Below are 124,506 nucleotides of genomic sequence, written 5' to 3' on the forward strand. Positions count from 1 at the left end.
TATAATTGATGTTTCATTTTATGAGCTCCAGAGTAGTTATATATAAGAAACAACTGCGCACTATATCCAGTGAGCTCTTATTTATTGCATTGTGCATAGTAGTCCACATTTTGGTTTCTGAAACGTATAGATATTATCTTGTATTCGGTTCTTTCCTCTAGAGTTTTCTATGCCCATAACTTAACATGAACTGGATGCAAGATTATATCAATCACTGAGGATATGTGTATTACCTAAGTCAGTTAAATACCATGTGATGAGTTTTCAGATTCATCACTCTACAACTTCCTGTTTACCGAAATATTTGGGCGGGGGTATCATCAGTGAGCAGCAGCTCACACGTTTACTTGTTTTACCTGGTTATTAAAGGTTTTGTGGAAACAAAATATACTTGTACTCGAGTTATATAAAAGTTGTAAAACTTTTACAACCACTCCATACTTGATAATAAATCATTTGTAGTCATTATTTTTACTACCAGTGTACAAACTGAAAGGAGGAGATCATCGATTTCAATGTCAGATTTTGAATTTGGTTAATTACTTCTAATATAATAATCACACTCACTGCGTAATGACATTTTTTTTTTTTGCATTTGTTGCGAATTTCGACCGCGCGTATTATATGAGAGAGATTTAATAATATTATATAACCAAATGTGTACCCACCCCTTTCCAGTGTACCTCACAACCAAACAATTTATGTCGTTATCTTTTTTTTATCGAATTTTTTAATTTATGTTCGGCGACCTAGTTATACAAAATTCATAACGAAAAGAATGAGTACGTACTAGAGTTTTATCAGATCACAAGACTGAACGCTCGATGCGTTTAACTTTCATTTTGATGAAAAGGCATACACAAGAAAGAAAAATGCACATATTTTGACATGGAAGTAATACATTTTATCCATGGCTATTTAGTACTATTAGCTACTGACAGTAAGTATTTATTTTCATCCAGATAGCATTTAATATCGTATAAATTCCATAGAGTAGTTTCAAGAAATATCTGAATATGTGTTACTTCCTATCTTTTCAAATGTTGGTGTATTTCCTCATTCTCTTTAAAACTATACAAAAGTAAAAAAGTATGCCTCAGTATTATAAACATGCTCAATGGTTGATTGCACCTTTCCTAACACTAAGTATTGCTGACTTTTTTCAGCAATTTTCCCAATCTAGCTTCTGCAACGACAATTGCGACATTTTGTGTGTCTCATGCATGTCATGTTAAATTTCATTTTTAAAATAATGTTAGTTCATTCTATTATACTTTGTACAATTAATTACATCTTTTTCAACCTAAATAGCACCGTATACAAAAATTAATGTTAACACATTGCTGCAAAACATCACTATTGTAACATCGTTTTGGATCAACGGTTTATTTATTTTTTTACACTTTGAGAAAGCCCAAGATTTATTGTAATTGTAATCCTAATCGTAGGTGTATGCCAGTTTCCGCAAATGTCTAGATGAAACAGTTCATCTCATTGGAATTTATAATACATTACCATCCCTGAAGAATTAAGTTCTAGGTTCCAGTGGATTTTATCAACTTAAGTAGGTTATCAGAATTAGTAAAACTAAACGAAGAAATTTTTTTCAAAGAAAAACCGAAACATGTCGACTCGGTGAATAGAAACTTAACTTAGTCATAACAATTCTATGTGTGGAGTTCGAATTTAACCACTTCTTTTACTAGCTTCTTAGATATTTTGTTAAAAAATGATTAAATCAAAACAAAAGTTGAAAATTCTATACTGGTCATATACAATCGAGTAGCCATTTTGAATTATTCATTTGTGAGCACTTTATGAATGCTTATTATAGTGCCACCCAACCAGTCATATATATTCAGCATTTCGAATAGAGACCAAATTATGATAAACAATTTTTCATATTCATTTTGTTTACACTATGTTGCAATGCAAACCTGGCTATTGATTCACCTGACCTATAATTTCTTTTCAAGGCGTAGTAATTCTTGTGCGACTTTTTTTACAATAAAGTTAACAGTAGCAAATTTAAAATAAATATTACAGCTCTTCTATAAAAGCATACAAAGCAAACCTTTGATCAACTTGCTTGTTATGTTTGTTTGTAAACAACAGGTATATGGTCTGTTTCATGCTGTTTACTATATACTGAAATTTGATTGGGTAATACATATTTTTAATTTCATGACACATGTACATAAATCATGACCACTTTAACTTAATTTCACTTTTGCTCTTACTGATGTAGTTTTTGAAATATAAGCAAAATACTACTTTTGTCCCCTATGTTTTATTTTGAGCCATGGCTCTTATTTTTTGTTTATTCATGTTAAGCGCTTAGGGTAATTTTTCAAATTATATAATGCGCTATATAAATATTGTATAATAATAATTGTATAATAATGGCGACTATTTTTGTTGATGGATCAATACTTCGGATATAGTTGATAAACTATATACCCTAAGTATAAAATTATAACATTCAGTTCAGGTCGGAAGTATTTGACCCCGTAGTTTCAGAGATGAAGATAATAAAAGTTATAGATTTGCACTAAAATGTAAACAAAATTTGAAAGTTTCAAGGGCAATAACTCATTAAGGAATCAATAGACTATTTTCATCATTTGATTTATTGTTTAGATCCTACTTAGCTTAATATTTTTGCCTGTTACACCTTCTCTCAATCTTTTATATTATTTTTCGGTAATAACCAAAGCAGTAACAATTTCATAGAAATAAACGATTTCGGACCAGTTACCCTACAATGGGTGGTCAAATTAACTGTATTGGTCTTCAAATGTGATAACAGATAGATCTTGTTTTTTTCATCGTTTTAACATGATGTCACATTTGCCCTTTTATATGCTATAGTTGTTTTTAGATTATAGCCAAAAACTGCATTTGACCACTATTGTTAGCCCTTGTGGAGATGTTTGTTACTGAATCATTATAACTTCGGATACAATTTATTATAAGACGTGTCACGATACTTTTCTATCCCACATTCATGTATTTAGTTTTGATGTTATATTAAAATTTTGTTTTTCTCATCGGATTTTGTCTAATGCTTAGTTCGTTTCTGTGTGTGTTACATTTTAATGTTGTGTCGTCATTCTCCTCTTATATTTAATGCGTTTCCCTCGGTTTTAGTTTGTGACCCGGATTTGCTTTTTTTCTATCGATTTATGAGTTTTGAACATCGGTATACTACTGTTGTCTTTATAAAGCAGTTACTCTTATATTCAGTTAACGTTTTAGGCCCAGAAGTTTCATAGGTGTGTTTTTTTTAATATTAGGCAAACTTGATGAACAAATTGTGTGAAATTGTCTATAAAGGGCAATAACCTTTAAGGGGTCAATTGACAATTTTGGTGATATTAACTTTTTTGTAGATCTTACTTTGCTGAAAATGTTTGCTGTTTACAATTTATCCGTATTTTCAATAATTTTCAAATAATATCAAATTTGTAGTTTCATAGGAAAAGATTCTTGAAAAAGTTTACGACAACGAAAGACGACGGACAACGACAGAAGACGGACGAAGATGGACGCCAAGTGTTGGCATTAGCTCAGATGACCCTTTGAGCAAGGTGATATCAGCCATAAACTTCATTTGACCCCTGTGTTCTATTTTATCCATTGTGGCCATGTTTGTTGATGGATCAAAACGTTAGAAACACTTAATAAATAAGATACCCTAAGAAAAATTCAGTTATCGTTTGGATGTATTTGGCTATGTAGTTTCATAGGAAAAGATTCTTGAAAAAGTTTACGACAACGAAAGACGACGGACAACGACAGAAGACGGACGAAGATGGACGCCAAGTGTTGGCATTAGCTCAGATGACCCTTTGAGCAAGGTGAACTTAAAAGAATGTAACCTGTCAAATTGTCTACACATGCATCATCTATAGCCGTACCACATACAATATTGATACTGAGCTAAAAATATTCGACGGATTGACCTTTCTCACGGGTAGAACTCTTCTACGTCACATGTTGAACTCATACAAATTAAGGAAACTGAGCTGAGTTTCATTTGATCAAAAGGGTGCTACGGAATAAATCGTTCAAGTACATTCGGCATTTTGTTAACTATGATTTTGCAAAGTTTTAAGAATGTTAAACAAGATAAGAGAAATTTGCCAACAAAACAAAATTCAAATATTATTTAAATATGATTTTTGGTTTATATGCAGGTTAAATTTTCAAACCCAAAGAAAGCTGAAAACGGTGACGACGGTTAATTTTTGTTTAAAACAAAGCTTTTAAAAGTTAAATGAAACGTTAATGTCGGTGTGTCATTTTCATTTAATTGAAAAAAATATGCAAGTTGAAGACTCGCCAACTTTTTATAGGCAAGTTAATTTTTAATAACTTATTTTATGCAAACGACGAAAACCAAATACGAATCTGATCATGGGTCACATTATGTTACAGAGTATCTGAAAAATAAAAGTCATTCAATCACCAATATTATGGGCTATGTATTTAGCCCAATATCCAAAGTAATTGTTTCCAAAGTTATAGAGCTGTAGAAAATCTGTATCTTACTTTTATTTAATGTGAAAAATATTTTTTATGTTCATAACCAGTGTCCTTATTTGTTCAAAATACCGATACCAGGTCAACTTGAGTAGAATAATTGGTGTGTATACTGTTTACAAGAAGAACCTTAACACACTTTTATCCTCTTTGTATTTTTTTTGGCAAACAGTAATAAATAAAATACATAAAATGTTTGGACGCCGTTATGAACAGAAATATTGTTCTCAAATCTATCATTATGTTCCCTGTGTGAATAAACAAACATTTCAATCGCTTTATAGGTGAATTTATTGTATCAAACAATATCAAATTATAGCGTAAGGACTAAACAAAAAGTTACATTCTGTTAATAAAACCATGATTATAGACATTTTTAAAACGTTCATAACAATATTTCAAAACTGTGCTTCCGTCGTTATCATGGTTATGAACAAAAACATTTTCTCAAAATTCAAATGAAAAGTCGCAAATTGCTAGCAATTTCAACAACTCCTCTTTTAAAGACAAATTAAGATTTCTTGGAAATACAACTAACTTATCATTTATTACTCAAAATCATATAAAAATAATCAAATAATAATCGTTCATAACAACAGACACAAAAATAGTGTGTCTTCAAATTATTAACAATGCTGATATCGAAAATTTAATCTTCATGCCAAAAGTTATAAATGTGTGACGTGATAAAATAAAATCAGACATCAAATGTTTTCGAATATGTTTAAAAGAAACACCAGTAATCCATTTTATTTATTAAAAAACAGATTTATAACATTTGTTCATAACTCCAATACTGTAAGCTAGTGTTAGAGTTATGAACGGCATACGTATTTACTCTATTTAAAGTTTATTATACATCCTAGATTTACAATTTTGACATTAAATTATTATTTAGACTTAAAGAGGATGTTGTATTTTCGATTTCAATGTTGAACAAGTTTCATTTCAAGTTTAAATTTTAAAATATGTCTTGTTCAAAACTATGGAAACCATGACCCTTTCCGCCAAGTCGGTATAAAAAACTGAATTTTTGCAAACTGCAAAGACTATAACACTGATAATTACATTACTTTTATTTAATAGTTACTATACTTTTATAAAAAGTTCATTTGACACTGATACTGTTCACAAGAATCTTGAAAATTCATTAAAACTAGCTACTCTTTCTTTTTTTGCGTTCATAACTACGCATTCTATGGACGGACACCAACGTTGTGTAGGTGGTCACATCTCTGTGTGTAGTCACATCAATATGATAACTATGTCATTACCTTGTGTGTACTGGAATGTTCCATTCCATATTTTGGGGGAGCACATTGTATTGCTAACAACTGATTTATTACGTATTTTTATGTTCATAACAACTGGACACCTCGAAAACCTGATTGACAATTTGGTCAATGATAGTTGTTCTTTTAAGACTAGACTACGTACTTAATTCAACTGCTTGCTCGATAATATTCGATTAACAATGATTTTTTTTAGTTGTAGCTCTAATTAAGAATGTAAACATTAAGATAATTTTGACATTTTCTTTCAACGTTTTATTGGACACCGTTGTTATGAACATGATTAGTTTTTTTGACGATATATTCTGACTTAACTAAATGATAGAATATGACTGTAGTACAAGAAATGGCAATTCATGTGTCAGTTTTATTCATTTTTATAAAGCGCTGTTCATTACATGTATTCACAAACATATTTAATACAGAGCCTTCTAAAAATCTAAGGTGGTGGAATGTAACATTTCCGGTTCGAAATTTAGCCATTTTTTGGGAAAAAATGTTCAAATAAAAAAAACATGGAAGAATTATTTCTCCCATCTTTGGTATTATCAGATTCCTCGGTTTCTAATCTTTAGTGCCATATACAGTTATCCAGGTAACAACATATGGAACAAATAGAAATTGACAGATTTTTAGTCACATGTAGTGATGTACCCATGATCAGATTCGTGCAGTAATATAAATATTAAATATTAATATAATATACTAGTAAAGTTAATTCATTCTTTATGATTATTTTCATAATCCTTTGGGGAACCCCTGTATTACGCTCTTTTGACTGGATGCCCATTGGTTAGTTTCGTCACTTTGTATCTTATTACACTTTCTTTCTTATCTACAGATCGATAGTTTTGTAATCAAGATTTTTATTTTGGGATTTTATAAACTTTTATTTAGCTATTCGGTCTTTTATACCGATATAATGATTGAATATGTGTAAGAAAGGGACTAGGTAAATTTTATTTAAGCATTCGTTCGTGTATATTATTCCTTTTGAACCAGAGACATATACATGTCTCTGTTTTGAACTGATGAATGTATGAGGCGCCGTTTTACTATTTATTCCTCATTTTCTGATATCAAAAAATATTTCTTGATATCAAAAAATTAAATTCCTGATATCAAGAAATTGAATTTTTGATATCAGGAATTCAATTTTTTGATATCAAGAAATCCATTTTTTGATATCAGGAATTCGATTTCTTGATATCAGAAAATAATCTTTATTTCTTGATATCAATAATTCGATATCTTGATATCAGAAAATCATTTTTTGATATCAAGAAATCCATTTTCTGATATCAAAAAATTGATTTTCTTATATCAAATAATACTGACGATTATTTGATATCAAGAAATACATTTTCTGATATCAGAAAATTATTTTTTGATATCAAAAATTCGAATTCCTGATATCAAGAAATGATTTTTTGATATCAGAAAATAAGAAAAATATCAATGATTTCCCACTGTGTCTCAATAAAAGCTTCCGAACGCCTCCATGAGCCCTAACATTGTTTATAGTGTTTCGGTCTTGTTTATGGAATTAAAGAATATCACAGTGTGGCTTCATTAGTCATTAGAAGTTTTGTACGTTTGTGTATAAGGTTTATAGTCAACAATTGAATTTCTTCATTGAAAAGCAATTATACGTTCCAGTTATTTTTGTACGCAATTATTTAGATGCAACGTCAGATATTGCTACCATTTATTGTAACAGAAAAATGACGGTAAATTGGAAACTCGCACAATTTATTGTTTCCTTTTTTCCTTTTTGGGTAAATGCATAAGTTTATACACAAGTATAAATGCCGCCGAGATTCCAATTCAATATGATTCTACAATTTATATAGGAAATTAGATTTTACTATCATTAAATTTGTGTTTTTGTGGAATATTTCTGCATCATTTAATTCAAGCGGTGGTACAAGAGATAATGCAATGGCTTAAAATTATGATACTGAAGATTGTCTTTCTTTTTGTTGGTCTTATAGATTTAGATTCTTTGTGTGTAATATGTGCACCATGTCGTTGGGTAGAAAGCAGGACATTTATAGTAAGCGGAAGAAGGAACCCGCGAATGCAGTTCGTGTCATCTCTGGCATATTACGCTTGTTGTGCAACGTCAAATAATGTTATCGGACAACCTAGCAAGACATTTTCATGAAATCGTATTTCTGTATAGATAACCTGTAATCCTTATACAATATGGTGTACCAAATACAGTTTTTAAAGTACTTTTCATTGGTATAGTTTTCAGAACCAAAAAATAGTCTTCACGAAATTAATTCTCTGTTTTTTGGCCGTAAAAGTTTTGTGAAGGCATGAAAGTTTAACTCGGACATTTCCACAAGACATTGCAACCCTATTGTTTTTAATTGAATATGTAGCTCAATTTATTTGATAATTTGAGGTTTTGGAGCTTACACTTAGGGAACATATATTTATTCTAGTGAGCTTCCTCCAGGCATGCTTGGAGGATGCTCCGAGCATTTTAGAGAAGCTAATATCGTTAATAAACCATTACACTCCCATTAATGTCAATCAAATAGAAGAGTTTATAGTTAAGAGCTTGTATGAGCTTTTTGTGAGCCTTTTGTTCGCCTGTAATAATAAAGTTTTACTATGTTGCCCTAGAAAATTAGTTAATTGACACAAAAATATATACATTAAAACTTGAGGTTAAACAGTTTAGGGACATTTCATCAACATGAGATGAAAAAGCTCTAATTCAACTAAAACATATTTATATAAAGTCGATAAAAATTACACAACAGTGGTTTCAAATAAATTCGATTACATCCAAACAGTAACAAGTCACCTTAACAGTTATAATTACATGAAAATAAATGTTAACGTTGTTGTCAAATCTATAAAAGATATTGTTGAAAACTATACAGGAAAAAAGAAGTAGATTCATAAACTTATACTTTTTTTAAGAATGATTAATGAGGTATTTCGAACTGGTCAAATAGGTAGCAACATAAACATTTCTTACTGATCAATCATCCATAAGTGTAACTCTACCACGAGACGTATTGAAAGATTACTGGATCTAATTCTAAAACCATTATTGAAGAGTCATCACTTTTACAATCAAGATACGAAAGACTTCATTTATAAAATAGAGTCACACAAGGTCAAGAAAGAATGCATTTTTTGCCTATGATGTAATGCCAATGTACACAAATATGAAGATTGATAACTAAGAAAAAAACAGTTATCAATGCATTTTCATCAGTTGACAAACAAGAATATGCTTTAAAAATTTCAAACAAACAGAATAAACAGCATTTGTAAAGTTAAGTAACAATGAACTCGAATTAAACTGACAGTTATACAAACAAATTATTGGAGCACCTTTTGGTGGTATATTTTCTTCGACATGCAGATTTACATCTGTCTGTCCTATCAAAAATATCTTAGATAAGTTCCAATGGATAGAAAACATCAAATTGTACTGTCAATACCAAGACGACAATTTTATGTTCTTCACAGGCACATTAAAACAGATTGAAGATTTCTTTAACACAGCGAACAACATTGACCCTCTGCTTAAAATCACATTTGAGGTGTCTAGATTTAGTATGACCTATTTAGAATTTACCGAAGTGTACAAAGGTGAAAGATTCCATAATAATAACTTTCTTTTTGTTAAATCAAATATACAAAAACACGAAACGTATCAATATTTACCAATCACTAGTGCCCATCCTAAACGCACATTAAAAAGTATTACAGTGTGTTAATATATATGTCATATTAGAAATAATAGTCACATCGCTGAATTAGATAAACATTTAACATTCAAATATTGATACGTTTCGTGTTTTATTTTTATATTTGATTGAACATCAAGTATGTTATTATTATTGAATCTTTCACCTTTGTACACTTCGGTAAATAAATAGGTCATACTAAATGTAGACACCTCAAATGTGATTTTAAGCAGAGGGTCAATGTTGTTCGCTGTTGTCACATACCGTAATATTGACATATCTTAACCGGATACGATTCGGACATTATTGTTATGTATTATGATACTCTCCTGTATAGAAGGTTAATAAATATCTGGTTATTGTCAATGTCCTCCTACTTATTTAACATGGTGTCAGACTGAACCATCGCCCATCATAATGAAAATAAGCCATCCGTAGATGGAAGCAATCTTAAAAGTTGCATGAACAATCCAGCTACCTGAATTATCATAATCATGGATGCACTATCAGGATCTCACCCCAAAGTGGACAGGGAAGCGACAGACCTAGTGACCGCTTGGAAATCTTTCCAACAACATACAGAATTCTGGTTCGCGGGACCTCTAGCCATAACTGCTAAAGCACAAAAATGTAACTATCTAATGATATGGATCGGCAACAAAGGCAGAGACATATATTCAACCTGGGATCTTTCGGAGGATGATAAAAAGAAACTTGATGTGCACTATCAGAACTTTGAAAAACACGTACGCCCTAAATCGAACAAGATTTATTCACGATACAAATTTTTAAGCCGTGTACAAAAAGAAATTGACACTTTCGAAGAATATCTCACAGACCTCAAAATATTGGTAAAAGATTGTAAATATGCGACGCCGGAAGAGATGGTACGTGATGCCATTGTTTTTGGAACTAAAGACCACAAAGTTCGGGAGAAATGTATTAATGAAGGGTCCGAACTCTCGTTAGAAAAGGCTATAAATTTCGCTAGAACTTATGAACTTTCAAAGGCTCAACTTAAAACTATGGAAAGCGAAGATAAAACAATTAACATGTTAAACAAACAAGGATCACGATCATCAGGTAAAAGGTATGGCAAGCAATACACACCACAAAGGGGACCACCTCAAAATAACAAGGGGCAATCACTCAATTTCACAAACAAATGTAAAAACTGTGGAGGTAAACACGAGCGTAGAAAATGTCCTGCATTCTGGAAACAGTGCAACAAATGCCATAAATACAGCCACTTTGCGTCCGTCTGTCAGTCATCAAACAAATCATCAAAGAAAATGCACACTTTAGACATAATCATATGCAGTGAATCTGATGACGATGAATTTTTTGTAGCAACAATTAATAATCAAGAATTAAATACCGACAAATGGACCGAAACAATCAACGTCAACGACGTACCAGTTAACTTTCAGCTACACACAGGTGCAAAGTGCAACGTACTTTCCCTAAACAAACTGAAAACCATTTGTTCGCATCCTATCATCACTAAACAAGTATCACCACTCCGTTCATACTCAGGACACATCATTGACACTGTTGGAGTAATTAATCTTAGGTGTAGCAATAAATGCCGAGATCACGCCGTGAAATTTCACATTGTATACCGTAATGTACAATCTGTAATAGGTGCAAAAACATGCGAAGCGATGAAACTCCTAAAGCGCATACATTCAATCACTCGTACAAACAATCCGCAAGAAGCGACAAAACAATTTTTACCAGAAAATATGGAACACCAATATGGAGATATATTAGGCCTAGGATGTCTACCAGGAACACATACGATACGTATCAACAAAACTATAGCACCAGTTGTACACGCACCCATAGCTATCAAAGACAAAGTCAAAGTTGAACTTGATTGTATGGAGGACATTGGTGTAATCTTCAAACAGCAAGAACCTACACAATGGGTCAACTCAATGGTTACTGTCATTAAACCAAACGGCAAAATTCGAATATGCATTGATCCACGTGATCTGAACAAGGCAATTTTGCGTGAACATTATCCGTTAAAAAACGTAGAAGTTATCTCGCAAATGCCGAACGCTAAAATCTTTAGTAAACTGGATGCCACCAGTGGATTTTAGCATATTCAACTAGACGAACCTAGCTCAAAGCTATGCACATTAAATACACCATTTGGACGTTATAGATTTGCTCGTTTACCTTTTGGGATAAATTCAGCATCGGAAGTATCCAGAAAATTATGTCTGAAATGGTATCTGACATAGAAGGAGCAGTAGTAATTATCGACGACATTCTTATTTGGGGATCAGACCAAAAAGAACATGATATGCGTCTTAAACAGGTTCTAGACAGAGCGCGAGAATACAACTTGAAACTCAGTGCCGGAAAATGCAAAATCAGCAAACCGGAAGTAACATACGTTGGACACCGTCTAACAAGTGAAGGCGTGAAACCAGACCCAGAAAAAATCCGTGCAGTCAATAAAATGTCAAAACCGGAGTGCGTCAAGGATCTACAAACCTTCATGGGTTTTATTCAGTATCTTGGCAAGTTTATGCCAAACATGTCATCAGTCAGTGCACCGTTAAGAACACTCTTAGAGAAAAACACAGCATGGCACTGGGATGAAAAACAAGAAACTAGCTTTCAGAAGTTGAAAGAAATGGCAACAAATGCACCACTGCTGCAATACTACAATCCAAATAAACCGCTTACACTCAGTGTTGATGCTAGTTCAAAAGGACTTGGAGCTGTACTGATACAAAATCAGAAACCAGTTGCGTATGCCTCACGTGCTCTTACTCAAACACAACAATGATATCCGCAGATCGAGAAAGAAACTCTTGCAATTGTTTATGGATGTAATAAATTCCATGAGTACGTATATGGTCGCCGAGTTCAAATAGAGACAGACCATAAAACGCTACAATCAATCTTCCTGAAACCGCTTCACCAAACACCGCCTAGATTACAGAGACTTTTAATAGCATTAGAAAAGTATGATCTTAAAGTTGACTATAAACCAGGCAAAGAGATGTATCCAGCAGATCACCTCAGTAGATCGTTCCTAAAAGAAACAAAGGAAGTATTAGTACCTGACTTACACGTGAATGACATTCATTTGATATCATACTTGCCAATTGCTCCAGAAATGTATGCTAAATTTCAGAGGGAAACTGCAAATGATGAACACCTTCAGAAATTACAAGATGTCATATTTAATGAATGGCCAAATGAAAAATCTGAACTTATACACTCTTTGAGGCCATATTGGACTTACCGTGATGAACTTTCAGTCATCGATGGACTATTGTACAAAGCTATTGTACCAAAAGCGCTACAAAATGAAATGTTGGACAAAATACACGAATCACATCTTGGAATCGTAAAGTGCAAAAGCCGTGTACGCGATGTTCTATTCTGGATCGACATGGGACAAGACATCGAGGACAAAGTTAAAGCAAGTGGACTTTGCGCTCAACATCAGTCTCTAAACGCAAAGGAACCGATGTTAATGCCAGAAATACCTGAAAGACCCTGGTCAAAAGTTGCTACCGACTTATTTGAATACCAAAAACAACGTTATCTTCTAGTAGTAGACTACTACTCAAAGTGGCCAGAAGTTATGAAACTAGACAATGAAACTAGCAAAAACACCATTGATTACTTAAAAGGACTAATGTCAAGATTTGGATATATTGACGAATTAGTGTCTAACAATGGTCCTCAGTTTTCTTCATTAGAATATAAAAGATTTGCTACAGAATATGGATTTAAACATACCACGAGCAGCCCACACTATGCTCAGTCGAATGGACAAGCAGAGAGAAGTGTTCAAACCATCAAGAAGCTAATTATGAAATCGAAGGATCCACACAAAGCTCTATTAGACTATCGAAACACACCTTTGGACATTGATCTTTCGCCAGCACAATTGTTCCTAAATAGGAGATTAAAAACATCACTACCTACTTCATCACCGCTATTGATGCCACAAAACGTCAACAACAGCGAAATTATCAAAAAACTCGAAATTCGCCAAAGGAAAGCTAAAACCAACTATGATAATTATTGTGGACCTGAATTGAAACAGCTAAAACAAGGAGACTCTATTGTAATGTACACAGATGGTAAATGGAAAACAGGGGAAATAATTCAAAAACACCACACTCCTCGCTCCTATGTAGTACAAACATCAGATGGCAGGCGGTACATAAGAAACCGTAGGCATATAAGACCAACAGCTTACAATGGAAACACAGTTGATAATGAACATTTCAAGAACAATCACAATTCAACCGTCCGTAAAACGTCAACTGTCTGTAACACGTCACAAACATTAGACCGCAGTGAAACCGTTGCGTCCGAGGAAAATGAAAGTATTGAACCATATAAGTCACCCGTGACAAGATCTGGAAGAACAGTCAAAGTGCCAACCAAATTAAATGACTATGTAAAATAATTTGTTGAACTGTCAAGTAGATTTTAGAAAGCATTTAGCTAATTTTAGTTAGTTATCAGAAAAGACAATATATAGACTTTAAAGTTAAATTGGAAAAGAGACATTAATCTAGTCAGTATTAATTTCTAGTCAAAATCATTCAGTATTAATTTTAACTGGGTAGTACTCAAATTCATTTATTCATTTAATCATTTATTTTTATTTCATCTTTTAGAAAAAGGGGGATGTCACATACCGTAATATTGACATATCTTAACTGGATACAATCCAGACATTATTGTTATGTATTATGATACTCTCCTGTATAGGGAAAACGGTATTATTTATTCTGCCATAGGCGACAATGTTAACATTTTCTAAATTTACCACTTTTTAAGATAAAAACCTGGATAAAACAGTTATATGTTGTGTTAGTACTTTATTACTCTGTTTTAAAAATTAAAGCTAAATAGTATCATGACCAACTTCCGACGGAGCTTGTTTATGTTATCCATGCCCACCGTCATTTTGCACCAAATTTATGAAATTTTGCAAGTCTTTTCGAATAATTCTCTAGAAAATATTTCAATAGGTTTTAAAATTTATATTGTAAATATACACACTGCAGTTATTCATAGATAAATAAAAAATATATTGTACCCTTACATCCAATCACAGCGCTCCTAATTTGACTTCCTTCACCTGCCTTGGGTATACACAAAAGGCCAACTTAATGCTGGGAAAATTAAATACTACCGTTTTCCCTATAGAAGGTTAATAAATATCTGGTTATTGTCAACATGTCCTCCTACTTATTTAACAGCTGTGTTAAAATAATTTTCAGCCTGTTTTAATGTGCCTGTGAAGAACATAAAACTGTCGTCTTTGTATTGGCAGTGCAATTTGATGTTTTCTATCAATTGGAACTTAATATCTAAGATATTTTTAATAGACCAGACAGATGTAAATCATATACCACCAATAGGCGCTCGTATTATTTGTTTGTATAAATAAAATTGAGAAAGGAAATGGGGAATGTGTCAAAGCGACAACAACCCGACTATAGAGCAGACAACAGCCATGTCCATTTAATTCAAGTTCAATGTTTCTTAACTTAACAAATGCCGTTTATTCTGTTTGTTTGAAATTTTTAAAATATATTCTTGTTTGTCAAATGATGAAAATGCATTGATAACTGTTGCATAATAGATAATGAGAATGCATTCTTAATGTACCTTCTGCGACTCTATTTTATAAATGAAGTCTTTGGTATCTTGAATGTAAACGTGATTACTCTTCAATAATGGTTGTAGAATTAGATCCAATAATCTTTCAATGCATCTCGTGGTAGAGTTACACTTATGGATGATTGGTCGGTAAGAAATGTTTATATGTTGCTATCTATTTGACCAGGTCAAAATGCCTCATTAATTATTTCTGAATTGATTTTTATGAATTTTCGGAAGAAGGTACATGTGTCTATGTTTTGATTCGTTATCATTCTTCAAAAAATTATAAGTTTGTGAATCTATTTCTTTTTTCCTATATAGTTTTTCAGCAATATCTTTTATAGATTTGACAACAACGTTAATATTTATTTTCAAGTAATGATAACTGTTAAGGTGACTTGTTTCTGGTTTGATTTAATCCTTTTTTTACAACCACTGTTGTGTTATTTTGATCGGCTTTATATAAATATGCTTTAGTCATATTAGAACTTTTCGTTCTCATGTTGATGAAATGTCCCTAAACTGTTTAACCTCAAGTTTTGATTTATCTATTTTTGTGTCAATTAACTAATTTTCGAGGGCAACATAGTAAAACTTTATTAATACAGGCGAACAAAAGGCTCATACAAGCTCTTAACTATTACTTTTATATTTGATTGACATTAATGTGAATGTAATGGTGTATTAACGATATTAGCTTCTCTAAAATGCTCGGAGCATCCTCCAAACATGCCTGGATGAAGCTCACGAGAATAAATATATGTTCCCTTAGTACAAAACCATCGTGCTTACAATTTAATAAATTATCATTCAAAATTTTTTAACTGAAATATTTCAAGTTTCCAAAATAAATTTATCCTGGGACATTTCATTTCATCATATTCTTTTCAAAATATCTATGTAAATTCTAAATGGAGACAGCCATGTAAACCATAACTGAAATATGTCACGTTATAGAACGTTCATGCAAAATTTCAAAGAGTTGCGTGAACATTTGACGATTTTTTCGAGTTATATGTTTTAAGTTTGTTACATGGGACAACGCTAAGCAAACCCTTTTCTCTGATAATCTAGCTGTGTCTTCCAGTGCCAATGAATATTACATTTTTATTCTCTCTCTATCATAATGTGAAAATTTAAGAACCAATCTTTATTTTCATATATTATTTGACATATCTATTTCGGCATTTCTAAGAATTTTTTCCTGTCAATTATTTACAAAGCGCTATTTTTCATGGTAGTAGCAATATCTAACGTTGTGTCTTAGTTTCCTCTGCCACAGTGAAAAACCGGAAGGCTGACGAGAAGACAAAAAGCAGTCTACATAACACAATATAGAAAACTAAAAACTTAGCAACACGAAACCAAATAAAACCTTGGGTGATCCTTGGTGTTACAATTTGTCCCCAGAGTATTTTTGAAATATGAAAGTAATTGTGCATTAAAATTCATTCTTAGACAGCTGTTGACTAACTTAGCCTTCAAAGTCAGTTTTTTAGAACATCAATATTATAGTTTACCTGTTTAATAAGCTATTTTTGTTTGACTGTTCGCATTTTCTGTAAGTCCAGAAATTTTTGTAGTATAAAAATAAAAAAAAAATTTATGGTATAATTGCCAACGAGACAACTCTCCACATGACACCAAATGACACAGAAATTAACAACTGCTAGTACATGTCACCGTACGGTCGAATGTTTACAAACACTTTTTGTACGTTTTTTAACGCAATTCTATGTATATAAAAAAATGAGACAAAAGACAAATGATTTTTATTTGAATTCGTGATAGATATATGTAAACAGTTTCAGAAAAGGCATGATCCAGGGGATTGAAATTCTATTTTTGGTCATATTTTGGGAAAATGTGACATCTTAACCCACTTTTTGCAATATTATTAGGAAAAACAAGCAGGTTGTTGCCATGGATACACCAAAAAGAAATATCTTGAACCATTCAACTACTGGGTATCAGATCTATGGAAAATACTGATTACGTACATATGAACATATATGACACAAACAGTAGACTTAACTTGTAAAAAAACAAGGAAAAGGGAATCGTAACATTTATGTATATTGCTATCAAACATCAGTACTAATCCAGTGACATATCTCATTTTGTGGTGTTTTTTTCAAGAAAAGAGCAGTAAAAATCCCACAACAAATCAGCATCCTACTTTACTTACAGGAAGACCCCTTTGTTGAGCTCCTACAAGTCTCTCACACTTTTGATTTTGCCATTTGATTAGGGTCTTTCCGTATTTAATTTTCCTAGGAGTTAAAGTATTTTTGTGATTACAATTTATACTGCCGACACAGTGGTCGCCGTGTCAGCCACTGCATTACCTAAATTTCTCGGTTCCCTTTGCCGTCTACCCCTTTTTGTTCAACTTTTACGCTCTCTTCAAGCTCCGTCACAACTATTAACCGGTCTATCTGAGCTCTAACCACCTTGCCAAAATATCCAACTGCTTTATTTCCATGTAGATATTTTAAATGTTTAATTTTACTCTAACCAAAAAAAGGGAGAATGTGTCCATGGGACACAGATAATGCCCCAGCTTGCATATAACGTTATAAAGAGACACCACCCAAAGTCGCACTTGATCTGTGTTTTATGGTATTGAGCATTGTGTATACGTTTCATAAAATTTGGTTGAGGCAAAATAAAATTAGAGAACAGACACTAACTGTTGGGATGTACGTATACGTACTTATGGACGTACAAGGGTAACATCGAGGGCCTCAATAAAAATTAGACTAGTTCTATTTGAGTAAACCGGCCCTCTTTAAATAAAGAATTTATTATTGTTATTTTTATTATCATTTTACTAAAAAAGGCCGATCCGCTGCAGCGCGTGATATAAAAAAATTGAGACGTTTTCATACTGAAATTGTACATACCCGACCAATGCCCGACTTTCCCTACGACCCCTATATGTGATCAAGTCGATCTGGTTTGGCCGAGATCAGGCTGAGATCGAGTAGAGTTGATGTGGTCTAGCTAGCCGAGTAAAGATCGTGAATTGGTCGGAATTATCGTGTATGTATTCAATTAGTGGTCGGGTTGGAGTCGTGATGGAGTCCGCAAGGAGTCGTGAATGGTCGAGACGAAAAGGTCGTGTATTACGTCAGTTGAACATGACTATATCATCCAGACATCGTATCTAATCTTGAACACGTCAATATTTGTTTCCGATAAGTCAAGTTTTGTTAAAACATTTTCCAGTATTTAGTTTTAAAATTCTTAGGTCGACTAATTCCTTCGATTGGGATTATTCTACGCAAAAGTAAATACGATGGAATATTTTATAATAATTTCAATAATCTTCAATATATTGTCTTGTAGTGCGTCGGACTCGAATTTCGTACTTATAAAAAAGAAGATGTGGTATGATTGCCAATGAGACAACTGTCCACAAGAAACAACAATGACACAGACATTAACAACTATAGGTTGAACCGTACGGCCTTCAACAATGAGCAAAGCCCATACCGCATAGTAAGCTATAAAATGCCCCGATATGACAATGTAAAACTATTCAAACGAGAAAACTAACGGCCTTGTTTATATACAAAAAAAAAATGAACGAAAACAAATATGTAACACATAAACAAACGACAACCACTGAATTACAGGCTCATGACTTGGAACAGGCACATACATAAATAATGTGGCGGGGTTAAACATGTTAGCGGGATCCCAACCCTCCCCCTAACCTGGGACAGTGGTATAACAGTTCAACATCAGAACTGACTATAAAAATCAGTAGAAAAAAGCTTAACTAATCAGATGGACAAATATACAAGTGGACGTGGCCCGGTACTTATACATCCCGACACAAAAAGACACAATGAACAGATCTGAAAGTACTTGCAGTTATCTTACAGCTAGTCCAAAGCCACCAACAACTAATAAAATAAAAATCATGCATATAAGAGTAGTTGGATTAGTAATTGTTCAGTTTTCTAGAGACTTTGAGGTCTAAATCATGTTTTTAAACTTGAAATGTATAAGCATTTTGTTTTTGCAACAATGGAGTCAGAAATTGCCATAAATAAATGACAAACATCGTATAGCGTTACATTCCAGAAACATACCGGAAACATTATTTCACATATTTCCTTATGTTTGGGCTCATGGGTGAGCTTGAATGCTTTTATTAGAACACAGGGAGCCTTCATTTATTCATTTATTTCTTATTTTCTGATATCAGAAAATGATTATTTGATATCAGGAATTCAATTTTTTGATATCACAAAATCATTTTTTGATATCAGAAAATCTATTTCTTGATATCAAAAAAAGATTCCTATTTTCTGATATCAAAAATTCGAATTTCTGATATCAAAAAATCGATTTCCTGATATCAAAAAATGAATTTTTGATATCAGGAATGCGAATTTTTGATATCAGAAAATATGCTTTATTTCTTGATATCAAGAAATCGAATTCATGATATCAAAAAATAGAATTTTTGATATCAGAAAATCATTTTTTGATATCAGAAAATAAGTAATAAATAGTAAAACGGCGCCTCATATGAATGTAGTGATGATGCAGCTCTCTCGATCGCCACCGTTCGTTCTCGTCGTCCTACATATTGACATCGTACCTAATGTTTTGATAATAATACACAGTTTTATTTCACGTCTCACTCAAGCTTTTTCAAATGAATCAAAGTTACAACCTGTGTTTAATTACACGTCACGTAGCTATAATATGTAATGGCATTGGTGGATTTTATACATACTGTATTCAGAAGATGTGTCGCTGGTTCGTTCTAGTCGTTCTATTATCTGACATTTTTTGTAAGGTATTGATAATACAAGAAACAAAAAATATGATTTTACGTCTCACTTAAGCTTTAAAAAATTACCCAAAGCTAAAACATTTGCTTTAATTCAGCACAACGTAGTGGTAGATATATACATGTAGTTGTGAAATCGCATTGGTGGATTTATTCCAACTTTATTTTGAAAGAGTGTTGTCTGTTCGTTCTCATTGTCCTATAATTTGACGTTTTATCGAATGTATTGATACTAAATAACAGCTTTATTACCAGTCCTGTCTCACTCAAGCTTTAACAATGACTTGAAGTTACAATCTGACCGGAATTATGCGTCACATAGATGAGTGTGTAATGACATTGGTAGATTTTAAACATGTACAAACTTTATCCAGAGGACGTTTCGTTTGTTCTTTCTCATTATCAAGCTTTAACCTATAACTGAATGTTAAACCTGGAATTAAGTCAGTGCAACTTAGTTGGAATTTAATGGTATTGGTTGAGGCACAGTGGACAAGTTGCAAAATAATGCAGCCTACATTATACAGTTTAAACCCTCAGTGATAAAGTTGAATATGAAAGAAATGGCCAGTGCGATGCAATCTTTAAACCACATACATGCATAAGCATGTCGATTTGATGTGAGATTTTTAAAATAAATTATAATTTTGTAAGTTTTGTTTGTGTGAAAACTATTTTCATGAACAACCCCTGGTTCAGTACAGATTGAGAAGTCAGAGGGAAAAGAATAATTGATTACAATGTATTACCTATTTTTATCAATATAGCAATGATTACATTTATCTTGGGCACATTTAAGACCAAAGATCAATCTGCTGCAGATGGGATACATTTATCAGCATTAACATTAATTTTTAAATATTTTTGAAGTCTTTGCCTTGATAAAGTACTAGTGTACGTTCTAGATTTTATGATGAGGTGTAATTATTTTATTTCAAAAATATTCAAGATGAGGTCAGTTTGCTAACTGGTGCATGACAGAATGACCAACCTTACAAAATTAATGCCGTAGGCAAATTTGTCCTATGCAGGTACATTTTTGTATATCATCATGCACTTATAATAAAAATAAATAAACATTTGCCCTGGCAATAGACACAAGTGCAAGTGATATATACATATGCCACAACAAATATAATATGTGTCAGCAAAAATAGAGAAAGACACAAATATACTCTTTACATGAATAGATTTTAAGCATAAGACCATGTACAAAATGTACATGTACATTGTTGTACATGTATTTGGTCTACATTTGCATATTTCATCACAAGTTTAATTCATATTTATCAAAGACATTTATTTAGAGTCTGACCATGTATTTTACACTTATCATACTTGTTCATACATGTACATGTTTGTATGTACATGTACACAAAAGAACATCTGAACCATGCATAGATAAATTTATAATAATAGATAAACATAACTTTTTAAAAAACTAAATATTTAGTTAATCAGTTGAGTTTTAAATAAACACTGTATATATTTAGACCATATTCATCATGTTCATATATTCCTTTATAGAACATAAATTGGCATATATATTTAATTTAGTTAAACATTGTATATTAATTAAAGCTCATGTACATGCACTTGTTCAATATTTGTTGGTTAAAAATTATATACTCATGATACTTGTTCCATAGACATATATAGCCTAAGTACACTGTATGTGTAAATTCATGTTCATAGAAGATTGATTGATAGGTGCTTCATCCCACTGTTGGTAATATACATGTACAAAATCGCTAGATGGAATAGGATTTCAAGATCATCATTTTATATGTTCATGTACTACAATGTCAATAGAATATTCTAGTTTTGCATGTTAGATATATATCATTTATATAGATTAGGTTGACCATGTTTATTTTCAATAGAATGTGATTTTTATATTTATACATTTTATTCAATTAAATTTAATTTATTTATTCTCAAAGAACATTTTTTATAGATACAATATGTATATTCTTTTTTATTTAGATCATTTATTCATTTGATAGAATATGAATTTTAGAGATATATATATTTGATGAACACATTATACATGTATTTGTTCATTAAAATTAGATTTTTAGATACATACAATTTATGTAAACTAAATACAATGATGCATGTTGGTAAAAAAAACAATTTATATTACTTTTAAACCATGTATTTGGTCAATAGATGTGAGCAACAAACCACGGTTTTGGTCAATACATGTATATGTAAATTATAATATATTAACCATGTATTAGGTCCATGAGGTTGGGAACAGACTATGTATTTGTTTAATAGGATATGATTGTTATGTATGGTATGTATTTGTTCAAGAATATGAATTGATTTATAAAGATATGTACTTTTTATGAACAGAATATATTTTTATTCAATAGAATTTAATTTTTTGGTATATATACATTTAATACTGTGTGTGTTTTAATTTTGTTATTACCGGTATATGTTTCGTAGAGACCATGGTTTTGGTCATTTTATATTATATATTATTGTAACAGACCATGTATTTGGTAATTATATATTACGTAGACTAGGGTTTTGGTCAATAGATATTAGTAACAGACCATAGTTTTTGTTATTACCGGTATATGTTACATAGACATGGTTTTGGTAGTTTGATATTATATATTATAGTAACAGACCATGTATTTGGTCATTATATGTTATGTAGAGACCATGGTTTTGGTCGTTTGATATTATATATTATAGTATAAACAGACCATGTATTTGGTCATTATATGTTACGTAGAGACCATGGTGTTGGTCGTTTGATATTATATATTATAGTAACAGACCATGTTTTAGGTCATTATATGTTACGTATATACCATGGTTTTGGTCGTTTGATATTATTATAGTAACAGGCCATGTATTTGGTCATTATATGTTACGTAGACCATGGTTTTGGTCGTTTGATATTATTATAGTAACAGATCATGTATTTGGTTATTATATGTTATGTAGAGACCATGGTTTTGGTCGGTTGATATTATACATGTTATATATTATTGTAACAGACCATGTATTTGGTCATTATATGTTACATAGAGACCATGGTTTTGGTCATTTGATATTATACATTATTGTAACAGACCATGTATTTGGTCATTATATGTTACGTAAAGACCATGGTTTTGGTCGTTTGATATTATTATAGTAACAGACCATGTATTTGGTCATTATATGTTACGTAGACCATGGTTTTGGTCGTTTGATATTATTATAGTAACAGACCATGTTTTTGGTCATTATATGTTACGTAGACCATGGTTTTGGTCAATAGATTTTACTTTTAGACCATGTATTTGGTCATTATATGTTACGTAGAGACCATGATTTTGGTCGGTTGATATTATAATAGTAACAGACCATGTATTTGGTCATTATATGTTACGTAGACCATGGTTTTGGTCAATAGATATTACTTTTAGACCATGTATTTGGTCATTAGATATTACTTTTAGACCTGCATGTATTTGGTCAATAGATATAACTTTAAGACCATGTATTTGGTCAATAGATATTAGTAACAGACCATGGTTTTGGTCATTAAATGTTAAGTTAAGACCATGGTTTTGCTTATTAAATGTTTAGTTTAGACTATGGTTTTGGTCGTTTTATATTATATATTACTAGTATATCATAATTTTAAAGTTTTTAGTATTGACTAGAACACACCCGTGAAATCGCGGGCTTTCAGACCGTGGTTGAAAGTGTGTAAAGTGTTGTAGGAAGAATTTTGTTTTAATAACTTGCCGGAGAATTTCAGGAAAAGTATCAAAAGTCATAGTTACATGGGGACAGGAAAATGGGGTTTTTTTATCCCTTCTCCTTTATTTCCATAATTCCCATTTTTTTCTATTAATTTCATTATGAACATACATTTAGTATATTATGAACATTCAAGTCAGGAGCCTGTAATTCAGTGGTTGTTGTTTGTTTATGTGTTACATATTTGTTTTTCGTTCATTTTTTGTACATAATTTAGGCCGTTAGTTTTCTCGTTTGAATTGTTTTACATTGTCAATGCGGTATGGGCTTTGCTCATTGTTGAAGGCCGTAAGGTGACCTATAGTTGTTAATTTCGGTGTCATTTTGGTCTCATTGGCAATCATACCACATCTTCTTTTTTGTAATTAATGAATTTTTATAAAAGATTTAATGACTGGACAATTTCAGAAAAGGTATAAAAAGTCATAGGTACTTTGGGACAGGATAATTGTTTTTCTAGCCCGGCTCCTCCTTTTCCCCCAAAAATTCCTATTTTTTCCGGTGTCATTTTGGTCTCTTGTGTAGAGCTGTCTCATTGGCAACCATACCAAATCTTCTTTTTTGTAATTAATATAAATTAAATATCCCGACATCCCGAAATTCGAAAAAGGAAATCACGAAATTCTGAGCTTGAAAACACCCGATCCCGACGTCCCGAAAAAGGTCCTGTATTCGTAGTATATGTTGAAAACGCAAACCGGAAGTCTAATCTGACTTAAAATTTCGTCCAATGACGGAAACATATCCGGACGCCTTTTTTCTCGTTTTTCTCCCAAAATAACTCAATCTGAATAATCATATGAATGGATGACAAATGCGACTATGCACTATACCTATAAGACACAGAGGCATGATGATTAATTTATTGTGGAAAGAAGAGAAGCGACACCCAAAATGAGGTCTTCTCGTTTAATAGTATAGATAGTAACAGACCATGGTTTTTGGCCATTACATGTTACGTAGACCATGGTTTTGGTCAATAAATATTAGTAACAGACCATGTATTTGGTCATTATACTGTTTTGTTCATTATATGTTATGTATATACCATGCTTTTGGTCATTTGAATGATGTAACAAACCATGATTTAGGTCATTATATGTCACATACGACCATGGTTTTGGTCATAAGATATTTGTAAAAGACCATGTAATTGGTCATTAAGTATGTGTTACAGAGATCATGTATTTGGTTAATAGATGTTGATAACAGATCATGTTTTTGGTTTATATATTATTTACAGACCATGTATTTGGTCAAAAGCTGTTGGTAACAAACCATGATTTTGGTCAATATAGATCATGTTTATTACTTTTAGACCATGTATTTGGTCAATAGATGTTAATAACAGACCATTAATTTGGTCAATATATATAACTTTTAGACCTTATCTTGGTCAATAGAATATATTTTAAGTTATATAAATTATGTGTATGTATTTAGTGTTCAATAGAATATGATTAAATGTATAGTAAGTTTAAGTAGATCTAACATTTGTGTATAGAATATGATTTTTAAAATCAACATGACCAGTTTACTTTTACCTGGTATTTGTTCATTAGAATATGATTTTTAGATATATACATTTTAGGTAGACATTGCATTTGTTCATAGATTATGATGTTTAGATACAAGCATGACCTTTTTATGTGAATCATGTTTTGTTTAATAGAAAACGAATTTAAGATATCTTTACATTTTATGTAAACCATATATTTATTTAAAGAGTGTACAATTTATGTAGACAATGTATTTGTTCAATAGTTTTATATTTTATATGTAAACTTCAATACAATATGATTTTTAGATATATGTAGTAATAATATACATTGTACATATACATTTGATGTAAACCATGTATTTGTTGATTTTGTTCAATAGATGTTGCTTTTAGACCATGTATTTAGTTAATAGATGAACTACAATAAAATACCATATAATTATTGATAGATTTTACTTTTCATAGAACATGTACTTGGTAAAATAAAGTTGATGCTCAGTTATGCATTAAATATAACCCCTGTATTTGGTCAACAGAATTTGATGTTTGCCTACATGTTTTAAAATGAACCTTTTCTTATAAACCATATTTTTGGTTAGTAGAATTTCATTTTCAGATATACATAACCATAGAAACATATATATGATCATAAATGTTTCATATGGACAATAAATCAAAATATAAAGAATATAGCTTTAAAAATTTGTACAGCTGAGAGATGCTGGTCTGAGTTCCAGTTATGCTGCAATGATAAAATGCTTTAAAAGAGACTCCAATAGACAATAGACGTTTTGCTTGGTGTTCTATCTTCGAGACTTCTTCACTGTTCAGACGAAGTTGTCGTTGTACCATGGTTATATAGCAAAGGTTAAAGTAGATCAACAATACGTTTAACAATCTTTGAAAGCATGTTCTGGACCGTTTGTTGACGTTTTATTTTGCTTTTAACCTCGAGTATGAATCCAATGTTTCAGCACCAAATGACAAAACATCCCAAATTCATGAAGGGTGCAACATCCTGTCTTCATACAGGTGTCTATTGTATACGTCAAGCTCTGACATGATTTAATTTCTATTACTAAAAGCTGTGAAAAGTTTGTTTACATTTACTTTATAGGTGTTATCAAGTCTTCTAGCTCAGAAGCGATATTTTCTAAAATCGGTAGCAATGCAACACTTGAATGTCCATGGACCGAAGACTCAGTGAAATGGTATGGTATATACGGCCATCAATACAGTTCAGGAAATTCTATTCTATCTAGTTTGCCTTCATCTCTCCGTGCTAGATTAGATATATGGGAAAATGATGGATACAACCTAAGGATCACAAACGTTTCGGGATATGATGAGGGACAATACAAGTGCAGTAGTAGCAATGATACAACATTCATATTGATGTATTTGAGTGGTAAATAATTTTTAAAATGTATAAAAAATAAAATTGCCATTCATAAGTTTACACAGTACTGATAAAAACTAATCAAAAAGGGTCGAACTTTACTGTATTAATTTCATTAAAAATTGCTGGAAAGTATTGATAATACGTGTACATTTTAAACACATATATTAATAATACAAAGATGTAAGCAAAGACCCAAAACAAAAGTTAAAAAATTCACTTAAAATAGTAAATAAAAATACAACAGGTTAAAGACAAAAAAGTTTAGTTCATTAAAAAGCACAAGTGTTTTGATGAAAACAATTCTCTTTCTTTAAAAAAAAGAAGATGTTGTATGCATTATCATAAGCCATTGCAAGATTTCAAAGTACTCTGTAATCTTTTTCACATCTCTGCAAAATCGTAGATTATTTATTTTCAAATCATAATGTTGACGGCTACTTCAAACCATTCAAGATGTTGGTTTTATTACAAATGCACGATATAGTTGCAAGCGACAAGATAATCTACCAATTCGTTTGTTCTAGCGGGTTTTTTTTTATACTAATAATTACCCTTTAAACATATGAAAGTATCACTTTTTTTCTTTTAGATATATTTTGTTCTAGATGTACACACAAAAGTACATGTCGGTAGAAACCTGAACCTCCACAAAATATGTTATATAATTAATAATAAGAAATACATATTGTGAATTTTTCATCTGCCTTATCATTTCATAAATAAAAAATGTTTGTTTTTTAGTCTGAATCTATACATAGCTAGTTCAAGATAGTATTAATCTTTAGTTTTTAATAAGTGATAATTATTCACTCAATTGCAGCTCCACCAACCAGTGTTTCATTTCAAAATTTAGTCAAACAGTATATTAATGGAAATGAAGGGCAGGTAATGAATATTACATGTAAAAGTGTTGGTGGACAGCCTCCTCCGAGTCTACTACTTTCAAGGAAAGGCGACCTTTTAGCCAAAGGAGATAACGGAACGCTTTTATACACATTTCAACCGTCGAGGATAGATGATATGAGTAGTTTTACCTGTACGGCCAATCATTCAGAGTTAAAAGTGCCATTAAATGTTGTCGCAGTCTTATATCTCAATCGTAAGTTTTAATAATGTAGTTTTGTATGCAGTAACTTGTAGGTAACTTGCATATTTATAAAATGTACATGCGTATACATTTCAGCTGATACGATATTTCAAAGTCTGTTGCAATAGGAATTTAATATGACTAGATAATTGCTGCTTAATAGGAGTCTCCTCCTAAAACACAATTTCATTAAAACATACACGTAAATACACTAATGTGCAGCATAAGCGAGTCTATGGTACAATGAATGATTGTAAATTTTAATTGAATTAAGTATTTTGATATCATGTTTTGTAAATTTTTGAAATATATAGAAAATATTTTTGTACAGTACATAGTTGCTTATCTGACTTGAAACTCTTTGGAATTTGGTAATTGCTATGGGGCGCTACTTCAAGCACATGTTTTAATATGCAGCGTCTTTTTCAAATAGTTGTCGATGGAAAAACACGTACAGAAATTTGGTGACACCTAGTCATAACATATTTTAATCCCCTCCTCCTTCCCCTTCTTCCACCAGGCGGTATCTGCTCCAATAAGTTTAGATGTTACACGTGTATTAACAAATTTATAGTCAAGGGGAGATAACTCTTAATTGATAGGCTTTTCAAAAATTTCAATTCTAATAATTGATGACATTTGTCTTTTCACTTATTACATACTATGCTCCTTGGTTCAGATTGTAATGTAAGTATCGTATATTTAAATTTACAAATGGTACTCATAATTGTAATGTATGCACATTTTATACATGTATCTTTTACTATGATTAATTTTAAAACATAAACTGTCACATCTGTGGCCTGCATCATCATAACATGTGTTAGTTTTTATTTTTACTTTAGCGGACCATAAAATATATTATGTTTGATAGCCACCAACAACTCAATCCGGTTATCTCTTCTTATTTATTATAAACGACTGTATTCTTGAACTTTTTATTGTGTTTGTTGGTTAAAACCTTTTCAGTTAAAACAGAAAGTATCAGAATGGAAAATATTCCCACCTTATACGAATTTGATGTTTTAAACGCATCGTGCTTTGCGACTGGTGGGAGACCTCCAACATCTTTTCAATGGAATTTGCATGGTGAATACTATAACAGTTCTTACGAAGATATCGAAAATGTCTACCCGACTGATACCTACAATGTGAAGTCAGTTTTAAGCTTGCAGATCTCCAGGAATTTTGATAATCGCAAACTTGCTTGTATAGCTTTTGATAGCGTTGGAAAGACCGGAATTATCAGAAGCCAAACTTTAGAAATATATTGTAAGCATATTTCAATATGGAAAGCTATTTTTCCACACTAGAACCTATAATATTATAAAGATTAAATGGACAGTTTTTCATTGTTTTGATTAAGTTAAGCCGCACATTCAGACGGTTTTATACTCTTGCTGAATATGAGTTTAGTGGTGATGTAGTGCAAGTCATGGCTGTAACTGGGATATACATAATCGATGTGCGAGTCCAGCTGGAATGCGAAGAAGTAATTTATATGAAAAAACATGTTCTCAAAGTAATTGCAAATCATAAATCAACTAAAATTAAAAAAACATACTAGACTAACAAAGTTCATAGGCTTCTAACTTTTGACAGGTACAAAAATGCATCGGGATTTTTGTGAGGTATCAACCCACTATACCTCTAGCCAATGAAAAAAGCACACACACAACAATACGCACTGTAAAACTCAATTTTAAAAAGTCCGAGTCCGATGTCAGAATAAGTAATAAAAGAAACTAAGCAAAATGGCAATAAAACATTATATTAACAAAGGACTACTAGCAATTACAGACATGCCAGCTCCAGACCGTAATTAAACTGATGAAAAGTTTGAAAGATTATGTCTTCATCATATGAAAACAAGCACAATTCCTCCCGTTTCGTATCATACCATAAAGAATATATTAAAAGAAATTAACCCGTATCATGCCAACACATGGTTTAAAAATAAATGTGTTGATTTCCATTGCAAAGACCCTATGAGTGAATCATTATTAATACAAAAATATGAAATCTTTTTAAGATTAATTCTTGTACCTTTGATAACTATTAATGACTTGACAACAGTATCGTAACTATATCACTTCCGAATAAGTCTGTTTAAAGATTTTGTTAGCTTTTGGGGTGAATGCCGATTTTATTTATGCATTGTAAAGAATATTACCACAAAAGATTGCATATGAAATACCTGAACGTATAAGATGTCTACATGTTGATTTATATTAACGAATGATGTCCTTATACCGATGTTGAAATTGAGTAAATGTTTTTACTAGTTTGTGATATCGAAAACCCTTTTTTTCAGTAAAACAAAGATTACGTCTGTTAAAATCAAATAAGGTTTTACATACACGAACGAATCGAACAAATTGAGATAAGATGGTGACAAGAGAAAGTTACAATCTAAAAATGAATAGTGAACAATAGGAAATGAAATATCATCTCTTTTATTATAAGTTTTCCTACCAAGTTTTCATTTAAAGATATATTTATATATATATATATATATATCAAGATCAAGGAAAGGGCAGTGTACATCGTAGGTATAAGCCTTATTATAAGTCAGTATTAATCTCTTTAGTGTACAAACTGAAGTCGTCATTATTTAGAGTAAATATATCATCTAAATATCTAAAAGTGTTATTAAATGTTTGAATCAGATTCCGATAACTTGACGATGAACGGAATCTCCATAACGACACAAATGATATCTAGTAAAATCTCAAGGGTTTTTATAGTATCAAAGCAGGTCTAACTGACATTCTTAATTTGTTGACTCTTACTAATAAATTACCTAAAAGAGTTTGAACATATTTTCGCATAAAGTTTGTCCATTTTCTCCGTAAGGGATTACTCATGTTGGCTCGGTTAAGAGACATCTTTCCAACGGAGATAAAACAAGAATGTGTCCCCAGTACACGGATGCCCCATCCGCACTATCATTTTCTATGTTCAGTGGACCGTGAAAATGGGATTAAATCTCTAATTTGGAATTAAAATTAGAAAGACCATATCATACAGAACATATGTACTAAGTTTCAAGTTGATTAGACTTCAACTTCATCAAAAACTACCTCGACCAAAAACTTTAACCTGAAGCGGGACAGACGGACGAACGAACGGACGAACGAACGAACGAACGGACGCACAGACCAGAAAACATAATGCCCATAAATGGGGCATAATGACGGGGTGTCAACATATACAGCCCTATACATTTAACAATTAGCAAAACCCATACCATTTTGACGTGTTGACATTTTATTAGCTATAAATAATCCCTTGCATGCCGCTTTAATTGTTTATATTTAGAAAACATTATTATTTTTCCTTGACAAAAGTTACTAATTGAACATGTATATTGTGTATTTATAGAAAACAGGTACCTAACGTTATATATTGATGAATTTCACTATAAAAAAGATTAGTTGGAGTTTTATTTAGAAAAAAAAACACTAAAATGAGCATGGTATATGAATGAAGAAGTATTTATGGATTACACAAATAATATTCGCAATTGTATACTAGTAAGGGATCCCATCTGACAATTATCTTTCATTATAAAATTATGAAAACTGCAACGAAATGTCCAATACGATTGAGCCGTTAACTTTTGTCCTGACAAGACTTATCTAAAGGAGTACTTGGAGCTAAACGTTATTTTTTGAATATTATATTTTAAATTGTAGTTAAATTTTGTAACGTTTACATCTACAGATTCTCCATCAATACATATCGTATACCAGAATCTGACTGTAGACGATAATATCACACAATTTATTTGCCAACCTCATGGTAACCCAATCATTTATAAATATTACCAATGGGAACATCATTCAGCATACGGCGAGAAAATAAGGACCTTTGACAGTGTTTTAGATGGAAGTTTGAACATTCCGCAATTGGAAAGAACACATAGATATCAAGACACTGGAATATATAAATGCTTTGCTGAAAATGGAATAGCTGACAAGACAGGAAATAAGATTCAATCAGGATCAGTTTTCTTTGTGAATAATGGTAATAAATAAATTATTTTTTTTCTAAAATTATTCAATCCTTTTTCGCGAGTATATTGGGTTAACATGATCATGACATATTTTTCAATAGATACAAGACGATTTAGTATGAGATACCAATGAGGCAATGAGACAATGTTTATCTTTCTAAACTTAAAAGTTTTGTGGCTCATTTGACAATAAGTACAATTCTAAAATAAAATAACATCATACATTCTTTGCATTGACGGGAAAAATTAACGATCAATTTTGTCATTGAGTATGTTTATTGAAAAGAGTCCTGAATTGAAACAATGCTCTGCCAATCGAATAGTAATTACTTTTACATGGAAAATACTTTAAAACAAGCAGTCACATAGAAAATTTCTATAAACAGATTTTGGATTTTAATTAAATACTCTAGTATCATTTTACTTTAACCCATGAAGGAAATATGATGCTGGTACCTTACGATCGGACGGTAACGTGGAAAAATATATATTTGTGTTATCATATATACACTAATTTGGTTTGACTGTATCTTTTTATCTTTTTTATCTTTCTGAAACATTTTTTAAATGGAATATCACATTCCATTGTTACCAGCTGTGATGTTGTTAATTGACTAAAATTTAGGTACGATCCACGTAATGTTATTATTATCCTTTGAATAAAATATTATAAAAGTCATATGATACTTGAAAAAAAAGAGTTGAATATGCAATAAATTCTTGAACTGCAACATTTTACTATAAAACCAATCGACATGCCATGGACTTTCTTTTAATGGAAACTATTCTATTTTATCATAATCTTATCATTATCGTCAGAAATAAATTACCATTGAATAATTTTGTTATTGCCTATGACTTTTCCGTATGTAGTAACCTGAATGCCGATACCTATCGTTAGGTCTTCGTCCCGCACTCAGAAAGTGGAAGGGGAAACCGTATAGAGAAAAGGAACGAGAAAGTTAGATTGTAGTTATTGATTCTATTGATACTATTATATCAATCACAATATGTGTTGTTTATTTTTTTTATATGATTTTACTATGTCTTTATGTATTATTTCGAAAACATTCAATATTTTAAAAGGTCGAATTGTCTGTCTTAAGTCATTAGTTAAGTAGTAAGACTTTGAATCACAAACTTTCTATTGCCTTGAAAAAGCAAATGAGATATCTACAAACTATACCAATACAAAACGACATGTTGGTGAATTTATAGCAAAAGTTATGGTTGACAAATTCTATATGTTTTTGCAAAAATATAACCTAAACAATCTGCCAGGTTCCTCCTACCCAGTGTTTACCGTTATTACTTAATGTGATGTGTACCGGTCATTGTTATTGAATCTTACACAATTTGATAAGATGTAGTTATAAAAGTTGCCCTGCAAGTTGTTTATTCTTTTCATACCCATACAAATATATAAAAAACAGAACATGCATGAATGTGTACAGTAACTTACATGACCTTCACACTGAACACTGGACGAGTCGATACAATTTTTTTTATCAAAGAAACTTATATTTTGACAAACGTTTCCACTGTGACATAAAAGTAGATAATTGCCTATTACGGAGAAAAAAAAGAGAAGTTTACCAATCAGATAATTTATTCCAATAAACAAGGAAGGAAATGACGGAATGTATTTTCTCACGGCTACGCTGGGTAAAATTATTGTCTAACTTAAAGAACAAGAACATTTTTAGTCTCTTTAAAATGTTATAATTGCAATTAATCCCATACGATAATGTCAAAATATGTCCGATTTGACTGTTTTAGTACAGCAAAATTCAATACGATCGTTCTAAGGAAAATTTCGTCTACCTCACACATTCTTGTAAGGTACTATAGATACGAATCACTAGTATATCCCTCTTGTTCTTTTGCCTCTCTTTTCTAAGAGTTAAATACCATGTGCTCACTTGGAACTACAAGAAAGTTCATTTGCTTTAAATTGATATGCTTAAAGGAAGTGTATTTGTTTCTTTCAAACATAGTTATGTCTAAGAAGGTGATAATGACCGACATTATACATGTACACCAATCGCTCAAGCAGTTTTCATATCTATTATATGTAATATGCATTCTGTTAAACTGTACATTCTCAAACATAAAAGAGCAACTACATTTAATTCTCTGTAATTGATTTTGCTTTCGTTCAAAACTTGAGAATACGGCGTAATGAAAGAAAGAAATTATTGATACTTGATACAAAAAAAAATCGATAATAACCGGATTTTCCTATTTTCCATACTTTTGTTGAGAGAGGTGTCATACCACCAATTACACCCTCCAATTTATAACGTATGTTGAAGAAGCCCTACTCTAACACAAAATAGTGCTTTTAATGTTATTGTTTACTTAATCTTACCACCAAATTTGCAGAAATGAAACTTAAGGTTAAAGAGAAATATATCAAAACTATTCTGAGTCAAAATTCACTTGTCTATGAATTTGCATTAAAAATTCAGGATTAATGCGCTACATAGTAAACTAATTTAAGATTTCCACAAAACTAGAGGTTACTTTTTTGGAGTAGTTGTTTTCCCAAAGCCAATTCTTTCTTAGAAGATTTTAAACATGGGATGAAAATTAACATGTAGAAAGGTGATAGATCTACAATGCAAGATATACCTGGTTTCTATTAAGTTAAACTTAAGGAAAAATATTTAGAAAGCTGTGAAAATTACAAAATTTGGTTGCACAGAAAGGGATTTAATTGGTGGTCTGACATCAGAGAGGGCAACGACGTGCTTCCATGATATCTTATAGATAAAAGATTTTTTTTTTAAGTAAGTGAATAATCGTTTACACAAACAAAAACATAATCTTGAGGTATTTAAACCTGTATACTTTTGTGTATTTCAGGAAAGCCAAAAGTTTCAACTATCAATCCATCTAATCAGTTTTGCAAACTTGGAGGTGTAGGATTGCTTGTTGTTAGATATCTAAGCTGGCCACCACCAACAAATTTTACTTGGTTGAAATATGAAGATAGTCGAAACATCAAGCTGTATGCATCAGAAATCTATACAATCATAGAAACAGAAGCAGTAATTAATGATTACTTTCATGATAAGAAAATACACGTAGATGGTTATATCGGAATACTTCACATAAATGAAGTTACTTTGACAGATTTTACAAACTATACAGTTCTAATCCAAAATGAATACGGACTTGAAGTATTCACTATTTTCTTAAATGACATCAGCAAATATGAAGGTATGTTCGCTATATTTTCAATCTTTTTCATTTTACCAGTATTTTCCAGTTTTCAGTTTTTGTATATAAATGACGGCTCAGCATAAATATATAGAACCCTATCATTTTTTTAAAATAAATTAGGGACAATATACTGGGATAAATGTGATCTCCGTAATTGCAGTTACGTATATTCAAAGATTGCAAATTGTTTCTGGTCAATGCTTCTTTTGTCAATTCTGTAATAATTCTGTATTATTCTTTGATATTTCGTGACTTATTTAAAGTATTAATAAGTTTGAAACTGAAATACACAGCTTCTTTTCATAATGGAGAAATCGTCATTTCAAAATATCGCGAGAATAAGGATAACTGTATAGACTGATATCCGTAACTGAAATAAACGTTTAGATCAGGATATCCGTAGCTATTAAGTTGCGTTGTTTCTGCTTCAATCATTATCCTAAATTTAATAGTTAAGTCCCTTATTTTTTCGGATTTAAAACTGTCACGAATTCGTCAAAATATAAAAAATCATCGTGATGAGAAAAAAAGCCTGCCCAAGAAGAAGACAAAGACAACATTAGAAAAATATCAGTTTATGACGTCTTCACACTAAATCCTGATGTTGGATGTTTAATAACAGATTAAAAATCTATAATTTTTAAGGAGTTTTTTTATTGGCCTTAAACTAGCTTTGACAACTTAAGATTATTCTAAGATCTGCATTTAGTGTCTGTTTGTAGTTTGGATGTGCAAGTACCCTTCCACGTTCACTTTGTTTGTGAAAAATTTATTTTTATTTGTATCTATAAAGATTGCATTATAAGCAGGGAAAGGAGAAGAGATAATTAGATAATAATAAGATAAATTGCAAAATTAATATAAACAATCAGTGTAATTTATATAAATAAACGTTTGACTATCCTAAGACCATCATAAGGCACCTCTTATGTTGTCCTAACGTTATGACCAACGTTTAGAGATATTCTAATTTAGAACCACTTTGTGAAACCCACTTAGGACTAAGATAATGTCGTAAGACCATCCGAAGACATTTCTTAGTCCTAAGACAGCTTCGTGAAACTGGGCCGTGATTTTTTAGTCGGCTCTTAAGTTGTTACATAACTATCCGAGGTTAGTGGAGAGTTTGACGCCAGCTAACATGTTTAACCTCGCCATATTCTGTATTTGCCTAGGCCTGACCCAAATGAGGAGCCTGTAATTCAGAGGTTTTTGTTTGTTGCTGTGTGACTTATTTGTTTTTCGTTATTTTATTTTTTTTGTACCTAAATAAGGCCATTAGTTGACTTGTTTGTATTGTGCTACATTTGTCTTTCCGGGGCCTTTAATAGCAGACTATGCGGTAAGGAAATTGCTCACTGTTAAAGGCCGTAAGGTGAAATATAAAAATAGATTTTTGTGTCATTTGATCTCTTGTGGAGAGTTGTCTCATTGATACTCGTACCACATCTTCTTTTTATTATATCAGAACGAAAAAAAGTTAGAAAAAAAAAGATACAGTAAGACGGTCTTACATCAGAGGCCGTCCTAGATTGGTCTAAGAAATTTGAACTGCCACGGGAAAAGTGATTGCAAATTGGATAGGGACGGAAATTTTTTTTTGCCATATGCCATTAAAGACCTTTTAAAGAGTTGTTCCAAGTGTTATAAACGTAAAACGAGCACGGAATTCTCTCTACACGAGGCATCTGATTTACATCCCCATTCTGACCTGACGTTGATGCGTACTTGTGCATCCCAAACAGCAAAACGGAAGCCCCACTTTCGATATGGTTTTAGGGGAGGTATTTCAATCAAGACAATTTTTTGTACTCTTGCCTCTAAATTTGGCATATGAACTTTATCTACAAATTTTTTATATGCCCTTTAATGTTTCTCTCGAAGGAAGCAATTAAAAAGTGATGTTTTCCATTTTTTACATCACTGGGTCGATGCCTCTGCTGGTGGACTATCAGTCCCCGAGGGTATCATCAGCTCAGTAGTCGGTGCTTCGGTACTGACATGATTTAACAAACTTTACTAAAATTGTCTGTTTATAAATTTTGAAATTATTATGAAACTACGGTTTCAACTACCTCAGGCAAAGTTGGCTTTAGATGAATTTGGATATTTATTTTAGGTATTTTTGACATAAAGCTCTTCAACGATTTTCGGTACTTATACATCTTCGGATTTAAAATGTTTGCCTTTGAGCGTTCCTGATGAAGGTAAATCCAGAAAAGCGCTTCGGACGCAATAAATTATTAAACGTGTTGTTTTCCATTTTTTACATCACTGGGTCGATACCTCTGCTGGTGGACTATCAGTCCCCGAGGGTATCATCAGCTCAGTAGTCGGTGCCTCGGTACTGACATGATTTAACAAACTTTACTAAAATTGTCTGTTTATAAATTTTGAAATTATTATGAAACTAAGGTTTCAACTCCCTCAGGCAAAGTTGGCTGTAGATGAATTTGGATATTTATTTTAGGTATTTTTGACATAAAGCTCTTCAACGATTTTCGGTACTTATACATCTTCGGATTTCAAATGTTTGGCTTTGAGCGTTCCTGATGAAGGTAAATCCAGAAAAGTGCTTCGGACGCAATAAATTATAAAACGTGTTGTTTTCCATTTTTTACATCACTGGGTCGATACCTCTGCTGGTGGACTATCAGTCCCCGAGGGTATCATCAGCTCAGTAGTCGGTGCTTCGGTACTGACATGATTTAACAAACTTTACTGAAATTGTCTGTTTATAAATTTTGAAATTATTATGAAACTAAGGTTTCAACTCCCTCAGGCAAAGTTGGCTTTAGATGAATTTGGATATTTATTTTATGTATTTTTGACATAAAGCTCTTCAACGATTTTCGGTACTTATACATCTTCGGATTTCAAATGTTTGGCTTTGAGCGTTCCTGATGAAGGGAAATCCAGAAAAGCGCTTCGAACGCAATAAATTATAAAACGTGTTGTTTTCCATTTTTTAACTTCAAAACTATCCATTTTGTATTAAAAAAACATGTGCTTCCTTAAAAAAATGGAAGCATATGACTTTAAAATTTATGCAAACAAACCAGTTAATTTTATTATAATCATGTTCCCCTATTAAGCAACTTTTTATGTTTAATGGATATTGAGAACAATTAATAAGCAAATAAAGACCAACAAATGCATATGATACTATAGTAAAGAGTACATGTTTTAAAATATCTGTAACAATATACGATGACATACATGTAAATGCTGAATTTACAGTGTTATAGTGTAATAATTTGCTTGATTTTATTTCAGATAATAAAATTAAGCTTTCATTTTATTTTATCTCAATTTGAATTAAATAAAATATAGAAAAATGATAAAATTACTAGCAATTATTTATATAATTAACAAGGGTATGAGTTAATTATAATAATCTTTTGTTTATTTGTACAAGTTTAGTAATTGTTTTTAACTGGTTGTTAATTGCTTTCACAATTATCCGTTTTGAGTGCATTTAATCTCCATTTGAACTTCAATAACTAATTTTGCTTTTCATTACACACCTTTAATTATAGCCAACAATACATCTACAATACTGGTATATCAGTAATGTATCAGTATTGGGTTTTTTTAAGTTACAATACTGGTACAAAAATTTTATACCAGTATTGTAGACAATACTGGTATACCAGTATTGCGATCACCAACTACAGGAGATCCGAAATAGTTTTATAGTGATTAACATTTTAAAACAATGTTGACTGATACATTGTACCCAAAAATTGATATTTTTACCTATCATGTCTGTTTGCTTTGCTAAAACATTGTTGTTAATATAATGGAATTCTATGCGACCCTCACACAAGTGAAAAGCTTAGCTAGCTATACAACAAGGTTTAATCTTCCAATTTCTACATGAGGAAATGCTTGTACCAAATCAAGAATGTGACATTTGTTATCAATTCGTTTGGTGTGTTTGATATTTTTTTCCTTTGCTAAGAGACTGTTCTTTCTCAATTTTACTTATATTGCATCTGTAATAAGCTTCCTAATCTCCATCATCTAGCTCACTGTGCGTGCTGCTGACTATATAGAAATACAGAAATGGTAGCCTAATCAATATTTTCAATTTATGATTTTAAGATTTCGAAGAACAATTCTAATTCTTTTTTATTACACCTATATCAACCGGAGACATTTATATTATCAAACATGATTAAACTGTTTAGGAAAAAAAATCAGTAACGAATGTCAATATTTCCAGTTACACATATCATTGACAACTTATAAACTTCAGTTACACATATCCTCGCGATATTTTGAAATGATGATTTCTCCATTTAGCAGTCGAACTATGAAAAGAAGCTTTGTATTTTTAGTTTCAAACTTAGTAATACTTCAGATAAAACACGAAGTACCAAAGAACAATACAGAATTGATACAAATTTGACAAAAGAAATATTGACCAGAAACATTGTCAGCCATCTTTGGATATACGTGAATGCAGTTACGGAGATCACATTTACCCCGTTGAATACGTTATAGAATATATGAAAAATACGAACCCTTCACAACTACAAATTATGTTGCAATCCATATTCTTAAGTTCTGTTGAATGATATTCCTGCAACTATTATTCCTTACCATGACATCCCTGGATATGATAAAAACTTCTAGTATTATTACAACTGATGCAAAATCACTGCTTATTTTTACATAAATGCAGTGTACTGGTTTGGTCTTTTTTTAAAACTAATATAGATATTCGATTTTCAAACTTTATAAATTAATTGTGTCAAATGTTAGAGTTTATACCCATTCTGAACTTTTTTCTTCAATTTAGAATTATACTCTTTTATACAGAACAGCAGACTTCAAATACAATGGTGACTGGGGAATTAAATGTATAATGCCTCGTGAAAAGAGAGTGCAGCGCTCTCTGCACGTTAAGAACCCTTGATGGATTCGTAGATCCCGTTCGTTTGTTTGCCTGTGCAGGATGAACAAATGTACACAAAATTCTGATCGAAATGGGGACGCAAATTGCGATGCCACGAATAAAGTTAATTTAACGATATCTTCATCAATTAAGTAGTGTTTTTCAGATGGTCTTTTGTCAATCTCTATTCTATACACTATCTAGGTAAAATTCAATCTAGATTTTGTAATACCTTTATATTGGATGTGTGTCTAATTTGTTCTCATTCAACTGTATTCATGATCTCTTTGGAATTAAAATTAAGTGGTCAGTCGAAATAATTGTATACTGTATTTGTGTATGTTGCTCGTTATGAAGCGTATTGAATTCTTTTCAGTATGACTAAGTTTTGTATAAATAATTCAGTTATATCATTAATTCGCCATAAAACTGACTTATTCTGATTTGTTTGATCATCCACGGTACTGATATCTGTGTATAAAATTGTTTTTCAAAGTATTATAATAAATACTGTATGAAGCAATATTGTTGTTTTTCTCGTTGTTACTTTCATCAAAAGTACAAGGTTTTTAAGGTTAACTCTCTGGAATCCACCACAAACGCTTGTTTACTTCATATATATTATACATACTTTTTGTCAATTTCATAACTTGGTACAGACATTTCCTTGTGTAGATAAAATTTCATTAAAATTATAAGTTCTGACATGAGTACAAAGGATACAACTTGAAATCCAAGTCTCAATTTGTAAACAGTAAACAATAAAAGCTCATCGAACTGCAAGTTATAAAGGGCCCAAATAATGATAAGGGTAAATCAATTTAAACAGGACAACAAACAGTATAATCTATTAAAAAGACGAGAAACACTTATAAACCATATTAACCAACGACAACTACTTAACACAAGGTTTAAAAGATAGCTTAATCACTGTTCACTTATACCAGAGTCGCATAAAATTATATTATATTGACAACAATGTTAGAACAAACCAAACAAACATAATATGTAAAAATGTAAAGCAGTCAACATTGTCTTATCATATATCGTAATCACTATAAAACAAACAACTTAAGACAACGGTTATAGATCACACAATTGAATCTTATGATGAGTTCCTATTTCCTTTTCACAGATCCTAGAACCAATAATGGCACCAAGTTGTTTTATGGAGGTCCTGCTGTGATATTGACAATTTTCCTCACAACTGGTGTTTTAATTGCATTATTTCTTTGGAAAAAAAGAAGTAAGTGCCACAAACATAATAGCATAATAATCAGATGTAATTTAGTATATCATCATAATGCTTTACTGTTCCAGTCTGTGTTTCAATCGAATATTAACTGATTTGAAGTACATGTCTTGCAGACAAATCAGTTGTTTTTGTTTTGTTAAATATGTTTTAACTAATTGTTGTGTTGTATCCTGATATACTGTAAAAATCTTGCACTAAACTACATTATTTATAAGCTGATGGTTCTTTAACATTTCATTACAGCTCTTTGCAGATCTAGATCAAGACAAAAAGAATATAAACAGTGTGGTAACTAATTTAGATACAATCAAAATTTTACAATAAAATATCTGATAATGTATTAAAATGTACACCAATGAAAAAAAAGATTGATTTAACAATGAGATAGTCAAAATAGACAATGAGGAATGAATGAAAGGCAACTGTAATATTTCTTATGTCTTAAAGTGGTTCGAAACAGATCAAGAGTCAAATTATCCGCTGTCGTTTGTGGTATTTTATGCATTATAGAAATAAGTATTCTACATTACTTCCAAATAAAAAGGGCCAATTAAGCTTACAGATTGTATCACAAATTTAGGGCACAATTTTGGCTAAGGTGAAATTAAAATACTTCCAGTAACTGCATCATGAAAACAATTGTTTATTTTGATTTTTCCCCTATTTTCTGTCAAATAATATCTTATTAAAAAACTGTGGGCACATATAAGAAAGACAATGTATTTGGTAAATTATACTATAAACTATTAAAAATCTTATTAAGGATGTATTCTGCTGACGTTTCAGTCTCGTTTGAATCTAGTTCTGGAATTATTTCCAAAACATCTGATACAAATGGAAAATATTAATGAATTTCAAAAATGTTATAATCAAACTTAACTCTGTGAAAAAATTGTGAATCTACAATGAGTAGTTTTTGCGTAATTAATTATTCAAATTTTATTACCAATCAAGTCAGTCTTTTTAGCAAAAAATTTGAGAAAATGGGTGAAGGGTACAATAAATGATTTTACCAGAAACATATACATCCCATATCATTTTTTTCTGTTCATATTTCTTTGATATGTATGTTTTCAATCATTTAAAACAAAATAGTTGGAATAATATGCATTTTGTTCTTAATACAGAGAAAAATCAAAATTTTTGCAAAATTGACAGCATGGTCAATTTGACACAAAAAAGCATCAAAACGTGATGAAACTTTCTTATATTAACACCTACCTATAGTTTTTGTATGATAAATTTATTCAGATTGGTCCAGTTCATTTGTATTTAAAGTATGAAAAAAGTTTTAATTGTGGAACTGTGATTTTTTTCACCAAAATAGCCCAAAAAAGGGTAAAAATTGATGAAAAATTAAAAATCATCGACATTGGGAACTTCAAAGGGCCGAAGCACAAACAGAAGTGCACCACCATATGATTTTTTCTTCACCAATTATTTTTTACAGTCTTATAAACCCAAAAATCAGGTTAAAAAAAAATTAATTCAAGAAATGTTTGACTCCTCAGAGGTGGACATCCTTAAGATACCATGCCATATTTTTTTATTACACGTTTTATCTATACAAAGACTCATCAATGACCTTCAAATGATAAGTTTTAAAAAGGCAAATAAAGTTTGAAGTTGAAATGCATTATGAACCAAGCATTTCGAAAGAAGATAACAACATATGGTATATTTTCCAATGGTTGAACATATTTCGTATTTCCCATGTGGGTGTCTGGCGTACACATTTTTAATCCTTGTATCTTTGATGAACTAATCGTATCGACTTATCAACCAACGGAACTTCTGACTTCAAGAATGTCTTATTATTGACTTGTAACAGTAATTTTCAGTTTGGTGAAACCTGGTTGTATAAACTAAATTGAATAATTTAAAACTAATACAATTGAATCTTTCAAAGACGCCTTAAATAAAGTAATTGTAGTTAATTACTCAGTACAGAAACCCTTATGACATATACACACTTTGATGATAAAGTGAGTATTAACTTACTATAATATCAGGACAGACAAAACGAAATTAACAATATCATGACTCTGACTCTTATCTGGGACGACAAAAGAAGAAACAGCAGAAAGCCCCAAGCCAAGTTTAAATTTAAGCCTTTCAGTTATTGATTTATTTCATCAATATGTTCTATAAGTAAAAGTTAAGTAGAATACGTATGCTGGTAACATATAAGAAAATTACTAAATGATAATAACGGTTTCAATTTTTTATCAATTTTACTAGTACTTCCACTGCTTTCACAGATCTTCAGGTAATGTGACTTGTATACATAAGTATAATATAAAACAATTGGTTGACGTTAACAATAGTATGAGAGAAATCATTTTGACCATTGACCATATATAATGAAAATATTTTAATGCCTCCATTAGAACAACGATGGAAATGGTCATTAGCCCTGATGAGTGTTAATTCTTCATGGTTGGTTTGCTGTCTATGTAAAGTCATTCTAGTCCGCAGTTTATTTTTTTGTCTCTCCAACATAGAATTCCTCAACATATATATATGAAGTTCTTTCCATCCTAAACGACATGTTATTGTTTTGAAGAATCCATCTGGACGATACGATACCTAGTTTCACATGTTTTAATGAAATTTGCTTCAAGGCATTTAATAATGACCAGTGTCTGGTCATTATTTACCATGATTAAAGAGAAAAATACAGAGTACTAAAACATCCAATTCTTGTGCGTTAATAAGCCTTGTAACAACTCTTTGAGGGAGAAAATATCTTTAACTTTCCAATGTACCCTAATTTATCAGTGGCAGTCCAAATTTCACCGACCTTCATCCCGGAAGCCCTCTATTATAGGACTATTTATTGTTGGTTTGTTCTCGTCCTGAATGTGCATAAAATATTTTCCACTGAACGTTTAGCAACCAACAATTAATTAATCAATTTAGTTCGTGTGTTTTTGACGTTTCGTCCCTGAGCTCGTCTGGCGTACTAAATTATAATCCTGGTACTTTTGATAACTATTTACACCACTGGGTCGATGCCACTGCTGGTGGACGTTTCGTCCCCGAGGGTATCACCAGCCCAGTATTCACCACTTCGGTGTTGATATGAATATCAATCATGTGGTCACATTTATAAATTTTCCTGTTTAAAAACTTTGAATTTTTCGAAAAAACTAAGGATTTTCTTGTCCCAGGAATAGATTACCGTAGCCGTATTTGGCTCACCCTTTTGGAATTTAGGATTCTCACTGCTCTTCAACTTTGAACTTGTTTGGCTTTATAACTATTTTGATATGAGCGTCACTGATGAGTCTTATGTAGACGAAAAGCGCATCTGGCGTACTTAATTATAATCCTGGTACTTTTGATAACTATTTGCTTATATGGGTCTTAATGTACAATTATCGTTTTGAGCAGTTATTCTGAACAGATCGTTAAAAATTGTTGAAACTTTTTTTCTACTTTCCGCGGTTACAATGTACTGAAACAAGAGAAAACAATATAGCCTCCCCTTTATATGGCTTACATGAAAAATTGACTTCATGAGATTACCGTTAATTTGGTTATTTTGGTTGTAGTTTTATTTTTTGTTTATTTTGGTGCCTCCAATGAAAGTGCCAAAATTAAACACACGAAAATAAAGCAAACACTTAATATTAATACGCCCAGATCGGGTCGACGATATCGTAATGTTAATTGTTGGGGAAAATATCTTATGTTATCATGTCTTCTGTATAATTCCTGTAACAGATATATTTTAACTGGACAGTGATTTCTAACTTTTGAATCTATTATTATTAGTGAGTTTAACTGAGACATAAGGCGAGTTTATACTTATCGCTCGAGAAAAGATTATCCCACTTTTTAATTAATGTGATCAGTAAAATTGGCTACAATTCCTTCACAATGTTGCAGAAAGTTAAGGTGGATTTGCTTGATGTTCAATGTGAGTCAAGGCTTCGTGTCGGAGGCCGTTTTTTTACCAACATTGTTATTTTTTTTTACATTGTGACTGATTGGAGTGTTGTCTTATTTGCATTCATATTACATCTTCTTATTTATATTCATAAAAGCACTGTCTGTCTAATGAGTATGTGAACACTACGTTACACCGTATGATATTTCAATAATAACAATTATCCCTACACCTAGTAGATCTGTATGTCTACTTACCTCTACAACCACGGGTAGTAAGGTCGTCATATCGAGGAGCGTTTAGTACAGTGTTTTTGTCATAGTTTGGATAAGTTTGACATGGCTAATTTATGTTGCTTCCCTAAACTATTGCCTCATTTCTATTCACACGAGCAGATAAAACCAAATAAGATGCTTGAATCTGTAATGGAGGTCAAACGATCTATATTGGAATTGTTGTTTCACGAAATTAACGCAGAATAAGCAAGATATCGGAATTGCTATGGCTTGGTTAAGCGATTGACATGGTTCGGTTAAGAGTCTAGAAAATCGTCATGGTTTTGGTCAAGATTGTCATGGTTTAGATCGAAATAAATATATATGTGTTTCACTTTATACTGAAAAGTTGATTGATAGCGCCTGTTATTGAACTAAGTTACACTATATATTAACTGCCTGAGAAGAAAAAAAGCCTGTTTAACCAAATTTAGTGGGTGTAATCGTCAAAGCGTATGTTACTTTTCGTAAGTTTTCTACAATATAAATTTAAAAGTCACAGCTCTTTTAAACTAGCTTTTAATATAATTTTACAAAAAAAAAGACAAAGCGTTGCTTCTGTTACACATATAATCTTTTGTCCATATGTCCAAAGTCATGCTTGACTCTGCCGGGGATATCATGAGCGGTATCACTAGTCAAATAGCTAAAGACTTCTATTCAAAAGTGGCAGCCAGTCAAAAAGTAATTCTTGTTTTTCATTTTCTTTTCTAGAAAACTATTCATTTGTTGGTTGTTCTTTATTGTAAATTTTGAACTAGTTTATGAGGAATAAAAGGAGATGTGGGGTTATAGGTCCATCATACAGTAACTCAACTACAAAACTATCCAAAGGATATTATGAGGACATCATAAGTCTTCAAACATTTACGAAACCGAATAGTTACGTTTGACATGGACAACAGTTTTAACACATATTGGTTTTTAAACTATAATAGGTGAAATTACAATAAAAAGTACTTTCAAAGTTCGAATTTAAAATCCGAAAGATCACAACTCCAATTTTGGATTTAAGCCGATATAATGTTCAAGTTTATCAATTATTATTAGGAATCAAGAAAAATCTTTGTAATATTGTATAAATGCATCGTGTATAGGATCATTGAATTATTTCAAATATTTTACTTTTTATGTAATACAGTTTCTATACTATCTACTATCCTGCTATCTAGTTTTAAGTATGAGGTGGTATATTATTAAATGTGATTGATAAAAAAGATTGATATTCAAAAAATACACGTGTTATATTATCTGCTACATTTACATTTAAACTGTGTACGACCTTAATTGACCTGGCTAAACAAAAAATCATCGTTTGTAATAGGACAGAACGCATTATAAGATGGACGAAGATGAAACAGATGGTAAGTTTTTTTTATATATATCACAAGTACACTTCATTTGAACTTCTTAGAACATTCAATGATATTTTATGCTATCTATATTTGCCCTTTATCATTTTTGCTTATTTGAATTTCAATTTACAAGGTAATATCAAATGTAAGATGACGTGAGAAATACATAAATGATACAGCAAACCAACAACACAAACATGAATTCTTTAACAATAGGATGAATTAAATTGGCCAAACTCTATATCTGCCTGTTTCTATAAAATGGGTAAATAAGTTGAACAGAGACAACCAGAGATCTGAAACCATCAAACTATTCTCAGTATAGCGTAAAACAGTAAGGTATGACATAGGACAACTTGTCGCGTCACTAGGTTCTGGACTTTTTTGGTGAGTCGCAACTTCGGAATTCAGTAAATATGTTTCTGAAATTAAATGTTTAAAACCCTTCCTTTCACAATAGTTAGCACTTATGAATGCCTGTTTGATGTCAGTGTTAAAAACTTATATTTTCATGATTTCGTAGTTTATAACTTCTTTTCAATTTGTGTAACTAAATATGTGCAGCATAAAAAAAACGCAGCCAAATTCATAATTGTTTTTTTGTTGTTCTTTATTTACACGATAAGGCTCCAAATTTTACACAAATGCATTGAATTGGACTCGTACAACTTTTCAGAGGCAATTGCATCTTTTGCTCCTTTAGACGGGTCATTTGAAGCTGTTTGTGATACTGATTTAATTGAAGAAACAGTGGTTTCACTCAATAAAGATGATGCCAAATTAGATGAAAACAATAACGAAAATCAACCGGGTTTGCTAAAAAAACAACTAAAGTTCAGTGCGACATCTGTTCTAAAATTGTTCAAACACGCCACATGAGAAAACACGTGGATCATGAAGCACGACATTCAAACCCTTTAATGTGCGATGTTTGCCGCAAAAAATATACTTCAAGAATCGGCCTAAGTCGTCATTTAAGAGACCATGCTAGTTCACGCCGAATAGAGTGTGATATTTGCCATCAACGGTTTAACGATAACGCACATTTTGAAGGTCATCGCAACAGTAAACATTTAAACTACAAACCGTTTAAATGAACCGTATGCAGCAAGGCTTTTGCTTATAGAATGGCAAGACATGTCAAAGAATGTCAAGGGAATAAGTCCTACATCTGTATGGAATGTACAGTCCTTGGATGGTGTAAACTTCCCACTTACACCATACACCATTACACCATACACCATACACCATTACACCATACACCATACCCCATTACACCATTACACCATACACCATACCCCATTACACCATACACCTTGTACCATTTCACCATACACGTTACACGTTTGCACCATAAACCTTACACTTTACACCATTCCCCATTCTATCTACACGATCCGAAATACCCATAATGAAATTAAATTTTAAATATTAAGATTTTTATTATGTTTATGCTTACAATCCGAAAAAATGAAATAAAAAAAATTTCGTTTGCAACCAATGAAAAGTCATACACTATCATTCACACCATTCCCGATCGCACGTTACACAATCACACCATTCCTCATACACCATTACATCATTTCCCTTACACCATACACCATAGCACCATATGGCATACACCATTACACCATACACGTTGTTTTGGGAAGTTTACACCATCCAAGGGCTGTAATGCTGTGTTTAACAGCAAGCGTTCACTAGATCGGCACCATAGTGGGAAACACGAGCAGAAACAGCATACATGTATGTGTGGAAAGTCGTTCCGTTGGGTTCGATCATTCACAAGACACAGTAAAATATGTTAAACAAAATAATATTTAAGAAATTTAAAATTTGATCTTTGATTCATTTCTAGCAGTCATGAAGTTTAAATGATATATTGTCTCATTTTCAAGATAATGGCATTTTTAGATATCATTACATGCTCTTTTATGAGAAAGGATTTTTTCTTCATCTTTCCTATGGTACTGACGAATTCCTTGAGCACCATGTGCAAATCCATCATATGGGTTCACGATTGCACTATTAACGTTTAGCAGTAGATCTTCGGGGTTGGTCAAACATTGAATGGCTTCTGAAATAAATAAACGTAGTGTTACGAATTTACAGTTTAAGAAGGTTATAATATTTCTACAGTTGTATATTTTTCCAAACCTCTTTGAATTTTCCATTTGATCTCTTTATCATTGAAAACGGCATTAAAAATAATCCCTTTATCCTTTGTTGCTATCAGACGCTTTACCTGTACAGTTGTTGCTAGGGTGCTCTCTTCGAGGTCCGCGTTCGAAGTATAAATAGTGGGTAGCTATTCAGTTCAAATCGTCATTTGTACCGAAGACAGCAGACATTGAACATCGGATAGGTTGGAAAGGAAGTAGTTTATAGCAGGCAGTCGGTTAAGTTTAAGTGAAGTGTAGTGCTTGGACCCTGCGACAGAATATAGAAAGGCTGAGACTGTTGGTTCGGTACGGATTGTCCAAACAGGGCTGGTGCTAAGGTTTTGCGTCTCGCATCTCTCACTAAATTGCAGTGAGTGTTTGCTGACATACCATGCCTTAGTGCTGCCCTGTTGTTTAGACAGTTATAGACATGTTTATTAAATAAAGTGTTATACATTTTTGGTTTCAGACCAGTTCCAAAAATTTAGGTTTCAGCCCAGTTCCAAATATTTCGGTTTCAGACCAGTTCCAAACATTTAGGTTTCAGCCCAGTTCCAAATATTTCGGTTTCAGACCAGTTCCAAACATTTAGGTTTCATACCAGTTCTAAACATTTAGGTTTCAGACAATAGTTCCAAACCGTCTGACCCGTTCCAAACATTTAGGTTTCAGACAATAGCTCCAAACCGTCTGACCAGTTTCATACATTTAGGTTTCAGACCCGTTCCATACATTTAGGTTTCAAACCAGTTCCATACATTTAGGTTTCAGACTATAGTTTCAAACAGTTGGTTTAAACAGTATCGGACTGAAAGGGTTTTAAACAGTTTTAATTCAATAGGTTCGGGTTGGGTTGATAGGTGTTGAAATTCGTTTTATGTAGTATTTGTGTCATATTTGTTAGTGGTAGTGTAAACTTTTTATTGACTTTAGAACTTTTGAATTGCTTTTCAAATCTCAGGAATCTGGTACGGACCCGAGATAAAAATATATAAACGTCCCCGCCCGGTTACACGTTACAGTAGTATTGTTTAATTAGTTCTTTTGGATTCAAGTTTATAATATGACTGCGGCAATACAAGATTTAAAGATTAAAAAACAAATATTGAAAAAAGGATCCTCTCAATATTGTTTCATATAATGCTATTGTGTCTTTAGTGTTTCTGTTACTTGATTTTCTTGTTTAAACCCGATCTGGTGAGTTTACATTTGTGGCATGATTAAGGCGAAGAAGAGGTTTGGGAGTCCGCAAACATGTTTCACTCCGCAATATTTTGTATATACTGTCTCAAGTTAAGTGTCTGTAATGCCGTGAATATCGTATGTAACTGTGTATCATATTTTGCTATTTATTTTGGACAGAAATTAGGCTGATGATTTTCTAATTGGAATTCCTATACATTAAATTTTGTCACAGCCTTTTATATCTTGCTAAGAAATATGGTTTTGCTCATTGTTGAATGTTGAAGGCCTCTTGATGACAAATAGCTGCTAACATCTACGTCATTTGATCTCAGGTGGAAAGTTATCTCATTGGCAATCATATTGCATCTACTTATAACATATTACTACATTGTTTGTGCGTTTTTATGTCCTTTTGTGTTTCAAATGAAACGATTTTTGTGAATTTTGATAGTAACTCTTCATTATACACGAGAAGAATTACATAACTGAACCATGTCGAACATGAACTTAACCATGACACTAATGAACCAAACCATGACACAGATATTTCAGTAATTTTGAAGTGATTGCAAAAGTAGGTATTTTTCAGAATAATTGACCGCAGTGTTATATCACGAAGATATATGTGATGTAACAGACTGTAAGAAAATAACTTTTTTTTTGTGCACGATAAACCAATTAGCAAGTTTTAAATTCTGACATACGCAAGCTTTGTTCTGTGTTAAATCATTAACCATATGATACCACTTGTGGTGTACTAACATATTTACTTTATACAAAGGTACTTACCAGCTTGAAATAATGATCAGAAGTCCCGTTTACAAAATATCCTAATGTTAACATTTTTCCATTTATTGTCATCAAAAAGACTTAATACCGTCATGTCAAACTCATCCAAACTATGACAAAATCACTGTACTAAACGCTCCTCGATATGACGACCTTACTACCCGTAACAACTTCATTCTTCTTTACAGCAAAGGCGCCAAAACAATGAAGGTATATTAGCATGAGTACGCTTCCTGAACCGTGTGTTTGCAATACGCCAAATTTGGTAAAAAAAAGTTATGTCAATGTATGTAAAAAGCTGCGAAAAGAGAATTTTTATATCACGTTAAAATAGGTCCACATGATTATGTTTAAACGTGATATGTTATTGCTGTAAACATTTTTGATTTATTTATTCTAAAAAAGTAAAGGTCATCTGATTCGTGGTTGTTATCTGAATCATTTGTGGATTAATGATTTATGGTTTACAGCGCGCAACTGTAACGACGTGTTGAAAAATTATCGGTAGCTTTATACCTTGCCCATTTCCTAAATATTCACACAGATTGACGAATTCTAACTTGAATTAATGCCTAACGTGAAGACTCTTCTATCTAATTGCCAACTTCAAATTTCCAGCATATATATACTCTTGGCTCAATTGTATGGCGTTGTCATATTATAAAGCTTGCACTCGTACATGTGCGCATTATACGGATCCCTCTTACATCATTGCATAGCAGGGGACACCAACGCAGTCAACGCATCCCGTGTCGCTCTTTTTCGGGTTCAAACAATTCTTTAAGTATATATCTGTAGTCCTTTGTTAGTGTATGTATCATTGTCATGCTACCTACACAGAGGAACAAGTGTTCGGTATTTTATATTAGTGACAACGTTTTTGTTGAATTTTGAGGTAGACTTTTTCTAAAAATTGTCGGCATTCATATTGGAACGAGCTGTGTGCCTCTCCTGGCCGACATTTTCTTATTTTCATATGAGTCGCAGTTCCTTCAGACACTAACAAGAAGATCAAAGAAGTCAGATATGTTTAATTTCACATTAAGATATATTGATGATGTTTTTACCATTAAAAATCCAAAGTTTTCTGAATAGGTTCCATTAATATATCCTCCAAAACTATAAATTAAAAATCAAATAGACATGGTTTCCTCTGTTTCCTTTTAACTAATACCTCGAATTTGACATAAGCAGTCATCTCAGTACCCGAATCTTTGTCACAAGAGACGATTTTAATTTTGAAATTACCTTTTTCCCATCTAAGTAGCACAATACCAATTTCACCTACATATGGGATATATATATTTTTAAACTCCATCGGCATTCATGAGCTTGAAGCTGCTAATAAGACTTTATAAAACGTCACCTGTGTCCGACAAAAAGTTGATGAACTAGGGGTATGTAAAAGAAAGTCTAGTACTTTTTCTTTTAAAACTTTCATCGGGAGATACAAACCCTGTTAATAAATGTTCCGTATCAACTTCACAAATAATACAAGATTGTCTTGAAGTATACATTATAGGCACTGGCGTTGTTTATCATCTCAATAACGTGTTATAGTATTCCTTTTTTTAGTCTTTGGAAATTATTACTTTTACTTCTTTGTCTATTTTTTGTTGTTTTCATTTTACGGGGCTCGGTACTTGTACATCCCGCCATTAGGAATGTCAACTCAGAGAAGATGTGGTACTGTGCTGTGGTTAACAAAAATTCGGAGTTCGGTATTTCTTTTTTTATTTTACTTTTTGCTTAGTTGTTTTTTGTGACCGATTCTGACATATGACTCGAACTTCTTTTGAATTAAATTTTACTGTGCATATTGCAGCGTGTTTGTTTTACCTGAACTTGTTTTCTGTCAATCGATTTATGACATTTAAATATTTGTTTATTCTACACCCATGTCAGGAGCCTCTGGTCTTTGTTAGTCTTCTATGTGTATTTTTAAATTGAGTTCAGTTATATGTTTTGGTGTTTAGTGTGACGACCATTTTTTCATTTAACTTGCACACATGTTTTTATTGGTCCATCTTGATACTCTCGCTGTGTTGAAGATTCACTTGTGGCGTTGCGCTGTTTTTTGCGTTTTGGTTGTGTTGTTGTCTTTGACACATTCCCCATTTCCATTCTCAATTTCTCAATTAAATACTATTCTATACTCACTTTAGTCCAAATATGGCCTTACATTTCAACTTTATCGTAAACTTTCAAAATTACTGTAATGTTGTTCTTGTATATATTTTTTCAAAAACAAACTTTATTTCGTTTGTAAAATAAATCTCTCAATAGTAGTTCATTCTTGGCTTCAGAATTTAGAGATATTGTCAAAATACGATGATTTTGAGCATTTTTCGATCCTTAAAGCATGGAGAATTCCTTGGCCTCAAACTAGGATCTAAAATGTGCTGTTATCAAAAGTTACCAATGATGATATTGAATACATACATACACTTTCTGCATCGTGGGTGGCGACCAAAGCAAATTATGTAAAAACTGTTTACAATTATTGAAAAGTTGCCCAAAAATTATGCTACAACACAAATAAGGAGTCATTACTACGACATTTTTAAAATCATCTACCAAAATGAAGTTATTTTATTTCAATAGTAATATTAAAAACTGTCTGCAAATCAAATACAGTATTTTTTTTATAAAATTGGTTATTTTAAACAATGCGAACACAATTTTAAAATATTTTCTATGATATTCTTTTGATTTTATAAAAAATAACCTATTCTAAACTTAAAAAGTACAAAAATCCAAAAAGTGGTCAATAGTTTCAATTAAAATAAAGATATGATTGCATTCTTATTCATCAAAAACAAAAGTTGATGTACTTTAGCCTTTGACGTTGCAATATTTCTTATAAAAATGAAGACATATTTGCATTTTTTAGCAATGCGTACAAAAAATAGTAACTTTTCATTAACATTCAGCATATTGTATAACAAACAACCAATCTTGATGTACAAAAAGTATTAACTTAATAAACACTCTTAATCAACCCAAACAAAGCTTTAAGTATCTGTACAGTTACAATTTTCATTTTCATCATGTAGTGACATTAACATGTATAATTGCTAAATGAGATCATTTTATCGCTATTGAGTGGTACAGAGTATTACACTATTCTGCACTTATTTAATTAAATTAATATTATAAAAAAATTAACCATGGAGGTCAACTCAGAAAAGATTTACTAAACGATTACTCGTTCGATTTGCCGAGCGATACGCGAGTATTCGCACGGTTAAACATTTACAAATTGGAAACTTAAAATAATACCCATTTATGTATTGTAGGTTGTTGTCTTGTGCTCATTTACAGCATGTACCTATTATGTAAACTTGTAATAATCTAATAATGTAATTCATTCATATCTATAGAAAAATATTTCCCAAACAATATTATTTGGGAACTATAAGAAAACAAATTTAATGACATACAGAAGGGGGATTCGAACTTACTGATGTCATTTTCTGAGGAAAGGTACAGGGTGCAACGAATTTTTTCTTAATATGTAAAAAATATTATCTTATCAACTCTTTCTGGGACGTAGCGATTTCTCAAATTTGTTACGCAACTAGCAATACTGATGATAAAAATATATGCTGACTGTACAGAGGTGAGGGAGTGACCAAGATTAGCTACAAAGTGTCACCCTGGGAAAGGCTCTTGTTCATGTATCCTAAATATACCTCTGTTTGCATGAATTTTAAATCACAGTTAAACGCAAACATTGGAATCATATTTTAATTTTTATCAATTTTGAATAATATATAATTTCCCGGGAGGCGATATCAATAAAAATATGTTTTGATCTATCTTAAAAAAGAAACAACATTCTAACAAAACACCGATAGTCGAGTATCATTTTGGTAATCGATACTCGGTACTACCGAGCGATACTCGAGTACTCGAGTACAAGTTAACATCCTAGAATTAACACATATGATGTGTAAACAGAAAATTATATGTTTTAATGTATTCTTGCGTCAAATTGATTACAAATTAACAAGAAAAGGTGGTTTCGTAAATGTCCGCATTTATCGAATGTTAATACTGTGGAGGTCATTTTACATTATAATTTAATTGTATACGTGTCCGTCCGATCCATGTATAAAACAGTTTACAGATCGATCGCTAACCAATGCCACGGTAACTCTCACATAGCTTATTTAACGTATCCGATCGATTCTATGGGTCATTGATCACCGATCAGTCACGAATCTGTCACCGATCATCAACTGATCAGTCAAGTGCACGTCAAACAGTAACGCCTAAGGTTGTATGTCGATGTGAAATTTGCAAATTTTTTGCTAGATAAGATAAACATCAAAACTTTGGGACCAATTTTAGCCCTTCTTAAACCTTCTCCTTTGCCTGTGATGATACAAACGTCATATAATACGTCATTGTTTGTGCCGTTGATACGTTTGTGTGACACGCAGTTCGTTTGTTGTATACAGGTTTTCTGTTGTTAATTCATTGAAGGTGTCCGATGTTATTATGTGGTTTTCATGTTTTAATATACTATTATTTTATTTATTTATGTATGTATTTATCTATCCTGTGTGTTCTTGTGGTTTGTTTTTTTTTTGTACTGTATTCCTGTGTAATCATCCTGTCATATCAGAGAGAGGTTTGGTAAGTCATAAACAAGGTTAAGCCCACTATTGTTTCTTAAATGTTTTTACCGAGTCATGAATATGACAGTTGTTTTCGATGATGTATGTTGGCGATTTGTTGGTTTTTTTTTTTGCAGTTCAGTGGTTCTGTTCTGTTGGTCCGTTGTATTCTTTTGATAGTTGATGTGTTTCCCCTGGTTTATGGCGTTAGAATTACGGTATAACATTGGTGACTGCATTTGTCTCATTCAATCTCTCTTCTTTATTAAGTGTTGAGATTGAATATCGGAAAACTACTGGAGCCGCTTTATGATCCTATTTTATGCTACATATCGAGCACTATCAGCTAATTGCTTCTGACTTTGCTTATCCAATAACCCCATTTTATTTCAATATTAGTCGATAAAATGTAAATGTTGACAGCAAAAGCAAGCATATACATGGTGAACAAAATCATTTCGACGGATTTAAAAAAAACAATTTTATGAAGAGAAAATAATATTCAAATTGATTGTATATATGGTATTGTAAACGTTACAAGTTTTCCATCTGCATACGCTGTTCGTAAAGTTTTTGATGTTTTAACTACATTCGAAAAATAGCCCGTTTGGATATGTTATTCATACTTTACTTTTTAATCAACAACGCAACAACACAAGTTTGTTTTAATGTAGGTCAAATAGTGTTTATGAAGATCATATTTTGCACAATTACTGTTAAGAAGTACTGTAGTGTATATCTAGAGTATAAAGTATATCAGTAAGTTAGACTATTTTTTTTACACACAGGGCCTCGCAAGATAACCTTTAAACGTTAATATTAGTAATACATAAGTTGCTGTATGCGATACTTTTTCAAAAGTTCTGACATGTTAATTGATGTGTATCAATAATGTTAAACTTACATAGTGTACTCAAATACAGTGTGTCATAAATTATTCTTTAAAACTTTTATGGTGGAAATATTTTTTTTACATTTCAGTTGACCAAAGATATCAGTTCTTTATTATGTTGTTAATCAAAACGCCTATACATAAATAATCAGTCAGTGGTTATCTTTTTTGTGTCCTATGTTAGTCTTTTTAATTGTTTCTTTGCACGGGGTGTTGTCTACTTTTTTGTTCCTTTTCATAAGTCATTTGAGTTATTTTGATATGTAATGCATACATATGGTAGCATTACACAGACACCAAACTGATCATTGCAAAAACAATAAACGAAAATCAAGACTGGTTATAGGAGTCCAATACACACCAATTCAAAGTAGAAGGTACATTAAGACCCCTTTTTGACCCCAAAATATAGCAGTTTTACAAAATTGTTAAAATACAAACTTTTAGTTATCTATTGGAAAGAAGAATGCTTCTGCTACATAAATATGGGCTGTTTTTGACAAAACAATACACATATATCGGGTACTAGCATCATTAAGTCATGTTAAATTATTAAATCTTCACAATTTTACCATTTTAGTTAAATTTTAGACGGTTTCCGTCTTAAATGAAAGTGGCCGCATTTGTGTTCATTCTTTATTTTGAAATATAAGTTGTATTTGATTATAATACATACAGCCCGTAACAGAGTAGTGATCGAATTCGCGTTTCTTTACCGTCAGAACAAGTTACGTTATCGACAAACTTATTTCAGAAATGACATAATTTAATTTTCTTCATCGACAAAATATTTCATGTCCAACGTGTAAGTTTTCATTGTTTAAGTCGAAGTTTTTTTCAACACAGTAAAACATTTTATATTATCAACCTCTGTCATTGGCATTTCTATTTTAACGGTAAAGGATCAAATACGGGATCTCCGAAATTTCTATCATTTGTTACGAGGAAATCATTATTCAATCGAACATATGTCTTTGTTCATGACACATATTATGAAATAAAAAGGAGTTGAAATGATAAAATACTTTCGAACTGACGGAAACAAAAATACATAATCTAGAATGTGTGTTCTGTCATGAACAATGGCTTCGTCGTGCGAATCGACGATATCATGTTACATGTAACTGATCTTAGCTGTAGAAACAGTTGGTGCGACCTCGATAAAATCTTTATCAATTTAATATAAGCGATAAATTTTCATGACTACCATCGTTTCTACAATAAACATGACCTCATCGATTTGCTCAATGTAGAGATTATATATTATTGCACTGTGAATATTTATGGGATTCACCACTGTAATAGTTTTTCTTTCGTCTGATACAGAATACCCAATATCTTTTCTTTTTCATACCTATCTGTTTATTATGTCCCCGGGATTATATCAATCATACATTGTTGCAATTCCGACATGCTTGTACTTTGTCACAGAAAAAAAACTGAAATAAATTTCCTTCAAATCGAAGTAAAAAATACAAATGTACCCTTTAACATTTGAAATGTTGAAGACAAAATTTCTCTATATCTTAAGTTATTGACGAATATTTGAAATTTAAACCTCTATAAGATGTCATGTACGGCATTTCATTTTATCATTTGTAATGATCCATATCTGACAGAGAAGACATATTCATAATTCTCAGAAAGTTTTCATAAATATTGTTAGATACCACTTATCGTTCCAACAATCAAGACAACAGAGACAAACAGGGAAAACAATATGAAAGTGAAAAGATATGATTTAAGTGTTAGCATGTTCCGGGAGACGGCACTCAATTTACAAAAAAATAATTGATGTTTTAAGGAACTGTAGAGGTCTCCACAGGTTTTCAACAAGGGTAGAATTCAAAACCTTGAATAGGAAAGCCTCGAAATCCATGATACTTTTTCTGTGTGGTAGTTATATCTACAAAATCCAATCATGTACACGACAAATAATACATGTATATTTATAAATTGGGAATTTATTTTTGTTTCTAAACAGAATTATAAGGTTATGTATAAGTGCCTCCGTTCACTGCACAATTGTAAATTGTCTTCCTAAAGACCAGCAAAAATAAATGGCACAAGTTCACGTAGTCATAAAAAAAGTCGTATAATTAGGAAAAAAAATAGATAATCCGTTTCCCCTACATGTTTTAAAAGTCAAAGAAAAATGTTTTCCCTGATACAAACGTTTTAAGAACCAGCTTTGTGTAACCTATAGACAAATTCGACTGGATATAAGGAAGTTAATATGTTTACTCTGATTAGAAATTATCTTTTAGAACTTTTTTTAGTAATTGAGAACCTATTTTGTTTATGGGTAATAGGTGAAATGTTGCATGATCCCTCAAAATGACATCAAGCGCAGTTTTCCGGATGATTTTCATTTGTACACTGCTAAAAACTGTCCGGTCCTGGCCATGGTAAATTTTGGAGAATTTTTTTTTTAATGATTTTTACTAAAAAAAATATTCTATGTGTGTGCCATTGCAAGAAACAGTTTTGTTCGTTATTTTGTCATATTAAAAAAAATTCTCAACAAAATTTTCCCGTTTAAACTGTACTAGAAAAAAGTTTGGTTTGTGAAACGGACGAAGACGTATTCTAACAGAAGTACAAATATCAGTCCTCCCTTTTGTGTATACATATGAGAAAACATTTCAAAGTTATTGATTGAATTTAAATCCATCACACATACGGTACACATTGTAGTCCGAAAAAATAAAGGACTTTATTCCTATCAAACACCTTTTTAATTGTTTACCAGTATATTTCTTTTAGTTTTGGGTAAAATTGTAAAGGAAATAATACTATCAAGACGTCCTTCCATATATCTTTTTTTTCTGTTCTGACTTTGAAGAAATGACTACTTTTCGCCTAATCGAAATGGTACATGGACATATTTTGTTTCATATTATTAGAATTATTTTCAATATTATCGGTATTAAACTTGATTATCGACACATGAAAGTTTGTCAGCATTGTCAATCTTTTTAACGTTAAAGTATCAATAGTTCAGTCACTACTCAATTAAGTTTGTCGATAACGTAGCTAATTTTGACCGTAAAGAAACATCAATTCGATCACTTCTCTGTTACGGGCTGTAACATATATAAAGGTTGAGAATGAACAGGGATACGGCCACTTTCATTTTTGACAAAAACCATCTGAAAAGTGTCATTGATTGGCATATTTGATAGATTTTTCATATTTAAGTTTGAATCAGAGCGTTTCTAATGATTACATAACTGTCAGAGAGATATCAAAGAACTCATAAATGGCATGTCTTAGAATTAATTGAAATTCATCATTGTTCATGTTACATGTTTGCTTAGTAATACTAATTTATAAAATAGAGTTATTTTTCTAAATTCAATTCATGGTTGCCATGGGTGATGGGCAACCATTTTTTTATATTTCTGCTCATTTTCTGGAAAAAATACTTAGATTTGGTCAAATTCGAAACATTTATTTCACAGCATAAATACAAAACAGTAACTATTGAATGACATTTATGTTCATAAACTGCATTTATGTTACTATAAAATAAAAATTATAAAGCGTCAAGTGCAATAAAATAGAAATTTAAATGGTATCTAAATAGGGTACCTTCTCCAAAACTCCATTTCTGGAAAGAAGAGATTTTCATCATTTTTCAAATTATTCTCTAGAAAAATTGCAGTGTAGAAAAATCTTAAAACTTGTTATTATGTTTCAGTTATATATGTTTAAAAATTTATTAAAAAATTGGGTTGGGTATTTTTGGGGATTTATAGAAAAATCGTTCCGAAATTAGACTAAATTCAATTTCTCGAAAAACCCATATTTTTTCCAATTTTCAAAATATTTAAAAAAAAAACCAAAAGGGTAGCATATTTCTGAAACTTTGCTGAATGTTACAGTAACTCAAGTTGAACATTTCAGCAAAAAAAAATAATTGGGTATTGTTTTCCCGATTTATAGAATAATCATTCCCAAATTTAGGCAAAATTTGATTCTGGAAAAACCCAAATGTTTACCATTTTTTCAAATTGTTTTTTAAAAAACCCAAAGGGTAGTGAATTTCTGAAACTTTGCTGAATATTAAAGTAAATTAAGTTGAAAATTTCTACAACAAAATTGGATTGGATATATTTTTCTGATTTATAGAAAAATTGTTTTGAAATTCAGGCTAACTCCATTTCTGGAAAAACCCCAATTTTGACCATTTTTCAAGTTATTCTAAAAAAAAGCCACAGGGTAATGCATTTCTGAACTCTACTTAATGTTAAAGAACCTTACCTTGAACATTTCATAAAAAAAATGGATTGGATATTTTTTCCAATTGATCATGTTTATAGAATAGTTTCAAAGTTCGGTCAAAATTCTATTTCGTGAAAAACCCAAATTTTTATTATTTTTTCTAGTTATTCTTAAAAAAATTCCACAGGGTAGTGTATTCCTTAAACTTTGCTTAATGTTAAAGTAACTTAAGTTGAATATTTCAGGGGAAAAAATGGAATGGGTATTTTTTCCGATTTATAGGGTCCTAGTTCTGAAGTTCGATTAAAAAATTCCATTTATTGAAGAATTTTTTTTTCTACAAAATTCTTCAGCCCTCCCAAAAAAGGGTAGGATATTTCTGTAAATTCTGTCAATGTGAAAGTATTTTTGTTGAACATTTCATAAAAACAATAGACCAGGATTTTTATTTTTTTTATAGTAACATAGTTTCAAAGTTCAGTCAAAATTCTATATCTTGAAGAAGAAATAAAAAATGTTCAGGTTTTCAAATTATTCAAAAATAAAATAGGTTAGGAGGATATTCCTGAAACTTGTCTTAATGTTGATTCTACTTTAGTGTTTAATTTCATGAAAATGAAAAAAGGAATAGTCGTTTTATAGTTAACACAGTTCAAAGTAAAACTTCATGAATATCTGTTCAATCACAACTCTCAATGTCAGAAATTGCTTGTTCCCTCAATGCTCCATTCTTTTTACAGTGTCTAGAGAAAAAAACTTGTTATTTGCTGTAGAGTGAGAAACTTTTCAATTGAAAATCTTCTGGTCCCATCTGCCTTTTTCACGCTCCTAATCACTACGGCAACATTTTCAGGGTCTTCCGCATGCCCTGTTTGAGGTCCTATATTAAACCTTTCTATCAAAAAATTCTTCTGATTGTCACTTAATCTCTTATTTTTTCTGTCAGTTTTTATTGCCCAACCACGGGATGGTGTTCTCCTTCCATTTCACCTTAGTTTCCTGTGAGAGTAATTTCTTTTGAATTTACTTGGGATTCTGCTAATTTGTCCACATATTTAGTCTTCAGAACATCTGCTTTACTGACTCTTTCTGAATGAATTTCACAGTTGTCCAGAATTAAATGGTTGTTAAAGTCCTGATGGGAATTAAGAGATGCAGTGCAGCCATCATTAGTACATGTAAATATGTCTTCACTTTGGTGGGTTGATGAAGATGACAAAGATGCTGCTGCTGTTGTTGATGATGACGACTGTACAAGAGGATGGAAGTCAACTATTTCACTTGGGTTTTCAATGATTCTCAATTTCGGCACAGTGACATCTTCCTGGTTTAATGGTACAAGTTTACCTGTAAAGGATAAAGCAAAAATTGCAAAAAAGCTTAAAAAGACTGACAAAAGATACACATTATACAGACAATTATTCTACTATCGACCTTTAAACTATACTAATACAGGTGTACAGATAATATCGAATATTACGGATTACAAATGTGTCGAGGTTTGTGATTGGATAACAACACAGAGATGTCAGTATATATAAAGGAAACTGCCGGGGTATATACGACGTTTTTATCCCCAATTGGAACCTCAAAAACGTCATCATATATTTGACAGTACATTTTTTTTTATATTTCGCTTGTAAATTATAATAAAACTTATAAGTCCCAATAGGACTTGTAAGTTTTATTTCTAATGGTGACCACTTTTGCAAAAGTCAGTTGCCTTTCCTTCTTCCTAGTATTCTTCGACCTGAACTTGGTTATATCTGATGTTGTGGTGTCTGGATGAGTACTGGCTTTTGGTGGAATTTCACAGTACACCCGCTTTCTTCTATTGGCATTTCTCTCAAGGAGATGGCAAAAGTGCCGGGAACATATATCTTACACAGTGTTGCTGATATCGTTTGGGAAAATACCGCATTCAGTCAGAACTATTATTATATCATTTTCACTGCAAATACTCAAAGAAACTGTGTCATCTGAGCACTCAACCTGGCTTACTACATTACTGAACTTGCAAGTCATATTAAAATCTCTTCAATCCATCATAAAAAAAATGTATCAATGCATAATAATATCTATCAAATCTCGTCTGCTATCACTATTGTATGTCCTTCACCTACCTTCTTTTAAGGCGAATTACATCCTTGGTAAAAAGAGAGATAACCCTTGTCCAAAAAGAAAAATTCAAAGCTGTCAAGTGCTAAAAGCATGACCAGAACAAACTTTTCTTTCTTTTTTTTTCTTTCAACTATTTTGATATATAACAAGATGATGAAACTGACTGCAATGTGTAGTTTAGGAAAATACCTGTCAAATGTGGGTTTCCCTTTTTCTTAAAATAGATTCATATAAGCCATATTGACAGAATTTAGTTTAGTTTAAACAATATTTATTCAAAAAGTGCATGAAATATAAATATACAATATAAATACAGGGATTCGGAAACAGAATTTATATTTCAAATATCTTTGTTGTATCAAAAATACCCATCCCGATTTTTTGGTGAAAATAACAAATACATTTCAAATAAAATTATATTAAAATTTCTGAAAAATTTTATACTGCGTTTTGAAATGATTTGATGGTGAAATTGGTGAGCATTTGGTTCATTTACATCTGTTTAGCTATAAAAACAAGCTAAAACACAATTAATTTGACCAAGGAGGTTATATTAGAAGGAGAGAGGACGAAAGACGATAATTACACATAAAATGTTACCGACTTTTCTGTAAGTGGGTGTTAATTAGTTGAGATCGACTCTGTCACAGAGGGAGATTTTGTCCTAATTACATACCCGAGTAAGAACGGAAACACCCGAGGTGTCATAAACTGACCGGGTATACAATTATTGAAAGGTTAATCAGATTTTTTATGATATTTTTTATTAAGTAGTTAAAAATTAAAATTTTATGTTAAAAGTAAACTTATTACTAATAGAAATAAAACGAATATCCGTCTCATTGCCGTCAATGTTAATATCAACAGTCATAACAGAAAGTCACTTTTACGTTGTTCCCGATAAATTTCTCTATGTTTCAATTGCAAATAGTCCTTCCGGTCGTTACCGGTCACCATAACTAAAGTACTTTGCATATTCGTATATTTTCTATGATTATTACCTGCCAATTCTCATAAGCAGAATTTGACAGGTGAAGCGAAAATCTTTGTTTAAAGCAATGTAGTGTTGAATAAAAATCGCTCACTAACTTTCCTTTAAACCCTCGTAACTTTGTCATTTCTTAATCTTTTCACCGTAGACAGACGGTTGATTTTGAAATTGAGCGTCAAATCTTTTTCTAAATCATAAACACCTATGCACTGCACCGTAACTAAAAATACACCTGAACTTTAATGACCCAGTCACTGATAACAATCACGTGGCATATGCGATTTATCTAATAGCCCGAACAACTCGCGGTAACAGCACGGTACATCAGAGGGCCATGTCAAGTGGGTGATAAACATGTCGGTTTCTTTATAATTAATCATTTTTCTCTGATCGAACTGCTATCCGGGGGATGCTAATTTTGTATCAAGCAGAGTGTTCACTCTCCTTCTAATATAACCTCCTTGATTTGACCAAAATTTTGAACATGAAATTGAAATAAGATATCTTTATATGTATACATCAATGTTTGATGTAAAAATAAAAAGCAATTCAAGTTAAAAGGCAAAAAGAGCAAAATTGGTAAAATAGGTAATTTTTAATAAGTTTTTCATAACAAGGCTGTTGTCATGGAAACAAAAAAAATATTTTGTTAGGGTGGACCTTTTATGTGACCAAATATTTTTAAAATTCATGGTACACCATTTCAAGACAACTTTGATGATTACAGATAATAGCTCTTTTAAAAGTGTTTAAAAAGAATCTAAAATCTTTCGTCAGATAAACCTGAAATTTGAGGCCAAAATCGGCCCTTACCGGACCTACTCAGGTTTATATGTCGACCTTGGTGTTGGAAAACGTTTAGAGAATTCAACGTCGATATTTTTAACATATATATCAACATGTAGGATCAATAAATTGAATTGTTATGTCGATAATAAGTGTTTATGTTACTGCAGGTGAAATTAATAAAGATGAATACAACGATACACAAGATGTAATGAAGGGTGAGGATCTATATTATGATGGAGCTGCCGAACATTTACATGACTGTAAGTATTATATGTATAGTTTGCAAATATCTCACTTATCTTTTTACAACTGGCACTACTTCAAGACTGCTTAATTCTGTTGTATTTATTTTTCTTATTGACGTATTTACATATATTCACGTTACTATTGATAACATGAATTGCATTATTGCAATCCATGTGAATGGTATATAGATTGTTGGTATATTGTGAAGAAAGTTGTCGTGTTGATTACCGACAGACTCTCAACAGACGAATTACATCTGTGAGAGCTGGTTCTGGGTATTTACATGATAGGGAAAACAGGATAACGAAATGATTTATAAGTTATTCCAAAAAAAAAGAATACATAAATATAGTTATGGTCCAAAACCAGGCCAAAACTACCAGTTGAAAAAAAAATGTTTTTTCGTTAATTTCCTATTCTAAATAAAATTTAATTAATTATTGTAACTTCTGCTTTGTCCAAAATGTATTTCAAATATCTTTCGCAATATGTGTTTAAGTATGTTAGTCAAAGTAGCTGTTTATTCATGTGTTACTACCTGAAAAAAAGGTTTTCAATTATTGTTGTACTCGACCCAAACATTTGTTTTATACAATATTTATATTAATATTTCAACCGTAGTTTTTACAGGAAATAGAACTATGAAGTTTAATTCACAGGGAACGACTAAAGTATCCGCAATCTAGGCCAATTCCTTTGACCAGACATATTGATACATATAGCTATGGCAAATTAAAAAAATCATCTTTCAACTGCAACAGAGGATACGAAATATATCAAAATAGAACAATATGTCATAAAAATATTTAAACCAAAGATTATATTTTAAACGTCATGGTATTTTTTACGGCGACTATTTTATTTTAAGATTGCCGAAGTCTTGCAAAATCCCTACAAAACGAGGAATGTGCTAGGAAAGAACACTTGTTTTCTAAAAAGAAAAACATTAATTTGTTTCTATGTATATAACTTTTTATTACATTGGTTGCGTTGAATTACATAAATTTCTCAGTAAAATAAAAACGGATAATTTCACTGTTAAAAAAACGTGGATATCTACTCCTCTTACCAGTTCTGAAGCAGGTCACGGTTTGACCCCATATCTATCAGCAACAATCTAGGTCGTGTGACCGTGAAAATTCATTGAATCTACGGATGAGATAAACCTCATTTTTACTCTCTAAAATACCACTGTCGTAATAAAAACCCATTCACATGTACACACTGTATCTAAATATATGAATCCAAATAATCTTGAATAAACATAATTTTAACTCGTCAATACTTACGCATAGCCTCAAAGTCCTTTATTCTTTTTTTTTCTCATCAATCATGAAGTTTGTTTGCAAATCTAAATATTTTCGAGGAAACTAAAAATGATGGATGAATTTAAATTTAATAAAGCCTCTCAACAAGACAAACACTCGATATGAATATCTAGCCAATTGAATTTTGGATACGCAAACGTAAAGTTATTTTCGAAACGAAGCGGTGTTTTTGTCGATTTGTGCAAGAAATTACCTCCCCTTCATATAACCAGTCAAAATTAAAAACCCAGCAAAATGAATAAAAAGGAGTTTACTGTACGAAAAAAGGGGACAAAATAAATGAAATTCGATTTACAACATTGTTATTATGATATTAAGAAGAAAAACTTCCCTGCTTTTCATAGAAGGATTAAATGTAAAAATTAAAAGACAACGTATGCTCAAATATGAGTAAAAATTAAGAAATTAATGTAAACATATGATTTGTTTTAAGGTATTTTAATATAGATTAGCTCTGGCTGATGGAGTTTACTTTGCAATTTTAATAATGGTATATTTGGGATCACTCCTAGTAGATTTTTTTTAAACACTTCTAATATTGTTAAATGCTATAAAACATAATTTTTTTTCTTAGTTCAACATTGCAGTACTGCCTAGAAAATAACATACAGAAAAAGGATAAGTTTACCAAAAAATATTGACAGAAATTTCTACTTTAAATCATAAGTGAAAGTGACATACTGCAGTAATTTTGAATTTTAAAATTATTATTATTATAACATTCAATTATTATGATAGCTAGCACAGCAAGTCGCTCTTGACCAATTGTGGAATAGATTACCTTAGCTGTATTTTGCAAAACTTTTAGGAATTTGTGGTCCTCAATTCTTTTCAACTTCGCCTTTTGTAACATGTTTGATTCGAGTGTCATTGCTGAGTCTTTTGTAGACGATCGCACGTCTGGCGTAAATATTAAATATTATTCCTGGTATCTATGATGAGTTTATTTTCTCAGTGTATTTTATCTTTGTTGAAAGTAAACTTTTTGAGAGAAAAAACGGGGCTTCATCTCTTCAGGTTGCTGTATCACCTGCTTTACATATTTATAAACAAAGTATTGTATATTTTACCTGAATGATTGGCTATTAATCTCACAAGTTTGTTTATTTTACCTGAATACTTGGATATTAATCTCAGTAATGAAATGAAAGTTGTTCGGACAAATCTTGTGCATTTTGAATAAATTTGACAAGAATTTGCCATTTGAATAAATTCAATTTTGTAAGAACACATCTCTATGAATTTACTTCTTGTTTGACTTGATTAGCTAGTATTGCTCTTATTAATGTACTGTAGCCTACTAAATAAAGAGATAATTGAATAAGCAAGGTTTTTAACTTATTAAATATAAATATAATTAAGTGACCTTCATTTCCTTTTCTCATATGTTTTTTCCTTAAGAATTTTTCGTTGCACTGCATTTTCTATTGCTATTTTTTTTGTGCTTTTGTTCATCCATAGGCTACCATTAATTTGTCATTTTGTTTCCAGTATAAATGAAATTTTTAAGACGTATAGTTTATAACGCAATAAAGAAGAACTTTTTTTGTTGTTTCACCTTTCTAATACTATGCACATGACCCTGACACATATTTTGTAAGCGTAATATGACGTTATGTTGAAGAAGAAAACAATGACACCGTCGATTTGTGTAGGGGACCAAAAAGCGTTTTAATTACTTTAAAATGGAGGTATCGTACATGGAATTGTGAAAAACAACAATTTTTAATGACAATTTCATTCCTATCTTTTAGTAAAATCAGTTTAGAAACCGGAACAATGAAAGGAAGTTTTATGTATGTCAGTTGTTTCCTGTAATTAGTTAATACTTCAGCTTTATCATGTACACTTTTTGTATATTCATTTTATTAAATTTACTGTTAGCAAAAGTATAAATTACTCTAAATTATAGGGATTTTCTGGTAACTTAACAGAAAACCCTTGCCGTTTTTGGCACAACCTTTTTGATCTTTTGGTCCTCGATGCTGTTCAACTTTGTACTCGTTTCGGCTTTCAAACTTTTGTATCTGTGCGTCACACATAGGTCTTGTGTGAACAAAATACACTTCTGGCGTATTAAAATTTTGAACTTGTTGCCTTTTGTTGGCTGTTGTTCGTGTGATTCTTTGTTAATTGTGTTCTCCAATTTATTTATATTGTAGTCCTGTGTTGTCATTTTGATGTTATATTTCACATGGCCATAAAAGTGCGAGGTTTGGCATGCCACAAAACCAGGTTCAACCCACCATTTTTTCCTTTAAAAATGCCCTGTACCAAGTCAGGAATATGGTCATTGTTATATTATAGTTCGTTTCTGTGTGTATTCCATTATAACGTTGTGTCGTTTGTTTTCTCTTATTTTTGAGTGTAAATTCACATTGCGATAAGACGTGTCACGGTACTTGTCTATCCCAAACTCATGTATTTGGTTTTGATGTTATATATATTATTCTCGTGGGATTTTGTCTATGTGTGTTACATTTTAGTGTTATGTCGTTGTTCTCCTCTTATATTTAATGCGTTTCCCTCGGTTTTAGTTTGTTATCCCGATTTTGTTTTTTGTCCATGGATTTATGAGTTTTGAACAGCGGTATACTACTGTTGCCTTTATTAGGCACTGTTTTTAAGTAGAAAGCAGCCAAAACCAGGTACAAATTGGCATGACCGGTTGTCACTAAAATTGATGTATAACAGTAAAAAATGATGGCTTCAAAATTAGGTAGAAATTTGAAATAGGTTACCCGGTTTCATTTTTTTTAGAACGAACAGGATAAAGAAATAGCAATGAATAGCTATTTTTGATAATGTTTGTATGTAGTTTTGAAACTATACTGGTCGAAAAAACTACAACTTTGAAAATTCAATTATGATAAAAGCATGGCAAGTTGAACAAAAATACTTTAAACGTCAATCTTTTAACCGAATAATTTGGCGGAATTTTTGACGTTACGGACGACTGTAGCGCAACTTATTAATTCCCCCTGCTATTGTTGCTGATAGAGATTGATGACAACGGACGTTTCCAAGGACTTGCTTTCCAACTGCGACGACAACATGTACAAAACAATGCGTTGTCAAGACGTCAAAAACGTCGGATCAACATATTGTAAATGCGTAGAATAAATATGCAGTTCCTTTCATTTTTTTCTTTAATTTCACAAAACAAAAACCATTTGCCAATGTTAGAATAAGTTATCAAAGAATTCAAATATCTAGAAATATTCAACTCGTGACCGAACAACACCGAAAAATGATTCATGAACATTCGTGAATTAATTTATTGTTTGGTCACTCGTTGAATATTTTTCTCTATTTGAATTCTTCGATTAGTTATTCTATAATTATTTTTTATAACGGAAGATATGTGTACTACTAGTAATCTGTTTAACTTGTTTTAATGGTTTCATATCTATGATCACACTATATATACTGATAGACTTTATAAACCCAACCCTAGACTTTTTGTTTCGTCTCATTCATTTCTTAATCATCTGAAAAAAAGTTTGCAGTTTAAAATTTGAACTGCTGGCGTAATTTTTAAAGTTCAAATCATGTGGTATGCACTGAAACCCTTCTGTTCCCCTTATCAATGGATGTTTCACCGTCGAAAGCAATGACTGTCTGCAAACAACATCAAAATGATTGTCAGAAAGGTCAATCAATTGTGTTGATCATTTTTTGAGTTGTGTATTGTACCTTGGAATTTGCCTCGCTCCCATTCATTTTGTTTTGTTAAGTAATTAAATGATTTAAACTTAAGTGCTTCAATATTTTTCTTCATTCGATTCTGTGGCATTTCAGTTTATTGCAAACATATTTGGCATGAAAGTGTGACTTGAGTTGCGTTGTCACTACATATTGATGTGATCAGGTCATTGATGGTCATCATTCAATCCTGTCTGCTTGTATCGTTGTTGTAAGGTCTGTAAAACGTGAAATTGTCTGACAACAGTTTGTGCACGTATTCTTGGCTCCAATATTATTATGGCTTGCATTGATCTGCAAAATTGAGATGCAACATTTTTATTAAATCCTGGAAGAAATCATTTTCATTAACCTCAGGTAAGTCAGAAATTGATTTTTTCTTATCAGTAAGAAGTATGGCTTAAACAGTAGTTATATGAGGATCGATCATGATTTACTCTTAACAAAAATTATCAGAATGTGTGTACCATGCCTACAGTCTGTTAGTATATCTAACATCTCACTTTAATTCTTTTGATTAAATTATCAGTAGAACTTGTCACAATAACTTACAATCGTCATCGATAGTGTTTATATGTTATTTGACAGTATTGGCAACTCCTACAGAAAAAAGAAATAAAAAGACAGGCAAAGGAAAACAAACGCCAACAGATGTAGATGATGAATCGATCAGCGAAGATTATACTTATCCAGATGCCGAAATTGGTATGCAAAACTATACTGTAATAATTTGTATTGAATTTAATCCATTTAAAGATAACTATAAATATTCTACATGATTATTCTTATTAAATGAATTAAGGCTGTCAGATCGTTAATACAATTGTGACGTCACTATTTATATAGTCTGTGGTTTATATTTTGTAATGCACTATCATATTATCTATTGATGTAATTAATTGACAGAGAATGAAATCAATAGATAATATGATAGTACATTACAAAAATTAAACCACAGACTAAAATACAAAAAGAGTGACGTCATAGATAAATTTCTAAAGAAAGAACTGAAATTGGAATTAAGTTTGTAATGGTATTATTTTATGTATTTTCTATAACCATTACATAAATATTTACAAAGAATTGTGTAAGTAATGGTGTAATTATTTCTATTTTTACACATGTCGGGTTTCTTTTATATGATCATTTGTAAAAACAAATAAATTCCATGCAATTAATAGTTGCTTAAAACTAAAAACCATCAACATATCAACATGAACCAGCTAATATAGTATCTTAACTCTTACATACATATAGAAAATAGAAATAGACATCAAAGCACAAACAATAAGACATAACACTCTATCGCACCATACTTACAAAAGACACATCATAACTAAATACATGAATGTTGAACGTATAAATGCAGAGGAATGTCTTATGGTATCATAACAGTCATTATTCAAGAATAGGTCACGTCTGGTTCCTATCAGACTAGACGATGTAGATGGTAAATGTTTCGAAATACTAAGGATTTTCTTATCCTTGGCATAGATTACCTTAGCTGTATTTGGCACAACTTTTTGGAATTTTGGGTTCTCAATGCTCTTAAACTCGGTACTTGTTTGACCTTATAACTATTTTGATCTGAGCGTTATTGGTGAGTCGTATGTAGACGTAACACGCGTCTGGCGTATTAAATTACAAGCCTGGAGTACTTTTTGATAGCTAATATGCAACCAACGTTGTAGAAAAATTTTCATTATCATTTGAACTGGCATAAAATGCGGATTTTCCAATCTTTGCGTAATTTTAACATTATTTATATGTGGTGTGTTTGTAACTTTTTCTTGAGCGCTGAATAATAGACGACAACACCTTTATTGTGAACCGAAAATAGAAATATTCTTAAAAAATTAAATAACAAAAAACTGAACACATGCTGAGCTCCGAGGAATATTCAAAATGGAAAGTCTCTAATCAAATTGCAAAATAAAACAAAAACACCACACAAAACGAATAAACAACAACTGTCATATTCCTGACTTTGTAAAGGCATTTTTTTATGTAGAAAATGTTGGATTGAACCTGGTATGCATAGTAATGATAGTGTACTAAATATACCAAACTTTAATATAAATTTAAACAGGGAAATCCATACAAACATACAGACTGACCAGTCAAAAGTTGAACTTTTTCTGTCAACTGTCAAATAAGTTATAGTTCTGTCAAAATCACAAGAATGGGTGAGCAACCCAGGCATACTAAATAGATTATTGTAGCAATTTTTGAAATTCAGCCAAAATCGTGAAAACACACATCACAGACTAAATATTCAAATAGCATAAAAATAAATCTAAGTAAGAACCAATAATATAGTGGAGCGGCAAATGTTTTAAAAAAGTCGCTTAGTTAACGAGTTTCAATTACCTAAATACCTCATGGGACGTCATAAAATGTATATCGATTATTCAACTCAGAAACATGTGTGTCTTAAAAACTTAAATGTGGTACAAATGACGTTAATAAATAGCCTTAACTGACGTCACCTAACTTGCATTGAATACCCCTCTAGAGATTCGGTTAACGAATGTTATAACAAACCCGTCCTAAACGATAATTTGTGAACGGAATTGATAAATACAGTTATTCTTGAAATTCATACAATACAAGGGCATTTCCAAATAGTCCTATATGCTAAGCACAATGCATCTGTTAATGGTTGAAAATAACACTGACAAATCATCGTTTTTAACCTAGCATCATATCCACGTGCAGTATATGTGTATTTTAAAGGCAAAACAGTAAAATCTTCCTTATAATAATTAAATCGATTCAATTTACTTTTTGAAGTTAGTTCCTTATAAGATAAATATCTGCATTTCCTCCAGTTTTCAAATCCGAATATATGTCACAAATTAACCGACATTGTTGTGGTTTCAGGTTATAGTCCCACATTCATTTGTAGTAATTTTCAAGCATATTTCTTGTTTTTGTCTCTTGTATTGCCATCACTTGGACAATGTACCAGTCTTGTTTACCTGATAAAATAAGTAAGACATACTGTAAATCCTCTAAACTTAGGATAACTTTAGAAGCACTACAGGGATGCCTTTGTATATTTTGCTCAACAAGGACAATGTAAATCTAGCATTGAATTTGCTAGCAATATTTAACATTGGAGACGCTTTTAAGGTAATATCAAAACCGAATTAGAAATGCTTGAGATAAAAGCCGACTTAAGTACATGTATTTACTCATAGCAAATGAACGAACCGATATGCGTGTACAGCCGCTTCAATATTAAGAAAAAAAATGGAAAATGATTATATATCTGGAGATTATTATCCTGCAAAAAACTATCGTTGAAGATGGCAGAAGCAATGTTGCCATCATGCTTGGTAAGTTTTATTACTTGGCTTCTTGACAAAAAGTCTTTTTCTTCTATATAAATGGATATTTCGCATGACATTCGAAGAAAATATGCTGCTCTCGCACAATGCCTTGTGTCAAATTGTAATAACATAATTACTCCATATAGTCTTGGTCTCGCAATACAGTTGTATCTTGAGTTCGGCTCAAAGTCTTTGATTGGAAATTTAAATGCACATGGTTTTGGACTGGTGTAATTAAACTTCAATTCATCCCTAATGCGCTTTTGATATAAAGGTACAGGCATTTTTAAAGGACTCCTTTCAAAATTATCTTCGAAATATTGTCCGGATATATATATCCTAATTTTACAGATTAGTAAATGTATATATCTATGGAAGTTTGCCGGTACTGACATAAATTCAAGCATAGACACCATGTTCTAAATAGTGTTACACTAGATCCATAATCTTGAAACAAAGCATTATAATACTGATGGATTCAGTAGACAAATATGCAAAACATTTAGAAAACTGAGACAAAGCCTACGTAAACATACTTTCAGGTTTGTTACGGTTTGGCGGTCGTTTGTTAAAATCTTAGGAATACATATAACTGAACAGATTTGTCACGACAGATTTTGAACAAGACGAAACTTACCTGACTATAACTCGTGTGATATCAGTTTTTTCCGACAGGTTAATCAGATCCAGATCAACAAGTGAAACACGTCTCGTTGGTCATGGTAACCAAATATTTGGTGATCAGTCTTATTCAATGAAGTTAATGTCAAGGAAAATAGGTCAGAATGCTAATACCGATTATTGGAACATACCCGTAGTCATTTGTACACAGATATTTATTTACTATCTAACAATACACGGTGGCGTTCGTAATCTTTTTAAATGGTTGAATGCATCTGTACTCTTTGAATCCTTATATTAATTGCGTCATTACATGTAGCAATATATGAAGGAAATTGTGAAAAACAATGTTCAGTAATATCGTATCTATATATATATACAACTCGTCTAAACATCAACCCAACAATGTTAGATCTGTAAATTTGCTATCGCAAATTATTTTGTTTTTCCCTCGCCGGGATTCAAACCTATGCTACTGAGATATCGTGACACCAAATCGCCTGCACTGTGGCCGTCCTGCTAGACCACACGACCATCTGCGCTTCATGTTTCGGTGGCCGGGTGTTACCTTTCCACGTCAGTTTTAATCTATCGTCGTAGTACAGTACATGATATATAAGGCATGGAGATGTTATTTTTACAGATCAGCTAAATTATCAGCTAAATTATCTATGGTAAAGGATCCTACAAATTAATGTGAGATACAGTCACAGAAAATAATTATATTTATAAGTACGTCTGAGCCAGTGACAACTCTACAACAGATTTACCCATCGGATGTTATATATATATAACTTGTCTAAACATCAACCCAACAATGTTAGATCTGTAAATTTGCTTGCGCAAATTTTTTTTTCTTCCCTATATATATATATAAACAAGTCTAAATTGAAAACTACATTCAAACCTATCATTGCGTTGGATAAAAACCGCAATTTTTATACGTGTGCATGTAAAAGAAATTTCGTTGTAGAAGGGTCTAAATACAGCACAAACAACATTTTCCAAAAGACCAAAAATTTGAAAAAGTATATTTTAACAAAACGCATTTGACTAACAGGTCGAACAACTGATGTTCTTTAACCCTGCTGACTGCCATTGGCAATTGCCAAATAAATTGATCACAAGATGTAACAAAATGGATCTTAAACGAATTTTATTCTAGACAGAAAAACAATAAACTTGCAGCAAAGATGTTATACCACAAACATGAGGTGCACAATTTTTTTTGTACACCAGATCCGGATTTCCAAAATAAATGTCTCTTCAGTGATGTTACATTTTTGTAGGGATCGAAACGGTATTTGGAAGGCCATATAATTTTTCTCAATTAAGGATAGACTCTTGAATTTAAAGGGTCAAAGTAGGATGAACGGATCATATAAACTGGAGGAAAAATGTGATTCAAGCCCAAACGAAAAAATATAAACAAGTCTAAATTGAAAACTACGTTCAAACCTATCATTGCGTTGGATAAAAACCGCAATTTTTATACGTGTGCATGTAAGACAAATTTCGTTGTAGAAGGGTCTAAATACAGCACAAACAACATTTTCCAAAAGACCAAAAAAGTGAAAAAGTATATTTTAACAAAACGCATTTGATTAACTGGTCGAACAACTAATGTTCTTTAACCCTGCTGACTGCCATTTGCGATTGCCAAATAAATTAATAAAAAGAAGTAACAAAATGGATCTTAAACGATTTTTATTCTAAACAGAAAAACAATAAACTTGCAGCAAAGATGTTATACCACAAACATGAGGTGCAAATTTTTTTTTGTACACCAGATCCGGATTTCGACAATAAATGTCTCTTCAGTGATGTTGGGGATCGAAACATATAAATATATGGATACATCTGTTGTAGAGTTGTCACTGACTCAGACGTACTTATAAATATAGTTATTTTCTGTCTGTGACTGTATATTACATTAATTTGTAGGATCCTTTGCTATAGATAATTTAGCTGATCTGTAACAATAACATCTTCATGCCTTATATATCATGTACTGCAGTACGCCGCTAGATTAAAACTGACGTGGAAAGGTAACACACGGCCAGCGAAAGCTCTTTTTTTTAGAGCCCAGGTGGTCGTGTGGTCTAGCGGGACGGCTGCAGTGCAGGCGATTTGGTGTCACGATATCACAGAAGCATGGGTTCGAATCCCGGCGAGGGAAGAACCAAAAATTTGCGAAAGCAAATTTACAGATCTAACATTGTTGGCTTGATGTTTTGACGAGTTATATAACACCACATATATATATATATATATATATATATATATATATAACTCGTCTAAACATCAACCCAACAATGTTAGATCTGGAAATTTGCTTTTGCAAATTTTTTTTCTTCCCTCGCCGGGATTCGAACCCATGCAACTGAGATATCGTGACACCTAATCGCCTGCACTGTTGCCGTCCCGCTAGACCACACGACCACCTGGGCTTCATAAAAATGAAGCTTTCGGTGGACGGGTCAGTTTTAATCTAGCGTCGTAATACAGTACATAACATATATGGCATAAAGATGTTATTCTTACAGATCAGCTAAATTATCTATAGTAAAGGATTCTACATATTAATGTAAGATACAGTCACAGAAAATAATTATATTTTTTATATTTTTTTAGTATTATATATACTACACAAAAAACCATTAGTATTATATATGTAACACTCATAAACGTGTCCTTCCCCCCAAAACGTGTCCGATTCCCCCAAACGTGTCCACATAACGTCACTGAACTGTAAAACATGTATTGTTGCAAAAGGGCGCCAAAGGGTGGCATTTATATAGACGCCCAAACGTGTCCATTTTTCAACTAACCCACAAACGTGTCCGATCCCCAAAAACGTGTCCATGTCAAGCGTTATTTGGTTATTGCAATTTCATTAACGTATACTAATTTTACTATGTCATTAAAAATATAGATAAGGTACGTAAGTACTTTTATAAACAAGCAGTATAAACTGTGTAAAAGTGGGGGCGTCATTCCGGCTATGTCGTATGTAAATTGTAAGCACACATGTTCAGTTAAACTGTATAGTTACCGGGTAATAATGTCCTTTTCTCTACGCATTAAAACTTTTACGTTCTGTCATAATATGCATGTAACACTTGCATCTGGACAATACGCAATCAACAGTCTAAAGTTAATTTATATAGTACAAATGTAAAAACTTAAAAAAAACTTGTAGCCTATGTTCTCTCTAAATATGCATGCAACACTTGCAACTGGACATTATACGCAATCAACAGTCTAAAGTTAATTTAAACAGTAGAAATGTAAAAACATTTAAACTTGTATGTTCTCTCTAAATATGCATGAAAAACTTGCAACTGGAAATACGCCATAAACAGTGTAAAGTTAATATATACAGCAAATGTAAAAACATTAAAACTTGAAAATTTATGTTCGCTCTAAATATTTTATCTTTAGTGATGGTGGAAACCTAAAATTTATTAAAATTTATTAAAAACCTGACTATCCGTATATGATTTGATGAGCTTTGAAAATACATATAATTCAAATTGAGAACTGTTGACAAAAGTGAACAAAAATCCTGCTGAAAGCCTGTCGTGCAATATTCGGATAAATATATAAAGCATCATCGGAGTTTATTAGTACAAAATAATTTACAAAGTAAACGATTAATTCAATTCTAGAATTATTTGTATGTTCTCTCTAAATGAGTAAGAAATACTTGCAACTGGACAATAAGCAATTTCAGTCAAAAGTTTATTCACAATTATTGATTAAATTTGGAATTATGATAATCATTATAAACCGGCATTGCACTAACTAATGATAATAAATGACAACTTTATCACCAATAGAATTGCCGTAAACGTTATCAGCGGTTTCATTTAGGAGATACATGTATTAGCGCTAAAAGACGTGAGACGTTCTGGCGTTAAATAGTGGACACGTTTTGGCGAATAACAATATTATTGGACACGTTTGGGGTTATGAAATCGGACACGTTTGGGGAACATTGAATATTATAGACACGTTTGGGGAGAATAGACACGTTTGGGGGAATCGGACACGTTTGGGGGGAAGGACACGTTTGGGAGTGTTACATATATACTACACAAAAAAACATTAGTATTATATATACTACACAAAAAACATTTAAATATCGTTTCATCTCGGCCTGTAGTAAGTGTTCTACAACTAATCTTTCAGTGTTCTTAACTAGTTCATTAACTACTATTAAAGAGCTTATCATAAATAAAGGCAACAGTAGTATACCGCTGTTCAAAACCATTGTAATAAAATATATGAACTTAGTGGTATAAACCATTTTTGGAGTGTAAAAAATTCTTTGGATGTTTTAGATACATTACGTGCTTTTGATGGTCCTTTTGATTCTGTTAATAGTTTTGATTTTTCTACTCCTTACACTACACTTCCACACTATCTTATAGAACAAAAGTTTTCCTATTTAATTAAATGGTCGTTTGGTAAAGCTGAATGTAGATATATTTGCAGCAACTCATTTAAAGCCTTCTTGTCTAATGAGAAAGGTAAATATGCTAGATATACTTACTGGAGGTGTGATGAGATGATTGAAGCTGTTAATTTTCTCCTTGATAATATTTATGTACGTTTCGGCAACAAAGTTTATCTACAGGTTGTAGGTATACCCATGGGCACTAATTGTTCTACTTTAATAGCAGACTTGTGTTTGTACTGTTACGAATCACAGTTTATGACTAAACTCAATAAAGACCCGTCGAAATTGCATTTAATTAATAAAATCAACAACACTTACCGTTATCTTGCTGATATTTTTTAGTTAAATCATTAAGAATTTTCTCAATATACTGCTGAAAAATACCCCAAGGAACTTACTTTAAATAAATCAAATTTATTCGGTAATAACTGTCCTTTCCTGGATTTAGATATTTCGGTTTGAAACGGGAAACTCCGAACTAAAATTTACGACAACAGAAACGATTTTTTTATCCCTATTGTTAATTTTCCATTTTTAGATGGTGATGTTCCTTTGGCACCATCTTACGGTGTTTATATTTCACAACTTGTTCGCTATGCCCGTGTCTGTTGTGACTTTTTTTATTTCAACGAACGCAACCTATGTATTACTGGTAAATTATTAAACCAGGGATATCGTTACCATAAATTACTTAAAACCTTTACTAGATTTTTCCATAGTTATAAAGATTTGGTATTAAAGTTTGGTTATACCTGTAGAAAACTTATTTCAAACGGGATAGCACATCCTCATTTTTACTGAAATGTTGTTAACCGTTCCCGGAAATTTATAAATGATCCATGTAAACTTGTCGCCCCTTTAAATAAACTTAGGGTATCTATTCATCACTGTAATAAGATCATTGAATATTGTTTTTATTGGTATACATATTGATTTTGTTATCAGTAAATTAAAAGCTAACTAAATCTTTCTAGTATGTTATATACATATACATATTCATGGATCTACAATCTGTCGGTACCTGTAACTTGGCATTGCACAAGGTCATATTTTTATCTGGCTGTTTATAACGTCTTTACACTAAATCCATCGGATGTTGGATGTGTACGGATTGATAGTTTAGTCTAAGATGCATGATTTTTTTATTAGTTGTTAGTGGCTTTGAACTAGCTGTCAGATAACTGCGAGTACTCACAGATCTGTTCATTGTGTCTTTTTGTGTCGGGATGTATAAGTACCCGGCCAAGTCCACTTGTATCTTTGTCCATCTGATGGGTTAAGCCTTTTCAACTGATTTCTATAGTTCGTTCTTTTGTTGTACTGTTATACCACTGTCCCAGGTTATGGGGAGGGTTGGGATCCCGCTAACATGTTTAACCCCGCCACATTATTTATGTATGTGCCTGTCCCAAGTCAGGAGCTGTAAATTCAGTGGTTGTCGTTTGTTTATGTGTTACATATTTTTTTTTCGTTCATTTTTTTTACATAAATAAGGCCGTTAGTTTTCTCGTTTGAATTGTTTTACATTGTCTTATCGGGGCCTTTTATAGCTGACTATGCGGTATGGGCTTTGCTCATTGTTGAAGGCCGTACGGTGACCTATAGTTGTTAATGTATGTGTCATATTGGTCGTTTGCGGATAGTTGTCTTATTGGCAATCGTACCATATCTTCTTTTTTTATATTCTCACATTACTGCAAGTTGAAGACGGTCCTTAGCACCGGCTTTTGTGGAATTCTTAGATAAAAAATGAATAGTCTCATGTTAAACCACCTATTCGGGCCCGGTCAAAAACGAACATTCAGAAAAGAAGTACATAGTTAAAACAAAATAGTTTCTACGCACAGGAGTAACTCTTAAAATACAAAGCATATATTTGATTAATTAAGGAACCGGTATCAGATGAAAGGTGAAGGACTGTTGATTTTTGTAGAACACTCAATTTGTTGATAGTTTTGAATAATGCAAAAGTTTTTAAATGATTTGTAAATTTATAGGCATAGAGATAAAGTATTTGCAATCTCTGACGTCCTGAAAGGACAAAACCCTTCGTGTTAATGATACATCGTGCATGTCGCATACACGGATGAGATTATTTAGTTGTAGAATATGACTGGTCATGTTTTTTGGTTGCACCTATTCTGATATAAATAATAGGTTATATTTAACAGGCATTATAACATAAAAGGCATCAATTTTTCTGCACCATATGCGCAATTTTACAAATAATGACTCTTCAGTGATACTCGATGCCAAAATATTTGAAAATCTAAACTTACCAAGTACATGAAGAGATATAAATTAAAAAGAACAAACAGTATAACCAAAGCTGGGCTCGGTATTAGAGCTTTGTATAAGGAATATGCCTTCCTTAATTTTAAATAATTTCAAAAAATGCGTAATAGCATAATCTAGTCAAACAAAATCTGTAATTTAATGCGAGTAATGAAGTACTGGCTACTGGGTTCCTGAAACCCTCGAGAACTGTCAGTCCACCAGCAGAGGAATCAACCAAGTGGTATTAATAGCATAAGCGGTACTCATTATTTCTGCACTAGGCGCATGACGTATTGGGGACTAGAATATTCAAACGAAATAAGTCGTGAGGGCACCAACTCTTCTTTTCTTCTGGTTAACTTGATGTTCTCTTTATTTTTAAGAACAGCCTTAAATAATGAATTTTCCGTTTCTGCGGAACAATTTTTAAACACTGCATATATGTGCAGTACTTATCAAGGTGATGCAGTATATTCTGATCATCACTACTGGGTTGTGTTAGGGTTGATTTTTACAAGAATGTTAACCGATTAAATTTGAAGGTATTTCTTTATATTTTACGGGTTCAATCATGATGTGATTGGCTTTTATGGAATATATGAATTACAAATCATATGTTTTATGTGTCTATGTCACAACAAGCACATCGTTTTCTCGATTGTACATTACCGAACACGACTTATCACCAAATTACTTCTAATGATTACCAGCATGATTGAAACAAAGTTAACAGGAACACAATTATTATACAGCATGATTACCAGCATGATTGAAACAAAGTTAACAGAAACACAATTATTATACATCTTTATTTGTGTGACGTTTACATTATGACGTCAAACGCGCGATTCTACGTCAGAATTAATGTTAATCAACCCATTTGGTCCCAGGACTTTTTGTCAATTTTTCAATTCTTATATGGATTGATTTAGTAAACATAAATGAAATACAAAAATGGGAAAGCAATGAATGAGGTTGATAAATTTGATATATGGCTTTTTGTGAGTCTTTGTTAAATATTTGTTTGTTTTCATTGTGATTAAGATTATAACTGAATGATCGGTGTTGGATCGCTTATTGATATTTTTTTTATCAATTGAACCGACAATAAAACTAGAATTATTCAAAATAATGAAACATTTTGTAATTGCATATACTAAGTTAGACAAAATGTCCAAGTGTTTTATGATGTTGTTTTTTATTTGGTTTAAGCAGACTTACGACTGGCGTTTTGAAACAACTACATGTTCTCTTTTAACTGTGAGATCGGTTTTATTTTTATATTATTCAGCAGCTTTTTCAGTTTGTTAAATTTTTACAGATCAACCATAATATTATTGAGAAATTGAGAAAATCAAGTGTGTACATCAAACACAAAATCGTTTTGAATGTTCCAACAAAACATGTAATTGACGAAAAATAAGTTACAATTTTATCCTTGCAAATATATATAATTAATATATTGACGAATCGAGATACAATATAATTATGTGTTTTATGAATGTTTAACTTTATATTGACATTATATTGTTACATATTCAGATTGAAATTTACAATTTAATCTAGCTGTACTTGGGGTACAAGCAAGCTATATATTGTTGGCACATGTGAAATATTGACATCAATATTATACTAACTTTGCACTTTTTCACAGAAACAACAATAAGTCGAAACCCCTCGCTTTCATCTGATCTTGATGTTAAACCTAAGCCTCCAAATATATTCAGTCGAACTCATGATAACAGTGATGTACAACGAAGACGAATACCTCCTCCGATTCCTGATACGAAAGATGTAGAAAGAAGACAACTGCCTTCTCCGGTTCCTAATAACAGTGAGGTACAAACAAAACGGATGCCGTCTACGCTTCTTGATAACAGTGATGTACAAAAAAGACGTTTGCCATCTCCAATTCCTGATAACACAAGTGTTGTTTCTTGTTCTGATGAATCGGGTAATGATAAAGATTTCTTTATCTAAATCAAGCATTTCTTTTCTATGTTATATTTTGAATTTAATGTTAAATACAAAATGATATTTAGGAACTGCAAAACAAATCTATATTGTAAGTAATCAAACATAAGCCTCCTGATAGGGCAAAGCATGAATTGTAGACATAAAAAATATGTAGTGTAACGTTTGCTTTATAGCAAAGCTCACCTTTAATATTTCAGATTATACTGATACAGGACCAGTACCTCCACCTCTATTGCCATGTCGTTCATCAAAGAATTACATTGATGATAAACACGCACTTCCGTTGCCTGAAGGTAAGGATATACGTTTAGATGATGATAATTGTGGTCCGTATGTAGCAAGACGGTGTGAATGTTTTATTTCTTCGTATTTCGAAACGAAATGATTGTTTTCATCGTGTTCAGAAACTTTGGAAACGGATTTAACATTCCATTTTTGTGTACCAATGCAACAAGAGGCTTCTAAATATATCATTTCCCGTCAAAATATTGTATGTCTTTTTAAATGCAACAGAAAAGCGTTTCGATAAGATTGCTAAATTAGATACCATCAATATAAACTGATTGGTCCTTTTATTCATCATACTCTTGGACTTGATATTTTTAATGTCTTATAATTAAGACTTTTTATTATTTTCTATATCGTGAAGATGTATCGGTATTCTGTTCGCAACATTAATAATGCTACGTGTATTGTTAATGATTATAGTTTGGTATTGTAAATAGTTCCTATACCTAATTATTATAATGTCGAAACTGATAAAAAAAAATAAAAATGACTAAATGTAAAGACCCGTACAAGAAATCAGAGCTATATATGCATCAGGTATCTTCTTTTCTTTATCTGAATTATATTTAAAATTAAAAAAACATTAAATTTAGGTTAAACGATATCCACATTTAAAAGTCAGTTATTCTATACTAGGTACTTATCTTGCGATACCAAAATAAACTCATCATAGATACCAGGATTAAATTTTGTATTTACGCCAGACGCGCGTTACGTCTACAAAAGACTCATCAGTGTCGCATGAATCCAAAAAAGTTATAACGCCAAATAAGGTACGAAGTTGAAGAGCATTGAGGACCAAGATTCTGAAAAGTTTTGCAAAATACAGTTAAGGTAATCTATTCCTGAGGTAGAAAAGCCTTAGTATTTCAAAATTCAAAAGTATTGTAAACAGTTACTTTATAAATATGACCATATCAATGATAATTCATGTCAGCACAGAAGTGCTGACGACTGAGCTGGTGATATCCTCGGGGAATTAAAACTCCACCAGCAGTGGCATCGACCCAGTGGTTGTACATAAACTCATCATAGATAACAGGATTAAATGGTATATCTACGTCAGACGCACGTTTCGTCTACAAAAGACTTAGCATTGACGCTCGAATCCAAAAAAGTTAAAAGGGCCAAATAAAGTACGAAGTTGAAGAGCATTGAGGGCCAAATTCCTAAAAGTTTTGACAAATACAGGTAAGGTAATCTATTACTGAGGAAGGAAACAGAGAAAAAGAGTCTACCAATAATGGCATTGAACAAGTAGTAGAGTGATAATAATGATGTCAATGTATCTGTTCCAAATGCAGTCATTTATATTAGATCAGTATATTTTTGTCCTTGTTTATTTTTAATATTCGTTTTAAATGTTCATCGGACTCGGAGTTCTCTTAAACTGAGTTTTACTGTGCGTACTGTTGTAATTATAGTTATCAAAGGTACGAGGATTATAATTTAGTACGCCAGACGCGCGTTTCGTCTACATAAGACTTATCAGTGACGCCCATATCATATCAAAATATTTATAAAGCCAAACAAGTACAAAGATGAAGAGCATTGAGGATCCAAAATTCCAAAAAGTTGGTCCATATACGGCTAAGGTAATATATGCATGGGATAAGAAAGACTTTAGTTTTCGAAAAATTAAAAGTTTTGTAAACAGGAAATTTACAAAAATGACCACATTATTGATATTTGTGTCAACACCAAAGTCTTGACTACTTGGCTGGTGATACCCTCGGGTACGAAATCGTCAATCGGAGTTTAGTACGACGCCCATTATCTCTGAACTAGTATACATATTGATTTAGGGGTCAGCTGGAGGATGCCTCCGGCTGCGGGAAATTGTCGCTGCATCGAAGATCCATTGATGGTTTTCGGCTGTTGTGTGCAATATGGTCGGGTTGTTGTCTCTTTTACACATTCCCCATTTCCATTCTTATTTTTGTTTAGCTGTTAAATTCATATTCACCGTTCATCTAAATTATCAAAAGTCTAAAATTAACAATTCATTTTGCACGGACTCGATGTATTTTATGGTTATTTTAGTCCAGACGCCTTTTAATTGAATATCGCTAATTACCTCCGATAACTTCCCACGATCATATAACCTGATATAAACATAAACTTAGATATCTTTTTCGTGCTAATCGAATCAATCAACTTTTGACTTTGTTTCACTCTCAATGTTGACATTCTTGTCTTTTTAATAGGCGAACACGACTATTCCATGCGCGTAAATCCTCCTTGGCTAAGCAGTTCAGTCGAATTTCACAAGAATTCGAATTGTATAAGGTCGATTTGTACTTTCAAGTGAATATTTTACTAGCAATTTTATTTTGTTTATTTGAACCAAACTTTAACCAACCTGGTAATTAAAAGCGAATTGTTATATCAGACTTTAACTTTCATTAATGATATCATATTTTCTTTTTGTATCTCGTAGCTTAGGCCCCTTTAAGCACTGATTTGAAGAGGCCTTTAGTTACTAATTTTTGCATTGTGTTTTCATTTCACCTGTTACGCAACTGTTAACGAATTAGGAAGTGTTAAGCACTAAGAAACATGTGTATTTTCTTACTTACTGCTGCAATGATTGTTGTTTATAGCCATTAGTCATATTGTTTGTGTTTTTAACTTAAATCTTTTTAACATAATGAACGTTTAATAGGTGTCTATACTATACCAATAAACACAATATTTAAAGATTCTAATTACAGTGTTGAATTGATAACCTTTTAGAAAAAGTTTACTTAAAGGATAAATAAGTTTATCTGGATCTTGTCTAAATTTCTTGTCTCGCAAAACAACATATCAGTAAAAATTAGGATGTTTTATTCCGTTTGAAATATGTTAATCTACCAACCAAACTACAAAACCAAATCTTTATATCTATGAACAAATTTATATAACGTCTAAGTTATTTGTGGTAACTAAATCCTAACTTAAAAAATACCAGTAATACTTACATAGCGTTCATTGCGTTAATAAACGTCACAACTGACACGGGCATATTGAACGAATTAATGTCGTGATATATAAATACAGTAAGACGGTATTAAAGGAATATCACCATTCAAAAATGAACACGGAAAATTGTCCCTTTTGTAGTAAATTTTAGTGTACAGTTTCCGGTGTTAAACTGAAATTTATCTAAATCTAGAAAAGGACAGTCATAACTGTCAATATTTGATTAATATAAAGGTATAGTTCCTTTGGTTGAATTTCGGCAGTATATTTAGAACATCTGGATTATTTAACGGCAAGATATCATCAAGATAACGTTTAAGCTTCTTGAATTTATCTATTTAATGCAATTTGAATGGATCTTTACTGAGTTTGGTCATAATCTATGATGCATAATAGTACAAGAACAAGTCTGCTATCGAATGGCGCAACTGGTGCACATAAGAATACCTACAAATTTTTGATAAATTTTGTTGCCGAAACGTACATGATATTATCGAGAAGACAATTAACAGCCTCAATCATTTCATCACAACTCCAGTAGGTGATTCAACATAATTTACCTTTCTCATTAGTGAAGAAGGCTTTAAATGAGTTTCAGCGAATATATTTACATTCAGATTTACCAAACGACCATTTAATTAAATAAGATAAGTTGTGTTTGATAAGATTATGTGGAAATGTAGTGTAAAGATTGAAATTTCAAAACTGTCAACAGGATATAGAGGACCGTCAAGAGCACGTAATATAACAAAAACATTCAAAGAATTTGTTTCCACTATATTCATATATTTTTAACAAAAGGTAATTATAAGTTATATGATAATGGTTAAGTCTGAAGGAGCTAGTTAAAAGCAATGAAAGATAAATTGAAGAACACTTACTAGAAGCACAAATTAAATTTTACAGGTTTTTTTTGTGAAGTTTAGGTAACCAATGCATAGTAGGGTCTTCAAATTTTCAGAAGAGGCTTTATGCTGTGATGTTGTAGTGTTATGTTTGTTTACTATATGACTCAATGAGGAGCGCACGAACGTGAATGTACATGAATTTAAACAAATCATTCATAAGAACATCCGCCATTTCTTTGTATACTTCACCCATATTCTCAATATTTTGGCACTTACCGGATTGCGTATAGCAAAGTTAATTTTCATTGCTCAAAATGTACTTATTGTAAGGACGCAATTTTTTTTCAAATTGCTTAGTTTGATTATTATGTTTTTTTTTCGAAATTCATTGATATTTTCCACTTATCACATCTTTTAGAAATAATTCCCGAACGAGGTTTTAACGAGACGGAAACACCAGAAGAGTACATGCTTAAGTACTTTTTTGTTCATCTATGTTTGCATTATTTTCAAAATGTAATATACCAACATCCACAGCATTTATACATTTATTTCAAAAAGAATCAAGAGATTATTTATCCGATATTTTTGGTCTTGTCTGTTTGTCATTTTCTTTTTCACCAATGACGTTGTCCGTTTATATTCGACCTATGCATTTGAATCATTCTCCTCTTTGTTAATGCTGTTTGATTTTTTTTTATGAAATACAGCATTAATAGTGTATATTGCTTTGATGTGATGAAGGAGAAGATAAGATCATTAGAACTGTGGTAAAAGCGGGACTTATACCCTCCCCCTTTCCCCCCATACCCCATATAAGACATTTAGTTGTTTCTATAAGATTAATTCAGTATTGAGAAAATGATATTTTGAGATTTTTATCCTTTGAGCAATTCATTTTAATAAATCATTGCCTCTATGTTAAGTCTGAAGTTTGTATACTTTAAATTTAGAAATGAATGTAACATTTTACAATTGCGAATCTCTGATGACCGTTACAAGCGTATGTTTTGAATACAATTACAAATCGACACGCATTAATTCTATAATGCAAATGCATTCAAACTTTGGTTAGTCCAAATTCAATGTTACAAAAGTAATGCGGAAGTCATTAAGCAGAGGAGGGATTGACTAAAAAGTAAAATACAAAAATACCGAACTCCAAGGCAAATTCAAAACTGATATTCGTTCACAAATGACAAATAACTTTTATATATCTGACTTAGTGCAGGCATTTCCTTATGTAGAGCACGATGGATTAAAACTGGTTGTATATTTAGCTAAAGCTTATGCTAGTTGTCTTGAATTATGAATAGCATAAAAGTATTAACAAAACATGGACCCACAAGCTGAAGTAAAATGCGAAAAAAAGAACTCTAATCATAAAAATAAAAACAGAAATTTCCTAATCAAATGTCAAATCTATACACATATAACGAATCGATAACAACTTTCGTATTCCTGACTTGGTACAGGCATTTTCTTTTGTAAAAAAAAGGGATTCAATCTGGTTTGACAGTTAGCTTAACTTCTTACTTGTATGACAGTCGCATACAATTCCATTTTATCGACAACGACGTTAATAAGAAAATAAAAAACGTCAAACATTAGAATCTATATATTCAAGTTGAAACGGAATATTTATAAACAAGGTTTTTCTATATTCCTCTGAGCATTTTACGAAAAGAACGAGACGTTCTTTGGCATACCCCTGATCATCAACTATCTGTTCGGACACTAGCGACGTTTCATAATAATAATAATAATAATAATAATAATAATAATAATAATAATAATAATAATAATAATAATAATAATAATAATAATAATAATAATAATAATAATAATAATAATAACAAATTCTTTATTTAAAGAGGCCCTCACATACAAATTACAATACACATAGTTAATTTACAGTCATGTAGTTCAATGTATTGTTATTAACATAAGATATAATGCTGTTTAAGATGTATACATGTAGTCAAAAAATCAAATAAAAATAAAAAAATATACAGATACATTGTAGCAAACATTTCTTATCAGGATTGTGTTAGGTACTTCTTGATACTTTGATTAAAAGTAAAAGTGTTTTTGAGCTTTACGCATTATATGTGGTAGTCCATTCCATATACTGATCCAGAATAAGCAAAGGATTTCTTTAATAGTTCAGCTTTTTGGCTTAGGAACTATCAGATTACCTTGAGTGACACCTTTTAAGGAGTAAGGATTATTATCTGATTTCAGTTTAAACTTTTGAACTAGGTACATTGGTGCTTCCATACGCATACATTTATATAAAAGTAAATATTTGTGGTATTTTATTCTATTGTCAACTGTCATCCACCCAAGTTTTTTAAATAAGGGGGCTGAGGGGGATAAAGGATCTGCATGTATAATTAATCTTGCTGCCCTTTTTTGGAGTTTAAAAGTCTTGTTTTCCCTTCATTTTTACATTCACCCCAAATAATACAGCAGTAGTCAATTAAGGGAAGAATATACCAATTGTAATATGTTTTCCTTGCATTTATATCTAAACTTTTCTTTATTTTAGAAAGAAGGTATATTCTGGATGATACATTAGCACAAACTTGGTCAATTTGATTTTTCCAGTTAAGTGTGTTGTCAATTTTAACACCTAATAATTTTTCACATGAAGAATTTTGTAATACTTTTGAATTTATTATCAAGTTTGGTTGATAAGTCTGAATTGATAGTTTCTGTTTTGTTCCAGTAACCAAACATTTTGTTTTATTTGCATTAATGAACATGTTGTTCTTTTTACACCACTCTTCAACCCTGTATAAATTTTCTTGAACATCATCATGTATGTTTTCTATGTTTTTCCCAGATTTATGAAGAGTGGTGTCATCAGCATATAGGTCTGTTTCACAATGTTCACTGCATTAGGGAAGGTCGTTTATAAATAGTACAAACAATAGGGGACCAATTATAGAATCTTGGGGGACACCAAATTTTACATGTTGTTGTTCAGAATAAACATTACAAATGTTTACCTGCTGTTTTCTGTTATTGAGGTATGACTTGAAAAAACTAACAGTAGCCTCACTAAATCCATAAATTTCAAGCTTTAAACAAAGAATATCATGATCTACCAAATCAAAAGCTTTTTTAAAATCTAATAAAATTGCTAGATTTAAATTACCATCCTTCATTTCTTGCAACCATTTGTCAATGATATTGATAAGTGCAGTTTGACAAGAATACTGCGGCCTGAAACCAGATTGTGTAGGGGTTAAAAGTTCAAATTAGATAAATATTTGTACATTTTATTAGAAACATGTCTTTCTATTAACTTTGATAAAGTTGGAAAGACAGATATAGGTCTGTAATTTGTTGCTAAAAGCTTGTCACCATCCTTGAAAACTGGTGTTACCTTAGCATTCTTCAGTAATGTAATGTTATGTTATTTATTTTTAACAAATTTATTAAGATTACTAAAATCTGCTTTGTTAACAGGTGTATAACTTCCTTGTTCTCTTAGTTTTTCAGCACAGGAAGTGAAAAGTTATTATAAGTATCAGCTATACATTTTTCACTTTTAGTTGTTTTGTTTTCTTCTGTGGCTAACTCATATGGTGTATTTTTAACTTTTAGGTTCAGACTGTGAAGACATTTCCATAAAAGTTTAGGGTCATTGGAGTCTTTTCCTATTTATTTGTATTGTAGTCCTGTAATATTATGTTGTCATTTCTATGTTATATTTAACATTGCCATTAAAGTGCGAGGTTTGTCATGCCACAAAACAAGGTTCAACCCACCATTTTTTCCTTTAAAAATGTCCTGTACCAAGTCAGGAATATGGCCATTGTTATATTATAGTTCGTTTCTGTGTGTGTTACAATTTAACGTTGCGTCGTTTGTTTTCTCTTTTTTTTTTAGTGTAAATTGACATTGCGATAAGACGTGTCACGGTACTTGTCTATTCCAAATTCATGTATTTGGTTTTGATGTTATATTTGTTATTCTCGTGGGATTTTGTCTGATGCTTGGTCCGTTTCTGTGTGTGTTAGTTACATTGTAGTGTTGTGTCGTTGTTCTCCTCTTATATTTATGCGTTTCCGTCAGTTTTAGTTTGTTACCCCGATTTTGTTTTTTGTCCATGGATTTATGAGTTTGAACAGCGGTATACTACTGTTGCCTTTATTTACCATATTTTTATAATAATTCTTTTTTGAGATATCTACAATTTGTTTAGTTTTATTTCTCCAAAATCTATACTCACTCCATAAACCAAGTGCATTATATTTATCTCTCATATTCCTAGCGTTAATTATTTCACTGTTATACCATTCAGGCTGCCTGTCTCTTTTAACTCTCTTTTTAACAACAGGAGCATGTTTATCTAAAGCCTAGTTCAACATTTCATAAAACAATTGTAGACAGTCAGAGGGGTTTTCTTTAAATTCAATTTCATGAAAAGGCGTAGATTGCAGATCAAATAAAAAATTGTTTTGGTTGAAATTTTTGAAATTTCTATATGTAATTGTACTGTGTGTATTCTTTTTGCCTATGTTGACTTCTTTCCTTGTTAAACAGATAGGATAATGGTCACTAATTGCATATCTACACACATGTGATTCCTCTACCATATTTGGATTATTTACATAAATATGATCAATCAGTGTACTTGTATCTTTTGTTACCCTTGTGGCTTCTTCAATCAGTTGTTGATAATTATATGATTCTAAAATATTCAGCCATTTTTTAGTAGGTTTGTTTGATGCTTTAAAATTAAAATTAAAATCACCCATAATTGTTATATCTGAATTCATGGTCATTGCCACTCTTATTTCTTTTTCAAAATCATCAACCCTATCTATCAGTGACTTTGGTGGTCTATACACAAAACATAATAAAAAAGTTTTTTTGTAATCTGGTTTAATTTCAAACCACATTGTTTCCGTACCTCCTATTTCTATGTTGTTTTTTCTGAAAAATTTAATAGTTGCAGAAAAGTAAACAATCAGGCCACCCCCACCTTGGGATGTTCTGTCATTTCTTTCCAATACATAACCAGGTACTTGTAATTCATTTTCAGTTGTGTGTCTTGTTAAAAATGTTTCACACAATCCTAATACATCAGGTTGGTTATCAGAAAACATTAGGTTGTGTTTAATTTCTTCATATTTACTTTCAATTCTATTAATATTATGAGAACAAATCCTAATACCTTTTGACTTACTAAAACCATAAGAATTAAAAAATCTTATCATTAGCTGTCAATGCATGGTTTTCTAAATTGATTATATAATATATACAAACACTAATTGCTAAAATAATCACAGAGACATAAGATAATTTCACATCAATTATTAAACTGACCTGCGGGAGAGGTAATAATAAATTATCTACATTAGACTCATTATCAAACATTACACAGTTTGTATCATGCTGTTTGATACCAAGTAATATATGCTGTCCAGATGTCTGAGATTCAGTGTTAGAATTATCAGGATTAATCGACCCATCATTGGTACTATAAAGTGTGACAGTATACATTTCCTGGGTTGTATCAAGTGAGAAATTACTCTCATTCTTTTCTTTAATTGTTTTTCTAATGTTTCTAGTTTTCTTTATCTCAGAAATCTGAAACCCTTGTGACAAAGAAAATAATTTACACATGCATGGACATAAATTGCATTGAGAACATAATATTGTCAGTACATCAGATTTGTTTGAAACAGATGTTAAATTGGCATTTTCTTCTTTGCCATTTTTTTAAGCAGTATAAAATTTTAGTTTTATACCTTTTACACTTGCAGCATTTAATTTTCATATTAAACCTACAGAAGGATGTTTTATGGTTAAGTTCACCACAGTTCTCACATTCATCATGTGTATTGATTATTCCTATTATGTTATCTATTGTTTTGATGTATCTTGATGTTCCTCTTAAATTGAAATGAATACCATCATGAACATAGAAATTATTGTTTTGATTGAAGCTGTCACGCATATACATTTCATACTGTCTTATAAAAACTAGTCCAATGTGTTGACATAATCTTTCTAAAGCAACATTTGCCCTGTAGACATCTACATCAATCCTGGGAGGTAGTTCTGAGATTATTAAGTTACAGTCAGAGTTACTACAACTTCGAGCTGCTAGAAACAAACTTTCATATTCAATTTCAAAATCTTTCAAGGATTTTACACCACATATGTCGTGTCCACCAACTTGACGAATAACATTCTTATATGCTTTCAGATCCATATTCAAAATTTCCTTTGTTATTCTATCAATGTGTGCCCCTCTGAATGTTCTTATGTCGGTCTTTGATAGACCAGAAGTTCTAATCCCTTTAAGTATTGATGATCCAATGATTAAATTTTTGTCACCTGATTTTTTAACCTTCTCTGGACTATGGTTGTTGATAGTTTTTGGATTTGGACTTGAATTTTTAGGTTGAAATTTTGTCTCAAGGACAGGTCTGCATTGATCTTCTGTGAGTTTTAACTTGGAAAATCTTGGAGCTGGAATAGGTCTTGTCTGAATTGATGCATCACAAGTGTTGACATATTGGGATGTTTGGCACTCAACTGAAGCAGCTGAAAACTCAGTTTGTATTGATTGCTCACTGCATTTATTGACTGCTAGTTCAGATTCAAAATATTTAATGATATTTATTAAGTCCTCTCTACTTTTGCCATCATATATAGAGTTGGTACATATATAATTTGATTTCAATTCAGTTATTAAGTCATTTTGGAGATTTAGGCTCTCCTCTTGGTGTTCATATTCAGATATTTTCAAACGTAACAAATAAATTGTGAATCTAGAAATCAAGCATCTTGATAATGTCAGTTCCAAAGAATGTTTTGTTTGCATCAGAGTGAATTTCTACAAAGTAGGATGTATCACCTTATGTGCCTTTGCATTACTTGTAGTGTATCGTTATCTTTCGCATGTTCATAATGAATTATCAGTCGATTTATTATATATATATTGTGACTCAAGTTAATTATTTTATCATAAAATTTCTTTCCATTAAGTGTATACCTTTAAGTTAAGTAAACAAATATTTGTTTAAAGGGAAACGATTTGATGTGAACATCAAATAGGCCATAGCAAAATAATGATTTGTACAAGTTATTATCTTTTTCTCAGTAAAAATTGTACAAGTAATAACCTGTATGATGGCTTCATACAAGTAATTACTTGTATAAAATGTTTGTACGAGTAATAACTTGTACAAACTAATAACATGTTCACGACATATACATGCATTGGTTTCAGAATTTGATACACATAATTTTTCAGCAGTCACTCGATTAATATGACTTTAAAATGAGGCAGAGGAAGCAGTTCTTTAAATTCTAGTCCTGGGGAACATATTAATGGAACCCAATTAATAAAGTTTGGATTATTAATGGAAAGAACATTATCAATACATCTGAATGTGAAATTTAATGATCTGATTACTTGGATCTTCTTGTTTTGACTATTGTCCAAAGGAACTTCGACTCATATGAAAATTGAAAGAAGTTGGCCAAGAGAGGCACCAAGTTCGTTCCTATAGGATAGCGGACCATTTGTTAAACAAGTCTACCTCCAAATTCATTGAATATATTGTCGATAGAAAATTCCAGCTTACCCATCTCTTGTTTTTCTGTGAGACATGATTTACTTTGTTTACTATTAACATAATATGCTTATCTTAACCCAGTGCAATCTATTGATAGTATGTGCTACCATTTTTCTGTTGAAATGCATTGTTGATTATTTCTCTTATACACATTTTCAATTTCACATTGTGAATGGTGGTATACAGGGTTGAAAAATAAAACGTTTTTATAAAACTAATTTCAGAGAAAGATTGTTATTAATATCATCCAGAACTTCTTTAGAGTTTTACATGTTACATATGAAGTTTTAGAATAATATATAACAAAATGATGCCTTTTCTCTTTAACTCGAATTCATTCTACAAGTATCTGTGACTGATTTTAGTAAATATTTTGAATATACTTTCAAATAAAAACTCTTCATTTTTCTAGAGCTATGTAGAGTCATTCGTTGCGTTTTTGCGTAGGCCAATAGCTAAACACGCTATTATCATCAATACCAGTACTGACAGACTATCAGAATAAACCCTTAACTTTGAAAGCTTTTTAAATGTAACTATGAATATCTCTATGTGTTGGTCTTGGTTAATATGATTTATGTGTAAGCTTTAATAAGCATTGTGCTAGCTATGAGTATCCAGTGTCTTATTGTAAGTTGTTTTTATTTTCCAAGCTGATCTCTTGAGTCCAGACCATTCTAACTTGTTTTTACAATTTGTTCTTATGTTCAGCTTTTTTAACACTTTATTATTGGAGGGTTGGGTGCTCGCAAACATGTTTAACCCAGTCACAGTACGTTAATATCTACCTCAAGTCAGTGGCCTGTAATCCTTTTATGCTCATTGTTTTGCTGTCAGTCATATTTGTGTTTGTGTAAATTGATTTAACATAAACCAGGCCACTAGGTTTTTGGTTTGAATTGATTTATATTTTAAAATGTCTAATTTTTTACGCTAGATTTTTATGTTGAGAATATTGGCCGTAAAATGACCTATATTGCATCATTTATCATCTCTTGTGTATAGTTTTTTTTCTTGAAATCATGCTACATCTTCTATTATTTTTAAAGCGGAAAGACTTTTCAAGAGATCATGGTCTTACTGTCAAGCGATGAAACACAAGATTTCCCATTTCTGAGACAAACGATCACCTTAAAAGCTTAACATTTATATCAGTTTGCATGAGGTGTATTTCGTTTAAATACTTTTAATAATGGACATCATTAAGGAAGCAGGTAACAGCGTCTTTTAACAATGAATTTTCCAGTACTTTTTCTATGATAGAGCATATTCGTGAATAATGAAAGATGTGAGGCGTATAAGGTCAACGAGACAGCAACCAAATAAGGTTTAAAAACTAAAGACATAATGTTAGATTTGACAGGACTATTTAAACGACATCTCAGGCTCTTAATCGCCCACTTAAACGTGTTAAACAAGAAATGTTAGTTCAGTTTCGGACGTTAAATGATGTATATTCTTCTTGTAGTTTTTGAACAACCTGAAGCTGATAACCATTTATTAAATTTTAAAAGTCATTGAAATATATAAGAAACGAAAATTTGTACTCCTTTACTTTTAATAATAAATTTGGTCATGATATTTTCATAGATAACTCATGTTAGTTCCATGTAATCCTCATTTTGTCAATTTTTTCAGACCACCACATACCTGTATACAGGGTTCACACATTATGCATTGTTGCTATTTTGTACTATCTTTAGGAAGAACCCCATTGATTCTTTTAACAGTACTATGTTCAGACTGAGACTACTGATCGTATGAATTTTTTAATTCAAGATTTAAAGGTAAACTTATAATTACATTGATCAAGCAGCCCTTGAAACTGATTTAAAACAATATAAGGTATACATTTCATTTTAATTCAGTGTAATATATTCCTAAATCCAACAAGTTTGTTTGTTTTTTTTTATCTTAAATCAAACGTGGATATTGACATTTCTTGCTAAATATAATAATCAACCGATTTTTTTAATTTTCAGTATTTATTGGGTAATTTGTTCCTAAAATCCTAAAAATTACCTGAAAATTATATATCATTCATATTAAAACCTACAGAAATTCATACGAGTATATAAACATAGAATGAAAGAGACTATTTTTATAAAGGTCTTGAAAGATTTAACCACGAGAAATCGAGAATTTTTTATTTCAATTTTCAAACTTTTTGTCATGAAAACACATTTAACCAATGTTTTACAATTTTCTAAATAATGATAAACATAGGCTTTCATAAAACAAATATAATATAATACGTTATACTTTATAATGGTCCCCACTTCAAAAGTTTTAACCATCAGTAACTGAGCATTTCATCATTTGCAGTTTTCAGCGTTTTTCTCTCTAAAACATATATTTCATCTAAAATTACCCTGATACTTATATTACTAATTATAGCACTTGACATTATTAGCAAAGTGCCCTGCCTTCACTAAACTGTAAGTCTACTAACGTAACCATAAAATTTCCAGTTTTCTGTTTCTGCAAAAAAAAACCATGTTTGTCAGCTAATGTTCCTAGACACAGATAACAACTACAAAACTAAGTATAAATGACCTAGATCAAAGAGTCTGACCTATGTTTGCTGTTATTAAAATACAAGTTGAATAAAATGTCGATTATTCAGAAATTCATTTAAAATGTGTTTTACATCTTAACATTTATCATTATAATAGTACTGTACTGCATAAATGACAATGTCTTTAATAAGCAAAGGTGTGGTGAAAAAAGTACCACACCCCAACATAATAAACATCATAAACAATAAAATAAAAATGAGTTGAAAAAATAACTCACCCAAATATACAAAGTATATAAACACTATATAATTAATAATCTCGTTAAATTGCAAAGATGTTTAAGGAAAATTAATGTCCTATACAAAATAGTGCTAAAAGGGGGAAAAGGGATGGATTTTAGTTAGAACTGAAAAACAATCTTTCGAAATAACCTTTTTCTCAAATTATTTCAATGTAGATTTTTACTATTTTGTTAGTACAAAACAAGCTATTCTAATATATATTACATTGAGAAAAACCTGTGTAGCAATTATTTGCAGGTTGAGTGGTTTTATACCAAAGGTGACTAGATAGGCTAAATATATTACAAACAATTTACGAAAAACATATATGACAGAATCTCTGTTCTTTGTTACTCTTGTGTGGTTTTTTTTATTTTATTTTAGTTGATTTATATGTTTTGGAGTTTAGTATGAAGTCCATTTTTATTGAACTAGATAAAGGCAGATGTGGTGTGAGTGCCAATGAGACAACTTTCCATCCAAATAACAATTTAAAAAAGTAAACCATTATAGGTTAAAGTACGGCCTTCAACACGGAGCCTTGGCTCACACCGAACAACAAGCTATAAAGGGCCCCAAAATTACTAGTATAAAACCATTCAAACGGGAAAACCAACGGTCTAATCTATATAAACAAAACGAGAAACGAGAAACACGTATATATTACATAAACAAACGACAACTACTGTACATCAGATTCCTGACTTAGGACAGGTGCAAACATTTGCAGCGGGATTAAACGTTTAATGGATCCAAACCTTCTCCCTTTTTCCGAAACAATAGCATGACATCACAACATAGAAAAACATACGATAAAATATCAATTGGCAGACTTAACTCAATCAAAAAACGTATGATTACACAATGAACGAATAAATTTGATCTGCGATATCTGAATACAAATGCACAGTTAAATAAATATTAGAGACATGACCAAAAAGCTGACAAACAAATTCAAACACACTGAGAAATATTTAACCAATCAATGTTCACTATAGAAAAAAACCGGTTTTTTATAATCTTGAAGTTTATACAAATGTTGTAAGAATAAGTGAAAAATTGAGGATATTACAAATAATCAAAGCTGGTGTACAGACAAGATCCATATAAATAAAAAATAACAAAACAAGCATTATAAACAGTATCAACAGGTCGAATTAACAAGAAAATACGATTTGAGAGTACTCGCAGTTACTGACAGCTAGTTAAAAGCCAAAACCAATTAATAGTAAAAAATCATGCATCAGATACTAAAATCGACTAAAACACATCACAGGGATTTAGTATTTTAACGTCATTAATAGTCAAAGAAGACATGAATTGTGCAATGCCAAAAATAAATGTATCGACAGGTAGTAGTATAGTGAAGAGCGACTTCTATAGAAACAAAAGTTAACGTGTCTGTGTCTCTATACATCTCGCCTCAAAAGATAATGAAATTTAGTTATGTTTTAATTTGTTAATGACAAAATCAATATTAGTGCCAATGTGAACTATATTCAGAGATCTAATTACAATATTGGTACGATAACCCTTACTTATAAGTTTGTTTAAATGTTCGATGAGTTTACAAGGATCACATAGTGATTTCCTCGCTTTTAGTACACATATGTATTTATAGTCAAGCTGTTGATCATTTTCGGGTGCGGGATTTTTACGCTGCATTGGAAACCCATTAGTGGCCTTCGGCTGTTATCTGCTCTTTGGTCGGGTAGTTGTCTCTTTGACATATTCCATATTTCCATCTTCAATTTTAGGAACCAACGGACACCTTTGAACAACAGGACATAGACTTATCTTTTTTTGTATTTCTATGAGTTACAATTTATGACTAAAGTCATCAAAGACCCATTGAAACAACATCTGATACAAAAAATTGTACGATTCGCTCGTGTATGTAACAACGTTTTAGATTTTAGCGAGAGAAATTTAGTATTACTGAAAAATTGTTACACCAGGGTTTACGAATTCGATATCACAAACAAGTCAAAACATTTACTAAATTTTATCATCGGTACAAGGACATCATTCGTAAATATAACTCAACATGCAGACATCTTATACGTTCAGGTATTTCACATCCAATCTTTTATGGTAATATTCTTTACAAAGCACAAACATGTCAGTATTCACTTCAAAAACTAATAAAACTTTTAAACAGACTTATTAAGAAGGGATATAGTTACGATACTGTTGTCAGGTCATTAAAGATTGCATATTTTGGCTTTAATATTGATTCACTTATAGGGTTTCTTGCTGCATTGAAGACCTATTGGTGACCTTCTGCTGTTGTCTGTTCTATGGTTGGGTTGATGTCCCTTTGACACATTCCCCATTCCCATTCTCAATTTTTTTCGGACACATACACAAAGAAGGCAATCGAATTAAGCATGTTTGAAGGCGCCAACCCTTCCCCTGTCATGGGACAGTAATGTAACAGTACAACATAAAATCTATAATCATGAATAATTCGTTGAATGTATCATTTTCCTAAACGGCTTGTACCTATTTTTTAATACCAATTCTATAGCACATTCACATATAACATACATAAAATTTATATCCTTATTTTATAGAAATTCACCAAGGACTTGATCATATGAAAATAAATGAAGCATGTTCATTAGCAACAAGTAACGAAGGCTACAACCCCGAAGAAGAAAATAGTAAGCTTATTATGCATTTTTGACAGAAATTCTTTACAATATTTCTCAGTTATATGATACCTCAAATATTATGCAGTATGGCGTAACATACATTTTATAAGCCTTTTTTATGATCTTTTACCGAAATTTAAATCCAATAAACCCATTATACAGATACAGATCAAACTAAACAAAAATTGATGAAACATTTGGAGCATGTATCTGTGCGCAATGACATTCGGCAATTTGATTAGCAGTTGACGTGGCGGTCGTAAACATGTCTCACAAATGACGTTGCGTTATCAAATTCTATTGACGTTGCATTGTCACTTAATGTTGATCTGGTCATTAAAGGTCAGCAAAAAATACCGTCTACCTGTATCGTTGTCGGAAGGACAGTAAGACGAGTTTCTGTATTCAATCCGTATCACGTTCACGTTTTCCTTGTCACAGTATTCTTATTGGATGTTTTTGACAATATTGAGATGCAACATGTTCAACTGATTTAAGTGTGGCCAAGGGCTTAAAAAACTGTTTCAAGCAAAAAAAACATGAAAACTCCGGTATGTTCAATAAACACAGAAAAGTCAGATGTTGATTGTTGAGAAAGAAGTATGGTAGCATGATTAGTAGTTGTATGAGAATCAAACATGATTTGGTAAAAAAAAATCAACAAAATGAGTGTTGCTTCTTAAAGTCAGCCAGTATAAATATTTATATGAATATGTTAAGACACTTTTAAAAAGACACAGAGTATTTATCTATTGTTAGATATAAAATATGTTTTACACCAATTACTAACATCTTAATTGACTTCTAAAGTTAAAAGTCCATAGTGCATGTCACTTGTTCATTTTGGTTTATTAAACTTTTTATCAAGTTTTATCTTCCAATCTGGAGGAAAAATAGTTCTCTCACCTGCATGCGCATGCAGTTATTATTGCAAAGTAAGTGATAAATAAGAGATAACAATATGAAATGTATGCCAAATATCCAGAAACTAAGCTTGCTTGATCCCTTTATAATCTATTCATTTAATATTTATTCCATTTCTAAATGCATGTATAAACGTACTTTGAATTGATGCCTTGTTTTTCTTGTTAATACCTTGTCAATTGCAACGTTTCTGTTAATTTTAGCTCGAAATAGACAATCAATTTCAAAGGAACATGAAGAAAACAGTTACGGCAATGGAAACGGTAATAAAATCCGCTAGATTGTTGCAAAACAATACCATTATAGTATGTGATAAATTTACTGCAAGAACATTTCGAACACACTACTCATTGGTTTACAGTGTATACATATTCATATTCTAATCGTATGCTTACAAATGTCTTTTAGTTTCTTTTTATTGAAATTTCCTTATCTGAAAATTTACTATATGTTTCGAAACCCGCGTATGCGTGCGCATTCGACTCCAATCTTAATTTACTAGTATTGTCAGTTTTCATATTGAAGGTTGGTTGTTTTCTCCGGCTACTCCGGAATTCTCCACCAAAAAGAAACTGGCCGCCATGAAATAGCCGAAAAGCTGTGCTTGAAAGTGGCGTTTAAACACCAAAAACCAAACCAGAAAATAGTGTTATTTGATTATGTTTGCGGGATCAGTTACTGAATAGTTGATTGCCTATTTTATCAACTTTATTTAAATGATTTATTAATGATTGATTACTTTCATATGCCAATCTTTTCGTGTATATTGAAGAGGAATTTTTTTTTTACAAAAAAAACCCCACTTTTCTCAAGAGATAATGTTATCAAATTCTTTTATTATTATTATATTTTAAGATGGACCAAGACGTTCATTGCCACCTCCTCCCGTACATCAACCACATGATGAACACAATGGAATAGGTAATGCTGGCAGCAATTGAAAACATTATTAATTGTTTTTGGTATGATCAAACTGATCATATAATGAAAAAAGTTAAATCTTTATTGAATTTATCAAAAAGAATCAAGAAATACTTGAATCATAATTCACGAATACAATTTTTCAATGTGTATATTCTTCCATATTTGAATTACTGTTGTTCAGTATTAGGAAACTGTAACAGGTTTTTTGTTGACAGTTTACTTAAATTGCAAAACGGGTCAGCTAGAATTCTTGTAAACGCACGCGATATTCGAAAACCATCTATTGAACTATTTAATGATTCTGGAATTATTCCCGTAACTAAGAGAATACTTTACCATAAGTCATTATCAATGGATAAATCCAAACATTAACTGGCACCAACATATTTATTCAATCGTTTTTTGCCTACAAATAGTAAGCAATCGTATAATACTCGACTTTTATCATCAGATGATTTTATTGTCCCTAAATTAAATAAAGAATTATACAAATCAAGTGTTTTTTACTTTTAGAAGTCATTATATTGTGAGATTTTTAAGTTATGGCACAATGTTTACTATTAGTGCATTTTCTACTGATATTCGAATGACCTAAGATATATTTCATTTGTCGACAAGTTACTTATAACATCCACACTTACAAATTTGAATTCCTTTTGTCATTCTGAAACTCATAAAAACTCAATGTTCTATTTTTGATAAAGTGTAGTATACGAAGTTTTAAATAATGGGAGATAAACGTTGGTCTCTTGATAAAAAATCAATTTCATTGAATACAAATCCTGTTACTTCATCCTCCATATCGTCTGTTTCATGTCCTGAATCCTTGCCTGTTTGTATCAATACTCCTTCTGTTCTTAAGCTACTACTTAACATGAATTAAAGTATATATATCATAATTTGTGCCATAGTCATATATTATATTATTTTTACGAATTTAAGAAGTGTCCTTGTTCATATATTTCCCCAGTGTCACTAGTTATGTTAAAGCCATTTGAAGATTTCATTATTGTCATAGGTAACAAATCCATTATGAAACTGGTTGTCCGGCATTTCCAAAAAAGTGCAAACACAATTGAAAATTTAACTGTTATCAAAATAGAAAAAAACTGTATACACACTATTGTATATTGTGATTTACACAAAATTTATTATCAGATCAAGACAATATAACTGATGTTTAAATAGGAAAATTTTGCAGTTAAAATTTTGACGTACTTTTGAAAGACCCTTATCTAGACACGTTTGAGTAAGAAATATAATCGGCCATATTTAGGGGACATGTGATAAGAAATGGTTTGGCGATATATCATTTAGATGATACATTTGGACAAAATGGGGGGGGGGGGGGGGCTTCTGCGAATTTGGCACATTTTGGGTGATTGCCACATTTGAGAGTGTTTCATCCGGATAATGGCAATACTTGAAGCGGAAATTTTTAATTTTAGTACTCACCGCGTCGAATGTTAATGCTTTCAATTCGAGTGATATTGATTCACATGAGAATGGCAGAAAATATTTTAAATTATACATATTTTAACACAAATATACATAATTAATACAATACATGTACCTAATTTAATTTTGAACAACTGTGTAATTATCAAGTTCTTATCATTGAATGTATGACTGTTTTTGTAATGCTTCGATGTAAGTAATAAAAACTGTCCTCCTTTGTAAGGGGAAAATTTTAAAGACACTATTTGTTTCCCATTGGATGATTTTTATGCTAAGACATTTCTTTATATATGAATATAGGCTCTAAGTTCTCAGTCAAAGATGACGGCCCAATGAGCTCTAGTCCTTACGCATGTTACAGTTGTAAAGCAAATGAAGGTGCGTATGATATATGTTTTTTTCTCTGGTATATGTATGATAGTGTCTGATGGGTTTTTTTTTTTGTATCATTTGTTTGACAAAAAAACGTAGAAGTAAATGAATGAAAGAGTTCATTGGCTAGTGTGAACTTGCAACTTTCAAGTCACGTTAATACTTTCACTATTTCTGTAGTGGTACATATAGTATAATAGGGACAATTTTAACTATGTTTAAGCTAAAAATACGTGATATGTTTGCCACAGAGACCACTATCTATCTAATCAAATGGCTTGGACATAAACACTTTTTGTATAATTCTTACATAGTACTTAACTATTTGAATAAATAAGATTGTTATTTTTGTAAATGATAAAACTGTTCAGTACTGCCGAGGACAGATACTAGCGAAAGAGCCCCGTCTTTGAAAACATTATATATATATATGTATATATATATATCTATCTTCAGACATTGAAATCTATTGACTGCATTGCAATTTAAAAAAAATAAAGATGATAGTATTTCACTAACACAAATAATTAAAGAAAGCGTCTGTAAGTTTCTTTTTTGTCATTATGTCATTATGTCATTCAGTTATTTCCGTGTAGTTTCCATCATTTCCCGTTGACAATCGAGTTATCTTTATATATTGATTCAACTGCCCTTTAATAAGTCCTTCATTCTGCAATTATATAAGTGTATTTGACGAAGAGTAATGAAATATGTGCAGTTGATAATTGGTGGATATATAAATAGATTAGATAAGTTTTATCTTTCAAGACCTTACAATGTATTGAAATTAAGATTGCAATGCCCTTATGTTATGATTACAGTGTCACTGGTGAGTCTTATTTATAAAAAAAAAACATGTTACTTCTGTGGGCATGAGCTTTTTTTCTATTTCATTGTTTTAGCTTCAGCAAGTATCAGGCTTCCAACTGAAATCCGACCGGTAAAATTATACTACGACCATTACAGTGCTAAGAGTATGGATTCATGGAAGCAACCGATTATAATTGACAAAACACTTGATGCGTAAGTTAGCTTTACGGACAGTGTTGTTTATATGTTGTTGCTTTTTTTTATCATGTCTTGTCATTTTAAACTGATTTTTATAACCTTTTTTTTGTTTTTGTTCTCTCAAAAATGAAAAGAAATGCCAAACGAGCAATTATAACGATATCCCAGTAAGTGAACTATAAAGCGTTCACAATATGTTGAACAAAGCCATATTTATTAATGTGCCTTTCGAAAGTAAGTATGTCTTATATATACTGCTGTTTCAATTACAAATCATCTTGAGTAATAGCTATAAACTGCTCATTTCAATTAAGGAGCAATTTCTCTCTTTGTGTAACCTCTTTATGTTTCCTTATTCCTGAAAAAAAACATGGAAGCACTTACATACTGTTTTCCATTGAACAAAAACATTGTTGTATTTTAAATATGAAAGACAGCATCAACAGTGAAGGGTTTTTATGGTCTTAATCATTTGCAAGAATGAGATGTAAAATTCTTAATTTTTTTTCTCACAAAATTGATGATTTTCCTTACAGTTTTGGAGGACAAAATCTTTTTTTGCTGGGTTTTCTGTTTTCAGATATTTGTTCAAATTTAAACAAATTTCTATAAATAATTTGTTTTAGATAAAGCTGGAACTTTTTAAACTTACTTTGTCACACATACAATATAAAAAGAAAAATATTTTTATTTGGAAGCTTGAATAATAATTCAATAGTTTTTAGAGGTCTTTCAAATGTTGCAAACATTACATTAATTTTCATCATGCTTTGAATTCAGATTGTTATATTTAGAATTTGAAAGATAGTATCAATTATTAAGTTTTTTTTAGGTTTTTCATCAATTCCTAAAATGAGAATGTATAATTATTACCTACGAAAATTGGTGATATTCCTTATATTAAGGAGAAAATAAAAAGATTTTTTTTTTCTTTTTGTTTTCCTTTTTAGAAATGTGTTCCTATTCCCATCAGATGGTTATGAATAATTTGTTTGTACAAAATAAGAAGCTTTAAAAATTATGTTGTCGCTACACATTGAAAATTTAAAGGAAAACCTTTTTATTTGAAAACTTCATGAATAATTTTGATTTTTAGAGTCCTTTAAAGAAGCTTGAAAACATTACATATTTTTTAATGTTAAATTTGTATTGTTCAGCTTGAATGTGAATGTGTCGAAAGAAATCCATAATGTTCAGTATTAATTTAGTTATAGTATCTATTTAATATGTGGTTACTTTTGAAGAACGTGTCTTTGGCAAACACTAAACGAAAGTACATGTGACCAATGTGTAACAGTAACTTTATTCTCTTTTAACCTAATCGATAGTCTCAATATATGATGGAAATATTTATCAATCGACTAATTTAAAGAACTCAATCAATATCTAATAGGTAAAACATAGTTGATATACTAAATGCGTAATGTGCAGAGCATGGAAGTGTCCGCAACGCATTATATGATAAATGAATATAAAACCAGTCTATGGAAGAAGCGTATCGATAAAAACTTTTCATATATCACATAGCGATATTGTCTAATACTAATTGTAAATATGCTGACATTCCATGCGGAAAATGTTGTTTTCGGCAACGAAAAATTAAGAAAATACTAACTTTAAAACTTATTGTTCAAATATAAACAACAATTGAGTCTAAATATACATTCATAAGTTAGTTAGAAGGTAAAGTTTATGTCCGTGTAAAATTTGAAGTGCTGTGTTTTTCTTATATACATAAATAAACAAATGCTATTAGTTCTTATATCAATGCGATACTTTTAAAATTTCATAGCAGTGTTTTTCTTATATCAATATTAGTACTTATTAGTTATAATATTAGACTGCTGTACCCATATTTTGACAATTTTCCCTATTATGTCTGTTTTGTTCACGCATCGTTGTAAATATGACAGAATGTGATGAGACTGTCATACACGTGAGAGGTTAAGCGCTATAAAACCAAGTTCGCTCCACAATTTTCAAAATGTGAAAATGCCAGTACCGAGTCAGAAATATGACAGTTGTTATCCATTCGTTTTGTGTGTTCTATCATTTGATTTTACCATTTGATAAGGGACTTTCTGTTTTGAATTTTCATCAGTGTTCAGTATTTTTGTAATTTTACTTCTTAGTAGTATTGTATGTAAATAAGCAGTTTTAAGACCAATTGCGTAAATTCAAATTGCTTTTGGTAACATCTTACAAATTTCTCAATTGGTTTTGGAAGCAAAACTAATCAAATAAGGGTTTAATGAGCAATGTCGTAATCAATAGCTAAGTATCAAAATGATTGTTCACATATATAATATTTAGCAAATTTTATAATGAACGCATCGAAATAATATATATCCGATATGCTTGCAACGCACGCATGGAAGACTTTCTTTATTGATAGCAATGAAACTAACTTGTGACAAAGATGAATCATACTGACTGTATGTTCAGATTAATTCGACAAAATCTGACCTGTACTTTTGAATCTCCTTTTTTTATACAATTAGACCGTTGGTTTTCCTGTTTGAATGGTTTAACACCAGTAATGTTTTTGTTCCTATATAGCGTGGTGTTCGCTGTGAGCCAAGGCCTCGTGTTAAAGGCCCTACTTTGATCTATAATGGTTTACTTTAAACAAATTATTACTTTGATGGAAAGTTGTATCATTCGAACTCATGCACCATCTTCTTATATCTATAAATCTTTTAAAATTTCCCACTATAAATAACTACTTTACAGTCCTCCAACTGAGCGATCTAAATCTATAAATATAGAGTAGATATATACACATTTCTAACGTCAAAAGACATATACATCTTATTTATTTGTGTTCTTAACACTTTTTTTTAGTACTCATTGAAGAAATGAATTTATTGCATAGCAATATAATATTTCCCACAGAAAGTAACCAAAAGTTAGCGTGCATTAAATTCTAATATTGCACTAGTGCAATAAATCTTCAAAATTCATGACGTCATCAACGACAAAATCTTAGTTCAAACCAATTTTTACTTTCAAATATTATATTGCTATACAATAAAAGCGTTATTGCATGAATATTTGGGAATATTGTCCCTCGTAGAACATATATTGCACTCGCAAGCTCGTGCAATATATAATTCTACTCAGGACAATATTCCCCAATATTCATGCAATAACCCTATATTATATCAAGCGATACGGATTGTTATTTTGCACTAAGAAATGTTCGCGTAATTATACGATCGGTTACTAGTCAAAAACGAAAGTCAAATCTCTGTGGCAACAATACATCGGAATGCCCTCACGGTCATCGTGATGTAAAAGAGCGTCCGCGCGGCGAGCTGATAATGTTCATAGAGATATCGATTTACCAACGGGATAAGTCTTTGATATAAAAAAAAAAAAAAAAAGAAGAACTGTTTTCCTTCTCAATATTTTTTTTTCTATGTTAATAATACATCCATTTTCTGTTTGACAATAATTTTGATTTTCGTTGCATCTGAAGGTGTCCAATTTATAGTCTGAGGGTACTCAGTTGATATCTTCAAAGTTCGGGACATCAGCATTTGTACATTTTAATTTGTTTGGATTATTTTTTTTACCATTTGAAAATTCATTGTAATTTGGAGCTGTATTGGATTGGATTTGTTTGAATGAATGTTTCTTTTAAGTAATGACATTTTTTTGTCTATTTCGATATTACCAAGGCGGATAGGCTATAGCAGTGTTACCAGTATATTAGAATCTAATAGGTCGGTAGACTATTTGCAACCGCATTTAAATTCCGCCATTGCATCATCACTTCAAATAGAATTAGTCGGTTAAACCATGTGATTTAAAACGGTTGTTAACACTTTCAACTATCAATAGGGTCAAGCAACATTTTCGAAATGATAAATTCATGTAAGCGTTAATTTTGTTACAGTAACGAAATTTTAGTGATATTGATCCTAAAACATTAAACCGGTCATGATCTAAGTTTGTGAATTATGTTTGCAGTTTTCTTGACATGCATTGTGACGTGTCATCGTATTCATTTTATATTAGAAACTATAGCAGTTATATTAGAAAAGTATCGCATTCATAAATTTTTGATATTAAAAAAATCATCGCTTTGATATAAGACAAATATCGCATTGATATAATAAAATATAGCAGTATCTTTGACTGATAGGTGATTTTGTCTTAGCAAACAATTAAATTCATCTCAATTGCATTCCACTGAATTTGCCACATAATATTTATAGAATGCGTACATCTACAAATGATAAATCGTGAATTTATGTTTCATTTATTCAACAATTCAATTTTCTCGTTTAAATACAACTTGCTTGTTATTGCATAAAATAATTCATGGAAATTATACACCAGACGTATGTCGTATTAAATATCAACCTGTTTTAAGAAAATGGTCATTACTTTATGCCGAGAAATCTGCCTTTCTTCGTACAAATACTAACATTCGTCTGAAATTTCCCACAATGCAACTCGTTGGTATAAGACAATATCGCTCGTTTATATAAGAAAAGTTTTTGTCGGATCGTTTCTTCCATAGACTGAAAACGTAAAATCACAAAAATACTGAACTCCAAGGAAAATTCAAAACGGAAAGTCTCTAATCATATGGCAAAATCAAATGAATGGACAACTACTGTCATATTCCAACTTTACAATGAAATAAAACCAAGATGCTTATATCAATTGTGAATAAACTATATAAAGGCGAAAATAATAGGAAAACAAATTTTGATTTTGGCAAAATGAAAGGTCATCTTTGATAGGTAGATATCTACCCCGTGATTGGACCTACATATATTCATATACAAAACAGTTTTTTACTGCTGAAATAGTTTCTCAGATTGCAATGCGTCGCTACAAAAAATTATCCAAACAACAACTTTGAAAACAAGAAGAAATACGTCACTTTCTATAATCAAATTTGGTGTGAAAGTATTTGATAGAGCTTGTACACATATATTAGTTATCAAATTAAATAGGTAAGAATTGGCAAAATGATTACTTATTTGTTTCCGTCGATTAGGCAAGATATGAAGTTTTTTTTAAGAAAAGCATAACGAAGGTGTCGATCACTTCATTTATTCGTATAATTTTTTTCAATTTTTGTGTAATCTATATTTTGGCAAAGAGTCTGATTAACTTTTGTGAAACCTTTGATACCTCACAAATTTGAATCACGTTATATATATATTAAACAATTCGAACTTACCTGTGTTTGCAATGCTACACCATAACACAAAAATTATCTGTTAGAGCGCATACAATATTTATTCTAAAACATGATACTCAACACAGAAAATCAGATATCATTGTAAGAGATATAAGCTTCAACAGAAATTAGTTTTCCATCATTTTTGTTAACCTGATATATGGTAATAAATGAGTATAACAAAAAATGTTGTAGGGGTGTGTAAAGTATTGTGAAACAGTCGGAAGTTATTGTCTTCTGTAGTTGTCTGTAAGATTTGGTTTTCGTACAATTATTTGTCCTAAATCAGGCTTTTGGGTTTTTCCTTAATTGTTTTGCATTCAGTAATGAAAAATGTATTATTCAACCAATGTAAGAGGATTGACAAATACAAATGCATGTCGTTTATCGAGCTGTATTTATTTTTAGAGACAACGAGGAAACGTTCAAAATGGAAACAGATACTCAAGAAGAGGAAAAAGCAGATACCACTGATGATGAAAATTGAACCTTTCGAAAAACATTTAATTTGCAAACTTTTTGTCATGCATATCAATTTGACTAACAAATATCATTGTACAAATCATATACAACCTTACAAATAGAACAAAAATACAAGAATATACAGCTGCATGTGCTTTCTTTTTCTTTTCTATTCTGAAATTTTTTTAAACAGGCTTTCACACCCTCTATGATTTTTTTTTATAACCGCAACCGTTTAATCTTAAAGATATTGAGAAAAGCAACCACCAACCTTGTATTTAATCGCAAATGTTCAATAATAGTTCTGCTTAATACTATGCTTGTAAATTCAATTTGAAAAAAAATGGAAATGTTCTTTATGCCTTTGTATGACCATGATGTGTACCACAAGATATGGTACTGTTATAATCAATATATTCATTTCAAACATGTTTTTTTCTGCTTATTGTTTATAGTGCTTGTAGCAAATGTCCTAAACCTTAATACATTTTTCTGTAATGAAAATAAAACTCATCAACTATGATCATAAACAATTGTAAAGTGTTAATTGGCATTAACTTTTAATGAATGAATTGTTCATATGTAAACAGTAAATGGCTGCCAAACATTTAAACACAAGGTCATATCTCTTACTTATGTGAACAAGAAGATGAGTTAAAACAGATGTTCACATGCTTTTATTATAAATGGTCAGTGCTTTGTTGGAAGCAAAGATCAACCAACTAGCAAATTTGCTTACTATATAGTACGAATACATTTAACTATTATGTATTAAGAAAAACTAGTTAAAGATATCAGGCTAATAAAGTGCTCTATGTCATGTTAACAGTATTTATACCCGCGCTCAAAAATAGTTGGGGTACAATTATAGGTTAGACAATACTTGGTCATGTTTTATGAAGATTTAAGCCCAAGGCGAAGCCGAGGGCTTAACTCTTCATAAAACATGACCAAGTATTGTCTGACCAATGTAGAACATATTCACACTTTCGAATGACCTTTCGAAATTACCTTTTCCCATTGTTATGTTCAAACACAGTTAAGAGTTCACTTTTCATAATGAACTAAATTTAAATCATCATTTGAATGAATGGAATGAAAAAGCTCGGACATAGTTTGTGAGGACCGAATGGATAAATTGTTTTTTCTTCTGCTTAAGGTAAAATATAATACTTATATATCTTGAAAAAAAAATTATTTTAAAAAGCAGAAATTTGACTTTTTTTATAAATATAAAACTCTCTGTATAAATATTTGAATTCAGACCATTCAACATTAAATGCTTACTTTTTATTGACAAATTTACATGTATTTGTGTTTCTCTGAAAAAAAATCTTTGCTTTATATATCAGCAGTCTGGCATTGTTTTCTTGAAAGAAAAAATAAATTCCTTCAAATGTCAGGTATATAAATTAAATAAGTATTATTTTACTTACTTCCTTACCCAAATTGTTTTTGTTTATTCTATATATGTGTACCGTTAGAAAACGCATGAACATTTGCAAAATTCAAAATGTTTTGTTTTAATCTTTGCTCTTTCATCTTTAAGCAGTAGGCTCTTTTCCCATGGCAAATGCCTCAGGGGGATTGTACACTTGGTTAGTGCAGTTATTAGGAGTTCACTTTCATAATTAACTGACAATGAAAAGTCATTCATGTATAGCATTCATAGTGCATAGAAAACCATGTACTATGAAAGTTAGAGGGGGGGAAACTGACTTTTCATTGGACGGGAAGGGGTGAGTATGTTCTAATGTTTAACCTTTGTCTGTTCACCCGTCCATCCATTCGTTCGTCCGTCTCATGAAGACTATTCGTCCCATTTTTTTCAGTAAATACATAATAAGGGTTTCTGAAATTTGGTGTCAGGGTTTATATTAGTCAACTACATCGTGTGACGTGTTTTCAGATTCATCACTCAACAACTTCCTTTTTACCGTCAGGTATTTGTTATAAATGGTTGATATCACTTTTATACCAGATGCAGCTGTTAAAGAATGTGATATCAAACTTTTATTACGATGAATAAAAAGTTCGAAAAGAGGGGGTTGGATAAATGATCAATTTATCAAATAGTTGTCACTTTAAAATAAATTTTAATCTCAATTCGTAATAATTAGGGATCATATCAAGAAATTTCAAAAGATTTGTGATCACACCAGGTTCATGTAATATGAATATATATAAAACTTGAGTTTATTTTAAAAACAATTTGAATTAGAATAAAATATTATGTGCAGGTGCGCTACTTCTAAAAGAAAATCTAATACTAGAAAAGAATATTTTTTTTAAAACAAAGCCTCTTCACATTGCAAACCTCTCCTGGGACTGCTCGTTTCCATTACTAGAAAAATGTACACTTAAACACTTACCATTACCCTATGTAATGTTATTATGTATATTGTTTTAGCCTTCTCTACACCACTATATGTGGTTTATTGTTTTTTGTTCTTGTTTTGTGCCTAAAATAGCGTGTACATTCTTTAATATCTGTTTTGTGTTTGTTTGAATTATTTACAATGGAAAACCAACTGTGCTGCCAAATTTATTTAATGTTGTATCTTAAGAAAACAATAATACTGTCAAATCCTAAATTTCAAGGTTGTTTTGGGTTTTTTTTTTAATTTATAGGTTTGATATTTTTTTGTTTTTCTTTCTTTTGCATTTGTTTTTTATTTATTTATTATTTTCTCTTCTTTTCTAACTTTCTCTCTTAAATATAATTCCCTCTTTATTGATTAATATTGAAATAATGGATACACAATATTATATTGTATATATTTTATAATCTTGAATACATGTACTAACCATAACTAACAAATTTTCTAAATATACAAACTTATGTTTAACGAGGCCGGGATAAGGTACCGGTACTTTCTGTATCAAACTAACAAATGTGAAAGTTTTCAATAAAGTATGTATATATAATTCAAAAATTTTTAAAAAATTTAAAACAAAATTAAGATATTATGCGCAGGTGCGCTTCTTTCTAAACATGTTATCGCCAATAACTCTTATATTTAGCTCACCTGACCCACAGGACCAAGTGAGCAGTTCTCATCACTTGGCGTCCGTTGTCCGTCATATGTCGTATGTCGTCCGTCGTTAACTTTTACAATTTCTTCTCCTCTGAAACTACTGGGCCAAATTTAATTAACTTTGCCACAATCATCATTAGGGTATCTTGTTTAAAAATGTGTCCGGTTGTGTTGCTGTGCCATAATTGGTAATTCTAAGAAAATTTTGCACCTTTTGGTTATTATCTTGAATAATATATATCAAAGATAGAGATAAACTGTAAAAAGCCATAATGTACAGCAAAGTAAGACCTTAAAATAAGTCAACATGAACAAAATTTATTGCCCTTTACAGTCAATTTTTAACATTTTTTGTAAATTTTGTAAATTTTTACAAAATATTTTCCACTGTAACTACTTGGCCAAGGTCATTATATATAGAGATAAATGTAAGCAGCAAGAATATTCAGTAAATTAAGATCTACAAACATATCACCATCACCAAAACATAATTTTGTCATGAATCCATCATCCATCTGTGTCCATTGTTTAATAGGCACGTAGACCAGGGTGAGCGACACAGGCTCTTTATAGCCTCTAGTTTAATTGTTAGAAACACAGCTTTTAATTTTAATATTTACAGATGTTCTTAAACAAATATGCGTTTTATAAACATTTTTAATCCGAAATTGAAATTTTGGCAGCATCATTCCATTGTGTATTTTATAAATAAATATATGTAAAATATTTTTGATTGATAAGTTGGCTTTACTTATATTTCTATTTTGCTCATCTCGAAATCATGCATTATAGCTTTCTATTTGTGTATTTATATTAACTCATCCTATGAAAACAAATCTTATTTCTGATTCTGACAATCAATTAGTTCTCTGCATTGCTGTTACGTGTTGTCATTTATTTTACCGAATATATATTTTTTATAAAACTATGTAGACTTTTTCAGGATTAAAATGTATTGTAATATTATTATTGTTTGAGAAGCATTCTAATGGGAACCAACTGTGCTTCAATTCATGTAGGCTTGTTCCTTTATTCGTATGAAAATTCTTAAGAAGTGTTCTTTAACTTCACATATCTCTATACAGATAACGTTCTGTTACTAAATAATTTGTTGATTACGTTGAACTTATATTTCACATTGAACTTTAGATAAAGGATACAACAGATACAAATAAGTAAGTATCATATCTTGATTTACATCTAGAAATTAACAATGAAGGTCGGTTGAGAACAAGAGATATGATAGTTTCCCAAATGAACTTTTCATTTCTATGTAGCATCATTCAAGCAGCGCCTGTATGATATATATATATGTATATATATATATATATATATATATATATATATATATATATATATATATATATATATATATATCAGTCTAAAGATTTGCACAACGGTACTGATATAAGATGTTATTATAGGAAAATGTTGTTATTAAATCGTGCTGACAAATATTTCGGCTCAACAAATGGCCTTCTTCAAGTGTCACAAGTTTTAACAATACTGATACATAATGTATAAGGTGTAAAAATAGATCAGTAATAATACAGGTAAGTTTTGGTCGATTGATTTTAATCCAAAAGCCTGAATATCAAAATATAAACAAAACACTATAAATCAATATACGTGACTGTGTATATTAACAATAAAAATGAGTGAAAAAACAAAAACGCTAGTATTTCTTATTGATGCCGTTTGGATGATGTACATTAAGTTCCTTTATCCAAAAGCTTTCCCGAACCTGTCGCTGGGCATCACTCCAGTGAATATTCTGTTCAATCACTAGAATTTTCATGTGGTTAAAGTCATCAGGTTTGTGACCCGACTGTCTGAAGTGCTGAGAAACTGGTAGAAGTGGCTTCTTAGAGATATCACTCTTATGGCCATTGAGGCGTTTGTGGAAAGGCTTTGTGGCCTCCAATATGTTGGTGAGTCAAAGCAGCCTTTCCACAAACGCCTCAATGGCCATAGGAGTGATATCTCTAAGAAGCCACTTCTACCAGTTTCTCAGCACTTCAGACAGTCGGGTCACAAACATGATGACTTTAACCGCATGAAAATTCTAGTGATTGAACAGAATATTCACTGGAGTGATGCCCAGCGACAGGTTCGGGAAAGCTTTTGGATAAAGGAACTTAATGTACATCATCCAAACGGCATCAATAAGAAATACTAGCGTTTTTGTTTTTTCACTCATTTTTATTGTCGAGCCTGCAACTTTTGTTGCAGAAAGCTCGACATAGGGATAGTGATCTGGCGGCGGCGGCGGCTACGGCGGCGGCGGCGGCTATGGCGGCGGCGTTAGCTCACTTCTTAAAAGCTTTATATTTTAGAAAGTGGAAGACCTGGATGCTTCATACTTTGTATATAGATGCTTCATGTTACGAAGTTTCCGTCAGTCACATGTCCAATGTCCTTGACCTCATTTTCATGGTTCAGTGACCACTTGAAAAAAAAGTTCAAATTTTTTGTAATGTTGAATTCTCTCTTATTATAAGTAATAGGATAACTATATTTGATATGTGCGTACCTTGCAAGGTCCTCGTGTCTGTCAGACAGTTTTCACTTGACCTCGACCTCATTTCATGGATCAGTGAACAAGGTTAAGTTTTGGTGGTCAAGTCCATATCTCAGATACTATAAGCAATAGGGCTAGTATATTCGGTGTATGGAAGGACTGTAAGGTGTACATGTCCAACTGGCAGGTGTCATCTGACCTTGACCTCATTTTCATGGTTCAGTGGTTATAGTTAAATTTTTGTGTTTTGGTCTGTTTTTCTCATACCATATGCAATAGGTCTACTATATTTGTTGTATGGAATGATTGTTAAGTGTACATGTCTAGCGGGCAGATGTCATGTGACCTTGACCTCATTTTCATGGTTCAGTGGTCAAAGTTAAGTTTTTGAGTTTTGGTCTTTTTATCTAATGCTATATGCAATAGGTCAACTATATTTGGTGTATGGAAATATTTTATGATCTTTATGTCAGTCGAGCAGGTTTTATTTAACCGTGACCTCATTTTCACGGTTCATTGCACAGTGTTAAGTTTTTGTGTTTTGGTCTATTTTTCTTAAACTATAAGTAATGTGTCAACTATATATGTTGTATAGAAGCATTGTTAGCTGTACCTGTCTTCCTGGCATGGTTCATCTGACCTGGACCTCTTTTTTAAGGTTCATTGGTCTTTGTTTAGTTATCTTGGTTAATGTTAAGTTTATGTGACAGTTGTAATAAAGCTTAGCTTAGGACAATCAACATAATATCAATGATTAGTATAGAAGGCGAGACATTTCAGTGTGTGCACTCTTGTTGTTAATATACACAGTCACGTATATTGATTTATAGTGTTTTGTTTATATTATGATATTCAGGCTTTTGGATTAAAATCAATCGACCAAAACTTACCTGTATTATTACTGATCTAGTTTTACACCTTATACATTATGTATCAGTATTGTTAAAACTTGTGACACTTGAAGAAGGCCATTTGTTGAGCCGAAATATTTGTCAGCACGATTTAATAACAACATTTTCGTATTATAACATCTTATATCAGTACCGTTGTGCAAATCTTTAGACTGATATAATTTTTTCCTTATCTGCATAGTATCGCCTATTCTAGACGATCCGGTACATAGTAAATTTGCTGGTTGGTCGTTTTTATAGACTTTTATATTATTTTTCCTCTGAATGACCTGTATCATGTTACTCACATAATCCCAGTAAATTTAAGTTTTTAGCTCCTATATCATGAACATCAATGATTATTTTAAACAACTTAGAGCTATAAAACAAAAACAAATTAGAACTGAACACCATTTATCTAATTTGATTAACTACGAGTATAATGAAAGTATTCCTAACGGACTACAAATCAAGATCAAGCCACAAGCACCTGGCTCTTTATCCAATACATTACTTCGCAGATGGGACCAAACCCTCTTTCATTGCTCAAAGCGGTTAGTGGTCCTCCTCAAACAACACTGTGAAGGACATCTCAAAACTCTCACTGGCGAGTTTAACACCCTTTTGAATAGCTGCAAAAGAGATCTAACATCTGACAATTGTGATGCTATCAACACTCGCCTCAAAGACTTAACTACTATACAATCCAACAATTTAAGTGAAAAACAAAAACGAAAATTCCGCAGGGATGGCATGGAATACATCCACCCTTCCTTACCATCAGAGAGAAAGACTAAACGAATTAGACGCTTTAAACGTAGACCTCAAAAGACTGATTCACCCTCCAACATCGTGGTCAATCTGTCTCAACACCATTTAACGGAATCGGAAACATCTCTTCTCTCTAGAGGCCTTAATTTCTGTCCTCTACCTGCTCCTGTCAATGACACCAAATTGTCGGAAGACCTTGACAATTTTGCTAGAAGTCTACGTATTAAGGAATATTTCGCGTCGAAGGAGGATAACATAATAAGCTCGGATAGGGACTCAGAAATTTCAGAAGACGAGAACAACTACAAATTTATTAAAAAGAGCTCTTGGATCCCTAAACCGAGCAAAAATGCTACCCTGGAATCATTTATTGATAACTTTAAGTCGGACATTATTAGAAATACTAAAAATAACAATAAACCTTTTGACAATCTTACCAATGAAGAACGGACTGCACTAAAAAACTTACGATCTAACAACAATATCGTCATTAAACCTGCAGACAAAGGCAGTGCAGTGGTTGTCATGGATAAATCTGCCTATATTCAAGAGGCTGAACGACAACTTGGCGATGCAAGGTTCTACCAAAAACTAGACTCTGATCCTACAACATCTTTTAGCAGAGAAATTACTGATAGTTTGGTAGAAATGCATGACGATGGTTTCATCGATGACAAAACTCTTGAATATTTGAAACCAGAAAATCCAAAACCGGGCAGATTTTATCTTTTACCTAAAATTCATAAGGCCAATAACCCAGGAAGACTTATAGTTTCAGCGAACGGTCATCCAACGGAAAAAATATCGGAATTTGTTGACTTCCATCTTCGTCAACATGTTGAAGACTTACCATCTCACATCAAAGATACAACCGATTATCTAAGAAAAATGCAGGCCTTAAATCCACTCCCCTCCGACACGACTCTTGTTTCCATGGATGTCACCTCCCTCTACACTAATATTCCACATGCAGATGGCATCAATGCATGTAAAGAAGTTTGGAATTCCAGACCAGTGAAATATCCACCTACCGAATGCCTGGTCAAAATGCTCACGCTGGTACTTAAGAAAAACAACTTCACTTTTGATGGAGATCATTATTTGCAAGTAAATGGAACTGCCATGGGCACCAAAATGGCTCCGTCATATGCCAACATATTTATGGGCAAATTAGAGAAACAACTCCTTGAAACTTCCATCGAAAAACCGCTTTCCTGGTTTAGATTTATAGATGATGTGGATATGAAATGGAATAAAAGCGACGAGGATTTAGATACTTTTATCACTCATGCCAACAACATACATCCTAGTATCAAATTTACTCATGAGAAGTCTAAATCCAAAATCGCCTTCCTCGATACTTCAAGTTCGCTCACAGAGGGCATCATATCTACAGATTTATATTCTAAACCCACTGACACTCATCAATATTTGTCCCCTAAAAGTTGCCATCCTACTCATCTTACCAAGAGCATTCCATACAGTCAGGCACTTAGAGTCAAGCGAATATGTTCCAACACAGAAACAACTAAAAGACAACTACGTCAACTTGAAACTCGCTTGAAGAAAAGGGGCTACAAACACAGAAATATCAAAAAAAGCTTTCAGAAAGCGGAATCAATTCCCAGGAGTGAACTATTGGAATACAAAGTTAAAAAGAAAAATAAAAGGACTCCATGTGTTCTTACTTACCACCCATCTCTCAAAAACAGCTTTGGTGTCATTCGTGAGCATTGGAAATCAGTTGAAAAGAATTCCAAACTATCCAAGATTTGTCCCGAGCCTCCAATGATTGCTTTTAGGCAACCTAGTAGTCTGCGGAACCTGCTGGTGCGGGCTGAAGTGTCTGATAATAGAAGTACTTCTGGAGAATGTCGTTCGTGTGAAAAAAAACGCTGCAAATGCTGCCTACAGATGCAGCATTCATCAACATTTCACAGTAAGGCAACCGAAAACAACTATAAGATATTTTGCAATGTTACCTGCAAAAGTATGAATGTTATTTACATACTAGAATGTTCGGTTTGTGGCCTCCAATATGTTGGTGAGTCAAAGCAGCCTTTCCACAAACGCCTCAATGGCCATAGGAGTGATATCTCTAAGAAGCCACTTCTACCAGTTTCTCAGCACTTCAGACAGTCGGGTCACAAACCTGATGACTTTAACCGCATGAAAATTCTAGTGATTGAACAGAATATTCACTGGAGTGATGCCCAGCGACAGGTTCGGGAAAGCTTTTGGATAAAGGAACTTAATGTACATCATCCAAACGGCATCAATAAGAAATACTAGCGTTTTTGTTTTTTCACTCATTTTTATTGTTAATATACACAGTCACGTATATTGATTTATAGTGTTTTGTTTATATTATGATATTCAGGCTTTTGGATTTAAATCAATCGACCAAAACTTACCTGTATTATTACTGATCTATTTTTACACCTTATACATTATGTATCAGTATTGTTAAAACTTGTGACACTTGAAGAAGGCCATTTGTTGAGCCGAAATATTTGTCAGCACGATTTAATAACAACATTTTCGTATTATAACATCTTATATCAGTACCGTTGTGCAAATCTTTAGACTGATATAATTTTTTCCTTATCTGTATAGTATCGCCTATTCTAGACGATCCGGTACATAGTAAATTTGCTGGTTGGTCGTTTTATAGACTTTTATATATATATATGTATATATACATATATCCTAGTTGTAACAGTGCTTGTAAATCCTATCATTGTTTCTTTGATAAAGGGTTGTTGTAAAGACGTAGGATAATCGAATTTTCAGTTGGCCAACATTCACAGAAACACAAGTAAAAAATAATATTTTACTAAAACAAAAATAAACAAAATCAAACAAAACTAAACATAATTATATGGGGACGAAGTCCCTAATAACAGTAGAAAATTCAATAAAAAAAAAAATTCGGGAAAATTTCCCGAATTTTTCATTGTACTAATGAACTCAAAATCTCAAAATCGTTCAAATTTTTTTTGTCGTGTTTTGAAATCCCGGACCTGCGCAGAAATGTACAATGTACTTCCTTTTTCCGGTCTCGTTTGTATGAAACTTTGAGTAAAATATATATTTATCAGTCTAGTATAAAATAGGAAGGAATGTGCAATACCAATTTCATTTTTAATAATTCCTTGATATGAAAAAAACGTTACCTGATGATAGCGTTTCTTTGTTTACATTGCACATGACGTCATAATTTAAATAACGTCACAACTAAAATCCATAACAACAGAACCAAAATCGGAAACGTTACGGTATTTCCGTTTCTTTTTTTTTAACAAATATTTAAGTTACAAAAAAATAATTCATACAGACTTCGTCCCCATTTACAGGTAATGCCTGCCTCATATTAACATGCAAATGAATACAAATAAACAAAATTAACAACTGAAATGTTAGTAAGTATAAATTGAAACTAATCAGAAAAATGTCTCATCACATCTGCTATCATACACTCTGTTTGTGGTCAAGATCTAGGACGTCGCTTGATTACCTTAGCTGTATTTGGCAACACTTTTAGGAATTTTGGATCTCAATGCTCTTCAACTTCGTACTTTATTTGGCTTTTTTCAACTTTTTTGGATTCGAGCGTCACTGATGAGTCTTTTGTAGACGAAACGCGCGTCTGGCGTATATATAAAATTTAGTCCTGGTATCTACGATGAGTTAATTTTGGAACGAACATCAAATACTTTCAGATTGAATTATTCTAGACTTTTACTTTAAACATTTCACTACTTAATATTGACTTGTATACACTTGTAACATCAATAAGATGTATGGCTCACTATATATTCACTTATAAAATATATTTCACTAATTGCATAGCTTCTATGTTAATATGCCACTTCCGGTTAATCTAACACGGACTTCCGGTAAAACTAACACCAACTTCTGGTGAATAAACCACAGCTTCTATAAACGCAAATACGTAATTCTGCCACATAACATATATATATTGGCCGTTGTATGATACGTTAAACTAAACCTCACAACTGGTATTTGGGAAGATCTGTGTCAATAAATGGGACGTACGTTGTCTGACCATTTAAATGTTGCCACTCCAAAACTGAGCATCAAAACTGCATGGACCAACCCCTGAAACATATAATTGAACCCCAAATAAATTTATAATCAAATGAAAACAAGATTTCAAACCATAAATCGACCGCCACGTGAATGAATGGTCTCCGGGTCTGTTTGATATGTCAAAATGACAAGTAAATGATAACACCTTCAAAAATATAAATAAATGTTCTTACCTGAGCTTATTCATTATATTGTCCTGTGAATCTCCATGTCCTGAATTGACAATTCTGAGGTATCACCAAATATAAGTGAACTGCAGCAGACAGAACGTCTGTTCACATCAAAATTTAGGTGTTCTCTGACTAACCACTTTACCTGTATGAAAGACCATGTGCTACTTGTCACATGATTTTTACCTGGCGCGTAAATCAATGAGTGGGGTGCCAATCAGGGTGCAATTTATACATACCTGTATAAACCATGAAAATAAGATAGTGAGCTGCCTTTCATGAAATAAAATTTATGAACAAATAAGCAAATAATTAATAAAAGATAAAAATCACATAATGAAGTTCGTCACATACGTCCCCCTTCAAAAGACTAAACTATGATTTAGTCCAGCCAACACCAACGAACTTCAAAACAAAAATAATCTGAAATTAATACCTTAATATATACATAGATACCAAATATACACATCAGATGCTAATAACTGCTCAGGGGTCAATCTTCGTCACACCTAGAAAGTGCAACTGCTACTATATTCTGCTTCCCTGGAATATGTGTAATCGTGTACCTAAACTCCTGTAAAAATAAACTCCAGCGAAGTAAACGCTGGTTGCTGGTTTTTATCCTATTAAGCCACTGCAAAGGTGCATGGTCACTGAAAATAGTAAATTCACTACCTTCTAAATATACCCTCAATGTTTTTACCGCCCATACAATAGAATAACATTCCTTTTCGATGACTGCATAGTTACATTCTGCACCACTCAGCTTCTTACTGATAAAGATAACTGGGTGTCTGCCATCTTCAAATTCCTGCACAAAAACAGCAACGAGACCAAACTGTGAAGCATCTGTCTGGAAAATAAATTTTCTATTTAAGTCAGGGCTTCTCAAAACTGAATCCTTACAAATTTCATGCTTTAATGCATCAAAATACCTCTGATGTATATCTAACCATTTGACCTTGTTAGGTACATTTTTCTTCGTAAGATCCGTTAATGGTAACGATATCTCAGCAAACTTAGGAATAAATTTCCTGTAGAACCCTATTAAACCTAGGAACGATCTGACGTTTTTCTTTGTAGTAGGCACCGGAAATTCTCTGATAGCCGATACCTTGTCCTGTACCGGTTTTATAGTGCCATTACCTGCAATATGGCCCAAGAACTCAAGTTCAGAAAAAACAAAACAAGCACTTGCTTGTCCTTGCGGTCAACTTCGCTTCTCTGAGTAGCTGAAACACTATTCGTAAGTGTTCAAGGTGAAATGACCAACTGTCACTAAAAATGCCTACGTCATCAATAAATGAATCTGCATAGTCCTCATGACCACACAAAACCTCCTGCATAAGACGGAAAAAAGTGGCTCCTGCGTTAATAAAATTGACGGTACTAAATTTCTTGCACCAGATGCGCATTTCGACAATACTTGTCTCTTCAGTGATGCTCGTGGCCAAAATATTTGAAATCCAAAGCTTAACCATACCAAATGGCATAACGGTGAACTGCAAATGTCCGAATGGCGTCACAAATGCGCTCTTGCGCCTGGCGTCGGCGTCAAGTGGGACCTGTCAATAACCCTTGGTCAAATCAATTTTGCTAATATAACGTGACCTACTTACCTTGTTCAAGATCTCGTCCATACGAGGCATCATTCTTGGACCGAAAAAGTCACCTGATTTAAAGAACGATAACCCACGCAAAATCGAATACTGGAATCTTTCTTCTTAACTAGAACCACTGGTGCTGCGTAAGGGCTAGTTGAAGATTCAATAAAACCAGACTTCAACATCTTATCAACTTCTACCTTGACTTGGTTTCTAAGTGCATACGGCAAAGGGTAGGGTTTCTTGTAAACCGGCTCATCTGTTTTGGTCTTGACTGTATGCTGAATGACATCAATAACCTGTGGAAAATCACTGAAAATATCAGAAAATTCAAATAATAACTGACCAAGTTGTTGTTTCTGTTCAACAGACAACTCTTCAGAATTTGTGACGTCATCAATAGTCTCTTTACCTTCAATGACAGGTACAACCTTGGCATTAAAGTCAGTAACTACTTCGTCATTAGTACTACTTAGACTTGAAATAATATCTAAACAAGCGAGTACCTCAGTTTTGCTACTTTCAAGATCATCAGACCTTTCATACCAAAGTTTCAACATGTTTATATGAAAAACCTTTTCTGTAGTACCTTTCATTTTAATCTTGTAATCTACCGGACTGATCTTGTGTGTAATGACGTACGGGCCTTTCCAACTAGCGAGCAACTTAGATGTTTGCGTTGAAAGTAATACCAAAACCTTATGTCAACTTCTAGATTCCTTGTTCTTGCCTTCTTGTCGTAATATGTTTTCTGTTTTCGCTTAGCTTCTATCTCGTTATGTCTTGCTAACTCGGTCATATGTTGAAGATTGTATCTAGTTTCAAGTACGTAGCTCAGTACAGAATTATCACTATCTGTTGGTTCTTCCCACTCTTCCTTTAAGATGGCAAGAGGTCCACGTACAGGTCGACCGTGGAGTAACTCAAACGGCGAGAAACCTGTTGTTTCATTCGGAACTTCTCTATAAGTGAACAAGAGATACGGCATGTATTTGTCCCATGTGTTTGGATACTTTCGAGCGTAGCTTTTAAGCATCTTTTTTAGTTATCCATTGAAATTTTCTACAAGGCCGTTTGCAGCAGGATGATACGGTGTTGTGCACATTTTATGAACTGACAATAATTTACATACCTGAACCATAAGATCGGACATGAAATTCGAACCTTGATCTGTCAACAATTCTTTTGCAACACCAACTCTTAAAAATAACTCTATTAAGGTATCAGCAACTGTTTCTGCTTCCTGGTTAGCCAAAGGGAATGCTTCTGGATATCTGGTTGCATAGTTCATACAAACTAAAATATATCTATTTTTATTTTCAGTTAAAGGAGGTGGACCTACAAAATATATCGCTATACGCTGAAATGGTTCGTCTATAGGAGGTATACTGATAAGTGGAGCTTTAGAAACTCTACCTTTCTGACTCCT

The 124,506-nt window shown here is 31.8% G+C and overlaps 1 protein-coding gene across 2 annotated transcripts; it reads left to right on the forward strand.

Annotated features, from left to right (window-relative positions):
* Nucleotides 1-783: 783 nt before the first annotated feature.
* Nucleotides 784-113,887, forward strand: LOC143085381 (uncharacterized). Of its 2 annotated transcripts, XM_076261676.1 has the most exons (18): nucleotides 784-940; nucleotides 26,420-26,710; nucleotides 27,525-27,803; nucleotides 28,761-29,063; nucleotides 31,518-31,820; nucleotides 34,678-35,034; nucleotides 41,076-41,186; nucleotides 41,439-41,483; nucleotides 64,669-64,761; nucleotides 70,369-70,485; nucleotides 82,133-82,432; nucleotides 82,653-82,748; nucleotides 99,539-99,628; nucleotides 100,747-100,806; nucleotides 101,399-101,464; nucleotides 103,226-103,303; nucleotides 104,200-104,320; nucleotides 109,917-113,887. In XM_076261676.1, exons 1-18 carry the CDS (start codon nucleotides 889-891, stop codon nucleotides 109,993-109,995), a joined length of 2,841 nt encoding a protein of 946 aa, XP_076117791.1. In that variant the 5' UTR covers nucleotides 784-888; the 3' UTR covers nucleotides 109,996-113,887. The 2 variants fall into 2 exon arrangements, with proteins under 2 accessions (XP_076117791.1, XP_076117792.1); XM_076261677.1 differs by lacking the exon at nucleotides 100,747-100,806.
* Nucleotides 113,888-124,506: the final 10,619 nt, after the last annotated feature.

The sequence above is a fragment of the Mytilus galloprovincialis genome, chromosome 8 (assembly GCF_965363235.1).
Source record: "Mytilus galloprovincialis chromosome 8, xbMytGall1.hap1.1, whole genome shotgun sequence".
NCBI classification, from domain to species: domain Eukaryota; kingdom Metazoa; phylum Mollusca; class Bivalvia; order Mytilida; family Mytilidae; genus Mytilus; species Mytilus galloprovincialis.

What these genes read in the sequence shown, in the direction of transcription:
- LOC143085381 (XM_076261676.1), top strand. Translation starts at nt 889, where the DNA reads ATGGAAGTAATACATTTTATCCATGGCTATTTAGTACTATTAGCTACT. An exon ending in TGACATCAGCAAATATGAAG is followed by an intron (nt 35,035 to 41,075) that starts GTATGTTCGCTA and finishes TCCTTTTCACAG; the next exon opens with ATCCTAGAACCAATAATGGC. An exon ending in AAAAGAATATAAACAGTGTG is followed by an intron (nt 41,484 to 64,668) that starts GTAACTAATTTA and finishes ATGTTACTGCAG; the next exon opens with GTGAAATTAATAAAGATGAA.